This window comes from Benincasa hispida, chromosome 8 (assembly GCF_009727055.1).
Source record: "Benincasa hispida cultivar B227 chromosome 8, ASM972705v1, whole genome shotgun sequence".
Lineage (NCBI taxonomy): Eukaryota > Viridiplantae > Streptophyta > Magnoliopsida > Cucurbitales > Cucurbitaceae > Benincasa > Benincasa hispida.
The window spans coordinates 5,455,449-5,575,584 of NC_052356.1; the positions used below are offsets into that span (position 1 = coordinate 5,455,449).

The 120,136-nt window shown below is 35.4% G+C and overlaps 5 protein-coding genes across 31 annotated transcripts; 1 reads left to right on the forward strand and 4 right to left on the reverse strand.

Annotated features, from left to right (window-relative positions):
- Positions 1 to 1,505: 1,505 nt before the first annotated feature.
- Positions 1,506 to 2,124, reverse strand: LOC120083279 (histone H2B.7). Its single transcript, XM_039038953.1, has one exon. It carries the CDS (start codon positions 2,055 to 2,057, stop codon positions 1,629 to 1,631), a length of 429 nt encoding a protein of 142 aa, XP_038894881.1. The 5' UTR covers positions 2,058 to 2,124; the 3' UTR covers positions 1,506 to 1,628.
- Positions 2,125 to 9,437: 7,313 nt separating this feature from the next.
- On the reverse strand, positions 9,438 to 10,093 carry LOC120083280 (histone H2B.7-like). Its single transcript, XM_039038954.1, has one exon. It carries the CDS (start codon positions 10,021 to 10,023, stop codon positions 9,595 to 9,597), a length of 429 nt encoding a protein of 142 aa, XP_038894882.1. The 5' UTR covers positions 10,024 to 10,093; the 3' UTR covers positions 9,438 to 9,594.
- A 15,921-nt stretch (positions 10,094 to 26,014) lies between these two features.
- LOC120083707 (protein FAR1-RELATED SEQUENCE 11-like) lies at positions 26,015 to 52,459 on the forward strand. 21 transcript variants are annotated; one of them, XR_005483512.1, is made up of 7 exons: positions 26,015 to 26,152; positions 27,196 to 28,203; positions 28,755 to 29,197; positions 30,329 to 32,234; positions 32,352 to 32,398; positions 51,788 to 51,858; positions 51,973 to 52,454. XR_005483512.1 is itself a non-coding variant. In XM_039039553.1 (5 exons), exons 3-5 carry the CDS (start codon positions 28,811 to 28,813, stop codon positions 52,010 to 52,012), a joined length of 474 nt encoding a protein of 157 aa, XP_038895481.1. In that variant the 5' UTR covers positions 26,015 to 26,152; positions 27,196 to 28,203; positions 28,755 to 28,810; the 3' UTR covers positions 52,013 to 52,459. The 21 variants fall into 21 exon arrangements, 6 of the variants coding, with proteins under 6 accessions (XP_038895481.1, XP_038895480.1, XP_038895479.1 ...); XR_005483508.1 differs by having other exon boundaries at positions 30,329 to 32,031; positions 51,788 to 51,890; positions 51,973 to 52,453; XR_005483507.1 differs by having other exon boundaries at positions 30,329 to 32,031; positions 51,973 to 52,453.
- A 13,561-nt stretch (positions 52,460 to 66,020) lies between these two features.
- On the reverse strand, positions 66,021 to 71,187 carry LOC120083084 (N-acylphosphatidylethanolamine synthase). Of its 6 annotated transcripts, XM_039038624.1 has the most exons (8): positions 70,767 to 70,879; positions 70,638 to 70,671; positions 70,500 to 70,560; positions 69,165 to 69,409; positions 68,848 to 68,975; positions 68,329 to 68,414; positions 67,756 to 67,893; positions 66,021 to 66,411 (listed from the first exon to the last, which is right to left on the reverse strand). In XM_039038624.1, exons 4-8 carry the CDS (start codon positions 69,371 to 69,373, stop codon positions 66,115 to 66,117), a joined length of 858 nt encoding a protein of 285 aa, XP_038894552.1. In that variant the 5' UTR covers positions 69,374 to 69,409; positions 70,500 to 70,560; positions 70,638 to 70,671; positions 70,767 to 70,879; the 3' UTR covers positions 66,021 to 66,114. The 6 variants fall into 6 exon arrangements, with proteins under 6 accessions (XP_038894552.1, XP_038894553.1, XP_038894551.1 ...); XM_039038625.1 differs by lacking the exons at positions 70,638 to 70,671; positions 70,767 to 70,879 and adding an exon at positions 70,900 to 71,187; XM_039038623.1 differs by lacking the exons at positions 70,500 to 70,560; positions 70,638 to 70,671; positions 70,767 to 70,879 and adding an exon at positions 70,900 to 71,187.
- Positions 71,188 to 101,298: 30,111 nt separating this feature from the next.
- Positions 101,299 to 115,993, reverse strand: LOC120083699 (splicing factor YJU2). Of its 2 annotated transcripts, none has more exons than XM_039039543.1 (8): positions 115,729 to 115,992; positions 114,541 to 114,784; positions 114,150 to 114,434; positions 113,915 to 113,980; positions 113,723 to 113,776; positions 113,504 to 113,611; positions 103,200 to 103,284; positions 101,299 to 101,719 (listed from the first exon to the last, which is right to left on the reverse strand). In XM_039039543.1, the coding sequence occupies exons 2-8, from the start codon at positions 114,736 to 114,738 to the stop codon at positions 101,529 to 101,531; spliced, it is 987 nt and encodes a 328-aa protein (XP_038895471.1). In that variant the 5' UTR covers positions 114,739 to 114,784; positions 115,729 to 115,992; the 3' UTR covers positions 101,299 to 101,528. The 2 variants fall into 2 exon arrangements, with proteins under 2 accessions (XP_038895471.1, XP_038895472.1); XM_039039544.1 differs by having other exon boundaries at positions 101,529 to 101,719; positions 114,541 to 114,747; positions 115,729 to 115,993.
- Between the last annotated feature and the right edge of the window lie 4,143 nt (positions 115,994 to 120,136).

The following is a 120,136-nucleotide window of genomic DNA, read 5'->3' on the forward strand; positions in this document are numbered from 1 at the left end:
ATTCTACCCTTTTTAACAAGAAAAGTTTATTATCATTAGCATTTGAATGTAAAAATATCCATCACATATAGATGAAAATTTACAACTGAAATTCATCAAAACCATTCAACCCTATCATACACTACTTGTAAGTTATATCTAGCTTAAGAGCAACTCACAAAGAATCCCTTCCAATGAGAAAAACCATGTTGTACCACTGGCTAAGAGATTGAAGATGAATTGACCAAGTTAATGACCTGAGTAAAATAGTATGACAAACAATTATACAAGGAAAGGAAAATGAATCAACTTAACTTGGATTAAATATTGAGTTGAAAACTAAGCTCATCATCCACAGTAAGAACACAACCTTACAGATTTTTGCCAAGAGATTTGTAAATGCAGGGAGATTACAAAGACATACAACAAAACAAGCCCACGAAAGAGAGCACCTTAAAGAAATGAACTACAATCAAGTAAAATAAGACGGAGTGAATAATTACAATACAAACTCCACATCGACACCCAACGACAATGCGAATGCACACACCCCCGATTTCCATAAAGACGAACTTCGTTTTCCCCAAACAACAAATGAAGTGAAGGTACTCCTTGATCATAGGACTAAAATATTTGTGACAAGTAATCTAAATGCAGACGAATCAAATAAGTCATTTCAAACAAATTGAGCATGGAAACGATTACAAAATAAAAGATCTAGATCTTCCATCACCCTCTAACACAGAATGCAACAGAAAGACCTCACCAAAGAAGACAACTTCCTCATAGTGATTCACCATCCAAAGTAGTGATTCACTATGAATAACTGAACATATACGAAACTCCAAAATGGCCACTTGACTCAGATTAACTTGTGGATTGATTCGACTCTGTTATTGTTTGAATACAGGTGGGAAACAATTCTCTAACGTGTTGAACGATCGACTCTGGGTTCAAGACTAATGCTATGTGCTTGACACCCATATCATATCCCAAATGGAAAGTGCCCAACTCAGTTTGCAGTGCTTTGTTTTGAGTGTTTCCAAAGAGACATCATAGAACTTACCATCCTGCAAAGTCTGAAAGACAACAATGAAACACAAACTAACATTGAATTTCGACTAAAATTACAGGACCCTACAGTTTATTCAATCATTGTACAGTTGCACATGCATCTCAGATAATCTATGAGCAAACGAACCACACTAGAATATGGATACAGAGGACCTAAGACAAATTAAGCTTATTGTGGCATTGTGGGTTGGATCAAACTTTCAAATTGAGGTACCCCTTAAACCCTAATGACAAGTATAAGGCGTATTGATCAAAACTTTGTGTCGGCGTCTTTGTTTTAACTACGTTATTCGTTGACCATTGAAAAGCAACGAACCCTAAATACTAACTAGTTGCAGTGATTCAATTTCAGGTTCAAATACAAACTTGTCAAGTAGAAGTTAGGGTAAATCTTGAGAAATCCAGAAAAGAGTCCCAACAATGTAGCCAGGATCAAGCAAACAACAAAAGAATTCACATCATATAAACCGATTTTCATTCATTCAATTCCAAAATATGCAACAAAAGGAAAAGAAATCAACAATTCAGAACAGTCATGCTGCTTTTTACACGATAAAACCCAAATATTTATCGATCTAAGAGCTAGTGAACTTGGTAACAGCCTTAGTACCCTCGGAGACGGCGTGCTTAGCCAACTCACCAGGAAGAACAAGGCGCACTGCCGTTTGGATCTCCCGAGAGGTGATGGTCGGCTTCTTGTTGTAGCGAGCAAGCTTAGAGGATTCCTGAGCGAGCTTCTCGAAAATGTCGTTGATGAAACTGTTCATAATCCCCATGGCCTTGCTGGAGATTCCGATATCAGGATGAACTTGCTTGAGGACTTTGAAGATGTAGATCTTGTAAGTCTCAATGCTCTTCTTGGCTCTCTTCTTTTTCTTATCAGAGGCATCTTTGGGAAGCTTCTTCTCGGCCTTTGGCTTCTTCTCCGCCGGAGCTTTCTCGGCCTTCTTCTCCTCCGCCGCTGGCTTCTTCTCGGCGGGCTTCTTCTCGGCCTTTGGCGCCATAACTAAGGATTTGGAGATTTCTGAGAGATGAAAATCGCAAGTGAGAAAAGAGTGAGTTCTGAGAAGAGAGTTGAGGGGATTGATATTTATAAATGGAGACGGCGCTATGTGATTGGTTGATTCTGTTTCGACGCGGATTGCTGACGTGGACGGTGGAGATTAAGGGAAGGCTTTACAGAGAGGGGTGTTTGGGGAATTTTCGTTATCGTGAAAACTTTTGAAGAATTTGGTTTTAGCGCGCTCTGTTTCGCGGGTCATTTTTTTAGAGCTAAAAAAAATGGTAAATAACAACGCATTTCGTGAAACGGGAAATTTATCTTTAATTACGAGAACTTTCCTTGCAAGTTTCGTGAAAGTAGTAAATCGACTATTATTTTATTCAACAAATATCAATTTATATTCTTAAATTTTAAATTTATTTTCTATATTATTAGTATAATTAAATGATTAAATTACAAGAATGAGTTAATTCAACCATTTTTTTATCGAATAGCATGATGTGTTACAATATACATAAAAATCAAACTAACCTGTCATACAAAAACAAATAACCAATCAATTCAATAAAAACAAGCAATCAAATAATTCAATTTAAACTATTGATTTAGTTTTTGCAATAATACTTCAAAGATTTAGAATAATTTTCAAAGAGTGATCAACTACTCTTCCCCTAAATTAAAACAATTTCAACTAATTACTAATACCATATTAACTATTATTTCTATAGTTCTTAGTTCTTTTTTGTCAATGGTTCATTGACTAGCTTAATTCATTGTGTAAGTGTGACCCTACCATTTTCGAATCCCAGAGGTACACTTCAACAAGCTACCATAAGGAAAAACAACTGTTGAATATTAACCTAAGAAATCCTATACGTTACTGGAGTTTGCGTTGTTCCGAATCCTATGATCAGACCCTCCGAAGGGATAGTCACTCCAGGATAACACGCAGGCGAACCATAGGAATCTCATGGTGCAACCTAATGGAAGAGACTCTAGGATACGTTGAAATGTATCTTTCTCCCACTTACCATCAATATTTTCCTTAGTCACTTTGGTATTGATCCATGCAAACACTTTTTGAAGGGAGGCCACGCCCAGGGCAACACGAAGTCGAGCATTGATCCCACGGTGTGAACTCTTAGGGACATGAGAGCTAAAAATTGATATATTTCATATACCATTTTTTTTTCAAACTAAAGTGTTCTACTATTTTAGGGTTTTATTATACCTAGTTAAATTATGGCTAATGAAACTATCTAAGTCTATGCATATTATAACTCTTATAATAAGGTTTTTATTCTAATGTTCTAGGTTAATTAAACCATTTAATTAACCTAGTGACATTGCATGGTAACAGGAATAAGGTTAATTTAACTCAAGTTCCGAGTCTGTTCCTAGATAGGAGATGTTCCATAAACCGTCATCTTAAGAACCTCCAACCGACAATACTTCAGTGGTAGAGTTCACTTTATAATCTAAAATCTTATTTGTCCTATTAGTCATATTTTAAATCTATTAAAACAAACGGGACATAATTTTAATCTTACTGGAACTAATGTGATCTAAGATCTATATTAATTTTAAATATTTTAAAATTAATTCCAATTCCCTAACATCTTAAGTTTGCATGCAACTTTTTATTATAGGTTGAGGATTACTAAATATTAATTTAATAACTACTACAAAACCAATTACTAGTCCTAGAATCACATTTTCTATGGGTTACTTGATTAACAATCAAATTATAATTATCAAGAAAACCACATTACATGCATTCATAACTTTAATATAATAATTATATTAAAGTTATGAATGTGTCATGCTCAATGCAAATTGATTTCCAACTTTATTAATATAACAATTATATTAAACAACTCATGAAAATCCACCAAGCATATACAAGACATTAATAAATATAAATCTGTATATTTATCTAAATAATGTTATGCATCATGCTTTTCCAATTTTGTATATTTAATATATCAAAATATATTTAAAAAACTCATGGAATCATATACACATCATGCATTAAAACCATACATCCGCTCATAATATATTGAAATGCATGAGCATGCTTTAACCTATGGTGAGATTTATCTAAATAACATTCATGAAACATTTAAATAGCAAATGAATCGATAATTTGGCCCCTGGTATAAAATAAAGCAATAAATTACAATAATTATGCTAATTTTATCCTAAAACAGCTTTTGCCACTACAAAATCAGACCGAATCAATGTGAACCGACCTGAACTGCTTCGAACCAGACCCAGAAACCACGAATCGAGCCAAACTCAGTGCAAAATCGGACCAAACCACTTTTAACCAGTCGAATCAAACCGAGCTACTCTGAACCGCAACTGAGCCACATGCACTGCAACCCTAAGGTCGCATGTGTCATAGCATTGTAATGCTGCGACACCAGAATGTGATTTTGGGCAATTCGTTGATTGTTCTTCCGTTTTTTGCCAAAATTAGTCTCAATCTTTATTGATTCAATCCTAATTCTAGACACGGACTTACAGAAGACTAAAATTACATGATCAAATATTCAAACACGTAGAGGCCTTTACAATTTGATAGAATAAAAAACATGAAATTCTATGCTCATAAACTACTGTAAACATTCATTTGCAAAACTACATTCACAATGTAATTAATTCCACCAAAACTAATGCAAATTTCAAATGCCTAAATTAATTATACGAGATGGCTCTGATACCAATTGTATGGATCAAAGCCTTAATGCAACGAAAGAAAACACATGACCATATTTGAAATTAATTTACGAATTTGTGAAATGCCTATACCCTGGAAATTCATAATATTACAGAGATCATAAAAAAAAATATAGCCTACTGCAAATTAAATCCTAGGTTAAACATGCATTAAAATAAAAATTCTACATAAAAAAGAACAAAAATTCTTACTCTCGATCGAAGACTCGAATGAAATCGCCAATTCTCCAATTGAGAATGAAATCAACACCACCAAAAGAGCTTTCTTTCTATTATCTGAGAACTTTTGTAATCACTGATTAATAAAAATAAAAACTCTCTAAATAATTAATATTAAATTCATTTTATTTTATTTAATAATTTAATTATAAAATATTACGAAAATTAAATAAGAGAGAGGATGTACTACAAAGTTAAATTTGTCTAAAAAACATGCGTAAGTCTAGTTATAAAGTATTGTTCAAGTTTAGGTTATTTATGAAATATGGCACGTGAAGTAGATTGATTGTTTAAATCTTTCTATGAGTAACAATTGTATTAATTTAAACCTTAAACTTTGGGATTATATCAATTTAAACCTCAAACTAATAATTGTTATTTGAAAACCTATTTTTTTATAAGTGTATCAACTTGAACCCTAAACTTTCATTTGTGACAATTTAAACCTTCCATAATGTTTTATTTAGATGCAGTTATGAAAGTTCGAGATTTAAATTTATTTAAAAAATAGATCCGTATTACATTATTGTCTTCAACATTTAATTTATTTCAAAAAATAGGCCAATAGAAGAAGAAGAAGGAGAAGACGAAGGAGAAGACGAAGACGAAGGCGATGAAGAAGATGACGAAGACGACAAAGACGACGAAGACGAAGACGAAGACGAAGACGATGACGAAGAAGATGAAGAAGATGAAGATGAAGAAGATGAAGAAATGTACATATATGTAACAAACCAAGGAAGGAACAAATGTACATATATGTACTGTGATATATATAATAGTTTATTTTATATAAACGATATAGTTTTTGTATTTAGATTTCTTGTTTTATAATATATACGCTTATATATATATGTTATGTGTTGAACATTAAGTCCACATGTGATTTATACACCGTGGTAGATATTTTTGTTTATTTCTGATTACTTTGAATTTATGATATATATTGTGATATAAATAAAATTTATGTTATATAATGTGATTTATATTGTACTGTTATATGAATATGGTTATATTGAATATATGTACAACAAACTATTTGAGTACATTTATATTTCATATATTGGTTAGAATATTTGCAACAACTTAATACAATATTCCAAAGTATATTTAAAAATAAGCATGAATTCGTCGGAAAAAGCATAAATAATAATTTGGTGAGCTGACCAGTCGAGTAGGTTGACTTGGTAGGGGATGGAGGATTAGGAACGAAATGATGAAGTTTGAGGACCTCCTCCTCTCCTCATAAAACGAAGGAAATTTAAATAATGATCTACAATATGATGTTGATAATCATATTATAATATCGATTTATCATATGGTAGATATTATAAACTTTTATTTTTGAGACGTTTATAAATATTAGAATTTAGTGTTAAAATAGAGTCCTTTTGAAAACAATTTGCAAACAAATAAATTGTATAGAAACTATTTATAAAAATAGAGTAAATTTTTTGTTTTATTCAATTCAGTCATACCAAAAAAAAAAAAAAAAAACTGAATTATACATATTTTATTAAATTTTTTAAGTTAATATAATTTTTTTAAAATGACATAAATGGGGTTGTGTGAAAACTGTTCTTAAAATTAATATGGTAATAGAAAGAAATGTCTTATTTAGGATGAGAAAATGTCTACGATTTTCTTCCATTCAAATTTGGTCTAATTCTCCGTCCATGTCATCTGCCACGACACATTACTTGTGGATCAAGTGGAATTTGTGGACCCCATCAACGATCAATTAATTTTTTTAAGAAAAAACAAATTACATTTAGAAAAAAAAAAAAAAAATCACAAGTTTTCCTCTTTCCTCTGGTACTTACCTTGTTTCTTTTTTCCCTTTTCCTCCAAATCTCAAGCTTCACATTCTTCTTATTTTTTTTACCAGTCGCTCATCCCTTTCTCTTTGATTTTTTTTTTTACCATAACCCTCTTCTTCAGCACTAATTTCCAATTTTTACTTGGCTTTGGAAGTAAATTCCCTCCATCCAAATCCAAGATTTTTTTTTTTTTTTTTTTTTTTTTTTTTTTTTTTTACATTTATTAAAACCCAAGAACTTCCATAGAAGAAGATCTGATCAAATAAGATCTTCCGATTTGCAGCATCTTTACTATAAAGAAAATCAGTAAAAAAAAAAACTAAAGATTGAGGTTCAGAGAGAGAGAAATCTAGAGCCAAATTTTGGAGAAAGAGAGAAGATATCGAGAAACAAGGAAAATAAAAGCAAATGATTTTAAGATAGAGAATCAGATTTTAAGGGATTATGAAACGGAGGAGGAAAAAAAAGGGAAAAAGAAAGAAAATTAAGAAAAAAGCCGTGAGAAAGACATGTGTCAATTACTTAATGAAGGGTTTTGTTTAAGCGAAGTCGTGGACCTCGGACATGAGTTTTATCCTTTACGACGTGGCAGGTAGGGCAACGTGGCACTTTCTGAGTGAAAATCGTGAATCGGACCCGGTCCACTATTCACTACCGGTTTTTGTCAAATCTTTTATTTCACCACTATTTTTGTCCTTACTTATTAAAAAAAAAATTCCTAAGTTTTTATACATATGTATCAAAAGTTCTTTTATTTTATTTTCTTTCTACCTCTTTTTCATTTATTTTGGACCTTATTTTATTTTTCTCTTTTTAGTCCCTTTTTCTTTAGAATTAAATAATTTTTTTCTACTTAGGACATTGAAACTTTTTTTGAGATTTAAATTAACAGCAAAATGTTAAAATAATTTTCCAAATTTATGTTGAAAATTATTATTTTTTTCTTTTGTTACAAAATTTAAAATTTAACAATTTTATAAATTTAATATAACCACTTACCCTAATAACCAATTAAGCATAAGCCCCAAAAATATCATACACTTTTGTCAAGATCAAAATACAAACACTTTGTCAATCGAACTACACTGGCCACCACTAGAATTCTTCATTCAGTAGCTACTTTGTTTTAATTTTGGGACCTCGGCAAATTTACAGTTTAAATAGCCTCAATCTTGTGAATTTTCATGGGTATTTTCTGTTTATTAATTGTAAATACAAGGCATTGATTTAATTTGTATTAAAAAAAAAAATTGTTTATTTGTGTTACAAAAATAACCATCACAAGAAATACTGAAAGAAGAGGTCTCAAGAACAATTCTTTATTTCTTTTCCTTCTAGAGAGACCAAGGTAAGGTAAAGCTTTACCTCTACTTGCCTTCTATTTGAACCACCAACAGAATCATCTTTCAAAGAGGTCATCTTCCACTTTCATCAGAGGGCACATCAAAACAAGTTAAAACAGTTAACAATGGCATCCAACCTTGTAACAAAGAGGCAGACATTTGGAGAGACTCAAATTTGGATTTCATCTTTGAATTCTATCCATATTATGTAAACTTCCATGGACAAGAGACCAAGCACACAACTCTACTTTCTTAGAACTTTACCTTCCCAGAGAACTCAGTAACCCCACTAACCCTGTCTTTCTCTGAACTAAGCTTTTGTCCCTCTAGGACATTGATGGATCAAAGTAAAACAGTATTCTAACAATTATATAACATGGAGCAAAAGAAGAGAATGAACTGACTTCAATGAATCATAACAATAACTCGAGGGTTTAAAGTACACTTCAACTTGGATGAAGTATTGAGTTGCAAACTACGCATAAGAACACCATACTATTGATTGTTATCAAGGTAATTGTAATTACAGATGAAATTTTGAATTCATCATACCAAAACTAAAGGATTTACAAATAAATCACAACTCCAGTGGTCTAATGGGACAGTGTTTATAATAGTTGGAAGACAGATGGGGAACAATTCTCTAACCTGTTGGATGACGGGCTCTCAAAATTACGCCCCCAGTCAATAACTGAGGATGTGTTCAAGGTTTATGCATGCTTATTAGTTTGACACCCATATCCCCAAATGGTAGATACAAAACTCAATGTGCAGTGGTTTGTTTGGGTGTTTCCAAGAGGCATTCAAAGAAATTATTGTCCTAGAAATTATGAAGTTCCCAAATAAGAAAGCTTCCAAGTTAAACAGTCTTACAAGTTTATGGACAAACATAGAATTTCAACTAAAGACATGGATGACCGATCTAAAGTTTGTTCAATCACTTGCATAAGCATGTCAGAACATCTAGGAGCAAATGGTTAACACTAAAATGAGGACTAGGCCTAAGTGAAACGAAGACAAACTAAGCTGATTATGGGTTGGACCAAAACATCAAGTTGAGAAACCCTTAACCATTAGAACATGCATGAAGCATATTAATCAGGGTTCAGTTAATGTCCTTACCTACATCGAGAAGTGCATCACAAGACTATACTAGTGCATTGTTTAGTCAATTAAACGATTCATTCAATCGTTAAGTGGAAAGTTAAGGTAAATCCTCAGAAATCCAGAAGAGAGCAAAAGATTGTAGCCAGAATCGAGCAAAATAACAGAAGAAGTCGCGTTATAAAAAACATGTATCACTCATTAGTTCCAAGATATGCAACAAAAGGAAGTGAAATCAACGATTCAGAAGTCATGCTGCTTTCTACACTAGGAAAAAAAAAAAGGAAAAAAAACCCTAGTATCTATAAATCTAAGAGCTAGTAAACTTGGTGACAGCCTTGGTGCCCTCAGAGACGGCGTGCTTGGCCAACTCACCGGGAAGAACAAGGCGCACAGCCGTTTGGATCTCCCGAGAGGTGATGGTTGGCTTCTTGTTGTAGCGAGCAAGCTTAGAGGATTCCTGAGCGAGCTTCTCGAAAATGTCGTTGATGAAACTGTTCATAATCCCCATGGCCTTGCTGGAGATTCCGATATCAGGATGAACTTGCTTGAGGACTTTGAAGATGTAGATCTTGTAAGTTTCAATGCTCTTCTTGGCTCTCTTCTTTTTCTTGTCGGAGGCGTCTTTGGGAAGCTTCTTCTCGGCTCTTGGCTTCTTCTCCGCCGGAGCCTTCTCGGCTTTCTTCTCCTCCGCCGCTGGCTTCTTCTCAGCGGGCTTCTTCTCGGCCTTTGGCGCCATTGTTAAGTTAAGAAGGAACTTGGTGACTTCTCAAGGATAATCTGTAATGTGAGGAAAGAGTGAGTTCTGAGAAGAGAGTTGAGGGGATTGATATTTATAAATGGAGACGGCGCTATGTGATTGGTTGATTTTGTTTCGACGCGGATCGCTGACGTGGACGGTGGAGATCAAGGGAGGCTTTTCGAGAGGCGCGTTCGGCCAATTTCGTTGTTGGTTTTAGCGGGGCCTATTTCGCGGGTCCTTTTATATATATATATATATATAAAAGAAAAAAAAAGGCTTTCCACTTTGTTTTTTTGTGTGTTAAAAATATGGTTCAAATTCATGTTTATTACTCTATTTTGAATTTGGTTCCATTTTAATTTTTAAATTTTTAAAAACATTTGTTTTAGTTTTAAAATTTTGAGAAAGTGTTTATTTTAGTCTCTACTGTAAAAAATTATGTTAACTCTTCAATAGATGTATTGAACAAGATAAAAGTAGAGTAAAATGTCAGTAACCGACACACCAAAATACTGAACGACCAAATTTGAATTAAAAATATCTTTTAAATTCTCTTGTTTTGTCACCTTATTCAAAATTGAAACTCTAGATTTTTTACCATAGTTAACTTATTTGGTAGCCTATTCATCCAAAATACGAAGTCATCTCCCCATTTTGTTAAAGAGTTAACAAAATTTTAATACACTAGAGACCAAAATAAGTACTTTTTAAAAGTCCAATGACTAAAAGAGACATTTTTAAAAGTTTAGATATCAAAATAAAATAATATTTAAAGTTCAGGAACTAAAACATATATTTTTAAAAGTTTATGGATAGAACATTATTCAAATTTCAGAGACCAAAATAAAATTTAAACCTACAAATATTTTAAACTTTCAGTTGAATGAGAAATTATGGCCAATTAAATTTCGTCATGTCATCATAATAGAAGCTCAGGCCCATTATAGAAATTACAAATGGATTGGGTCAGGTAATCAAAATTGCTCGGGTCCAACCCAATTCAAGCCTATGACATGAATTTGGGCCAAAGAAAATATTGGGCTCAAGTCAACTTTAGCTCAAATCCAAAAGCAACTTGGTCAAGCCCATGTAAGGCCCATAAAAATCTCTGTAAATGGAGGTCTTATCCCTTAATTTGGGATGAGAAGAAGTAGAGGGGTTGGAATAACTAAAGACTATTAGCTCTCTGAAGATTTAACATTCTAAAGATTGAAGCTCTGAAAATCTAAATAATATAACTCCTCTTGAACTCTGAAGATCTCGAAAATATAAATCATCTCAAACTTTAAAGACTGTAGCTCTGAAGCTCTCAAATTTTGAAGAAATGAGCTCTAAAGCTCTCGAGATCTGAAGTTCGTATGATCAAAACCCTAAAGATTTGAAGAGTATAACTCCTCTCAAGCTACAAAGACCGAAGCTCTCAAGCTCTCAAATTCTTAAGAAAGAATATCTAAAGCTACGAAGATCTGAAGTCCATATGATCAAAGCTATGAAGATCTGACATTCTAAAGGCAAAAGCTTCAAAGATTTGAAGAAAATAACTCTTATCGAATTATGAAGACCGAAGCTCTAAAGCTCTCAATATCTAAAGTCCACATGACTAAAAATATGACGTTTTGAAGATTAAAGCTCTCAAAGTTCTCAAACTCCTAAGTTCTCAAACTCCAAAGTTTGAAGCTCTCACGAAGATCTGAAATTATTAGATTTTTTGTGTCAATTATGGAAGGTTTAAATGATCAACTTCTACATGAAAATCTGAACAAATAATCTAAAAGTTCACAAAATTCGTTGAGATCGTTAGTCACAATGATGAAAGTTGTCAATGAAAAATGGCCACGGAAATAAAGAGAAAAACAACTTGATCAATATCAAAGTCTAAAAAATAAAATAAAACAAAGTTCTTTCTTGCACCCTTCAAATTTGGAAAGAAAAATGATGATATTGTTAGAATGGTCGATTACACAGCAAAATATGTATATGGGGTAAGTGTCTGATACGTGGTGTTTATTTTTATATTTTTAATGTAACGGTACATTTGCTAACTAAAATTGATTTTATTTTTTAATTATTTTTTTATATTATTTTTTGTAGATTGAAGTTGGAGATGAGATACCAAAAAAGAAAGTGAAGGAAAGGTTTGTCTATTAGTTTTTGTAGTGATGGACAGTGATAGAAGTCTATCGTTGTCTATCAGCGATGGTTATTTCTCCCTGTCAGTATCTTTTCAATCAAAATAAATTGTGTTTGATTTGTGTTTTTTGTTGCAAAAAGCTTAGTTCCAAACATAAGAGGTTAAAGCACAATACTCAAAAGATGTTCCAATTCAAGATTAGGAAACACTAGAGCTTGAACAAACACAAAGTTGCTAACACAATAGTTGGAGTTTGCTCTGATACGAACAAAAAAAAAAAGACATGTTTTTTGGAGTTTGTGCACTAAAATATCGTAGTTAATTAGCTATTCAATATACTATTTAATTTAATTATTAAATATACAATATTGAATTATCCATTACAATTAAAAACCAAGGTCATTACATGAAACTTGAACAATATATAGTTGACATACGGGTGGATCATGTTCAAGAAATAACTTAAATGGTCTATAGTATATGGATAAGATTTGGTACCTTATCCTGGTGACACTATGGATACGACTTACTTTGCAAGTGTTATAAATGATATGATCCAAATCTTTCATGTGGAGACATTGTGAGTGGAGATATCCTATACAAAGAGTCTGTATAAGACTGTACATAAAAAACATTAATCTCTTTTTGTAACTTCGTTAATTAAAGAGCTTAATATTCTTTTTGTAACTCCATTAATTAAAGAGATTAATATTTCACAAGATTATCATATGTAACTCGATATGAACCCATGTCTATTAGGACTTATCTTTTTATTTGTATGGGTGAGAGTGGCTCAAGTCACCAACTCAATATGTTTACCATTTTGGGAGTTTATTGAATAGAGAGCTGGAGACGTAATTTCACAAGATGTAATTCACTCATTTTCGTGTTGGATAAGTAGATGAGTAGTTCCCACAAGTGCTAACTTCAGGACTTGAACATTGGGGCCACACCTTTTCATTGGCCTGAGAGGTCCTTGGTTTATGGTTGGATCATAAACAAATTGTTCATTAGAGGATCAGTGATACCTAAGGATATAGAGATAATTACAGGGGTAAAATGGACATTTGTCCCATAGTTAATGAATGTTGATTAATTTAATCGAAGAGTTTAATTAATTAATATCAATTCGTTGGAGCTCATGATTAGTAGGTCCATTAGGTTCTTATTGAAATTTGTGCCCTAAAGCCTCGTAGTTAATTAATTGTTTGATATAATAATTTATTATTTTATATATGCAATAATTAGTTGTCCATTATGAAAAAAATTCAAGGTTATTTCACGAGACTTGAAACCATATGTAGTGGATATATTTCATGTAATAACTTAAAGGATCTATAGTATATGAATTAGGTTGAATGCTTTATCCTAGTAACACTATGTATACGACTCACTTTGTAATTGTTACAAATGTTGTAAGTATTACATACGATTTGATCCAAATCATTCATGTAAATACATGCGGGTGGGGGTATCTGATAACTGGCAGAAATGCCAGTTATTATAAGTATTTTATTTAGAATTATGAGGGCTAACAGGTAAAAAATGCAGTGATAAATACTTATAATATGTGAAAATTTGAGTTTTGCGTCGATAAGCACCTAAAACATCACTGACTCAATATTATGGGTTATTCCGTGCCAAAATGTCTATATTTGTAGTTATCGCAGGAATCAAACGCATGTGCTGAAGCCAGGCGACCGTAAAAGACGAACGCATACGGCAACCTCATGCATCTAATGCATGGAAGTTACAGTAATTGCATGCGTCCAACGCATAGAGAATGCGGTGAACAAATAGAGATTGTGGCCACGAATTGACAGCCATAATAGAAGATCGCAAGATGGGTAGAACGTGTTGATAAATTCAGCTCGGACACATACCTTGGGAGTATCAACAAGATAACGCGATGTGACAATGCCCATACTGCGATAAAAGTAGTAGTGAGCCATACCTTCATCATTACAACTGTCGGCCAAATTCTATAAATAACCCTTGAGACCTTCATTTTGAGACATCCGAGCTTCTGCCTCAAGACAAAAGTTTGTGATCACAAATGAGAGCTTGAAATAGATTTCTAGTGAGAATTCTTCATCTCCACAACCCAGATCGAGTGACGATCGGAGCATTCGCTGGAGATAGAGTTCGAGAGAGACATCTCCACCATTCAACCATGGCACCACCGGCAGCCTTGACGTATAGTCCTTCATCTCCCTTCTAATCTCTGTATTGTATTATATTTTAGCTTGAGATATTAAGATATTTTGTGATCAATGCAAATCTTAACTCTTTTATTGTCGTATTCTTCATCATCTTCATCTCTATCATAGTTTTTCTTCAGCGTTTATTTATCAAAGTCAATCACATGATTAATCTTGTAGCCTAGAGATAGGACGCATGTAGCAACCCACCGAGAGGTGTGCGTCGTGCTAGTATAAGTGAGTTAATCCTCTTTGCTTGGTGAAAGGTTGTGGCAACACCTGTCTATGGGATGTTGCATTGCTTGTCTATAAGTTAAGTAGCCGAGTCTAACTGCCTGAGAAGGTAGGGGATGGAACGCACTAAGCAAGGTTCATATTGTTCCTAGAGATAGGCACAATCTTATACTTAATGCAACCATAAACTATAGAGATAGAGTCATGTGGCTGACCACCGAGAGGTGTGATGTGTTAGTGCAACGAGCTGGGATTACTCGGGCGATTTTAGATAATAAACATTACTATGTGTTAATGGTTGTCATGTATCTACTTATTCTCATTGCAAGTCGTCTATTGCTCAATCTGTTTAGTTGGGAGTATGAATAATGTGTACATTCATTTAACTTCTTTTTATTTTTATTTTCATCGCCTCAAACGCATTGCTTCACAAACATTATTGAGTGACAAGTCCCCATGTTCGACCTCGGATTACCCGAGAAACTTGCGTTTGTGTTATACTTGGCACAAGCGTAAGAAAAATTGTGATAGGAACGCGTGATCATTGCATGCTAAGATTAACGCATCATCATTCCGACGCATGACCTCAGATGCATGGGAACAAACGCATCAGTTATGTCTAACGCATGATTTCATGTTCAAACCCATCCGTCCTTAAATAATAAAAATAAAACAAAACAAAGCACGTCCACAAATTTATCCCAACAGTATCCTATACAATGAGTTTGTATAAGAGCGGACCGCGAAATACTTAATCACTCATTGTTATGTCGTTAATTGAAGAAATTACTATTTCATAGGATAATCATATAACTCGATCTCAATCATGAGTGAGTTATAGACTTCTGTCTATGAAAGTAATCATTTGATCTGTATAGGTGAGGGTGGTTTGAGTTGACGACTCAACAAGTCTGCTATCTTGGGGATTTGTCTGAGTATAGAGCTGGGAACATAGCTACACATTATGAAATTCACTCTTTTCCGCCTTTAGGGTAAGTAGAGAAGTAGTACTCTTAAGTGTTAATTTTGGTTGAACAAAGGATACCCGCCGTCTCACTGGCCTGATAGAGACTTGGTTGATGGTAGGATCATAAACAGATTGTTAATTAGAAGGATCGACCGTACTTAAAGAGTAAGAGGCAATTGCAGGGGTAAAATATTAATTTGACCCAGTTGTAATTACGACCTGCTCGTGAAAGATCAACTTACTAGAATAGTTAAATCTATGAATAGAGAAATATTATGCAGTGGGAATAAAGCAATTGCGGGTCTTCAGTGGAGTGAATCACAGTTAATGAATGTTTATTAACATAATTAAAAAGTTTAATTAGTTATTGTCGAATCATCATAGCTTCTAAATTTGTAAGTCCATTAAGTCCCCTCCTATCTCATGATGGATAAACAATGACCAAGAGCTTTGGAAGAATTTGAATTGTTCAAATTAAATAAGTGAATAATATTAATTATATATGGTGCAATTAATATAATGTATATAGATACATCGTAATATAAAGTTAATTTTGAATGAGATTCAAAATTAAACTATATTATAAAAGGATGATTCAATGTATTTGAATAAGATTCAAATATTTAAACAATGTGAATTAGATTCATATTAAAACTATAGATTAAAAGTTAATATGAATTATATTCATATTAAAACTATAAATTAAAAGTTAATATGAATTAAAACTATAGGCTACGAGAGAGACGTGCATTCGAATATAGATTCAAATATACATTTGATTAAATATAAGATGTTTAATTAAAAAATCAATCAATTAATTAATTTGATTAATTAATTATTATTTAAATTAAATTAATTTCATTTTTTAATTTAATAATATGAGTGATTGGTTATTGAAAACAATCACTTCACATGATCATGGGATAAAGAGGAGTTTTGCTCTTTGACTTATCAATCTAAAGAGAAATCATAGAGAATGGTTTTTTTTCCTCCGTGAGATGAATCTTTAAAAACAACAAATTTTCGCACTTTCAAAAAGTCGGTTTCGACAAATCGATCCTTGTCAAGAATATAGCAGGAAAGATCCGATGGTGGCGTCTTCATTCTGTTTGTGGGAGATCAGTACGTGAAGAAGGAACTGTGAAACTTTTTAAGACCTAGAAAAGATTGAAGAAAAGAACGTTTCTTTGAATGTAACGTTTTCGTGTTCCCTCCTAAATTTATGCTTGATCTACTATTTTCTATAATTTCATCCTCCCAAATATAAAAAAACAAATGTGTTCATATGCTTCCGTTGTATGATTTGATCCTTTCAGTACCCTTGCTAGCTCACAACGGATTAACAATGACAAATAATAATTTGAAGTGCCCAATTAGGGAATAATATGTTAATTGTATATGAACATAATGTATATAGATACATTGTAATATATTGTTAATTATGAATTGAATAATATAATAAAAATTTAATATTAATAAGATTCATATTAAAACTATATGTTAAAAGTTGTTGTGAATATGATTCATATTAAAACTACAGGTTAAAAATTAATCTGAATCATATTCATAATAAAACTATACATTGTGAGAGAAATAAACATTGAAATATGATGCAAATATTCATTTGATTAAATATGCGATGTTAAATCAATCAATCGATTAATTTCATTGGTTTTTAATTAACATTTTTATTTTTATTTAATTAAATTAATTATATTTAATTTAATTAAATAACTATCTTATGGAAGTGGGGGAGAGAAAGGAAGTGGGAAGTTATCCCACTTTCACGTAGAAAGAAAGAGAATGTCTCTATTGTTTTGTGGTTGATTGTTCTGCGCAAAAAATATTCTCTTCTTTACTCCCAATATCTCATAACATAGAGAAAAGTTCTCTAAACAAAAAATCATCTCCACCAAATTCCCTCCATCTCTCAAAAGAGGCTCCCACAAGTCAATCTTTGTCAGAGTCACGATGAAGAAGGCTTTTTAGAGGTGTTCCCATTGAAGGATGAGATCCACAACGGTGGAGGAGAAGATTTGTAAAAGTGAAGAACGATCTTCAAAGTCAATTCCTCTAAACTCCATTATTTATGCTTAACTTATGATTCATGTTCTGTATGTTTATCTAAATCCTGTAATTTTAATATTCCAAAATAAAAAACAAAAGCAATAAATCGCTTCAGCTCGGTGATTCTATCATTTCAAATGTTTGATTCTATCTCAAGCTTTATGATTGTTTTTCTTTCTTATGTTTATATTATTTACTTTGTCTTCTCGTTTTATCAATGTCTATCGACTAATAAAGATTGATAGAGTTTTATTAATTTCTATCAATAATAGACAATAATAGGCTTCCATGACCAGTGTCTAGTAGTGATAGACAATTATAGAAGTTTAGCTGTCACACCCCGCCCCAGACTAACCTCTAAGCCTGAGAAAGGGCGTGACTACAGCAGTTATCAACCCTTTGGCTGACACTTACTGCCTAATAACTCTTGCGGAATAATTCTGATACCAAAATATAAACTATATACAGCGGAATGTCTTTAGGCCAAAATTTATTAATTTAGAAACATAACATATTTAGAGTCATTACAACGCTAGATTCATAAGTCCCAAAACCTAAAAATCCTAGTCCCTATATGAACAACAATAACATGTGTATAATATTAACAGTAACCACCTAAACCGATGGGTTACAAATCTCTTATTCCTTTAGTTGCAGAGCTATCTTCAGAGGATTTGAATCCTACCTGGGGGGGGAAGAAAAGATTTGAAAATGGGGTGAGCTTACGCCAATGAGTGACTTAATAAAGGTAATTGATTCTCATGCAAAATCTCAATAAAGAGTTCAACTGAAATATAAGCTTCTACAGTACTTGTACTGCAGTATAAACATTCTCCAAGCATAAAACATATAAAGCTATTTTAAACATAAAACAGTAAACTATTTCTCAGTTGAGAATAACTCTTACTATGGATAAAATAATCCCAACACCAACTGCTAGTCAAGAAAGAGCCTTTTTACTTAATCTTTCACTTTAACTACCTACGTGCACGTGGCCATACTAAGTACTGTCATACCTTAGGTACTTCTGTTCAGATACCTTCTCAAACTTCCTTCAGTATCTGGTTGGTTTGGTACCTTCTCAAACGTTCTTCAATACCAATAGATACCTTCTCAAGTCCTTCGATATATAGTTGGGCGGATACTTTCTCAAATGTCATTCGGTATCGCGTTTTAAGTAAAACTAGTCATAAATGACTTTCTCTCTTTAAAGCACGTAAAGTATAACACATATAAAAATATGGCTTTAAAGGTACTAACGCATGCTGAGTATATTTAACACATATAAATCGCTTTTCAACAATTTCTCACACATGCATGCCTTTAAAACATAACTTATGGTTTGCTTGGAATTCACTTTGTAAAACTAGCTGGCATGAGAATAATCTTCTTTAAAACATGCTTTCTATAACACATTGTAATCAAACATTTTAAGCAAATATTTTAGTCAAAACGTTTTAGCCACTCACCTTGATTGCTTAGGAGCTTTTCACTCTAGTAGCTCCCTTTTCTACCTCGGGCTCCATTTTCACCTCTAGAATCCAAATTCAACTTACAGCTTAGAATACTCATAGTTTATTTTGATATAATTCCTTTTACAAACATGTTATAAAATATCTCAGGAAGCTTACCCTAAAATTTGAGCTCAAAACTCCTCGTGGTTTGGCCGAAATCACAGAATCTTCAAGACTGGCCTAAACTGATCTAATAGCCTGACCCTTCTGTCTTCTTCTCAGTTTCCAGCCCGACCCCTTTGATATTTTCTTCTGGAAGCCCTATATTGAAAACTAGACTTTCAGAGCTTTCAGGTGGCTTTGAAATCACTCTAAACGCACGAGTAAATTGGGAGAACTTCTCATCCCAAGTTGATGCGTCCTCTTCAGACTTCACTGTCCAATGCATCCTCTGTGACTAACGCATGGATTTGGCTCCATCGCAAGGTTTGCTCAACTCTTCCACTCTTTTTACGGTATTTTTGAATTGTGATCTAAAAATGAAGTCTTTTAGCCCTATTTATTGGCGTCTAAACCTTCTCCAAAGTTGACACCACCTACTTGGCTGCATGGCCAAGTGTCTCCTTCTCACCCCATTAACGCAATGTTGTGATCATCGCAAGCTAAGTGTCTTCCTCCCACGTTGCCAACGCATGAGCCTCTAATCTGATGCCACCACCTCAAATTCTTAAGGCTTAAGGCTTTCCTCCTAAGAAGACACATGGTTTTGATGATGTTCTCCTGATGATCTCATCCCTTGTATGCATCTACTTTTGGATGTTCAACACATAATCCATACTCAATGCATAGCCTATCATCAATGCATAGTAAGCCAATTCACTATCATTACAATTCAACTTAGCCATCACAAGGAGCTAACCATCACCAACGCATAGGGTGACCATCCATCCTCGACGCATGGCTTACTAGGTAGCATTACATGGCTTGCTTAGCATAGGCGCATGGTGCTGGCCACCAACGCATAGGCGTGTTGCAGAGGCTAGCCGCTCGACGCATGGGCATGTAGTGTATGATGGCCATCGCTCACTCGCTCGGCCGTATGGGCGTGCTTAGCCACATGGGCTACGCGCTTGGTTGCATGGCAAGGCACCTCGACGCACGATATGGCTGCTCGGCAGGGCGCTCACTACATGAGCGTGGCCGCTCGACATGGTGCTCAATGCATGGCAGGGGCGTCTGGCCGAGGCTGCTTGACGCATTGCAAAGGCGCTGGCCGAGGCTACTCGATGCATTGCAATGGCGCTGGTCGAGGCTACTCGATGCATGGCTGGGCATTTGGCCGAGGTTGCTCGACGCATGCCACCCTCCAGCCCTCCTGCCATCCCAATGCCTCACTTCCATTTTCCTTCCTTCACCAATGCATCTAACGCATCTAACGCATCCAACGCATCCATCATCGAACACACCCTTCCAATGCATCCCACACAAAATTCTATACTTAGCCAAATTTTCCCCAAGAGTTAAACTTCCAAATTTTCTCTTTTCTTCAAATCTCCACTTCTTCCTCTACCATTCCACACTAGTTTCCACATCAACCTACTTATCACACTAGTCTTAGTAGGGAACATACTAAAGTAGAGAAATTAGGATTCGAGGTTCACATTATTCTTGTTTATCTTAGATAGAAATCAATAATAATCAATAAAACAATTTATTTCATAAATTTGAAGTTGAAGATGTGGAAACTCGTCATGTTGATGATAAAGATCAAAATGATGAAGAATAAAATAGAAGAATGACAATTAAAACAAGTGAGAGAAAAGTAAATATCTATGAAGTTGTATTTGAACTTTCAATATTAGAAAATTTAAAAAGCACTGATTGACAATGATAGACAACGATACTTTTCTATCATTATCTATTGGTGATAGATACTGATAGTATAATGTTTTGTCTTATTATCAAGATTTTTAAGTTATAGAAGTTTATTGCTTTCTATTACATACTTGCAGGAAATTGAAGTTGAGGAATTTGATTTAGATGTTGACGATGAAGAAGAAAAGAATAAAAAAAAAAAAAAAAAAAAAAAAAAAAAAAAAGGTGAGACATAGGTAAATATCAAAATAAAACTTGGTTTGACACTTATAGATAGTGATAGTAATAGGCTACTATCACTATATATCAGTAAAAACAAGAAAATGATAGTGTTCTTCTTTTAACTTCAAAATATTTCTTGTAGCAATTTGAAGAAGCGTAAGTTGAGGAAGAGCAAGTTGAGGAAAGGCAAATTGAGGAAGAGCAAGATGGAGAAGATACCGATGATGAAGAGAATGAAGACATCAAGAGAAAAGAAAAAATAAAATAAAATAAACAAGTGAGAAGAAGGTAAATAGAAAACTAAGATATCTATCTTTTTATATCAAACTATTATATATCATTAACATTTTTGCCATGAAGAAGGGGATGTATAAAAAGTTAAGACTGAAAGTGGTAGATGATAGACACTTTTAGAATGAGAGATCAAAGAGACAACGGAAATCAACCAAAAAGGCATTGGACAATGGGAATAAAATAAAGTCTCTCCAGAGAAGAAAACTGAAAGGAATGAGAAGAAGAAAGTCTCCCCGCAAAAGAAGACAACAACACAGTTAATGATAGAGAGTGCTCCAAGCTTTGACTTAACGTCGAATTATGTCTTTGTAAACGGTAGAAATTTTACTTTGTAAATTTTTCTTGTACTTGTTGACAATCAACTACCTTTGAATTTTATAAAATTAAAAGTATATGATATTTTGCGCTATATCTGATATCACTTGTTATTTCAGTTGATGCATGGTTTCAATTTAGTCATTATTTTGTTGGGCCACGTATTTACATTTTGTTGATATGTCGTAATTTAGGCTTTTTCATACATGTTGTATCATTCATATCTTTAACTCTGCGATAAACCTCGATAGAAGTTTATCGGTGTCTATCAATGATAAACATAATTAGACTTCTATTTGCGTCAAAGAGGATCTTCATTGTTATAGTCTATAGTTGTTGCTTAAACAACTCTTCCACCATCTCTACTGTTCATGATCATCTTAGCCATATGATTGAGTGAAGCCTTTAGCTATGAGTCTTGCTTTGAATCTTTCAACACTGCCATTGACTTGTATTTAACTGTAAAAATCCTTTTGCAGCCAAACAAGATACAATTTCCAGGGAGAATCCACGTTTCATTACTTTCAAGAGCTTTAATTTCCTCATGTACAACATTTTCCCACTCGAATCCTTCAGTGCATCTTGAAATTTGTGTAGAATTTGAATATTGTCTAATAGAGCTACAAGGACTTTATAAGACGAATGCAATTTTTCCATAGAGATTCAGTAGATTTTCCACTTTATATTTGGTAAGTTCTCATGCATAGGCACAAATAACATTGCATTGATAGGTCTTCTTTAGAAAGATATGGTTGTCTAAACTCAATATCATTAGAAGACGAAAACTGACCCGACATGATCATTGGCTTGGTACAAAAACATTCAATTTGTGCAGAGATTGTGTCAACTTTATTTACCTCGTCCACTTCGCCATCTTCCTCGTATTCCTCATTTTCCTCTTCATTGTATTCATAGTCTTCATCTTCATCTTTATTTTAATTTTTTAACCTTCTTTGATATGTTCTTTTAGACCATAAGAGGGTTTAGAAGAAGGACGTTATTGTACGGGTCAGTATATAGATTATCATTGTTGAGTTTAGTGAAACTATATTATAACTTAAGAGGGATAAACTGAAAATGACTTGTTGGAGAACAATTATCACATGAGGGGTGATAAGTGGAAAGGATGGTGTTTGGGAGGGGGGGAAGAGATATACATGACTACCTAATTCATTGCTACTATCATGCACGGGTTTAGGGATCGTTGATAAATAAAGAGAAAACGAGCATGCACCATTGTTTAGAAAAGAAACTTAGCCCTCGTTCGATCAAATAAGTAGGAACTCTATATCTAAAGTTGTACAAACATCTTATTATAATGGCACACTAGTTGGGGTCAATACCACTTAGACATACAATTATGTTAAAAATTTCTCATACTTTATATCACGACTTAATTTTAACCGCGAGCAAACAAAGATGTGAGATATTTTACAAAAGAAATGGAGATTCAACCTAAAAATAGATCCTTCAAACCATCAAAAGTGAATCCATGCAAGAAAAATCAACTAGGTAAAACTTTTTTGCAATAGTTGACCAAGTTAATACCTACGAGAAATCTTGGTTGGTCAAGTGACGTAAGTCAACCCTTATGGAAAAAATCTTAGTTGCCAAGTGTCAACTAAGATTAGAAAAAATTGATTGATCAATACTTACGAAAAATCTTGGTTGCACTCGAAAGCATTGACCACAATTCTTCAGAATTAACCAATATATCTTGTACAAAATATTCCAAATCAAGTTCCAACTAAGAATTTTCCCTTAAAATTACAGTTGACCAATAAATTTATGATGAATCTTGGTTGGAACGGAATAACATAGGGAAACCCAAAAAATACCATAGAACACAACCAACTAAAGAGAGAAAAGAATAACAATAATAACAAGCATACATTGGCTTGTAAATTAAAGGGACTCACCATGATGAAAGAAAACAAGTAGTCTCTGAAATTGGGATCACTAATAAATTTTTGGGTAAATATCAATTTATACCTTTAAATTTTGTGGATTGTAACCATCTAAGTTCTAAACTAAGAATTGTATAAATTTAAACGACTTTGGGGGTTATATCAATTTAAACCCTGAACTTTGAGAGTATTAATTTAAACCTTGGACTTTCATAAGTGTATCGATTTAAACCATAGACTTTCTTATATAATTTAGCCTGAATATTCATAAGTATATTCAAATAAAACATAATAGAGGGTTTAAGTTAATAGAATTATAAAAGTTCAATATTTAAATTAATACACTTGCAAAAGTCAGGAGTTTAAATCGATACAATTATTAATTTGAGATTTAAATTGATACAATCTCCAAAATTCAAGATTTGAATTGATACAATTATTAGTTTAGGATTTAAATTGATACAACACCAAAAATTTAAAGGTATAAATTGATATTTACCTTTTGTGAAAATAAAATGAAAAGTTGAAGTTTAAGATGTTGAAAGCTACATTTGGGTATGAAGTTGTAGGAAAATAAAATAGAAGAGGGCTAAATGAGCCCTTTCATTATATTATATATATATATATTTATTTATTTTACAAAAAATCTAAATGAAAAAATATACTTTGAATAAGGACAAGAAAAACTAGGATGTAGAGGTGGTAATTCAAACTGCAAAAACCAAATCGTTTTTAAAAATCGAATCGAACTGAAAACTTAATGAAACCGAAAAATTGCGGTTTGATCTGGTTTGAAGAAATTTTGAAACCGAATTAATTCGGTTCGATTCGATTTCACTTTCGAAAACCAAATTTGAAACCGAACTGAACCATTTTTAACTAATATATATATAAAAAGTAAAACCGAATTTAAAACCGAATCGAACCGAACCGTTTTTAATTAAAAAATAATATAACATGGATTTTTTTTTAAATGCTAAAACTGAATTTGAAACCGAATCAAACCATGATTCGGTTCGGTTCAAACTAAAAAATCGGTTTGGTAGTCGAACGGAACCGCTTCCACCCCTACTAGGACGGTTTGGTAGGTGATTTGAATTATGTTTTATGTTTTTAGATAATTAAGTTTAGCGGATACACGTTTGATAAATAGTCTTAATTCTGTTTCTGAAATTGTTTCAAAATTTTAGGATCCAAACAGGGTAAAATTTTGAAATTAACATTTTCATATTTTTTTTGAGTGTATTCAAATTTTGAATTTGAATTTTGAAATTATAGAATTATATTAGAAAAAATAAAAACATTAACAAATATGGTATTTAATCGGTAAACTCAATTATTTTTGTTAAATAAAAATATGTGTTAAATATATTATAAATTATATCATGTTACAAAACAATAATTATACAAAACTTTTTACAAAAAATGAGTTCATAAATTAATTAATAATATTTTATATTCAATTTAGTGTGTAGCTTTAATTTTTATAATTTATAAAATGGATTATTTTCAAATAAAAGAAAACGAGCTAACTTATTTATAAATATAACAAAATATCACTGTCTATCATTAATAGACTATAATAGACATCTATCAGTATTAGTGATAGATGTCTATCGTGGTCTATCATAATATCATTGATAAACATTAACATTTTGCTATACTTGAAAATACTTTCAACACTTTTACTATTTAAAACAATTACCCTTATAACAATGATTTAAATTAAAATTTAATTTCCAAATTTGCTACAAAACACATATTTAAAACCATGAAATACAATTTTTTCAATTGAATCCCTTGTTTTTAAATTTGTATTTTATTGACTACCAAACACAACATTTATGGCATGTTTGGAACCTCATGATTTTGAGGGATTTCAATTAATAATGGATTTGAAATGAATTATATTGTTTGGTACGACACGAAATTGAATGATTTTAAAATCTGAAGTGATTTGAAATCTCGTTCTATTTAAAAAACTTTCATAACTAAAATGCTCGATGATAGAATTTGAAAGTAAATTACTCAATTAATCTCATCAAATTCTAATTTTCAATCAACAGATCATAGTTAAAAGTTTATATTAACAAATTTTTAATTTTTTTTTCTTTTCTGATTATCATTCAAACACAAAATTTTAAATACATTCATTTTAAATCTTTTCCATTTCGAACAAAGTAATTAATTTAAAATCATTAATCAAATTTCAAATTCCAAGGTTTAAAATCATTTCTTAAACTTTCTGGAATCCAGTCCAACTAAAAACCATTTTTTTTACTAAACAACCATTTGTGTTTTATTGATTGATCAGGGGAAAAGAAATTGTAAAGAAAAGGCGTTGGACAAGAAAGTGGGCAGGAACTATAAATTGGCTCCCATCTCCTTCCTGCGTAAATTAGGGCTCTGCTCCTTTCACTTTCATATCTTCGTGGCGCCATCTATACCTTTAAATTCCGGTAAGAGCATTCTCTCTCTCTCTCCGTTTTTCTATCTACCATTTTCTGTATACCAGTTTGTTCCTACTCCCGATTCATGAACATGAAATCAAAGGAATCTGTGTGCCCCTTTGATTCTTTGAAAAATAGACACCTGACCCAGATTGCCAATTGTATATATTTTTGGGATGAAAAATAGACGTGTAGGCCTTCTTCCAGTGTGTTGTGCTTGACAATTTGTGCCCATTTGGTTATAATCTCTGCAGTCGAAGGGTTTATGTTAGATATTATAATTAAATTTACCCTTATCAACTAGCTCAATTGGTGATTTAAGAGTTTAGTTCATTGTGTCAATTCTGGCTGTTACCTGAATATAATGAGATAACAGTGTTGCAAGGAAAAAACTTCGTTTTTATAAATTCATTACCAACTGTTTGTTCAGTATATTTGAGCTATGGGAGGGCATTTCACAGGCTGTTTGGTCACATTCTTGGTTCATCTTTTCAGTTTTTAGAAACAGAATCATTTAGAAGCAGTAACAGCTCTTTTTTCTCATATCTCATTTGTCAGAAACGCCCTTCTTTTTCTTGTTATTGCAGTATTTTATCCTCTTTTTTACTTATCAAATGCACAATAAATATCTAAAAATAAATAATCATAAAAATTTTGGGTATTTAATTTTAAAAAAAATAATTTTCATGAGTTCAAAGAACAAGAGACAAGAAGTGATCACCAAACCTCTTTCTATTTATCTTTTCGATAAAAAAGAAAGAGCAAAAGACAAGAAACAGTTACTAAAATTGGTTCTATTTTTCTTAAATAAAAAAAGTAAATGGAAACAAGAAATGAGAAGCATGATTCGAGAAGCAAGAAATGAGAATGTTACCAAAATGGACTCTTAATGACTTAGAATGTTTTATTGCTTCCTGAAAATGAAAGAGGAAGAATTGCTTCAGATTCTTAACATAAAAACAAAAAGTGCTCAATCTTTTGAACTTTTCATTTATGGATAAGTTTCGTCCCATTCTGATTCCCATTTGTTGATTTCTAAATGCTCAAGCCAGGGTCTTAAGTCGAACTTGAGAAGTTAAACGAGATATAATGCCTGAAGACTGGACCGTTGTTGGTCGTATATGATGATCCCTCTGACCAACAGTCCTTGTCTTTAGATGAAACCGGCAGCACGGAGGAGTCACCTGCTGAAACCAGGCTGTCCCTGGATTCAAATAATGATGCAACTCCATATATAGGGCAAAGGTTTCCTACTCATAACTCTGCTTATGAGTTTTATAGTGAATTTGCAAAGAGATGTGGCTTCCCAATCCGAAGACACCGAACAGAGGGAAAAGATGGGATTGGGAAAGGCCTTACAAGGCGCTATTTTGTTTGCCATCGTGCTGGGAACACACCTAATAAGACACCAACTGAAAATAAGCCTTAAAGGAATAGAAAATCCCTCGGTGTGGATGTCAAGCATATATGAGAATAAGCAAAACAATGGAACTAGGACCACCAGAGTGGCGTGTCATTGGTTTTGCAAACCACCATAATCATGAACTATAGAACCAAACCAAGTCCGTTTCCTTCCAGCATATTGAACAATTTCTGAGATAGACAAGGGCCGAATTCTTATGTATGCCAAATCAGGAATTTCTGTGCAGCAAATGACGAGGTTCATGAGCTAGAGAAAGGTGTGGAGCCAGGATATTTGCCATTCACTGAGAAGGATGTAAGAAATCTACTTCAAACATTTAGAAAATTAGATAATGAAGAAGAGAGCATTGACCTATTGCGAATGTGCAGAAACATTAAGGAAAAAGATCCGAATTTCAAATTCAAGTATGTGATCGCCAAACAACAGGTTAGAGAACATTGCCTGGTCATGTGCCTCATCCATTCAAGCTTATGAGACATTTGGTGATGCAGTGGTCTTCGATACCACACATCGATTGACTGCATTTGACATGCTACTCGGGATATGGGTTGGAATTAATAACCATGGCATGCCTTGCTTCTTAAGTTGTGTACTTCTTCGGGAGGAGAATTTGAGATCATTTACATGGGCTTTGGAGGTACCAGAATTTTAATATTATTCCTTTGTCAATCAGTGTATCACACTGAGCATGTAACTTTTTCTGATAATTATAATATTACTTATCCTTGTCTTCAACTCTAGAAAATAAAAAGAAGTATTCTCAATGGTAACATAATCGGTAGAAGATTGCAAGTATTTGATTGTTTGATCTGAATTTGAATAGTTAGGCAAGAAAATGGATGCACAACCCGTGACTTCAATGATGTATACAAAAGTCATCTTTATCAATTTTAATACTAGGCTTTAATTCTTGCATTATATCTTCTTAAATTAATTATAATTAGAAGTTTTGAGGAATCTGAAATTGTCAATGCATCTGCTTTCCTTCTTATCTTATGTTAGTCAACTTGCAAGCTCTCAGGTTTCATCTACTATTATGAAATAATGAAGTTTAGTATCCATGTCATTGCCATTTTTAATATCAAATTTCCTTCATTCATTATGGCTGAGGGGGTGGACATGACATCTATTTAAATAGTTCACCACTCTCAATTATTTTATTTGTTTGTTTCTTCTGTGCTACGAAAGGTAATTCATGGGGTTCATGAATGGGAAGGCTCCACAGACAATATTAACCGACCAGAATGTGTCTCAAAGATGCCATAGCGATGGAACTGTCAACTACTAAGCATGCACTTTGTATTTGGATGATTGTGGCGAAGTTTCCATCCTGGTGTAATGCTATTCTTGGAGAACGTTACAATGAGTGGAAAAGTGGATTCTGTCGATTATATAATCTGGAGTTAATTGAGGATTTTGAAATAGGGTGGAGGGACATGGTGAATTCCTTTGGTCTGCATACTAATAGGCACGTAGCCAACTTGTACAGTCTGCGTTCTCTTTGGGCATTGCCATTCTTGAGAAACCATTTCTTCGCTGGAATGGCAACCATTGGCCAATCAAAAGCAATCAATGCTTTTATTCAGCGATTTTTGAGTGCACAGACTCGACTTGCTCAGTTTATTGAACAGGTATGCTGATTTATCTCACTGTTTCCATTGCGTTAGATATATCTGACCTACTGTGACAATATTTATCCAGTGCAGTTTTGGAATTCATAGCTGTTTGTTTGATAATTCATCTCTTTCATTTCCTCTTTGTGATTAAAAATGTAGGGCCAAGTTAGCCTATATTGAGCAATGTCAGTGCAATGCAGGCAATCATCGTTGATGTTGGTTTTCAGTGCTATTATTATTTTGATATCATAGGATTTGAAGATTGCTTTCATGTATTATGAACAAATATTGAGTCTATCCTTGGGTATTGTAGAATTACCAAGTTTCAAAATAATATTTTGGAGTGCGATTCTTTCAAACATAAAAAATCCATAGGAGAAACGTTAAGTACAAATAATGAAGGCAACCCTACCGATATAAAATGAAACATAATTACATAAACAACTGTATAATCATAGTCAAAGTTCTCTTTTGTTATATGTATACATATATATTCATAGTCAAAGTTCTCTTTTGTTATATGTAGACATATATATTCATTGAAAAGTGGGGCTATTCGGAACCTACTCCTTGGTTGGATTATGCTAATAACCCACCTCACTTACCTTCAAGGAAGGTTTCACGGTCCAAGACCAGCTGTATGGGACAAAAGTTTAAGGATACAACTGCATAAAATAACCAAACCCAAAAAAAAGGGAGCCAAATTAAAGAAAAAGGTTTCATCATCATTATTATTATTGATAAGAAATAAGGAGTATATTAGTAAGGTGAAGAAGAGACCACAAAAGAGCAACTTAGGGTGAGGTTGGGAAACCCCCACCTAGCAAGCTAACGAATAAGGGTTTTCCAATTGTTTAGGATTAATAGAATGACTGTAGTTATAAAAGAATTTAGGATTGTTTGAAACCCACCAAAAGAAGCAGTATGTTTTGTCGAAAATAGCATTTTACCCTAGGTTTTTTTTTTAGTAATTTCATGTACCCTAGGACTTCCCATTGTCTATTTAGTTGGCTTGTTCTCTTGTACTTTGTGTATCAAACCAATAATAAAAAATAAGTCTCAATCGTGGTTTTTTCTCCCTATTCTAAGATTTTTTACGTAAACTGTGTGTTCGTTTCTTGTTTTCTCTTTTCATCATGGTATCAGAGCAAGGGGACGAAACCCTAGCCGTCATCGACGAGAATCGACCACAACCTTCTTCAGCAGTCATCGTGGGGATCAGTGGGGCTGTGAATGTCGATATCACAGCAACCGTCCAAGCAGCCGTCGAGCGTTACCTCCAAGCCACGTTGCCTCATCTTATTCCAACTGTCGTTCATGTCCAGCAGTCGGTCGAAGGAAGCCAGCCGAGCCGTTTGCCTCAAATCGGAGCGTCGATCAGTGGTCAGAACCGTTCAATCTTCGAAGCCCAGCCGATTGGAGCCGCTCCTTAGCAGATCGCGTCGAGCCCAGCCGATGCGTCGTACCCAGAAGTCGTGGCTGGATACCCTCGATCGCGTCTTCCACCTGCGCAAACCCTAGTCGATGGACAGTTTCAGATGATTCCGGTGCAGTCCCTTCAGTCGCAGCCTTCAGTCGGGATTTTCTCTAGTTGAGCTGAGCCAAGCAACTTGTCGGTCAGAGGTTCCTCGTTTAGCCGCACCAACTCTGGCCCTTCTTTCCCTTTGGCTCCCTCCGCAGCGTTTGATGCTCGGGGCTAGGCTCCCTCAACCGATCTCTTCCAACCAGTGATGGGACCGGGGTCTAATGAACAGAAAATTCCAGCTGCACCTTGTAGCAGCGGCACGACTTAATGTCTTAGCGAGATTCAACATTGTTTGCTTATCTCCAACAACAAGCAGCAGACTTCGGAACAATCCTTGGCACAAATCCACAACTAGAATTCTACTCTGAGGATCTGGTAACCTCTTTCTCTATTTTACCCAATACGAATTATTTGTTTGGTTTGATGGTCAATTCTACAGGGTTCATCATTGGAGAAAAGTTGAATGACCAGGATTATTTTTCCTGGTCACAATCAATCAGAATGACACTGGAAAGGAGACATAAGTTTGGGTACTTGACGGGGGAGATACTAAAACCCCAACTGAGTGATCCACAAGAACGTATTTGGAAAGGAGAAGACTCTTTGTTACGGTCAGTTCTTGTTAACAGTATGGAAACCCAAATTGACAGACCATTACTGTATGCTGCAACCGCCAAGGATATTTGGGATACTGTGCATAAGCTTTACTTAAAAAGGCAGAATGCGTCTCAACTGTACACTACGCAAGCAGGTCCACGAATGCAAATAAGGGACCATGGATGTAACATCCTATTTTAATAAACTATCCCTGTTGTGGCGAGAAATGGATCTTTGACGAGAAATAGTTTGGAATTGTGCACAGTATTTGAAGATTGAAGAAGCTAATCGGGTCTCTGACTTCTTAGCTGGGTTGAACTCTAAATTCGATGTCGTTCGAAGTCGAATATTGGGCCAACGACCTATACTCTCTCTCATGGAAGTGTGTTCAGAGATACGGCTGGAAGATGACAGATCGAGTGCTATGAACAACCCAGTTAGCACTTCAACTGAGGCTGCGACCTTTGCTACAAAATCTTCCAGCTCTGACGGCGATAAGAAACCCACCCCTGTCTGTGACATTGCAAAAAGCCGTGACATACAAAAAACCAGTGTTGGAAGCTACATGGACGACCTTCGAACAGTAAACGTCGCCAGTCACATGACAAATCAAACCTTGGACATGCCCTTGTGAGTGATTCAACAAATGAGAATTCTCAGCATCAATCCCCAACAGATAGTAAGACCAATCTAAGTACAGTTGGGGTTAGTGCCATCACATAGTCAGGTACGATTCAATCTTTTGGCTTTATTAGTATTAATGATAAAAAACCTTGGATTGTTGACTCAGGGGCTATATATCATCTTACTGGCTCATCTGATCAATTTCTTTCATACTGTTCGAGTGCTGGTAATGAACGGATTAGAATCGCAGATGGGTCATTTGCCCCTGTTGCAGGGAAAGGATATGTGTCTCCGTTTGAGGGTTTGGTACTGCGTGATGTATTGCATGTTCCTAAGATCTCATATAATTTATTGTCTATAAGTAAAATTACAAGAGATCTGAGTTGTCAGGTAGTTTTTTCACTCGGCTCTGTTTTATTTCAGGATTTGAGCTTGGGGACGACGATTGACACTACCCGACACGATAGGAGGTTCTACTTCCTGACTGATGATACTTCCTCTAGGAATGATTATAGGACTAGTCTCGTTTCTTTAAATTTTTCTACTTTTGAGAATGACTTTTTGTTATGATATTATCACTTAGGACATCTAAATTTTCAATACATGAAATATTTGTTTTCGCATTGATTTTGCAATATTAATATATCTTCTTTAAACTGTGATGTTTGTATTCGTGCCAAACAGAGTCGTGTCTCCTTTCACTCTCAGCCCTACAAACCGTCCAGACTCTTCACCTTAGATCATAGTGATGTCTGGGGTCTTTCACCAACCACTACCTCCACAGGGAAACGCTGGTTTGTCACCTTTATAGACGACCACACTCGGCTTACTTGGATCTTTCTTCTCACTGATAAGTTCGATGTGTTGTTTGTATTCCAATAATTCTATGCTATTGTGGAAACCCAATTTAATGCAAAGATTGGTATTCTGAGAAGTGACAATGGGCGAGAGTTCTTTAACGCCTCTTTCTGGGACTTCCTCACAAAGTTCCTCACTAAAGGGATTATCCACCAAAGTTCGTATGCTTATACTCCCCAGTGAAATGGGGTAGCCGAGAGGAAAAATCGTCATTTGGTGGAAGTCGTTCGTTCCTTAATGCTATCCACATCTCTCTCATCTTACCTATAGGGGGATGCTATTCTCACTGCCGCTCACTTAATCAACCGAATGCCCTTTCGAGTTCTCAACTTTCAAAACCTGTTGGATTGTTTTAAAGAGTCATACCCAACTACTCGTTTAATCTCAGATGCGCTTTGGGTATTTGGCTGTGTTGCCTTTGTTCATTCCCATGGTTCAAACCGCACGAAATTCACCCCTCGTGCTAAAAAATGTATCTTTGTTGGGTATCCTCTCCATCACCGTGGGTAAATGTTACCACCCGTTATCTCGCAAATATTTTGTTTCCATGGATATCATCTTTCTTGAGGATCAACAATTCTTTCCCATTAGCCATCTTCAGAGGGAGAACTCTAGTGAAGAGGCTAACTGATCCACGTCTATAGTTCCTTAGAGTCATCTCCGATTCCTAAACATATCGACCCTGTTCTTCCTACCAACCAAGTCCCATACTATAGGAAGAATCTTAGGAAGGAAATAGCGCCACCTGTCGCATCTCCGGCTCCAGTCCATGAGTCAGACCTAACATCAGGTACGTGTATTCCTGAAATTAATGATATGGATACTTGTGCTGAGACTAATGGTTGCAGAGAGAAAAAAGGCGAAGAAGGTGCTGACAGCACCACTATGGCAGATGGAGAGACAACTGCGAATAATGATCAGGAAACAAGTCCGGAAAATGAGAATGATACTAGAGATGGTGATGATATGAAGGGGACCTCTGAAGGTGAAACCCCAGTTGAGGAGACAATCGATCACAATAGGAAACTTGACAGTATGGAAGAGCATGATGCATCCCTCGATCTCCTGATAACCTTGAGGAAAGGCACTCGATCATGTACGAAGTACCCTATGCACAGTTACATGACGTACAGTAACCTGTCACCCGAGTTTAGGGCCTTTCCCACCAGTCTAGATACAGGGATGGTACAGAGTAGCATACAGGATGCGATGGAAACTCCTGAATGGAAGGCTGCTGTCATGGAGAAATTGAGGGCATTTGAGAAAAATGGAACGTGGGATCAGGTGATTCTACCCAAAGGACACAAGACGGTTGGGTGCATATGGGTCTTTACTATAAAGTATAAGTCTGATGGAACGATTGACTGATACAAGGCCAGGTTGGTTGCCAAAGGCTTTACTTAAACCTTTGGTGTGGATTACCCTGAGATGTTCTCTCTCGTAGCTAAGCTTAATACTATCCGGGTATTACTGTCAGTTACAGTGAACAAAGATTGGCCTCTGCATCAACTGGATGTAAAGAATGTATTTCTCAAAGGGGAACTTGAAGAGGAAGTCTACATGAGTCTTGCCCCCGAATTTGAGGATCAATTCAAACACCAGGTATGCCGACTAAGGAAGTCTCTATATGGGTTGAAATAGTCTCCGAGGGCCTGATTTTTGTAGATTTACCACCTTTGTCAAAGGACAAGGATATACCCAAGGGCACTCAGATCACACACTGTTTACAAAGAAGTCAACTTCAGGAAAGGTTGCAGTTCTCATTGTGTTTATCGATGATATTGTGCTTTCTGGTGATGATGATGATGAAATTATGAGACTTAAAGCAAAGATGGCCAAAGAATTCGAGATTAAAGACCTACTATTGACTTACTAAAAGAAACATGAATGACTGGGTGCAAACCTATTGACACCCCGATTGAATATAATTCAAAACTTAGTAATACAGGTAACAGTGTCCCTGTCAACAAAGAGAGGTATCAGCGGTTAGTTGGGAAATTGATCTACTTATCTCACACGAGACCTGCTATATCCTATGCAGTTAGTATTGTCAGTTAGTTTATGCAGGTTCCTTATGAGGAACATATGACAGCAGTTGAATGCATTCTACGATATTTGAAGGGAACACCTAGTAAGGGTTTGATGTTCAAGAAGTCCGATAAACGTAGCGTTGAAGCTTACACTGATTCTGACTGGGCAGGGTCTGTTGTTGATAGAAAGTCAACATCTGGATATTGCACATTTGTCTGGGGTAATTTATTGACTTGGAAAAGAAAAAAACAGGGAGTTGTGGTAAGAAGTAGTGTTGAGGCTGAATATCGGGCCATGAGTTTAGGGATATGTGAAGAAATCTGGTTGATGAAAGTGTTGTCAGATCTTCATCAAGGTAGCGAGCTTCCAATGAAACTGTTTTGTGACAATAAGGCAACAATAAGTATTGCAAATAATCTAGTTCAACATGACAGAACAAAACACGTTGAGATTGACAGACATTTCATCAAGAAAAGACTAGACAATTGAAGTATATGCATTCCTTATGTTCCTTCAAGCCAGCAAGTTGCAGATGTGCTCACAAAAGGGTTGTTCAGACAAAACTTTGATTATTGTGTAAGAGTTGGGCCTTATTGATATTTACGCCCCAACTTGAGGGGAGCGTCAAAAATAACATTTTACCCTCGGGTTTTTTTAGTAATTTCATGTACCCTAGGGCTTCCCATTGTCTATTTATTTGGCCTGTTCTCTTGTACTCTATGTATCAAACCAATAATAAAAATAAGTCTCAATCGTGGTGTTTTCTCCCTATTCTAAGGTTTTCCATGTAAACTGTGTTCGTTTCTCGTTTTCTTTTTTCATCATGTTTCACATTGTTACAAATGAATCAAAAGGTAAAAACTCGTCTTAAAAAACCTGTTTGGTTTATTTCTCTTCAGATGTGTCAAAGAAGTCATCTAGCTGCACAACTCCAAATAACCTTGGCTTTTTCTTTGAGATTCCACCCACCAAGCTTCATTCATCAACCACTCATCTATTTTGGTACGAAGGCAAGTTTGGACCCTAACTTCAAACTCCAAAATTCAATCTTTTAGGTCATAGGGAAATGCAAGAAAAGATGGTCTACGTCCTCATCCTCTTTGAAACTGCAAACACAAACCGAAAGAGACTAGTCCCACTGAGGGATTTTTCTTTGCATTGCAGATTATCCATTCCATTGTATTAAGATTTGTGTAAGTTAAGCATGAAACGAACAACTTCACCATTTTAGGGATCAATACGTCTAATCAAGTCAATTATGGGTGAACAAACTCCTCTAGGGGTGGTTAAACTTCATAAAGGCTAACTTGGATTTTAATCCCCCCAAATCTTCAAGGCTCCATCTCATTTTAGCATGATCAGTGTTCATGATTATCCAATTAAGCTTATCAACCAAGGATAACTGCCCAACGCCCAATCATACAAGCCCTTTCCCAGGTCGGGGTCCCAAGTCTGATGATGAGGAACTCAATAATATGTGACAATGATTCTTTTAAATGGAGATAGCATACAAATCAGGGTAGGGTAGGTAAATGAGCAAATGGATTAGGGTCAGCCCATTTATCCTCCCAAAAACAAAATTTCCTCCCATTTTCCACTTTGGAAGAAATTGACTCGAGAAAGCCCGCTTTGTCCTTATCAATCTGTTAGGATCCCACCTAACAAGAGGGTACTCAAGAACACATTAACAACTCAGGGACAATGAAATGTAAAATTATATGGATTAACAATGTACTATGATATCATAAGAACGGATAACAAGATAAATCCTACCCTTTCAAGAGGGCTAGTCTCTCCCAAATTCTGAAAAGAAATTCCACAAAATTCTTCATCCCTCCTCTCAACCCACTCCCTCTAATTATAACCAAAAGCCCTAACCAAATCACTATCTAATTACTAATTTGCCCCGTTTAATACTTATCATAATATTTACTAATAATCCTACTATTCCTAGAACTAGGGGTCTTACATTATTCTGCCCTTCGAAGACACCTTGTCCTCAAGGTGTGCTTACAAAACACAACAAAAATTTAAGTTTGTTTGTCTGTCTGTCTGTTTGTTTGTTTTTTTTTTTAAAATTTATTTATTTAACATAATGAAAATAAAGAACCTAAACCAGCAGCCTTCTCATCAACCTTGACCACAAATTGGGTTTCAATTTCTTCCCTTGGGCTCAACCAGGCCCAGTCCTCAACCCGTGAATCCATATTCTTCTTTCTTCATTTCCACTGGCGTTGTTCTTCTCTAATGGGCTAGGCCCATTCTCAATTTGTTGCCCAAAACAACACAGTAGCCTTTTCTTAAGTAATCCCCACTTTCTATATAGAATATAACAACCCCTTATTGCCCCAAATGTTTCTTCAAACGACGGGCCCATACATCATTATCTTTCTTAAATGTAACCGTGGACTTCTAGTCATCCCAATCCATAATCAAGCTCAGAACCATGCAATCTTTTGTTTTTTGTTTTTTTTGTTTTTAAAATTCCGTGGCCTTGTCTCCAGATACAATTTCCTTCTAACCTCAAAAACAAGATGGGCTTCCATTGATTCCCTTGTCTTCAGCCCGTAAAACAGCCCAAGAACACAAAATTTCCCAATCATATTTCTTCTCATTAGACATGTGAACGAGCCCATCTTCACGCCATCTGTACTTGTGTTGAAAATTGAAGTTTCTCCTCTCTTCAGTTTTGGAAAGCCATTGGGCTTTAACTAATGCAATTGGATATGGCCCAATAAGCAACTAAGGACTCCACAATAGTTTTGGACCTTTCTTCTCACGATACATGTGATCATGGTAAATAGATAAATAGCCCAAGCAGGTCCAGCCCATTATGAAGTCGAAAATCCTGCTGCCACCGTGTCCCTTTAATGGCTCCACACACGATTTTCCTCTCCAAATTCCTCAATTTAAATTCTACTTCCTCAGTTGAGATCAGGCCAAAATAATGGGCCTCAATTGTATTTGAAATAAACTCAAGCCCATTCGAAAAATTACCGCCCACATCCACATAATTAGGGTTAGTTATTTTTGCCTCAAATTCCCACTTTCTTATCATCTTTTGCCATATCATTGTCTTTTTTTTTTCCTCCACGAAATTTATCCTAACCTTCATCCATCGCGCCGTCTTCTTCATCTCTAACTGCATGCCTCCTATCGTTTCAAGCAACGCTGTTGTCAATCTCTCTATCATACGCCAATAACCGTTGATGTTCGGCAGTTCAGATGGTCGTTCAACTCTGTCGCACATCATCCTAACCTTTTCTTCTTGCCATCGGCCTCCCCTGTTATATGTCTCCTTATCCGATCACCATAACTTGACCTTGTCTTTGCTGTTCAGTGCCTCCGATCTCATCGTTCTCCCACTGTCTTCGACTTTGCGCAATCGTTAGTGAGTCCTTCAGTCGTCGTCGTTTCGTCTGTCGATTGCTTTGCCATCTCAGCCAATCAACCGTCGGCGTTTTCTTTCTCCCCTTTGGCCAACGCTTTTTCACTTGAGTCTTCATCTTTGGCCCCATAAGCAACCCTAGCTGACCTTCCTCCGAATTTTCTCGATGGTTGCCCTTCCTCGATCCTTTCACTCACTCTTCACAGAACTCGCACCCACTCCTTCCTCGAAATTTCACCTCTAACCATGTTGGTTTTTACCGTCGGTAATGTTCTCCCTTGATTTCTCCTTCATGGTCATTGTTCTCCAGGCTCTCCACAATCCTTTCATGCCATTTCCAACGACCTCTTCCCTAAAATTTCATCTTTGCTCGATTCGTCATTTGTCGCCTTTTTTTTTTGGCCACGTCCTTGGTTTTCCAGTCATTTGCTCGTCGGATCTCCTTTTCTCACGTTTCTTCTTCCGCACACTCCTTCGCCTCTTTGAACACAGGTTTGTCGTGATGTTCTCCTTTTTTTCACGCCATTCTTGTTCCATCCCTGTTTTTATCTGGGGCTTCTCCTTCCTTTTCTTCTTGCCTGATCGATCCATTCCCCCTCGTTTTTCTGGAGGTGCCCTAGGGTAGGACCTTTGTCTTCAGGCCACTTTTCGAACTCGTCTAGGTAGTTTTCGAACAATGTTTTCCTTCTCTTCTTTGATGGCTGCTAGTCTTCTTTCTTCTCTCTTTGTCTTCACATCCTTACAGGTAACCCTTCATTGTTTGTTGCATTGATTCTAGGATCTCAAATACCTTCAAAAGCTTATCACACATTGCATCTGAATCCTTAGCGATATTCCCAGAACGAATGGGCTCTGATACCAATTTGTTAGGATCCCACCTAACAAGAGGGTACTCAAGAACACATTAACTCAAGGACACTGAAATGTAGAATTATATGGAAATTTATTAACAATATACTATAATATCGTAAGAACAGATAACAAGATAAACCCTAGCTTTTCGAGAGGGCTAGTCTCTCCCAAATTCCCAAAGGAAATTCCACAAAATTCTTCATCCTTCCTCTCAACCCACTCCCTCTATTTATAACCAAAAGCCTTAACCAACTCACTATCTAATTACTAGTTTGTCCATTCTAATACTTATCATAATATTTACTAATAATCCTACTATTCTCAGAACTAGGGGTCTTACACAATCTCTTTCCATCATCTATTACCCTTTAGGTACTTATTCACAATAGGCAACCACTCATGAGAGTTGGGAAATTTGTACGGATGACCCAATGTCAAATGACCAATTTTTTAAAAATAAAGTCAATTGACCCTCTATTGACATCATCGTCATACCAAATTACGTAGATTGCCCTCACAAGTGCCTCACGAGGTAAGTCTCGCTCTCGTCTGATTAAACACTCTCGCTCTCGCTTGAAATTCTTTGGTTTGATGTGATTGCTTGTCATTGTACGAATGATTTGATAATTTTCATGACGGAAGCCTCAAATCAATAATACCTAACACAATACAATGATGATTTCTTTAAACTCTAAACTCCATTTCAACGGTGATTACTTATCTGGTTTTCGACGGTGTTTTATTGAACGAAGATTTTTCGAACGAGATTTTCAAGACGAGACTTTTTCAGAACGGAACAGGTTTTTCAGAAAGGTGTTTCATTATTTTGAGTCTGTTTAATTATTTTTGCTGTATTATTTCTGGAAAGGTAGCATTACGAAATTTTGTATTGGGAGAGAGAGAGCGAGAGATAGAACGAGAGTGAGAAAGAGCAAGAGTAAGAGTAAGAGTGAGAGCAAGAGTAAGAGAGAGCGAGATTACACTTCAATTGCTTGTACAATTTAATGACAAATGTTCTCTTGTTTTGTATGATGACAGAAAAGTGTCTACTTATTTGATATGGAGGTGATTGGGATGAGAATGAAAGTTCGTATATTGGGGGAAAGTTAACAGGAATCATTGTGCTTGTTTTATTGAAATATGAAGAACTTAAATCTCACATTTACAGGGTTACAAATGTCAGTTTATCAGAGTTTGATATTATATTGAGAGTTAAATATAAACTTATGTTGGGCGTGAATTCCAAGTTGATTGTATTCCTGTGTTTATTGTACTCATACGTAACATTAATTTCTCACAGTTAAATTCAGCATCATTTGATTCTACTAGGAGTTTTAGTCCAAGTGGGAGTTTGTTGGATGTTATGTCCTAAAACTCGTAGTTTGTAATATCATATTCTTGTTCAATAAAACTGTTATTGAAAATCTTTAGTAAAATTAAATTATATATTCATGAATCCAATAAACTAAGGATCCGAGACTATTAAGTTTAAGTTTCAACTTTATGTGGTGGCATAAATGTGGATCAAGTTCAAATATATTGCCAAAATGGTCTATAGTATATGAATAAGGTTGGGCTCTTATTCTGGGGATAGTATGGATGCGTCTCATTTTGTAGTTAGTACAAACGATGTGATCCTAAACCGTTCATGTGGAGATATGAAAGTGGGGACATCCTATATAAAGAGTTTACATAAGACTGAACCATGAAATAGTCACTTTTTACGTTCTAAATACTGTTTTATGTATAAAATTGACTATTTCGTTAATTGATGACTTATGTAACTTAATCTTAATCCTGAGCTAACTATGAACTCCTGTTCACTCGAAATTATCCTTAGATCTGCATAAGTGAGGGCAGCTCATTAGGGTAAGATCAGGTGGATAGTTGGGAACATAGGGTGCAAGACGGAATTCACTCTTACCCGTTATAGGGATAGTAGATAGATTGTTTCTTTTAGTACTGAATCTAGGTCTTGAACAAGGGCCCCCACCATCTCTTTGGCTCGAGAGGAGTTCGGTTTATAGGTTGGACCTTAAATCCATTGTTCATTAGAGGATCAGTGGAACTTAAGAAATAAGATGTAGTATTGGGAGTAAAACGATTTTTATGACTCAGCCGAGATTACGAATAACCTGTGAAAGATTAACTTACTAATCATGGTTATATCATATGGACACACATATATCTATAGTGATGGGAGTGCAACTACGAGACTATAGTGGAATGATCTATAGGTTCATTAGGTTTCCCTACTAGCTCATATTGAATAAACTTAGAACAGTATGATAGAATGATTCGAATTAAATGAAGAGAGAGAAACCGACAAGTATATGTGATATAGTGGTCGGTTTTCAGTTTAGAGATACAACTTTAATGATTAAATATGATTTAAATATAAAAAATATGAATACGTTCATATTCGGAAGCTCGAAAATAATGGAAATGGTCAAAGATGTAAAAAGTCAAAGAATTGACTTTTGACTTTGAAAAGTCAAACTTTAACCGATTTTATATTCAAATGTGATTTGAATTTCGAGAAAATGAATATGGATTCATGCTCGGGAGGTCAAAATTAGTCAACACAGAAAAATCATAAAAAGTCAAAATGTTGACTTTTCAGTCAAAATTTGACTTTGACAAAATGACCATTTTGCCCTTTGACTAAATAGTGGGAAAATCCAAACTTTTTGTTGGATAATTCCACTAATAAGATAGTGGGCTAGGTGTTGGCTTATAGTGGAGACATCAAGCCCACTTAGATAGTGAATTTTGAGGTGTTGGGTTTTATGAATTTGTTTCATGCAATTTTTGCATGGTTTTTTTCTATAAATTTGGGCTTTCAATTTGAATAGAAGACTTTTTGATAAGTTTCCCAAAATTAGTTTCTAAATTGGGTTGGAAAAAATCAAATTTTTCGAGAAATAACAAAACCCAAACCCAACCCAAAAAAAGATCCATCTCCTATTTCCATCTCCTTCTCTCTTTTGCTTTCTTCATCCATCGGGTCCCACAACCCGGTTCTAAGTCCAGAGAATAGTAGGTCAGCTCTAGTGGTTGCTCGGTTCGTGTTCAGGCGAATATAGAAGCATTTTGGGAGTTTCAAAGGTAATATTTCAAAAAACCCTAATTAATTAATTTAGGGTGTATGTTATTTTCTGTGCAATTAAAGTAAAATTGGTCCTCAATTCTGCTGCAGCCATCAAAGAAGCATAGAGAATATTTCTCATATCCTCAACTTCTTGAGGTGTCTTAGGACATTGTTCATTTGACAGATGAATTCCATGTTTGAAAGGCAATAGATCCTTTTTGGAATTTTGCATTTTATATCTAGACAACATTTTGTCTATATAAGATGCTTGAGACATGGCTAGTGTCTTGTTCTTGCGATTCCAAACAATTTGGATTCTAAGAATATACTGTGCATTTCCTAAAACTTTCATTTGGAATTGTGTATCTAGCCATTGCTTGACGTCAGTAAGATATCATATATCATTTCCAATGAGTAGAATATCATCGACATATAAAACCAAGAACACTACAACATAATTAATGATTTTTTTGTAAACACAAGGCTCGTCAACATTCTGTTCAAAACCATAAGATTTGATTGCAGTATCAAACCTTATATTCTAGGATCTAGAAGCTTGTTTTAATCCATAAATAGATTTCTCAAGCTTACAAACCTTTTGTTCTTGATCCTGAACTATAAACCCCTCTGGTTGAATCATATAGATACTCTCTTCAAGATTGCCATTAAAAAAGGTTGTCTTGACATTCATTTGCCAAATTCATAGTCATAAAAAGTTGCAATGGATAAGAGTATTCTTATCGACTTTAACATTGCAACGGGAGAGAGAGTTTCTTCATAGTCCACTCATTCTCTTTGGGTATAACCCTTTGCCACAAGTCGAGCCTTAAAAGTCTGTATTTTACTGGCTTGATCTCGTTTTCTCTTGTAGCCATTTGCAACCAATTGGTTTTACATCACTTGGTTTATCTACAAAAGTTCAGACTGAATTAAAGTACATTGACTCCATTTTGAGGTCCATAACTTTTATCCACTGGTCACGGTTCACATCATTCATTGCGATCAATGGATCCTCTATGCCCTCATCAGGTATGATGATTTGAGTTTTAGCTAAACCCAAATAACGGTCAGGCTGATGAACAACCCTCCCATTACGTCGAGGCATTCTCAACTCTTGAGAAGGATGTGACTGACCAGAAATACTAGCTTTATCTACTACTTTAGTAGATGAACTAGGTATATTTGTAGCGTCTTTTGAAATTTCTTTCAACACTATTTTACTGCATTTGATGATTTCTAATGTGGTCTTCCTCTAAGAATGTGGCATTTGATACAAATACCTTATTTTTTCGAGGATGATAAAACAGACCAACCCTTGTTTCCCTTGGATAACCTACAAATAGACATAACTTTGAACGATGTTCCAATTTCTTGGGATTTTGTACCAACACATGTGTTAACAACCCCAAATTCTAAAGTGACGTAAACTACTTTTACACCATTTCCATAACTCATAAGGTGTTTCTGAAACACCTTTAGAGGGAACGTTGTTCAAAATATGGACAACAGATTCAAGTGCATATCCCTAAAAGGAATCAGGCAATTGAGCATAGCTCATCATAGAGCGAACGATATCTAATAAGGTTCGGTTTTTTCTTTTTGATACATCGTTCTACAAAAAAAACTTAATTTAATTGCCAAAACCTAAAAGCCATTTTAGTTTCCAATCTCAATTTTATCTAATAAACTGATACACACCACATGCAATTGAGTAAAATTAAAACATGCTCTGATACCATATGATTGAAAAATAGGCATGCGCAGCGGAATTGAGGACCAATTTTACTCTAATTGTACAAAAAATAACATACAACTCTAAATTAATTAATTAGGGTTTTTTGAAATATTACCGTTGAAGCTCCAAAAATGCTTCTATCTCTGCCCGAACACAAACCGGATAACCACTAGAGCTGATCTACTATCCTCTGGACTCAGAACCGGGTTGTGGGACCCGATGGAAAAAGAAATTGAGAGAGAGATGGAAATAGGAGATGGATTTTTTGGGTTGGGTTTGAGTTTTGATATTTCTAAAAAAATGGGAATTTTTTCCAGCCCAATTTAGAAACTAATTTTGGCAAAATTATCAAAAGTTCTCTATTCAAATTGAAGACCCAAATTTATAGAAAAACCATGCAAAAATTGCATAAAACAAATTCATAAAAACCCAGCACCTCAAAATCCACTATCTAAATGGGTTTGATGTCTCCACTATAAGCCAACACCTAACCCATTATCTTGTTAGTAGAATTATCCAATAAAAAGTTTGGATTTTCCCACTAACTTTAGTCAAAGGGCAAAATGGTAATTTTGTCAAAGTCAAATTTTGACCGAAAAGTCAACATTTTGACTTTTTATGATTTTTTTCCGTGTTGACTAATTTTGACCTCCCGAGCATGAATCCGTATTCATTTTCTCGAAATTCAAATCACATTTGAATATAAGATCGGTTAAAGTTTGACTTTTCAAAGTCAAAAGACAATTCTTTGACTTTTTACATCTTTGACCATTTCTATTATTTTCGAGCTTCCGAATATGGACGTATTCATATTCTTGATATTTAAATCACATTTAATCATTAAAGTTGTATCTCTAAACTGAAAACCGACCACTATATCACATATGCTTGTCGGTTTCTCTCTCTTCATCTAATTTGAACAATCCGAATCATTCTATCATACTGTTTTAAGTTTATTCAATATGAGCTAGTAGGGGAACCTAATGGGCCTATAGATCATGGGCTCCAACAATCCGATATTAGCTGGCTAAACTCTTTTAGACGGAGCTAATCAACATTCATTAACTAACGGGTTATTCCACTATAGTCCCGTAGTTGCACTCTCCTTACTATAGATATATTTTTGTCCATATGATATAACCATGATTAGTAAGCTAATTCTTCACAAGTTGTTTGTAATCTCGGTTGGGTCATAAAAACCGTTTTACCCCCAAGACGACAATCTTATTCCTTAAGTTCCACTGATCCTCTAATGAACAATTGGTTTAAGGTCCAACCTATAAACCAAATCCCTCTCCGACCAAGGAGAGGGTGGGGCCCCTTGTTTAAGACCTGGATTCAGTACTAAAGGGAACAACCTATCTACTATTCCTATAACGGGTAGAAGTGAATTCCGTCTTGCACCCTATGTTCCCAGCTATCCACCTGATCTTATCCCTGAAATGGGAGGCTTATTGGGGCTAGCGATAATGAGCTGCCCTCACCTATGCAGATCTAAGGATAATTCCGAGTGAACAGGAGTTCATAGTTAGCTCAGGATTAAGATTAAGTTATCTAGGTCATCAATTAACGAAATAGTCAATTTTATACATAAAACGGCGTTTAGAACATAAAAAGTGACTATTTCATGGTTCAGTGTAAACTCTTTACATAGCATGTCCTCACTTTCATGTCTCCACGTGAACGATTTAGGATCACATCATTTGTACTAACTACAAAATGAGCCGCATCCATAGTGTCCCCAAAATAAGGCGCCCAACCTTATTCATATACTATAGACCATTTTGGTTATATATTTGAACTTGATCCACATTTATGCACTACATAAAGTTCAAACTTAAACTTAATAACCTCGGATCCTTAGTTTATTGGATTCATGAATATAGAATTTAATTTTACTAAATATTTTCAATAACAACTTTATTGAACAAGAATATGATATTACAAACTACGAGTTTTAAGACATAAAATCCAACGGCTTGAATATGAAGTCCCTCTACAATACATAAGGAATGATGATGATGTTCGCTTCCTTCTTTTCGAGAATACCTTAATAGACTTCAGTTATCTGTAACGCTGAAATCAAATCAGGACAAAAATATTAGAATGGAGTTTGGAAATGTGAGTTATGATGATACAACTGTGGACAAATAATATGAGGAATCATATCAGTTTTGTCAGGAAGAGGAGGATATTCCATTGTTTACCAATGCTGTACAATCAACATTATCACTAGACAATGACCACACTAATCCAACAAGATTGAATTCAAAATTGGGCAGTACTTCGGTTGTTGGTAATTAGAGACCATCTAGATTCGATTATATGTATTGTGGTAATTCAGAGCAAAGTTGTGGTCCTTCATTGGATGTTAATGAGCAACCAACATGATTGAATGAAATGGATCGTGATCATGGAGATGTGCATCGTTCTACAGCAGTTTTAGTGGTTCCACCATTTGTGTATTCAAGTCATAGGGCAGAGTTGATTATGCCTGATACCTCTTCATCTTGGACAGAGGACGTTGAAGTTGGTCAACTATTTTTGAATAAAAGACTTGAAAATGAGATTATCTATTTTGTCCATCAACAAAAATTTTGAATTGAGAGTCGGGAAGTCAACCAAATCTTTGTTCACTGTCAAATGTATTGGGGAGACTTGTAAGTGGAGCATTCGTGCAGTGCAAATGGTAAAGTTTGATATATTCAAGATCACAAAGTACTGCAGTTTGCACACATGTTCCATTAGAATTCTGAATCACGACCATAGACAAGCAACTACTACGGTTGTTGGTCAGTTGATTAAAGATAAGTTCACGGGAATATGACGTATTTATAAACCTTGTCATATCGTTGAGGATATGAGGAGAGATTATGGCGTGAACATAAGTTATGATAAAGCGTGACGTGCAAGGGAAGTTGTGTATGATCTCATTAGAGGTACATCGGAATACTCATACTCCATACTACATGATTATGGAGAAGCGTTAAAAATAGAGAATCCAGATACAGTTTTTGAGATCGAACTTAAAGATGAGGTGCATTTCAAGTATATGTTTATGCATTAGGGCCGTGTATTAGAGGTTTCACAATTTGTCGGCCTGTGATAATTGTTGATGGGTCGCACTTGAAAAGAAAATACAAAGGCACCATGTTGGTTGCGGTTTATATGGACAGGAACAATCGATTATACCAACTAGCATATGCAATAGTGGACAATGAAACTGATCGATCATGGAAATGGTTTATGTCAAACTTGAAATGCAGTATCGGAGAATTCGATAATCTTGTGTTTGTGTCTGATCGATTGGTATCTATCAGCAATGCTATTCGTGCATTTTTTTCCACGACATTTCATGGATTGTGCACATGGTACATAGAACAAAATCTTGTTACAAACTTTAAGGATAACATGGTTATTGGTATATTTAGAGATGTAGCAAGGGCATTTCGCATGACAGAGTTCCAGAAAAAATCGGACGAATTCCGTAGTTTTCGAGACGGTACTGTCATGAAATATTTAAAAGACATTTGTCTTCAAAGGTGGGCACAGGTTTACCAAATAGAACAAACATATGATAACATGACATCCAACAATGCAGGGTGTTTCAATTCGTTGACTAAAGAGTATCGACTATTGCCCATAGTATGCTTGATTGAACATGTTAGAGGAATGCTCTAATCGTGGTTCTACGAATGGAGGAATTTCTGGGCATCTCGAACGACATTGCACTCTGAGTACTGTGAAACTCGATTGGCAAGTGAGGCCGATAAGGGAAAACGATATCGGGTTGAGCCTATTGATTGTTATCGGGTCCACGTGCGAGATAATCGATTGACGGTATTGTCAATCTTCACAGGAAGGAATACATGTGTAAGGAATTTGACTCACTTGGTATCCCGTGTTCGCATGCAATTGTTGCTGCCAAGGAACGAAATATACCCATTCAGAGTCTTTGCAGTCGATTTTATACAATGGGCTCTCTAATGACTACGTATGCAGAGCCTATAAATCCACTTGGGCACATCTGAATGGAAGAGACCTCTTAGATATGTAGAAAAGACTATCCTTCCTCTGAAGTTTGTGGTACAAGCCAGAGGACGGAGAGTGAGAAGAATACCATCCAAAGGAGAATTTTGAAGACAAATGAAATGTGGTCGGTGTGGGAATTATGGGCATAACCGCCAAAATTATAGTGAACCGCTCAGATCCGTGCGACGTGATGAAAATGCCAGAAACTGTGACACAAACACCTCTCATCTAGTTTAGTTTATAACTAACTTCCGTTCGTAGAACCACGATAGGCATAATTAATCACGATGGGACAAAAAGCTGATGACAGTCGAATCCGAATTAAGTTGACAGCCGTTAACGATCACAAGTACGATCAGCTTTTTGTTCACAAATATTCGGCGCATTAGTCATGAATTAAAGTCGTCCCATCTGTACAATCATGAGAGAGAAGCCGCCGTTCACCTTGGATGTCTATAAATACCAAGGGCAGCCTTCACCATGGGTAATAGTTGATACTCTTTAGTTAACGAATTGAAGCACTCTGCACTGTTGGATGTCATGTTATCATATCTTCGTTCTATTTGGTAAACCCGTGCCCACCTTTGAAGACCGATGTCTTCCAGATATTTCATGACAACACCGTCTCAAACACTACGGAGTTCGTCCCATTTTGTTTGACACTTTGTCATGCGAAATGCCCTTGCTGCATCTCTAAATATCCCAACAACTGTGTTATATTTAAAGTTTGTAACAAGATTTTGTTCTATGTGCTATGTGCACAATCCATGAAATGTCGTGGGAAAAAATACACGAATAACATCGCTGATAGATACCAACCGATCAGACACAAACACCAAATTATCGGGTTCTTCGATATTGCATTTCAAGTTTGACATAAACCATTTCCATGATCGATCGGTTTCATTGTCCACTATTGCATATGCTAGTGGGTATAATCGATTGTTCCCGTCCATAAAAACCACAACCAACATGGTGCCTTTGTATCAAGTGTGACTCATTAACAATTATTACAGGCCGACAGCTTGCGAAACCTCTAATACAAGGTTCTAATGCTATAAACATATACTTGAAATGTACCTCATCTTCAAGTTCGATCTCAAAGTCTGTATTTGGATTCTCTATTTTTAAAGCTTCTCCATAAGCATGTAGTATGGAGTATGAGTATTCTGAATTACCTCTAGTGAGATCATACGCGGCTTCCCTTGTACGCCACGCTTTATCATAACTTATGTTCACGCCATAATCTCTCCTCATATCCTCAACGATATGACAAGGTTTATAAATACGTCATATTCCCGTGAACTTATCTTTAATCAACTAACCGACAACCGTAGCAGTTGCTTGTCTATGGTCGTGATTCAGAATTCCAATGGAACATGTGTGCAAACTGCAGTACTTTGTGATCTTGAATATATCAGACCCTTCCATTTTTGCTGTACGAAGGCTCTATTTATAAGTTTCTCCAATACATTTGACAGTGAACAAAGATTTGGTTGATTTCCTGACCTTAAATTCAAAATTTTTGTTGATGGACAAAATAGATAATCTCATTTTCAAGTCATTTTTACTAAAAAATAGTTGACCAACTTCAACGTTTTCTGTCCCAGATGAAGAGGTACCAGACATAATCAACTCTGTTTTATGACTTGAAGACACAGATGGTGGAACCACTGAAGCTGCTGTAGAACGACGTATATCTCTATGATCACGATTCATTTCATTCAATCTCGTTAGTTGCTCATTAACATCCACTGAAGGACCACAACTTTGCTCTGGATGACCACAATCCATATAATTGAATATAGATGGTCTCTCATTACCAACAACTGAAGTACCGCCCAATTCTGAATTCAATCTTGTTGGATTAGCGGTCGTTGTTTAGTGATAATGTTGATGGTACAATGTTGGTAGACAATGATCCTCTTCCTGATGAAACTGATATGATTCTTCGTATTGTCTTTCCACAGTCGTATCATCATAACTCACATTTCCAAACCCTATTAATATTTTCGTCCTGATTCGATTTCAACGTTATAGATAACTGAAATCTACTAAGGTCTTCTCGAAAAAGAAGGAAGCGAACATCATCATCATTCCTTATGTATTGTGGAGGGGCTTTATATTCAAGCTTATATTTAACTCTCAATATAAGATCAAACTCTGAAGAACTGACATTTGTAACCCTGTAAATGTGAGATTTAAGTTCTTCATACTTCAATGAAACTTGCACAATGATTCCTGTCAACTCTCCAAGAGAACATTTGTTATTAAGTTGTACAAGCAATTGAAGTGTACTCTCACTCTCTCTTAATCTCGCTCTTTCTCTTACTCTTGCTCTCTCTCTCAATACAAAATTTTGTAATGCTACATTTCCAGAAATAACACAACAAAAATAATTAAACAGACTCAAAATAATGAAACACCTTTCTGAAAAACCTGTTTCGTTCTGAAAAAGCCTCGTCTTGGAAATCCCCGTTCGAATAATCTCCGTTCAACAAAACACCGTTGAAAAATAGAGAAGTAATCACCGTTGAAATGAAGTTTAGAGTTTATATTGTGTTTAGGTATTATTGATTTGAGGCTTCCGTCATGAAAATTGTCAAATCATTCGTACATTGACGAGTCATCACATCAAACCAGGGAATTTCAAGCGAGAGCGAGAGTGTTTAATCAGACGAGAGCGAGACTTACCTCGTGAGGCACTCGTGAGGGAAATTTACGTAATTTGGTATGACGATGATGTCAACAGAGAGTCAATTGACACTATTTTTTAAAAATGGGTCATTTGACATTTTGGACTCAAAAAATAGGTCATCCGTACAAATTTCCCATGAGACTTCCAATCATAAATAGTAGTGACAACCCTTCCCCAAAGGGCTTGATGTTCAAGCATAAACCTCACTTACATTAGGAGCACTCTATTTCTTTTTCTTTTTTTCTCTAATAAGAAAAACCCCACTTCCTGCCACAAAAACCTCTTCTCTTGGTGAGAGTTCTCTTGGCGAATCAGGTGCCATTTTCCCATTTCTTCATTTTGATTGGTGGTGTCATTGCCAGTTTCCATATGGATGTTTGGGCTACCATCGCAAACACTGTATTATAGAAATGAACACTTATCTTTCTCATCCATAGCAACCAACGGACTTGGCTTTTTCTTGTTTAACCTATAAATTTAAACTGCAGATCCGTTGTGTTTTTTATTCACTTGAGATGTGCTTTGGCACTTGTTCCTTGTCATAGAACCTAAATATCCCCCTCTCCCTCCCCATTGACTTCTCTCACTCCCCCATCAACTTTGGATCTGATTTTTTTTTCTTACATCACTTTTCCCCCCGCTACTTATTAGTTAAATGCATTCCTACCCTGGCTAGATCATGTTCATAATTGTTTCCTAATTGATAGAAAAGTTGTGTTACTATACGTATAATATGACCTCATCGTTTTGATCTTCTGCTTGGAGTCTGAATCAGTCTAGGGTAGGTGGTGGTATATTGAACATCCATTAGAAGGACAAAAGAACGAATACAAAGGGTAACAGTCACAGAAAACAAGGGATGAAGATAGCACAAGGATACAATAACCAAAACAAGTGAATTTGTAAGACTCCTAGTAGTATAATTAGTAAATAATTAGTAGCGAGCATATTCTAGTAATTAGACATGAAATTTGTTACTTCTTTTGGGTTATAAATAGTATGTGAGAGGAAGGTTAGAGAGTGAAGAATTTAGCAGGATTTTCTAATTTGGGAGAGTCTAGTCCTCTCGAAAGGGAGTTCATTTTTCAATATATTTCTATATTGAATTGTTCTCGAGTTTATTCCAATGCATCCAAACTAAACTAGTTGATTGTTTTTGGGTTTTATACTTCAGAAAACTGAACTGACCTATAAATGGTCAGTCGGCTTGCACTCCCATCTCCAATTACGAGTAAACAAGACAGAGTAATGTCCATAAAATACACTCCTGATCCTTGGTTGGCTATTTACTCAACTACAGATAATGAGAAACCTACGTTTGGTTTGGATGCAAGTATGATATTGGTTTCTCCTTTCCAGATACCAGATAGCTATCTTCCCGTACGATGGAGAAGGATAAGCATGCCCTGGGCAAAGCTCCTTCCAAGTACTGAAATGATCGATCATGCTGAAAGGATTCAGGTGTTGCAGAGCATGGTGACAAATCTTGTTACTACTGAATCTGCAAAGTCCAGAGAGAGGCTTGATATCACAACCGAGCAAGTGTCGCTCCTCTTATCCATCCCGCACGGCGCGAGGGAACATCCCACATCATTGCCAGCCTCTAAAGGGATGTTTCTACCCTACACAGCAACTTGTAACTTTTGTTGTAAACTAAAACTAGGAAACAGAGTGAGTTACGGGAAGAACATTCTGCATGGAGCGAGGCCGAGTGATCAGTTTAAAGGCTAATGAGGTTAGTTTCACCTGTCATTAATTTTACAGGAATGGTGTTGTGCCATAAATATTTACTTGCAATTCTGTGATATTTATAGTAATTTGACCTTAGTAAAAACACTTTTAATATATAATGAACCAAACAAATTTATATACAAAATACTTTTGAGAAAAAAATTTCACATATGAGTATTTTTATTTTACACTGTTTTTATAAAAAATGTTTAAATGAAAATTAATTTTCGAATAATATATTTTTTGAAGTCAATCAAACAAACCATTAATTGGTTTTTAACGGATGAGAAACGTGTGTGAAACACGAGTTGAACTTGGTGATTGAATCTTGAAAGCTTAAAACTTCAAAATTCTTTCATTTGTCTTCTTGATGTTATCCGTTGGTTTCAAAACGTTTTTGGAGGCTTCAGAAAAGGTGCGACTAAGGGTGTGTTTGTAATACATTTTCAAGTGTTTAATTTAAAAATTAAGTTATTTTGAAAGAAATTGGAATGTGTGGTAATCACTCAAAATTACTTTTCAAGCGTATTTTAGTTATTTTTTTTTTTAATAAAAATCGTTTAAATAAAAATGAGTTTTTTTTAAAAAAATACTTTTTTTTAAATCAATCCAAATGTGCTCTAACACTATATAGGCAAACTTGAGAAATAGCTAAAAAGTTGTTTTTCACATAATATTCAGACAGTTAACCTTAATTCAAACTCGTTTTGAAGTGAGGAATTGGATCATGCAACATGTTTTTAGTTTTCATTTTGAAAAAATAGGCAAATAAAAAAAAATTAGAAAAATAGCATCTAACACCCAACTCAAGTGCATATACATTTCTTGATGCATCAAGAATGCCCTCAAAATGAAGACTTTTGTTTCCTTTAATTAAAATATTTGTATCCAAATATCCATGTCCATATATTTCAAATATTCAAATACTAATTTCAAATTTTAATTTGATATTGAAGATTTGAAAAATTACATAAGATTTTGATATAATATTTGGTAAAGATAACTGAATTTAGAAATTTTGAAAACATATAAGATTTGGTGGGTGAAAAATAACTAGTTTAACGAGTTTCTAAAAAGCATGCTATTTTTGAAAAGTAAAAACTTGAAAGATCTATTTTTGACAAATTTTCAATTAATTATGTTTGGTTGTGCATAAAAAATGTTATCAGAATTTTATGAAAAAAATTAGGAAAATTTTTATAAATAGAAAAATCCCAAAAATATTTACACTTTATAGCAAAAAATTTCAAAAATGCACTTTTGGAACTTTTTGTTGTGTAAATATTTCTAAATATTTTTTTATATTTAAGAAAACCTTCAAAAATAATGTTTATATTTAGTTTATGAAATTAAGACGGACAGTTTATATAATTTAACAGATTAATTAATTAAACAATAAATATCATTCAATATATTGATAAAAATATTAATTGATTAAGAATCGATAATAACTTAATTACAAATATTCAATAATTTATAATTAAAATTAATCAATTAATATATTTAATGAGTAACATACTAATTATAATCTAATACTTAATCATTTTTGATTAATTAAGTTCATTAGAATTTTAATTTTAATTAAATAATATAAGAACATATATTTTAATAAACAATATATTATATAAAAAGTGAAAAAATTAGATAAAAATATGATATGTCAATAAAGAATATTAAAAAAAGTTTTATAAATATGATATGTTAATAAGGAATGAAGTATTAACTTATTATAAATAATCAATAATGCTCATATGTTCATAATGAATGATCAAGTTAAAATTAATCTCAATAAATAATTATTTGATTATTAAAAATAATAAATAATCAATTATCATTATTAATAAATGAATTTTTGTATCAACTAAATTTAACTAGTCCTAGTTTATTAATTAAATATATTTAAGATATTGTTAGCTAATTAATTAATAATTTATGTAACTAAGTAATTGTATTCATCTGATAAACTTTTATTGTAAAAATAAATTAAATAAGCGTTTTAATAGATTATTATTGAGTGTTTAAAACAACTATTTATATTAGCTTTGTTAAATTAATATTAATTAATTAATTAACTATATTTCAACTGAAATTATATATAAAATGATAAAAGAAAATGGAAAAAAGAGAAAAGAGGGAAAAAAAACAATTATTGTTTGCGGGGAAAGAGAATAGTTGGAAATAACTCATTCCTAGGCAAAATGTTAAAAATTGTGAAACAAACGTGAATTTTAGATGTCCAAAGAGTTGGGAAAACTGTGTCAATTACCATCTAACAAAACGACCTCTAAGGGGATGTTTGACCCAAAGAGTTGGAAAAGTGGTTAATAATATGAATACTGTACCAATCGAGCTACGTTCTTGTTGACAAGAATTTTGATAATTCTCTATTGATTTCTCTTCCTATTCAGTTATTTCCAATTAAGTGGATAATAAACTTTTTCTTTCTTTTTCTTTTCTTTTTTTTTTTTTTAAATTAAAATCCAACGTTGATATCAGAGCCAGGTTGCAAGGGCTCTAGTATTGTTTATGTACTTTTTCTTTGAATTTAAAGTATGAATGCTAAGAACTCTTTAATCACATCTTTTTGTATATCCATCGAAGTGTGATGAAATTTGGAAAATTGTCAGAAATAGCACGTTTAGATTTTCACCTTACAAAAACTAGCATGTTTTTTGAAAAATCTCCTCTGTCCATCTCGAATGAGATCGACCACCGAGAATTAGTTAAAAAAATCAAATTTTCTAACTTATTGATTGTTTTGGGCCTTTTTGGTATATCTCGCATGATTATAAATCGAGATTTGTTATTGGCATGTTAAGTTCATTTATTTCAAGTTTTGATATCTCCTTGTCTATTTTTTTAATCGATTAAATTACATGAGTGTTATTGATAAATTATATGCTTAATTTGGTTGAGTATAGAAGAAGTTAGGACCATTTGAATTTCTGGAAGCATTTACCATTTTTTGCAACTTTTTTTTGCAACTTTTTTTTGGTACATTGTCTTCACTATTTTTGTGTGTGTCATAATCGTTCGTTGATTAATTTTGTATTTGTTATAGAAACTATGCGAATGATAAAGATACCAAAAATAATTTGTACAAAAGTTCAAAGGATTAATGTGAAAAAAAAAAAAACAATAAAAGATTTGAATGTGCTTTGAATTAGATTTGATGCATATAGTCAAGCATGTTATCATAGTGAATGGCAAGTTCCAAAAGATTATTTGGGAAGGTCTTCTAGCAATTGACAAAAGACTGAGTGTCTTTAGATTACTTTTGCTCGTTGAAAGTCTAAGAAACCTTCTAGATCACATCTCTAACAAACTGGAAGGTGGATTTCGTCGTCCAAATTCGCTCTAGGTAATTTTGTTGAATCCACCACTACAAACTAGTCTTAGTGGCAAGATACGGTCGAACATAGGGAGTTCTTGAATTTCTCAATTAAATGATTTATAACCCGAGGGTAACCGATAGGAGGGGGAATTGGTTTTGATGCAATAAGTCGAAAGTGCATAAAACAAAAGACAAAGAGCAAAGAGTTAAAATTCAATATTAAAAAGTCTAGCTTGGATTAAACGGAATTTCCTATTAATGCATTTGATCATAGAATTCTCATCACAAAAGTTAAGTAATTTTTTTTACCCAACCAAATCAATTGGAAAATCCTATTGATTTGTCTCACTCAACTAATTAATACCAATTGAACCATTGAAAAACATGCAAACTCAATTAGTACTAACTGCATTAAGTTTTAGGGCAAAGTTAGGTTGAATATCTAATTTCAAGCGCTTAATTAAATACTCAGTTGGTAAAATTCTAAGTCGGTTAGTAAAATACTCATTCACAAGCTAACCTAACTTATTGCTTCTTGGAATTAACATATAACAAAGTCTCACGAGCCATACATTAATTCAAAGCAGTAATCATACATCCACAAGCGCTCGATAATATGATCAAAATATAAATTCAAATAGAATTGAATCCAACAATTACAGAACTTAGTTAAAAAAATTCACAAATATATTAAAATAAGGGAAAATCTTTACTCAAGCTAGAAACGATTACCTTAGCCCATAATCGACATATTTGACATCGTTTAACTTGATTACAGAAAGAAGATGGAAAGAACTATAAAATCTAATACTGTAGATTGATAGAGGATGGAAAAAATGAAGAAAAAAAGAGTGGTAATACGCCCAAAATGGCCACTCGGATCAAAAGATATGACCTAAAAACCGAAGTACAACTTTTATACCGTCGCAACGCTATCAAAATACTTTGCCTCAATGGCCATTTCATAATTTTGACATCTTTTGACCTAATTGATTCATTAGGACTCCAAATTGATTTGTTTTAGCTCCATTTACTTCCTAACGCTCGATTCTACCTCTTTGACGATCGAAACCTATAAAACCAATAAATAAACACATAAAATCCAAGAACAATCTCGAATTAAGTGGAGCAAGATAGCACATTTTTGATACTATCAAACACCCCTAACTTAATTCTTGATCGTCTTCGAGCAAGGTAGAAATAAGCAATCAGTCACACAAATACATGCTCACTCAAGTTGCATGGTTCGTTACTCAAGTCTCAACAATCTCCTAGAATTTAACTTGCACTTAACAATGAAATCAAATTATAATCAGTCAATGAAGCACGTCTTAAAACTTATACCAGACTTACTCATGTAAGAGTGAGTTCAAAGCCCTCTAATTAAGTCCTAGTATCTCAAAATAGCATTATATGACCTTCACTTTGTTTTCCCCTATACTGGCTCATGCACTAACCATCAAGTGTAAAAAAAAAAATAAAAAAAAATAAAAAAATAAAATAAAATCAAAGTATCAATATTTCAATTGGGGTGCTTGAAATTAAACTCTAAGGTACCCAAACTTGCATCTATTTTACCTAAGGGAGTTAGCTTTCACACATCAATGCAAGGAACTATACTCACTCTTTTCTCGCAAGTGTCCTAACTAATCATAGTAAAGGTAGCTCTTTCAACCCTTAGTCATGCATAACATTACAAGTTAATTTTCTTTTCAGCACAACAAATAGATCAACTAATTCAAAACAGGCATATAAAACATTTTTACTCCTCAGTATTACATTACAACCTACCATGCAAAACACTACCTAATCAGTGAGGCCTATTAGAGTAACAACAAAAATAAAAGCTACTAAGACAAAGAACTTAAACGTGCATGAAAAGTAAGAAATTTTTTAAAAAAGGGCTATAAATCATGATTATTCATTTCAAACATCATTTCAAACAAGAAAAATCACAAGGGAGTGTGTCGTCGACTAGTCATTATAATGAACCAACAAAAATGAGCAAACAAGCATAAAAAGAAGACAAATAGCCCGAGCTCAGATGCTCAAGGGTTCCAAACAGAACACAGACATCCCTCACCCCCAACTTAAAATCCTACATTGTCCACAATGTGATAAAGAAATATAAAAAGAGGGACAAAATAAAAGGAAAACAAAAATGTTCTTTGAAATTTTGGCACACTAGATGGCAGTGATATTTGGCTCATTAAAGAATATTTTTCTCCATCTTATCATTGGGCTACAGAAACCTAAAAATCAAGAAACATAGAAAAAAATAAGCTCAGGAAAAATAAAATAACATAAAAGAAACCTATACTAAGAAAGCAATAAAGAGATAAATCCTGCTGCCTCCAGGTAGCGCAATTGTTTAAGGTCGTTATACTCGATCCCACTTGACTTCAGCATCCAAATTCATCATGAACCACCGAGTTACGATCTCCCACTAGGGTTGGCAAAAATTCCCATGGGGTGGGTCCCCGCCTCGATCGGCGACGGGGAAATCCTCGATTTAACCGAGGATGGGGGTTAAACCGGGGATAAAAAATGGGTCCCCGACCGGGGACGGGGATGGTATCCCCTCCCCTCTGTCCCCGATCCCGACCCTGCCCCGAATATTTGTTTTTATATAGCTTAGCTACTGTTTTATTTCTTTTAACCTTTATTTTATTAATTTTTTAAATTTATTTCATATTAATTTAAATAAAATAAACAATAATAACACTACTTTGTTATATAAAATATTTTAAATTTGAATATAAATTTAAAAATTTAATTTATTTTAAATAAATAAATAATTAAAAATAAAAAATATAAACGAAATTTTTTTTTCCTGCGGGGACTCGCTCCTCGAACGAGGATTCTTCAACTCCAACCCTGACTCCCCAAAACGGAAAATGAGGCGGGGACGGGGATGAGGAGTACATCCCCAGCCTCGCCCCACCCCGTTGCCAACCTTATCTCCCATCCCAACTTAGAGGGTTGACCACTATCCTGAAAAATGGAAGAACTAGAACACATGGGATTAGTGTTAGTAGAAGTACTAGAAATAAAATATTTTCAAATCTATTATCACACCTAAGAGTTAGGAATCCTGTATCGAGATCAATATTAGCCCTAGCAGTCTTTAAGAAGGGCCGACCTAACAACATAGATAACCTTGAAGAAGAAGAATCAACATTCATATTTATGACATAAAAATCAGAAGGAAGGTACGACCAATGACTCTAACAAGCACATCTTTTACCATACCAACTAGCCTAACAAGGAAATGGTTAGCTAATTGCATTAAAATATCAACAAGGTGCAGGATGTGAGATTGAAAATCAGCATACATTGGGATAGGCATTATATTTATTGCAGACCCTAGATTTAACATGGCATGTTCAAATTTCCTAGTACCAATCTGACAAGGTACAAAAAACGTACTTGGGTCATTCTACTTAATAGATAAGTTACCTGGAAGGACTACCTCCTGCTTGACCTTTTTCTCTTGTTTCTTTTCCTTTGAAGAAACCTCAACCTAGACCTTTTTCTGGCCCTTTTCAGTTGAGCTCTTATCACCGAAAGACTGAACATAATGCATCTCCTCATTGTGCACATCTTTCTTAGTAACAGAAAACCTGTTAGGGAAAGGAGAAATAGACACATAAGTACTAAAATCAAGAGGTGGATCAAAACTTACTCCGCGCCTCCAAGGTGAGTTGGTCATCTCATCCTCAAAATCTACAACCTATAAAGGCTCCACAGGCTTAGACATAGACGTTTAGGAGGTCTCAAGGTAGCTCACAACAGAGATAACACTGACGTTACGCACATTAAGCACTGGTTGGGAAGGCAGCTTCCCATACTGAGTGTCCAATCGACTGACCATTGGCCAGCTGGGATATTTGAATAACCATACTCTGAATGTGACTGGAGGTGGTCTGCTGGAATAATTTCTGATTCTTCTAGATTTGCATGGGATTCAGCTAGGCTCTTCACCATGTCCTTCAGAGGCATATTGAAGTTGCTCAGGTTCTGGTATCTCTGATTTCCCCAACGAGTGTTGTTGTACGACTTACCACCTTGCTGATTCCCCGCATAATTCGCCTCAGCAACGAGCTCTTTAGTAGAGAACCCGTTTCACAAGTGTAGAAAGTTCAACAAGTATTACTCTAAGTTCACTTACCTCTTGTGTAGATGTAGATGGTTGAATAATATGATCTCGCGTAATGAATATCTGGTTGTTCTTAGCTATGGTGGAGATCAACGCCTTAGCTTGAGTGGGAGTTTTGTTCACCAATACACCACCAGCTATTGCATCAATTTTATTTTTATCTCGTTGAAGCAGACCCTCATAGAAATAATGGATGAGGAGGCGATATGAAATTTGGTGGCTAGGGAAGCTAGTGCAGAGACGCTTGTACCTTTCCCAATACTCATAAAGAGACTCCCTTGAACCCTGCAAGATGTTGTAGATCTCTTTTCTGATTTTGGCGGCATGGGAGGCTGGAAAGAATTTTTTCAAAAAATTCTTCACGAGGTCAGCCCAAGTGGTGACACTCCCTGATGGTAAGTAATAGAACCAATCCTTAGCATTGTCATTGAGAAAGAAGGGGAAAACTCATCAATTCAATTGCTTCTCGGTCACACTATGGGGCTACATCATGTCAAACACGATATGTAATTCCTTCAGGTGCTCGTGGGGATCCTCATCAACACGACCATGAAAAGCAAGAAGTAAATGAATGAGACCAGTTTTAAGTTCGGAATTACTTGTCATCTCTGGATAGGTAATGCATAGGGGTTATTGATTCAGGTATGGGGCCAAGAGGTCCCTCAATGTGCGCTCAACAGACTGCACCATTATCTCTTGCTGATCAACTTCCTTTTTTGAATGCTCTTCTTTTTTAGTGCCTTTTATACGGATTTGCTCTTCTTTAGCTCGTTATTCCTTCGTTTTCCTTCTACGTCACCTCTCATCCCTGCCTAATTCTTCAAAATACAATAAGGAACTTGGATCATGGGAGGATGTGGTTATACACATGTTGAGTTTTATGCCCTAAAACTCGTAGATAGTAAGTGCTATTAATTGACCATCATCAATAAAGAGTTATAGATGTTAGTTCATTGAATTTTATTGTGTTGTTTTCTATTTTGTCTTAATAACACTAAATCTATTAAGCTAATATCCAAGGTTGCCTTATGAGTCTTGAACTGTATGTGGAGACATACAGGGATCAACGTTCAAGATAAAGCCTAAAGGATTTATAGTATAGGGATAAGGTTGGATACCTTATCTTGGTAACACTATGAATACGACCCATTTTGTATTTGATACAAATGCAATGATCCAACGCATTCATGTAGATGGCATACGAGTGGAGGTATCTTATGCAATGAGTTTGCATAAGACCAGACTGCAAAATAGTAACCACTAGATGTAACACAGTTGACTAGTTAGGTTTCTATTTCACTAGGATGACCTAGGCAACTTAGTCTTAATCCTGAGTATATTATGGACTTATATTCACGAGGGATTGTCTTTTAATTCGTATAGGTGAGAGTGGCCAGTTCACCGACTCAATAAGCCTGCTATTTTGGGGACAAAACTGAGTGGGAAGCTGGAAACATAATAATATAGGATGGAATTCACTTCTTTCCATCTTTAAGATAAGTAGATATGTGTTCCTTTACGTGGTGTCTCTAGGACTTTGAACAAAGAACCCTACCTTCTCATTAGCCCGAGAGATGTTTCTATTTATTGGTTGGACCATAATTAGGCTGTTCGTTAGAGAAGTACTAGTACTTAAGGAGTCAGAGGTAACCCAAGGATAAAACAGTAATTTGATCCAGTTAGAGTTACGAACACTTGTGAAGGACTAACTTGCTATTATTGGTCTATATTCGTGGATATAGAAATATATATGTAGTGAGAAGAGTGCAACTGTGGGTCTTTAGTGGAGTGTACCCACAATTAATAAATATTGATTAACTTGGTTAATGAGTTTAGTTAATTAATCTCATATTCTTGGAGCTTCTAATCTAAAAATCCATCAGGTCCCCTTGTTAGCTCATTAAAGGATACTAAAGAGAAATGATTTGAATTGTTCAAATCAATTTGAGGAAATTGTATATTAATATGATTAATATGTAATTGATTATGGATGTGATCTATAATTCAAATTAAGTTGGAAATAAATATTTGAATGAGATTCAAAAAATTAATTGAAGTGAATTAAATTCACAAAGAATTAATTAATAAATAAAGAGGTGTTGCACATAGACATACGATGTTTAGGATAATCAAATATATATGCGTTAAATTAGATTTAATGTATAACTAGTTATTTAATTAATGTGCTAATTAATTAAATAAATGTTATTTAATTAATTATGCACAAGAGAAAATTGGAAAAAAAAACTTGGAGAAGGGAGTTGACCATCCTCTATATAAAATCTTCCTTATGGCCCTTTTGGGGCAAACATGTATTGTGCAAATTTTTTCTTAAGCCACAAAAAAAGAAATCCTCTCTATTTTCCCAAAGGTTTTTCCTCCTCACCCCTTCCAATAGTTGGATACCACCTATCATTCTATTGAACTCCTTGAGAATAACAAGGTTATTCTCATGGTCGTGTTCAAGATTGTTCGAGAAGACGTTCATGTTCAAGATTGTTGGAGGAGTTGTTTATTGGATTATCGAGAGGATCGTTCTAGGAGCTTGAAAATCTTCAAAGGTGAGAATGATTCTTTTCTTTCTCTAAGGCATGCTGTTTCACATGTTTATTATACATATATTATGTTTTAGTACACTGGTTTTGTTTATGTAAATATCGATTTGCAGAATGCAAGGTATTTACACGCCTCCGTTCGGGATTCGAATCCCATCAACACAGATAAGAAAAACAAAGTATGATGAAAGAACCGTAAACTCTTTAAAAAAGAAATTTATTGGCTCTTTGACAACGACGCCAATTTAGAAGGCGGATTTCATCGCCCAAATCTACTTCAAATAATTTTGCCGAATCCATCACTACAAACTAGTTTTAGTGGCATGATCAAATCGAACATAGGGAACTTTTGAATTTCTCAATTAAATGATTTATAATCCGAGAGTAATCGATGGAGGGGGGATTTGAAATTGGTTTTGATGCAAGAATTTGTAAGTGCATAAAATAAAATGCAAAGAGCACAGAGTTAAAATTCAAATATTAAAAAGTCTTGCTTGTGTTAAATGGAATTTCCTATTCAATGCATTGATCATGAAATTCCCGTCACATGAGCTAAGTAATTGTTTTTTTTACCTAACGAAATCAATTGGAATTGACTTATCCTAATCAATTAGTTAATACCAATTGAACCGATGAAAAGAATGCAAACTCAATTTAGTACTAACTGCATTAAGTTCTAGGACAAAGTTAGGTTGAATATCTAATTTTTAAGCACCTAATTAAATATTCAATTGATTTAATTCTAAACCGATTAGTATAATGCTCATTCAAGTTAATTCGCAAGCTAACCTAATCTATTGCTTCTTGGAATTAACATATAATAAAGTGTCACAAGCCATACATTATTCAAAGGGGTAATCAAATATCTACAAGTGTTCGATAATATGATCATAATATCAATTCAAGCAGAATCGAATCCAACAATTACAGAACTTAGTTAAAAAACTCACAAATACATTGAAATAAGGGAAAATCCTAATTACCCAAGCTAGAAACGATTACCTTAGTCCATAATCGACATATCCGACATTGTTAGACTTGATTACAGAAAGAATATGGAAAGAACTCTATAAATATAATATTTTAGATGGATAGAGGATGAAAAAAACAAAGAAAACGAGTGGTCATAGTCCAAAACAGCCATACGAGACAGAGACACAGCATTGTCAAAATGGGCTGCCTTAGTGGCAGTTTTGTAATTTTAACCTCTTTTGGCCTAGTTGCTTCATTAGGACCCCAAATTGATCCGTTTTAGCTTCATTTACTCCATTAATACTCGATTCTACCTCTTTGTTACTCAAAACCTATAAAAATAACAAATACACACATAAAATCCAAGAACAACCTCAAATTAAGTGAAACAAGATAACACATTTTTTATATTATCACAAACCTAGAAAAAATAATACTTATGACAATGTAATCTTAGCCTCTATTCACGAGCTTATTTCTCGAGCTTAAAAAATGTTTTAATTTCATATTGTATGGAAACATGACTCATCCTAACTGGAACAATCCTAGGATAATAGTTTTTAATCATGAACTCATACTTGTATTTAAGCTTTAAAGCTTCATTCCCTATTACTTTTGTTGTACATGAGATAACTTTCATAAGTTATGTATATTGCATTTGTTGTTAACTTACAAATGTTAAACGATATATGTGTCCATTTTGGGATTTTGAAAGTGGGTGATAAAATAATGAGTATATCTCATTTTTAAATTCATTTAATACTTGATGAAAGTACATGATTATTTTACAATGTGATAAATTGTGAATGATAATTTTTACATGGTCAATGATTTGAGTTTAACTCAATATAAGGTTAAAATGGTTATGATTAAATTTGTTTTAAAATTATAAAGTACTAGGGGTCATGTGTTTTACATATGATTTATTTATTTATTTTTGCTCGAATGTGTCTTATAGACTGGCAATATGACATCTGCTTTTAAGAATATAATTGTTGAATTTAACAAAGATGAGAACAATGAAGATAGATATGAAATATGGGCTATGAAAATACAATATGTCCTAGAAGCTTTAGAAGTTTTGACCCATGTTTCAAGTGGCCCAAGGAAGGAAACTCAACTCAACATAGAAGGAACCATGAGGCCTATGTTGTCTGAAAAAGAAAAACTCATTAGCTCGAATCAATTTATTAAGCAACATGGACAATAATGTCATGCTTAAGTTTCAATCTTATGATCTTGTCAAAGATATATGAGCTGTATTGAACTTGAAATTTGGTGGAACTTCTGTCATCAAAGTTAGGCAATTCACAATAAAGTTTGACACATAAGAAACGCCTTAATCATAACATGAGAAAACATATGAGAGATGCCTAACATGATTAGTGAGTTGAAAGAAGTTGGCTATGTCTTGACTAATGAGCAATAAGTTCAAGTTGCTATTAGATCCATTTCACACAATTGGGAGCACATGAAAGTGCATCTTACCATAATTAGGGTATTAAGAATCTATTGATATTGCACATGACCTTGAATTAGAGGAAGATTACATGGAAGCATCGAGGCTTGGCAATGTTGACGTGTATATGGCTAGACTTAGTCCTCATGGGCTAAGAAGTACATACACCTTAGTTTGGCTAGCGTGTTCGTGTCTAACACGTGTCAGACACTTGGACGCTTTGATACTTGTTGGACATACATGAGACACTTGTTAGTGCAACAAATGTGTTAGACATGCATAGAACACTTGTTGGGTAGGTTAAAAAGAAAATTATTTTATATCAGTGTATCTAATATAAAATAATTTTTTAACAATAATATAAAATAATTATTTTATATTATTTTAACAATAAGGAAAATTATTTCAAATGACAAAATTATTAAAAATATTTACAAAATATATTAGTGTCTATCATTGATAGATTCTGAAATTTTATTATATTTTGTAAATATTTTAATTCATTTTTCTATATTTAAAAATAACCCTTCAAATAATGTAATAAATTTTTTTAGTATTGCAAGCTTCTCTTTGGAAAAACACGCTACAAACCATTTTTTCTTGAATTGCTTTTGAATGACCTACCATGAATTTTTTTAGAACAGTGTGTCTAAGTTGACAATAATTTATGTCATCGTGATCTTGACCTATACTTGCCAACTAACACTACTAGATATATATTTTTGTGTAATATTATGGAATTAGAAATTTGATTGTTTCTATACATCTCCAAATATGAATTTTTTTTGCTTAATCAATTATATTAAATTTTAACCTAGTCTTATGCATGTTCAACAATATTACTACATTTTCAAAATGATCTATCTCAGACTAAAATAATTTACTCCTAAAACATAAACTTCTTACACACATCCTAAAATAATTTGCACCCAAACTCATTTTTTTAATCTAGATTAATATAGTTTGCACTTCAAATACAGATTATCTGAACCCAAATTAAAATTATTTACATCTCAAATACAAATGACTCAACTCCACCGATTATTATAATCATATAGATTATAATAACAAGTACTATTATAACCAACCCTGTATAAAAAAAAGGACCCCTTTAACGTTAATAATGGTATACCTTCAAAATAATGTTCCAAGAAAAAATATATGGATTTCATAAAGAAAGAGAAATGAGTTATGAACTTAAAGTAATCAAATAAAATTTTCATTTGATATAAATTAAAGCGTTTAATCTAAACAATCCAATGAATTTATTGAAAACAATGAAGAAGCAAATTCAAATCTTCAACTTCTCTAATGATAGAGTACGTAGTTTCTCCATAACACCTCGAATTTGATCTGAGATATGAGCATACAAGAATCTCTGCGCAGCCTCATCCAACCTCGTTCCTTCTCCTTCTCCAGTGGCAGGCCATCCTAGTAGAGGAGACGACCAATTACGCGACATCGAAATTGCCATCTGCTTCATGCTAGGTAGGTCGAATAGAATTGGCTCACCCACAATAATCTTAACCTTCTTACACCACAAAGGAACAGGAGGCCTCCTACCAAAGACAGATTTTTCAGGCATTATCTGAATCCACATAGGTAATCATAAAGTGAGTTGGGATGAAAAGATAAATATTGGATTTCTATTCAAAGAAACAACATATACTCGTAGATCCAAGCGCAAGATGAATTTTTAAGACAACTATTTACTTCTTGAAGAAGGGGCAAGGATATCTTAAAAATGAATGGTCATTATATAATGTAGAGAATATTAAAACAAAAAACAAAAGATGCATCGAGCAAATCCCATCACATGAATTGGACAGATGCATCAAATATACAAGGACACCTAATCCACCACTAACTAATGCCTTTGCAGTATTAGCACTCGTCTTTTAGTGAAAACATAGAGACCTTAACATATGAGAATGCTTAAACAGAGCCCATTTGCTTAATAGTCGTAAAGTCCTTGTAGAAATCAATGAGGTCTTTTCGTTTTTCTTTGTTTAAAAAATATATCAGAAAAAATACAAGTACAATCACAAGCTGCGTGTTATTTGATCAATGCCTAAGCAAAAGGATTCGTAGAAACCTACTAGCTTTTGATACACCTGGAATCAGTAAAACCCAACAAGGACACAAGAACAAGCACAGGGAAGACAATCCCTATTTTACAATACACTGAGATAACGATTCAAACTTCATGGATAACACTAAGCAAAGCTCAAGGTTCCAATTAACAAAAGGAAATCAAACGTTCAAAGAAGAAACAAAACCCTCAACACAGTCGAGAGAGTTGGAAATCCTCTCCTCTCCTATCCTTCAGCCTCAACCAAATTCTTCACATCACAACACAGCACACAAACCCCTACAAAAACCCTTAGTTGGTCCCCACCTGCAGCGCAACAGTCATCTACCTCGTCCTCCTAACCGTTTGTCACTCCTGAATTTCCTCTATTACCCATTCTCACAAATATGTGCACAATTGGGGTCTCACAAAACCCTACTCCCTCTTGAGGAGAAATGGAAAAACAATGGGAAAGGGGCAACGAGGATCCCAACACATCTTCAAACACGTAGCTACCTTTGGTTACCCATCTACAGAAACGGGAGGAACCTAGATGTCAATTCCATGGTCTAGATGAACCCTATCCAAAGAAATACCCCAGAAGAAGCTAAGTTTTATGCTCTATTAAGGAAATGTAGTTTTATTTTCAGTTCTAAAAGGAAATTTAATCCTTTTCAATAACTATTGCTTTAGACAGCTGGTATCTGACTGACACACATAATTTAGCAGCATGGTTTCATCTCTTTTCAAAAAATAAAATAATAAAAATACAGAATGGTTTCATCTAGACACAAAATTGCAGGATTAGTAGAAATTTTGATATAATTTTGCAAAATGATGGACATGAAGAAAAAAATTTACCTCCTCAAAACCACGATGGACAATGGGCAGAACTATTGGTGTTACAGGAGAACGAACAATAAGACTAGCTGTTCCCCACTTTAGTCGTCGGATGGGCACATCTTCTTGGGTCACTTTACCTTCGGGAAATGTATGGAGCTGCCAGATGTTCATGAGCAGAAGATAAAAGGAAAAAAAAATATCACTGAGGTGTGCTTGCAATCCAGTGACTAAGATTTAAAATTGTCAAATCACTGATCGATCCAAAAGCTTAAGCCGGTGGGTGAAGATAAATTTAATATTATCTCAACACTTTAACAAAAATGAAGTTTTTTTTTTTTATAAACCTTGGCACATATATCAACTTAATTTGAAAGATTTCTATTTCTTTTATAAATTCTCCGGTGAAAAGCCACATTTTCATTGAGATCAGGAATACAAGGAGAATACTCAGAAAGAGAGAGAGAGAGAGAGAGAAGGAAAAAAAAAACAACTCAAACTCCAAGAGGAGTCCAATTAAACTATAATTAAATATTACCTAAAATCCAAAATATAATTTCATAGTTACCGAGACATATACTTATAGAGAAGTACCCATTCTCCATTCCTTAAATGCTCAAGTGCTTCATCCATATATTCTTGATGAATTCCAGCACCCCTGGTGATAGGTATGCATTTTCCTTCACAATTTTATGTGTAAAAGAGAATCAAACATTTAGAAATTTTGAAAATTGTAGTTCACATAACATTCTAGACACTTCTCATAATTATGTATACAATCATATGAATTCTCAAAAATTAAAATGCTACGATGAATATGAATATGTTTCTGCATGCATGCATAGGCACATGTCATTTCCTTCCCATTTAATATTGATTTCCATTTGTTGGGTCTTCTACAATTTTTCAAGCTCATAAATGAGGGGTGTTAAAATGTTGATATAATTAAATTAATTATCATAACCCATCAACTTGAACTTTTGGGTCAATGATGATTTAACACTATTTTGTAATCACCTTTCACTAACCAAGTCCTACTAATGAAATAAGATAGCATAAAAAAGAAAACTGTAACAATGAAGTAGAAAAACGTAAAGTGTAGATGTCTAGTACCTAGTCGGAAGAAATAAGATAGCACAGCATTTTTAAAGCATATATCTTCCGCAGCTAGCACCCACCTACCCAATGTTGCGTCAAAGATTGGAAAACCTTTGAATCCCCACATGACTGGATCATCTAACCTGTTATATCCACCAAAGCAACATCGACTTAGAAATTCCACATAGACAAAGAGAGTGAACCCAACAAATTAGGGTATACACAGATGGGAGGTTATGCGGGAAGGGGAGATAAATATCGTTGCGATTTCATAAACTTCAGAACTTAAAAGCTAATGAAAACAACACAACAGTAAGGGGAAAGCCACAAACGTCGACATATGATTGCTAACAGTGATGAGGGGCACTCCGGGAGGTCGGTATCGAACATTTCGAATAAGAGTATCAGCATTGTGGACAGAAGTGGTGTTTAGAAAATTTGCCACAGTCTTGGCAAAAGCACCCACTGCCATGAACATCATTTTCCTCGGAATTCCCCACATGTGGCTCATTCGCCCTGCCCACTCCATATGTCGTCCCATGTCCACCGTAGGGCTCTGTGAACATGCCTCAAGCCCCTGTGTTTGGCTTCGAAATCAGCAAGAGGATGATGTACAGTAAAGATCCACATAATGCCCAGATGTAAGGAACCGACTATTCAAGACCAGACACAAGGGTCATTACACATGCATGCAACCAACACTAGACAAAAATAAACAACTTAAATGCAGAAACTCATGAACTTTGCAATCATGAATCACCCATTTCAACGTGAGAAATTTAAATTTGTAATCCATCCCAAAACAATGTTCAGTTTGGGATCCCAAAATTTAGAAAACATAACATAAGTTTTCAAGTAGTGAAACAAATAAGTTGACTTAAATGCGGAAAATCATGAACTTCGTGGTCATTCTAACAAAACTCTACCTAAGTTGCCCTATTCTTACCTAAAATGTTTATTTGGAAAGGGTGAGTACTAAAAGAATACTCGGCAAGAGACCCCACCCCGCTATTGGAGTCAGAAAATGAAAACACATGCAACGAGACTATGTTTATGTGACTGTGGTGGGACCTAAACTTACTTTCTACAGTTTCCATTCCTTTCCCTTTAATATGTTGGGATGTGCACCACTTTCGTGCACATAAATTGTATACATCACTTTCACATACACATAACCCACTGGGCGTGCATCACTTTCATACACCTCAAACCTTTCTAGGTATGCATCACATTCAATTTCATACATACAGACCCTAGAACATCACTTTCATGCACTAGAGCCCTTAGACATGAACCAGTTCCGTGCATTTAAATCATACAAGAAAAAGGGAAATTGAAAAAGGGAAATTGTTCAACGTTTTCATGCGGCATTCACACATGCATGAGGTCCCATATAGAAATTTGATTTCACAATATGTGCAACAGAATAAATCTTGCAGCCATCATCAAATCAAACTTCACATATATGACGTACATAACATAACGTTCGTGGCCTTCACATGCTATAAGATTCACATCTCATGCCTTACTCAATTGTAGATAATTTTCGTAAATGACACTCTCAAAACAATGCATTCAAATTCATATTCATGACATCTAAAATACATGACTTTCAAGGTTTAAGACTAACTCAAGAATTCACATAAGATGTACAGTAAACACCCCACCTCGTCCCTAAGTCATTCCAACAGAAAATTTTCTTCCGCTTATGTAACCTCGATCAACGTCCTAAGCCAAAACTCAATTTAGTACCAATTCAAGCCGAGTAAAAGTCCACTGGGTTCCAATGTGCTTAGAATAGTTACCCAATAGAATTTTTCTCCCAAAAATTCAACGAACCTTCCAAATCCAAGCACAACAACACCCAAGACTAATCAGAAAACATACAACATAAAATAATGAGTCCAAGAGAAGACCGGAGCCTAGAAACCCACCAAAAATTCCGCCAAAAGTCTTAATCTCTTGCTGGTCAGTACACTAAACTCCTCCAAACTCGAGAATCTAAGTTAAATTAAAGCCAAACGGGTTATGAGTAATCAACGATCAAAGCACCCACATTAAACTTACCAAAACTCCAATCCACTGCTCCTAACCAAATTCCGGAGGCGGCCGCGGCGATCGACGATCGACGGAGGCCGACGGCTGCGCTGTGAAAGAGAAAAAAACCCTTGAATCACAGAGACAGCCTACAGGCGAAAAAGGCACGAGCTGCAGCGTTCGGCAGCAGTCGTCGGCGTGGCTGCTGGCGTGAGGGAGTCACTGACGCAGAGAGAGGGATCGGGGAAAGAAAAGAGTGAGCATAAGTGAGGAAAATGGATAAGAAAACTTGTTCAGCTAACCCATTTTGGAGGGCAAAACGAAAGATACGTCCATATTATATTAATATCTTTAACTTTTTATTTTAAAAAGCTCTATTTTCACCAATATTAGTGTTATTACGATCCACGATCTTTATCAGTCAGGTAGAGACATGTGAGTGGGGTATCATATATAAAGAGTTTAAGGGCATGTAGGGTATCATATATAAAGAGTTTAATGGGCATGTAGGGTATCATATATAAAGAGTTTAACGGGACTACGAAATGATTAGTCTCTCTTTATAACACCGTTATTTGAAGAGATTAGCATTTCAATAGGACGACCATAAGGGAGTTATGAACTCCTGTCTACGAGAGCAATCATTTTATTTGTATGAGTGAGAGTGGGTTGAGTCACTGCCTTAAGAAGCCTACCACTTTTGGATTTGTCTGAATAGAGAGCTGAGAATATAATATACAAGAAGAAATTCACTCATTTTCGATTCTAGTGTAAGTAAATGAATTAGTTTTTTGAGAGTTGATTCCGGGTCTTGAACAATGAAGGTCATCTTCCTCTCGGGCTAGAAAGGAGTTAGTTTATAGTTGGACTATAACTAACGGTTCATTAAAGGGATCAATGACACTTAAGAAGTTAGATGTAACTATAGGGGTAAAACGGTATTTTGACCTAGTTGTAGTTATGAACTATTCGTGAAGGGTCGACTTACTGTTGATTGGTTATATCTATAGACATAGAAATATATCTATAGTGTGAAGTGCAACTGTCGATCTTTAGTAGAGTGACCAACAATTAATGAAGGGTGATTAATTTAATTAAAGAGTTTAATTAATAAATCTCGTATCACTGGAGCTTCTAATTTATAGGTCCATAAGGTCCCCTTACTAGCTCAATAAGGATTAAACAAGAATAAATTAATTTTGGATTAATTTGAATTATTCAAGTTAGATAAAGGAAAATAATTGTATGAAATGTAATTAATATAATGCATAATGATACATTATAAATTTTCATGAGAGAGAGAAATATTTGAATATAATTCAAATATTAATTATATGAATGAGATTCATATAAATATTATAGGTTAAAATTTAATGTGATTATGATTCATATTAAAATTATAGGTTATGTGAGAGAATATAAACTATAGGTTATATTATATATGATATAATATAAATTATGGGTTATATTATATATGATATAATATAAGGTTCTTGGGAATTATTTTGTGTGTTGAAGGGAGTTATTCTGAATAATTCCCCTCACCCTTCTTTCATAACAAACAAGACACTTTTGAGGAAGAAGCAATATGTGAATTTTACAAAAGATTGATTTTTTTCTCACTGGCTTTTTGATGTGTTATTTTATGAGGTGAAAATATGGAATGAGATGTGGTGATGGAATTGCGCTGAGCAACAAGTTTTCTCAGTGGAATCCAAATATAAACCCCACAGAGTTTCCTGGTAAGTTTAGGGTCGAACTCAGGGACTTGGGAAAACGGTATGCGATGGTAATTTTCAGGAAGACTTTGCGGTAACCGGTAACTCAAATAGTTGTTTGATGTTGTTGTTTGCGGTAATAAAATAAACGAATACGGCGGAGTTTCAAAAAGAGTTAATAATACGGAAGATGCGATGAGTATACGGTGAACAAGTTGAGAAGGGGTTCGACTAACACTTCCTAGGATGCTTTCATGTTATGCGATCATGCAACACACATACAATAACAAGCCATTTCTCGACGCGAATGCTACGACTTCTAATACTAGAACGCATGCGATATATGTGATGAGTCTATAGGACCTACACATAAGTCTTTATTCTTATCCATGTGATGACAAAATGACACATACACAAATAAGGCGACCACATAATATCATACCTATCTCTAGGATGCATGCGATGCAGGTTGGCAAATAGAGCTTATCTTTAAGTCCCTATCTCTTGCTTATGCAGATCTAATCTTGCTCTCTCGAGTCTAGATTCTAACCTAGCTCTCTCAAGTCTTAGATTCTTTCTTTAGACTCTCTCTCGAATAGCTCTAAAGGGGTGTTGGGCACAACATAAAACAAGATAATCGCATGCAATGAAGATCCTAGGTCATGTTAGCTTAGTACTTCTCAACCCATTTGATAAGTTTAGCTACTCATGCATGCTTTCAAGAGAGTGAACAAATGTAGATAAAGAAATTCCATTGTATAAATATAGAGTTGAAATACAAAATAACAATGCAAGATGAGAATAAAGAGTCTGGTAGCAATCTCTTGCTTCCCAAGGCTTTTACACTGTCTTTTCTACTTTGTTCAAAAGATAGTCTCACTCTCGCGAGAGTCGGCCTGCTCTCTGCTTTTCCACGCCTCCAGGTTCTCTCTCGAGTTGTCCTGAGCGATCTTCCAGTGTCTTTTCCCTTCTCTCGCTCTGCCTTAAAATAAAAGAAAAACTAAGAACAAGGCTATTCTAAGGAAAAATTCTCTAAGTGTTCGAACTTGCTGAACCCCTTTTCTGAAGGTTGCCTTCGATATTTATAGAGCCTCAGGGTGAAAGGCGACTTCTCGCTTATGATTGCACAGATGGGATGACTTTAATTCTCTAACTGATGCGCCGAATATTTGTCACCGGAAAGCTGAGTGTACTTGTTATCGTTAGCGGCTTGTCAACTTAATTCGGATTCGACTGTCATCAGCTTTCTGTCCCATCGTAATTAATTATGCCTTTCACCCAGATGCGCTCACCAAGTTGCGCCAGTTCTATGCGGCAATCCTTCTTGAGTAGATGTTTGCGTGCACAAATCACCACAAAGCCTTGCGGTAATGCTGCGCTCGTCCGTTGATTTCTTGTGATCACACTTTCCGCCTTGCGTCAACACATATTCTGCATAAAAATACAAAAGTTAACTGTTTCTATGTGAAGGACGAATGCGACCGCAATGTTATAAACTTAATGCTTTTTGGACGCAATGTAGCATATTTTATCAACGCAAACCTTCATTGTTTAATAACTTAGCACTGTAATAACGTGCATTTCTGCCCGTTATCACACCCCCAAATTTAAACAATGCTTGTCTTCAAGCATAAGCTCAAGATTTCCTTTAGAAAGTCGACCGCAATCTCGTTTCCTAGATTTCTCAAGGATACTTCATTCAAATCCTATACACCAAATTTTCCTTAATTCTTATTCAAGTCTCTTCTTAAAAAATTTTTAAGACCTCTCAAGGATACTTCATTCAAATCCTATACACCAAATTTTCCTTAATTCTTATTCAAGTCTCTTCTTAAAATATTTCTAAGACCTAGGGACCGTAAGATTAACCTTAAAAAAGGACTTTACTAGATTCTAAGACATCGCATGATTTATTTCAAAAACACTTTTTCACTGGGTGTCAAATGATTCTAAAATATTTCGTTTTGGCTTGCCCCCACGTGTGTCATGCGGACATCCAACTACGAGCAAGGCGCTCTTCCTCAGACTAAACTCATACCTACTTGGCAGCGGAGTTGTGGTCATTTATTTATGCGTTGATCCTGGCGACTTACTTTCTTTTTGGCTTTCCCCCACGTGTGTCATGCAGACATCCAACTACGAGTAAGTGCCCTTCACAACTTAACTCTTATCAACATGGGTTTCCCCATTGCGCTGACAATGGAGTTGTTATTCTCAGAATTTTTTCTCTTTTTTTTAAATAGATCTAAAAATAGCAAGGTCGAAAATAAATACCTCATCCTCAAATTTAAAACGCAGTAATGTTCTCATTGCCAAAAGATTGAAAGAAGTCATGCGATGTTCTTAGGAAGTTTGGTAAATGGTCAGTTTGGAAGAAAGCTAGCAGATCACTAACTTCTAGAAATATTTCATGAGGTGACTTGTCCTAAAATTAAGTTGGCTCTAGTGTATATGAAAAAATAGAAGCACGTGTTTCATCATTGAAATCATAATTGGCAAAGAGACAACATGCTGTGACTTACTAAATTTATCAATGTTAAATGATTGTGGTAATTAAAGAGGATGCGGTGATAAAACTTTAAAAATCAAAATGTGATGCGATAGTGCAAAATTTGGAATAAAGTGAAGGAAAAATACAATCCCCAAATTTGCGCTGTCGCCCGCATTGTTTGTTGATGCATCCTGCTTTGCGGCGATCTTCTTTCTTTGGATTGCGGTGACAGAGTAAAGTAGTTGTATCTTCGTGTAGCGCCTCCGCAATTGTTCGCCTCGATCGTTGCAAGAAAAACATCGAGAGAGTCAATTATTAAAAAAAAGCAAAGTTAAAAAAATCGCTTACCGCATTTTTTTTAAGATAAAGAACTAAACATATAGTGAAATGAAAATACTAAGAGGTAGAGAAAAATAGAATATTTAATGATTCCAACGGGTACTTCACAAAACTTACATCCCTGATGAATTTCGATCGTTTGATAGCGTAGGGACCACCCACTTCTTCCTTATTCAGAGTTTCTCAGTTCCACGGAGTCGACTTGGTGATGCCAGCCTTCTCCGTGATACACTTTTACTCGATACCCATTAACTTTGAATATGTTGGTTCCATCATCATTAGATAACTCGACCGCACCATGCAGGAATACCTCTCTGATATGAATGGTCCAGACCAACGTGACTTTAATTTCCTAGGGAAGAGCCGCAGTCGTGAATTGAATAGTAAGACCCTCTGCCTGACTTGGAGGTTATTGCCACATATGTGTTTGTCGTACCAGCGCTTTGCACGCTCCTTATAGATCTTTGCGTTCTCATATGCGTTAATCCTCTATTCTTCCAGCTTGACCAATTGAAGTTTTCTCACTTCTCTTGCTGTTTCAAATCAAAGTTTAGCTTCTTCACCGCCCATAGCGCTTTGTGTTCCAGCTTCAATGGCAAATGACATGCTTTACCAAATACCAACGCATACGAGGACATATCTATGGTGTTTTAAAAGTCGTCTAGTATGCCCACAACGCATCGTCAAGCTTTGTTGCCCAATCCTTTCGTGAAGGCTTTACCACCTTCTCCAGTATTAGCTTGATATCTCGATTGGAAACCTCGACTTGACCATTCATCTACGGATGGTATGCGGTAGCAACTTTAGGAGGATGTTATTATTTGCGCAGCAATTCTTTTACAGTATGATTGACAAGTGGTCCCTTCGTCACTTATTATGGCACGGGAGTGCCAAAACGAGTGAAAATTCTTATTCTTCAGGAATTTAGAGACTACTGCCGCATCGCTTGCGGCGCATGCCACTGCTTTTACCCATTTGGACACGTAGTCGACGGCTAACAAAATATAATTTTTACCATTCGATGGTGAGAATGGTCCCATGAAATCAATGCCCCAGACGTCGTACAACTCAAGTTCTAAAATGGTGTTCATAAGCATCACATGTTTCCATGAAATGTTATCTATGTGTTGGCACCGGTCACACTTCATCACGTAGTCAGCTGCATCCTTAAACAGTGTCGGCCAATAGAATCCATTTTGCAATACCTTAGCTGCGGTGTGCTATTCTCCAAAGTGCCCACCATAAGATGAATCATGACATTGCGATAATATGCGTTTTGAGCAGCATTCGATACACATAATTGCAGAATCTGGTCTGCCCCTTTCTTGTACAAATTTGGCTCATTCTAAAAATATGATCTACATTCGTGCTTGAGCCTCCTCCTTTGGTGATCAGTATACTCTTCAGGGAATTTCTCACAAACCAGATAGTTGACTATGTTGGTGTACCATGGCAATTCTTCAATATGAAACAGCTACTCATCTGGGAACATCGCACTCATCTCTGACTCATTGCGGTCAATCTCAGGATTTTCCAATCTGGATAAGTGATCCGCAACTTGGTTCTTCGTCCCTTTGCGATCAATTATTTCTATGTCAAATTCCTGGAGGAGGAGAACCCATCTGATCAACCTCGGCTTTACATCCTTCTTTGTCATTAAATACTTTATCGTCGAGTGATCAGTGTGGATGAGTACTTTTGTTCCCAGCAAGTATGCTCTAAAATTTTCTAACGCAAAAATTACCATAAGTAGCTATTTTTCGGTGGTGGTGTAGTTAGTCTGAGCAGGATTCAAAGTCTTACTCACATATGCGATGGGATGTAATATTGTTTTTCTTTTTTGTGCCAGAGCTGCTCCCATTGCATACTTGCTTGCATCGTACATTACTTCAAAGGGAAGTGTCCAATCTGGTGTGATCAACACGGGTGCGGTCGTCAATGCATACTTCAAAATTCTGAATGCGTTAAGGCAATTTTCGTCAAAATCAAATTTTCTTTCAGCCTCCATCAACGCACTCAGCGGTCGTGCTATTTTCGAAAAGTCCTTGACAAAACGTCTGTAAAATCCGGCATGCCCCAAGAAACTTCTTACAACCTTTACGCTTGTTGGAGGTGGAAGTTTTTCAATTGTGTCTATTTTTGCTTTGTCCACCTCCAACCTATCCCGAGATATTTTGTGCCCCAGCACAATGCCCTCCTTCACCATAAAATGACATTTTTCCTAGTTAAGTACGAGATTCGTCTCCTCACATCTTTTCAATATCTTCTCCAGGTTGGCAAGATAAACTTCGTATGTGTGCCTATAGACAGAGAAGTCATCCATGAATATTTCAACAGAGTCCTCAAGATATTCTGAAAAGATGGCCATTATGCACCTTTAGAATGTACTTGGCGCATTGTAGAGGCCGAACGGCATGCGGGGAAAAGCAAAAGTTCCGTATGGACAGGTGAATGTGGTCTTATCCTGATCTTTTGGAGAAATCATAATCTGGTTATACCCGACATACCCATCCAAAAAGCAGTAGAAGTCATTTCCAGCCAGACGATCCAGCATTTGGTCAATGAAAGGTAAAAGGAAATGATCTTTCTTCGTTGCCGCATTCAGCTTGGGTAGTCCATGCAAATATGCCACCCGGTGACGGTTCTTTGTGGTATCAACTCATTATTTTCGTTGGGGACTACCGTCATGTTGCCTTTTTTTGGCATGCACTGCACGGAGCTGACCCACGTGCTGTCTGCTATTGGATAAATAATGTCCGCATCTAACCACTTGATGATCTCCTTCTTAACGACCTCTTTCATTGCAGGGTTGAGTCTGTGCTGATGTTCGATCGATGTCTTGTGGTTTTCTTCGAGACGAATTCGGTGCATACAGTATATGGGGATAATTCCTCAAATGTCTGCAAGTGTCCAGCCAATCGCTCGCACATGTTTTCACAGAATGCGTATAAACGCATTATTCTGGTCTTCATAAAGTTCTAAGGAAATAATTACTGGCAGCTTTTCGTTCTGCCCCAAAAATGCATACTTTAGGTGATTCGGCAGGGTCTTCAACTCTATTATTGGTGGTTCTTTCAAGGACGGTTGCGTTGTTTTTCTTTCTTCATTTTCTATTGGCTCTTCTTCTTGGGTTGCGATCATCTCAACTTCCTTATTTGTTTTTTCTATGATCGCATTACATGCAACAATGGATACACTTGCATCCTCTTCTTCATTTTCATCGTCAGGATTTTCTTCTTCAGTCATATTCTGGTCGTCGTCAGATTCATGTAGGTCTTCTTCGTTAGGAAACTTCATGGCACAGATGATGTTGAACTTGAGCTTTTGTCCATTCACGCTCAAGGTAATCTCTCCTTTGTGCACATCAATCTGGGCACGACCTGTTGATAAAAATGACCGCCCTAGTATGATGGGCACATCTTTGTCGGCTTCGTAATCTAAGACGATGAAGTCGGCTGGTAATATAACTTTGTCAATGGTAACTAGCACATCCTTCACCTTCCCCTCTGGATGCACAAGAGATCTATCTGCTAGTTGAAGAGTCACGGTCGTGGGCGCAAGTTGCCTTACATTTAGCTGCTTAAAGGTTGACAGAGGCATCAAGTTGATGCTGGCTCCCAGGTCACACAATGCTTGCCCGATGTACAATCCTTCAATAGAGCAAGGTATAGTAAAAGTCGCAGGATTGCTCATCCTTCGGTGGGATTATTGATTTCGAGCTCTGCGTCAAAGCCATCGTGGAAAACTTACCAGTGCCTCTCTTCTTGGTTACCATATCCTTCAAAAACTTCGCATAAGCATGCATCTTCTCAATCATTTTACTGAACGGAATATTAATATGCAATTGTTTTAACATAGTCATGAAACGTTGGTACTGTACTTCGTCATTCTTCTTCTTTCTGAGTCTTTGCGGGAAAGGTGACAACTGTACTCTCACGGTCTCCTTTTCTGTCGGCTTTGAGTGGACGCAATTTCCAACTCTATCACTTCTTTTTCCCCTTCTTCTTCCTGAGTCGCTGCAATTTCAGGTTCTAGCTTAATTGGAGCCGTCCGGCTAGGCTTCTTCCTTTCTCCCTCCACAATTTTTCCACTCCGCAATGTCACAACTTGACATTACTCTTTATCTAATCCCCCTGGGTTGCGTGGGAGTTTTGTTGAACTCGGCAGGGCCCCTAGAGGTATGTTCTTTAGCTCACTTGTAATCTGGCTCATCTGTAATTCCAAGTTGCGGATAGACGTCGCCTGGTTTTGAAGCACAATTTCGTTTTTCTCGATATACTGCTTCAATAGACTTTCTAAGGAGGAAGATTGCGGTGGTTGCAAACTACTGGCTTGACTGCTCGTTTGACCGTTATTTCGTGGGAAGAATCCGGATGGCCCTTCATTTTATGCCACAGATTGGAAATTTTGTTGCTGATTTTTTCACACAAAGTTGGGGCCACTCGGGGTTATAAGTGTTAGAGAATGGATTATTTTTCACAAAATAAATAGACTGTGGATTCTGTGGGCATTCTTCCATTGCGTTTCCTTCACCGTAAGTCGCATACCTTGCGCCAGTCTGATTAATTGCGTTTACTTGCCTATTATGCGGCGCTGGGCTGTTGATTGTGATTCCTTGAATTAGGTTCATCATTGCGGTCATCTGACTCTGAAGTGAAGCAATAGCACCATTGCTTGCGTCGTTATCTTTTATTCTTAGTCTCTGATCGCACTCTCTCCAATCCTTGTGATTTTTAGAGATGCGATCCAGAATGTTCTTAGCCTCATCATACGTTTTGTCTAGTAGACCACCAGCGGCTGCCGTATTAGCAGCGGTCTGTGAAGCGGGATTTAAACCGTGATAAAAAAATTTCCATTTGCAGGTAGTTTGGCAATCCGTTGTGTGGACAGTCCCTGACCAGCCTCTTAAACTTCGTCCAGGCATCGCTGAGCGATTCGTCCATGTCTTGTTCAAAATTGGTTATTAGTTTTCTTCTTCTAGCATTCTCAGTAGGTGGAAAATGTTTCTTCATAAACTTTTCTACGACCTATTCCCATGAAGTGATATCTCCCTGCTCGAGGGAATACACCCATTTTCGTGCCTGATCACAAGAGAAAATGGAAAAAGAGTTAGTCAAACTTCTTCAGCAGAGATATTTGGGAACATAAAAGTGTTGCAGATTTTTATAAAGCTTTGGGGGTGGGCGTGCGGGTCCTTGCCACGCCGTCCTCCGAATTGTCCTGCAGTCTGGATCATCTATAGCATCACCGGTTTCATTTCGAATCGGCTTTCATCAAGAGCAGGCCTCATGATTTTTAGAGAGAAATCGTAGAGGTTTGGCGATGCATAGTCCCTGATGGGTCTATTACGATCGTTTGCCAGTAGGATTGGATTCGCCATGACGTTGTTTTCGTTTGGTGCTCTGTTTCCAAGCTGCTCCACCATATCGTCTTTATCTGGCCGCTGTTGTTGGCAGTTGTTTCTTAGTCTCCGTCTGAACGTCCTCTCAATCTCCAGGTCGTAATTCGCCAGAGATTGAGAGCTGTAAAGAAATCAGAAAAATTACTGTTAGCACATGGATTTTTTGAAGTCCCCAAAAACAGCGTAAAAAACTTGATGATGGGAAATTAGATGTCAATTACTCAACAACTAAAATTCTGTGGATGCAATATGCGATGCATGTCCTTAATGTATGCGTTGATTATCATGCGTCGTGGTCATACGTTGGAAGCATTAATCAATGTATGCGATGACCATGCGTCCTGTCACAAGTTTTCTTGCACTCACGCCAAGTATAACGCGAATGCAATTTTCTTGGGTGATCCGAGGTCGAACTCAGGGACTTGTAGCTAGACGAATGTGATAATGTGCATGCGGCAGTTTGAATAAAAGAATGATGGAGGGGTTTCTATGCTAACACTACTTCTACTCCTAAGTAACAGACAACGCAATGGGAGTGTGAATGAGAGGTAGAGACACGACAACTCTTGACATGGAACAAATGAATGGGAAAATAGATAAAATGTGGATATGTCTTCATTGCAACCCTTAAGAGTGACCGCAAGGGCAACCTTAGTCAACACAAGCTATACGATCATGCTACACACACTTGAGCCTAACTCTAGGACCTATGCGATGTATATGCAATAGTGTCGGAAAGCCTATGCCTGCCTAAACCTCCATAACCTGCTCACGTGCTCTCGCCGCATGAGCATGATGGCCACATACCACCGTATCCTACTTCCTGAATGCATGCAATATCCTATCCGTAGGGTGCATACGCTATGTAAAAGCAAACGGAGCTTATCTCTAAGTTTCCCATTCTTGCTTATGCGTTCCAATCCGCTCTCTCGAGTTTTAGATTTAGATTTTAGACTACTTTCTCAAGTATGCCTAAATGATGAATGATGCGCTCATAAGACAAAGTAACCACATGAACTTTGCTGACATAAGATTTTTCCTATCTCTAGTGAATAATAACTTACATTGCTTAATGCGACCAGCCACTTACCCTCCCGGGCAGTTAGTTGTTGTTGACTTTACTCATAGACAAGCGTTGCATCCACCTATAGATAGGCGTAGCTACAGCTTCACACTAAGCAAATAAGGTTTACTCACACACTCACGTAATGCACACCTTTCGGTGATTTGCAACATGCTTCATTTCCCTAATTCACATGACTAAGTATGCGATACTCTAGCAATCTCACTAAGTGATGCAATGAAAGTTAAAGATGCTAAGTAAAAAAGATGAAGATGGAGTCGAAGGAAACACAGAAATGCATTGAACACATCATGTATTAATTCTTTAATCACAAAATGTAATATAATACAATATAAGAAAATAAGAGAAAATGAAATGACCAGTTGGAAGCAATGACTTGCTTCCTGCAGATGTGCGTCAAGGTTGCCGGTGGTGCCATAAATGGGCGAAGGAGCTAACTCTCTTGAGATCTAGCTCCGATCGAAGGCTCCGGTCTCACTCGGAATGGATGAAGGAGGTGAAGAACTCTCAAGCTTCTTCTTACGTATTTGTCTGGATCGCAGAGATAAACCCTGGATAAGTTGAAATTCTGCTCATCAACTTCTTTATATAGAGCCTAGATCGTCGACAACATTAATGGACTGCTCTGATTCTGACATTTGCGGTGCGTTTAGTTTTTTTTCTGAATCTTTGCTGCTAACGTCGTGGTAGGTGAAATGTCAACATCAGCTTTTGATTTTCCTAAAATGTACGTTGATGCGTTCATTCCACCAATCTTACGTTAATCCCTCTATTATACGTTATCGTGTAGCTGCAATCATTCAGTGACCGCATTCGCTTAATACCGTAACTTCGACATGATGACCGCAATTGCTTGACGAGTGTAACTCCCATGCGATGGACTTATGTGGCTGATTACCGCAACACCCATGTGTTGATCGAACACGTTCGCCTTCACGATGGAGAGTTTCTCTGCATGCGGTCGTTTATGCGATGGTTCGTCTTCCGCATTTGCGTCCATTTCCTACGTTAGCTACAAAAATAGAACATTGAACACATAATAACGCATAATAATGGGTTAGCTGAGATTCATCATGCTGAACGACGCAAACTCATTTTCTCATGAATTCCTAACATAATTGCCACATATTCTGCTTAACAACCCTCATAATTCTAATTAAAAGGCCTAAGATGACATGCATTTCTACATGTCATCACTTTTCTTCTTCCTTTCAATAACTCTCTCAAAGAAAATCCTTTTTTCTCAACAAAATTAAAGTGAAGAGCCCACAACTTCTTCCGGTTCTTGACCTTGAAGATAACAAGGAGGACTTCATAGTCGTGTTTAGAAGGTTTTCGTTGCCGTGTTCATTGAAGAACAATCCGTGACTTGGGAGATAAGTTCGTGATCTTTGGAGAAAAGAAAGGTTTTTTTTACAAAAGTGAGTAAATCATTCTTCCATCAATCTCTGTCATTTGTAGAAAGCATGCTTAGGTTATGTTTATCCTTTTGTATTATTTTCTCTGTTTTTTAGTTTGTTCCAAAAAGAATTCATTAACCCAAAGGCGATCACTCACTTCAGTTGAGAATTCAATTCCTTCCATTGGTATTAGAGCCAAATTGTGTCTCTGAATTTCTTTTTGGTAACGAAAATCAGAGAAATGGTGGATAATTTTACTACATTGTGAGTGTGGGTTTTACACTTTGGATGTTTTCAAAATTTGATACTTAGATTTACTGCTTTAAATCGTTTAAAGTTGTAAGGGCCAAGCGCTTTGAGCGTTTAATTCTTGCTATCAAGTCTGTAAGTTCGTGTCGATCATGATACAAGTATTGCTGAGAAGATCGGTGCAATTTGGAGCAAGAACGGACTAATTATGAAACAAAAATTGCATTATGTGCTAAGCATGACGGGAGAGTGTTGTTACGTTGCCCTTTACGCTAGAGCACAGAAGGACAAGTGTCATTACACTCTAGTCAAGAGACGAATGGTAGTGGCATAATGGATGGCGCGAGAAGGTGGTGCGGTGGATGGCGAGAGATGAACGATAGTGACATGGTGGTTGACGTTGATGGAGGCTACCGACGATGAACAATGGTGTTGCCGTGGGCGAATTTAGGTAGCGACACATGCAGATTTAGTAGGTCGACGACATAGCTGGGCATGGATCTAAGGCTGGACAGTGGGGTTTATTTCAAATAATCCATATATATATCTGGTTGATGGCGCGGGGTGAGAAGATCCGGTCGACAGTGCGGGTTTTGGACGAGATGAAGATGAAGATGGGAAGAAGAAGAGATGAAGATGGGGAGAGTTCTTGGACACACAAACCAAGGAATAAAAGTACATATATATACTGTGATATATATAATCGTTTATTTTATATAAACGATGATGGTTTTTGTATTTAGATTTCTTGTTTATGATATATATGCTTATATATATATATATATATATATATATATATATATTCAGTGTTGAACATTAAGTCCGTCTGTGACTTATATACTTTGGTAGATATTTATGTTTATTTTTGACTACTTTGAATTTATCATATAAACTGTGATTTATATTATACTGTCATGTGGATACGGTTATATCAGAACTTTTGAAAGGTACAACAATATATTTGAGTACACTTATATTTCATACATTGGTTAGAATATTTGCAAGCATCTAATACAATGTTCTAAGGAATATTTAAAAATAACCATGAATCCATCAGAAAAACCAATAAGTTGCCATGAAACAGTTGTATTTGAGTACATATCAGATATATTTACCAGTATATTTGAGTACATATCAGATAATTTACCAGTCTATTTCATATATTTGTTAGAATATTTTCAAATAAATAATGGAATATATTACATAATATAAAAAATCAACATGAAAAATGAAATGGAAGATAAAATCATATTAAATGTCATTTTCTCCCTCCAAATAAAAATGAAAAAAAAATATTAAATACATTTTCTCTCTCCAATTGAAAATGGAAAAAAATTATAGTAAATGCATTTTCTCTCTCCATAATAAATATATTTCTCTCTCCATCATTAAGGGAGCTTCAAAAATAGGAAATACATAAATGTATTTATGATGCATGTCATAAAATGCATGTTTTCGGGCTTTTATCTCGTGTTAAAATTGACTTTTGCATGTGTTTTCCCCCTAAATTTAGTCTTATTTGGTTAAAATGATCTTGTGAGGGTTTGTTTTAGTTTACATGGTGTTATTTGTTGATTTAGAGTTGTTTTTGGGGATCTTTTTAGGAAACTTAGGCTAGACTACGGTTTTTTGGTTTGATGCGATTGTATTACTAAAAGTATTGCGGCTGCATCAGTGAGCCCTAATTTTCCAGATTTCGACCCAGTCAAGGGAGTTGCGATTTTCACGTTCTAATAAGTTGGGTAACCTTGATTTCGGCTGGTAACCCCTCTAAGCATGGAATTCGACCCTTCCCAACCATTTTGGGGTGTATATAAGATGGATAAGACCTTTATTTCAAGATACAACTCTTTACCTCCGAATTCATCACTTTCTTCCTAACGTTTCTGTCATTTCCAATAGTTCTTTTAGACATATTCTCAACTTCTCAAGTCAGTAGCCTTAAGAATGAAAGTTCCTCTTAGATATAGTGGCTCTAGTTCATGAAGGAGTAATATAACATGCAACAGAAGAATTTAGAATCAATAAGCACTTTAACTATACCTAATTTGAGTTTTAAACATGCTACTCATGAGATATTTATAAGAGGGTTTGAACAAAACATTACCTTTGTAGATCTCTCCACGAATTCAGCAAAATTTCCATGAATTTGAGCTTAATTCTTCAAGTAGACCACCATTAAGATCTTCTCCACTAATCTCCAAGAAGGAATGTATGGTAACAAAACATTACCTTTGTAGATCTCTCCACTAATTTGCAGCAATTTAGGTGTGAAACTCAGATTCATCTCTCAATTCCTTGGATGAAGCTTCAATTCATAGGCTGGATTCATGTAGGAAGAAGGGCTGCATGTAGGGCATCTCCTACTTGGAGTTTAATTGAAGATCAAAGTGGATTTTGGTGATTAACCACCCAAATGAGGTTAGTGGATTTTTTCAATTTTTGGAAAAAATCCACTAACTCTAATCAATTTTATTTAAATTTATTTTTCTTTTAAATAAAACTATTTTATTTAAATTTTAGTTTTATAAAATTAATTCAAAATAATTTATTTAAATAAAACTAATTTCAATTTTAATTAAACCTTTTAATTAAAAATTATTAATTTAATATCTTAATATTAAATTAATAAAACACCCATTCGATCAATATGATTAAATTTCATATAACTAATATTTAAATCATAATTTAAATATTAATTGATTCTCCAATTTCGTTTAATTTCGACTAAATTAAACGTTTTAATTGTATCGTATACAATCAATTGAAAACCCTAAAATTATTCAAATTCATAACCCTAAATTCAATTTTCATCCGATCAATACTCAATTTATTATTCCAATTTATGAGCTAGTACATGGACCTAGTGGATCTACAGATCATGAACTCCAACGATTTATAATTAATTGGTTAAACTCTTTAAACCGAATTAATTACTATTCATTAACTATTAAGGCACACCACTATAGCTCGATAGTTGCACTCTCTTCATTGTAGATGTATTTATGTACATGTTAACCATAATCGATAAGTTGAACCTTCACAAGTCATTTGTATTTACAGTTTGGTCAAAATTACCCTTTTACCCCTGTAAATGCATCTATTCATTAAGCTCCCACTGACGCTTTAATGAATAACTGATTCATAATACCACTTATGAATCATATCTTTCTCTATCACGAGAGGGTGAAGCCTCGATGTTCAAGATAAAAAATCAGTACTTAAGCGAACAACCTATCTGCTAACCATAAGATGGGTAGGAGTGAATTCCATCTTACAAGGCTATGTCTCCAGCTATCTATCCAGTCTTATTCCCAAAATGGGAGTCTTATTGAGCAGTGTTATTGGACTACTCTCACCTATGAAGATCAAAGAATAATTCTGAATAAACAAGAGTTCATAGCTAGCTTAGGATTAAGATCGAGTTATCCTAGGTTATTTTAGTATGAAATAGTCAATTTTAACAGTAAACGGTTGTTATAAAGAAAAGTGACTATTTCGAAGTTCAGTCTTTATGCAAACTCATTGCATAGGATGCCTCCACTCACATGTCTTTACATGAATGATCTGTATATCACATCATATGTATCAACATGCAAAATGGGCCGCATCCAATAGTGTTATCAGGATGAGATACCCAATTTCATCCATATACTTATAGACCATTTAGACTATATACTATTAACTTGATCCTATTATGTCATCACATAAAATTAAAGTATTCATACTATAGCCATGGATATGTTTATTAGATTTTCATAATAGAATGCAATATCAACAACTTTATCGAATAAGATACTCAATAATATTTTATTGATAAATAGAATATTTAACATGAAATTTACTAACTGCGAGTTCTAGGACATTCTCAACAGTTCACTCATCCCGTTGAAACGTGCAATGAGGCATGATTTTTCCTTGGAAAAGGGGAATCGCGTTAGGGAAATACTAACGAGTTGAAGGCTTAATTAAAGATCCCTTCTTGAGTTGTATTTTTCCAACATTTCCATTTCATTTATTTATTGTAGTTATTTTATTTTCCCAATCGGACACTATCTTGTAGCTATGGTTTATGATTTAATAAAGATGCTTATTTTTTTCACTTACCATGAGCTAAATTATTTTAGGGATTCAATAAGGTGGATGCCCTAGGATTTTTGTGGCTTAAGCAATGTTGCACTGACACCAACTTAATTTCTGCATTCTCTTTGTTGAAATTAAAGATAGTATTGTTAAATAAACTGGCCACTTAATTTAACAATCTAGTGGAGCTTTAGTGATGAAAAGGCTAAAGCGTAAACAGATCTTACAAAGGGATATAGGACTAAGAACCTAGGAATAGGAAGGTCACGTTGTTGTTCCGTGCATAAGTGTGCTTATCTTTATTGTGTGCTATGTTGTGTTCCTAATCACTTAGTGAAATCTACTTAAAATGCACAAGTTTTACTCCTAACAGTCCAAGTATAAACTAATCAAGAGGTAGTCTCGGCAAGAACTGAGGTCGAACACGTGGATTTCAATTAAAATAATAACTAATCTAGCTGATGGAATTATTTTGTCAAACGTAGGGGAAGGTGTATGAAGTGGCAAAGATGATGTTGTGTGTGTGAAATGCATAACATAAACTACAATGGCGTAAATAGAGGTGCAATAGAGTGTGTGAAGGGAAATAGAAGTATGAACACGTAGAATAGTTTGGTTGTGAAATGAATGAGAAAATGGAGTTAGGATGAGCATCTCTCATACCTTTGAACCTAATGACAAGCTTATGTTCATGTTTGTAACCTTTATGACTCCACCTCTTGGTGAGTTAGCCACACTAGTCATGTCTCCATGATGCATGCATAGGTTACTTAGAACGTAAGGAATTACTTATCTCTAAGCATTTCTCTTACTTGGATGGATGAAATCCACAATCTCTTGCTTTCTCGAGTAGTTAATTGCTACCTTATGAATCCAATGGTCAGGGATTCACAAGTTGGATTTGTTTCATCACCCAAATGAACACTTGCTTACTCATTTAAGTTCATTGGCATGAGATTTAACTCATTACAACTTACTAATGATTTAGCTACTCATGGTGAGAAGAAAAGAGATGATAACGATGAAGGAAATAGTCATGATATAAATATTCAAAAGAATCCAAAATAGTTTGTTGCAATGATGCGAAAAAACAAAGGATGAAGAAGTAAAAGATGATAATGATGAGATAAGGATGTTGCTATGCTCGGCGGTGGATGATGGGGAAGCTTTTCTCTCGAGCTTGCTTTTTCGACGGGATGGGTGGTGTTTCTTGAGAAGGATCTTTTTGGAAATGGTGATGCGAAAAAATTCTCTGGAAATTCTCTCGAATCTCAGAGAATGTTCTCCTTGGAAAATGGAACTTTCTACCATCTTGTGTGAAACTGGGATTCTCTCTTGAGTCTCTATTTTCTCTCTCTGTTCGTATATCTATCTTCTTTGGGACGAGGCATATATATAGAGAGAGAATTGGCCGGGGGACTACTTTTGCCACACAGGACTGTGGCAGGTACGTCAGGTGCTATTGCACATCCGGTTCTGCATTTGTAGGCACATTAGATACTTTTGTGCATCTGCTTCTGCAATTGTTGGTGGTCCCCCCTTTTTTGGATGCGATTAGCTCTTGGTTGCATCTTAGGTGGATTTGCCGCATGTTTCTTCTTGTGATTGCTCTATCTTTCAAGTCTTTATCGTCTTATGTTCACGACTTTCTTGGCCACATGGGTACCTTCTTGTTTCCGGTGCAAGGTTTTTCTCTCTCTTGAATTCCTGCATATGGAATGTGTTAGTGCACAAACTTTGCTAATGCATTCTCTTAAATCTAATGAGCACATAGGGAAGCGCAAGTTACAAATACGATAATCAATTTCCAATGATTAAACATGCATTCGATTCATGTGTGCACAATGACTTACTCCGCCTAAGAAAACTCAACAACGTTATAGGTAGTCGAATCATTCGATTAAAAAAAGAAAGCATCCTAATTATTTAATTGAGGCCTGTCGGGACCTCAAGCAAATGAATTTGTAAATCACTCTCAAGAGCTTTCCTAGTGGGAACAGGTCGTCTCTACAGAGAATCTTGAGTTATTTAAGCTAATTGATGAATTCGAAAGGTAACAAGGGGGGTTTGGAGCTTGTTGTTTTGATTGCAATGAATTAAAAGTGCATAAAAGTAAAAGCGTAATTTAAAATTGGAATTTGATTTGATTAAAGGCCTAGCCTAGGGAATTTAGATTTAACTCATTAAGCTCCAAAGATTAATTGCATATTGATCGGGTGCAAGTGCATGCATCAAATTATAATATAGTTTAATACGGTTAAGACCGAGTATCATTCTCTGGGGAATTGGTTTAACTCACTCTTAGCTATTCAGAGATTCTTTTAATTTTATTTAAGGGACCGGACTGTGATGAAACTAATCTAATCCTAGAATGCAAAACATATAACATCAGGGCAAAACTAGACAAAGACATGTCCAAGGGCGATGATTTCATTGATGGATCAATTAATTAATTATTTAGATCTCAAATTCATTTTATGCTAATTATAGACCTCAGAATATTTTATCCAGGTATCCTCTATGGAGAAAAAACCCTTTCTCACACCTAAATATCAACTCATTCTCATGCAATCGATTAGTTAGACGTAGCACTAGGTTCCTCTATTATCAATCTTTGTTAACCTCCTATCATTTTCATGCATAGATGATTAATAGTTTGATATGCTAGTTTCCATCTAATGCCCTCTCTCTCAAGCACGACATCAAATTAAGATCATTCAAACAATAGCTAATTGTTCAAATGCATTAAACATAAGTATGGCAAAATAGTTTAAACATCCAATAAATTCAAGAATAGTTAACAAAGTTCATAATCCAAAAATTATATCAAAACCCTAAGGACTATAAATCAATCACTCATGGAAGCGATACAATAAAGACTATTCATATCCTATCCAAATGTAAAGGAACAGAAAATAAAAGAGGGAAGAAAATGCAAGCCGTGATATTGACTGTCGTCCTCAAGCTCAGGACTGCTCTCCAACGATCTCAAATCTCCACTCTGATGGAAGCTCCAAGATGTCACCTTTGTTTAGAAATTAGCTCCTTGTGGTGGCCTTGACGGACTCTGTCTAAAACCCTAAAATAGCCCCCAAAACCAACACCTTTTTCCAAATATGTGGAAGAACTCTTTTATAGATAGTAGTCGCAGCGTTGCAACGCTGTCTAAAGAACAGAGTATAACGCGCACCTATTCACAGAGCTGGAGTGTCACAACGCTGCTCTATTTTTCATTCCTCCTAGGTCTCCAGCGAAGCGGGGTAGCATTGTAACGCTATACGTGATGATACCCTATTTTTCATCCTTAACAATTTCTTCTGCTTTTCCCCTTGCCCTATGTCAAAATTTTGACATTTCTTGGGGGTATTTTGATAATTTTATCCTTGAAAATGCTTGGTCTGGTCCGATTTCTCGATTTCCTACAATTAAACATCAAAAGCATTAAAGATCTCAAATCAAGCATCAAACTAATAAATTCTAAGCCCAAAAAATGCACTTTTGGAGTGCATTTCACCACTCCAAACTTAACACTTTGCTAGTCCTTAACAAAAAAAGAACAAGAATATAGGGGAGTTCAGACAAGCATGCAAATGACTCAAAACCTCCTCATTTGAAATAGGAACATTAGATCCATTAGCAGAAACATTTCAAGCACATCCTAACATTAAAGGATTTCAAGGCCAAATCTTATTATCCCTCACGTGTATGTAAGCCCTTTTATTTAAATTTTAATAATTTTTCATGATTTTAAATGAACCTTTTTAGTTTTCCCCCTACTTTAGTTTGGTGAAACTTATTAGAATTTTCTTTATAATTTATGTAGCAAACAAATTACTAGATTGACAATTATTCTTTCTCTTTTTTTTTTTAAGGCAAAAGAAGAACATCTCATGACACACTACCTTCATTTTGGCTTGCCCACATAGGTTTCATGAATAGCATCTAACTATGAGCAATGTCTTAATCGAAATGCTTAGGCATACTCACTTCCTAAGCTACAATAGGAAGGAGGAGTAATCTTCTTTTAGACTATTTTCTTTCTTTTTATATTATATTTTTTCTCATTTTTTTCTTCTTCTTCCTTTTTTTTTCAATCTTGTAACAAGACTACAAAATACATAAAAAAAAAAAGTTCCTAACTCATTTCAAGACCTTTTGGGTGACAACCTAATTAATTCAATGAAATTCATGCTTCACATTAGAAACTTAAGCAAACAAAGCTACGTGCTCAAATATGCAAGGGAATAAAAGCGAGAGTTAAAGAAAACTTAATTCAAGAGTATGTTATCTTATTTCCATAGCAGATCATCTAATGCACAAATACAAAATAACTCACAAGCAATCATAGTCCTCGCATACTTATCAATTTAACAATTAAAGTATACATCATTTTTGGACTCAAAATAGAAAAAAGAAATTCTCCAAAAATTTAGCCTCTCAAACATATTCATTTAATTAACATGCATAAATCAATTTTTTCCTATATACATGCATAGCAGGATAAATATAGACAAACAAGAAAAAGTACGCAATACTTCCCCCACTGCAAACTTAGAAATATTCATTGTTTTCAATGCAAGAAATAAGCATAGAGAATAAGCGAAACTGGCCTGATTAGTGAAGTGATCCATGTGTGTCAGGCCTGTAAACTACTGCTTTATTGAGGGCTCCTGTAAGATAGAAACTCAAAATATATAAGACTGAACATCATGAGAGCTAAACTAAAAACAAAAACAAATAAGTTGAAGCAATTGAAAGAAAATAAAACTTGGGTTTCCTCCCAATAAGCGATTACTTTAACGTCTCGAGCTAGTTGACATGGGAGATTATACATCAAGACACGTAAAAATTCTCCCATTTTTCAGGCCTTTTCTTGCTTGAATCAATATAAGCTACAAAGTCTTGTAGGCTCACCATCTTCTCCTGGGCACCTGAAAGCAAAAAAGTTATCTTTGGTGTTTTTAATATAAGGAAAATTAAAAGATGAAAAATTAAATGCAGATTCATATTTAGAAGGCTTAAAAGAGAGAGAAAAATCAAAAATGAGAGAGCTCTCAAGAGATGGAAAACAAGGCTCTTCAACCTCAACCCCTAAACCTACATTACTAAGTAATTGTGTTTAAGTCTCTTTTTAATGACGTGCTTATAATGTTAGTAAGTGTTAATTTAAGTGTATGCTATGTAGAATGTATATAAAGGTTAAGAAGAATTTCTCTAAGTGTTAAGAAGATATGCCTCGGGTAGCTTGTTAGACAACCAAAACTCAGTAACGTATTGAGAGTTGCAAGTAAAGGGAAGTTAGGAGTGAAGTGAAGCCAAATGAGGGAAGGAAATTCCCTAAGTATGGAATATTGGAGCTCTTGGGTGAATAAGGAAACTTGACACTTGAGAGAAATGGAGAGTTTGAGAAGGAAGACATTGGCAAGGTTATGCACCCAAGGGTTAAAGAGAGGAAGTTGGATGGGCATGACATGAGGCATGCACTGATGGCTATATCAAGGTTAGTATATCTAGCAAGTAAGGACTTGCTCAAGGCTACCAAAGAAGGAATTAACCTCACAAGGAGGTTAGTGAAAGCCAAGGTAAATGGAAGATGAGTAGGCGAACGTGCCTAGGTAATTTCTTTTTCCAACTTTTGAATTTCTCCCTCTAATATTGGAAACTTCGTCTCAATAAAATGACAATCAGCAAATTGTGTAGTAAATACATCACTCGTTAAGGGTTCAAGATATTTAATAATTGATGGGGAAACATATCCAACATATATTTCTAACCTCCTATGAGGACCCATCTTAGTACGTTGTGGTGGAACAATTGGAATATATACTGCACATCCAAAAATTCTCAAATGAGAAATATTTAGCTCATGGCCATAAGCTAATTGTAATGGTGAGTACTTATGATAAGCTACTGGTCTAATGCATACAATTAACGTTGCATGCAAAATAGCATGTTCCCTACAGATGTAGAAAGCTTAGCTCTCATAAGTAATGGTCTAGCAATTAATTGCAAACGTTTTATAAATAATTCTGCTAAACCATTTTGTGTATGAACATGAGCTAAAAGATGTTCAACACTTATCCCAATTAACATACAATAATTATCAAAAGCTTGGGATGTAAATGAAGGAACTCTTATTCAAGAGTACCTACAAACGAAAGCGGATCTTTTCAATTCATTGTGACAGAATTACCACATATACATTCACATTAATATGCATTCATAATGCTAAAGAGATCAAGAGACGGTTTAAGACTTCTTCTTTACAGCGAGTCTAAAACCCAACCGTCTACCTCAATCAATCATCACTCGAACAGAAGAAAACAAAGATGACACCACCACTCAGAGCCCTCAGTATTCTTGAAGTGAGAATCCAAAGTGTGGGCTTTGTTCGGATTTAGTAGAGGGGAGAAGGAAGAGAGGTCGTACACAATGATCAAGCAAGAGGAAGATGAGCTCGTCTATCGCATAGATAAGATGCTTGATCGTTTAGGTGAAGTATACGATCGTGTAGGAAAAAGTAAGCAATCGTCTAAACGATCGTGTAGAAAAAGATAAGTAGTCATCTAAATGATCGTGTAGGAAAAGCGTAAGCGATCGTCTAAACGATCATGTAGGAAAAACTAAGTGATCGTCTATACGATCGTTTAATGAATATCAGAAGCTAAATGATCGCTTAGGAAAAGGTAAACGATCGTTTAGTAAATAGCGCGCGAAGGTGTAATCGGTAAGCGGTCGCTTAGCAATATCGTATAGGTAAGCGATCGTGCAGACACTATCATATAGGCACTGATTTTCTAAGCGATGACACACTCTTTAACACAATGTCTGCGCATCTCATGCTTAACACACCGTGAGCTATTTATGCATCTTTTCAACACACTTATCCTTTATTAGAACAGAAGAGATGTCATCCCATTTCCCTTTTAACCGTCCAATGAATGTGATCTCATCATATTCATAACACATAAATTAATATCATATATTAATTATAGTATTTTTTTTCTCCACTAGATATAAATCATATTTATATCCAATTTCCTCTAAATTATTGTATCTCATACACAAAATTAATTATATCATATATAATTAACTAGTTCAATTATATCATATATAATCGAACTCCCTCTTGTCAATTTGAACATTTCAAACTGACCCAAAACTTGACTCTCAACTTGTATCCAAGTTACCAAGGGGACCTTATGGACCTAAGGCTCAAAGCTCCAGTGGTACGTGAATAGCTGACTAAACTCTTTAGTCACGATATCCACCATCTGTTAACTGCCAAGCATTCCACTAAAGACCGACAATTGAACTCTTCTTACCATAGATATATTTCTATGTTCATTGGATATAACCAATCATCAGTACGATGACCCTTCACAGATGCTCGTAATTACAGCAAGCCAATTTACCGTTTTTTCCCTGTAATTACATCTTCCTTCTTCAGTACCACTGATCCCTCTAATGAACAATACAACATAGTTCTACTATGTGTGAACACCTCTCGGACCATGAGAAGGTGTGTGGCGTCACATCGTTCAAGCCCTGGGATCAACTCTTAAGAGAGCAATCTATTTACTAACCCCTGCTTTGGGGAAGGAGTGAACTTCATCTTGTGAAGCTGAATTCCCAGCTCCCAAATCAGACGAATCCCCAAAATGGTATGTTTGAGTCAGCGCTCCGGCCACTCGCACCCATGCAAATCAAAGAACCGCTCTCAATGGCAGGAGTTCCCAACTCACTTAGGATTGAGGTCATGTTACCTATGGTCATCCTAGTGAAGTGAAGTCTTAGTCATGAATGGAGTTATATGACAAGACATTAATACTTCGAGGTCAGGTCTTATACAAACTCTTTGTATAGGACGCCCCCGTTCGCATGTCCACTACACGAATGATCAGGATCAGACCATCTGTGACAACATTTGTAACAATTCCACAAAGCGGGCCATGTCCGTAGTGTTATCAGGATAAGGTTTCCCTTCTATATCCATATACTACAGACTATTTTTTGTTGTCACTTAAGATATGATCCACTTGTATATCACTACATACATGCTTAAGTTACATAAAGACAACCAGGGATATTAAGTTTATTGGTTTGTGATAAAATAAAAAAATATCTAAATGTGCAAAGTAAAGTGAAGTAAATATCATATATATTATACATCACAAGTGTTCTTACAAATTTGTTTACAAATTACAGGACACAAGACTTTAGGGCACAAACCCCAACAGTAAATTCACCAACATTATCAAGACGAATGGTCTTAATTGTATAATCAAGAAATTGTGCTCTTAACTTAATTATTTGAGCAAGTAATCTTGCAAATGCAAGATTTCGACTTGATAATAAACACACGTATGACCATCTACTAGATGCGTTTATTAATACCATAAAATATCTAAATGGTCCATTTGGTGGGTTAATAGGTCCACATATATCACCATGAGTTCATTCTAAAAATGTAGGTGATTCAGTTTCCACTTTAGCTAATGATGATCTAATGATTAATTTGTCTTGAGAGCAAGCATCACATGATAATTCATTAGATTAAAGAATCTTCTGGCTCATCAATGGGTGTTCATTTGAATTCTCAATAATTCTTCTCATCATTATAGACCCTGGATGACCCAATCTGTCATGTCAACATAGCAAATATATCTGGATTCATGAACTTCAAGTTCATTATTGCATATGTTTCAAGTACTCGTATATGAGTATAATATAATCCAAAAGATAAAACGGGCAACTTTTCTAGTATACGTTTTTCATGTGAGACAATAGATGTAATATAAAGATATTCCATATTGTCCTTACTATCAGTCGCAATATAATAACGTATATATTTTAAAACTTAAAAAGATTCTCTTTGATTGACTAGAGAACAATGCATCGTCAATTATAAATTTTGTTCCTCTAGGCAAAATAACATTTGTTTTTCTAAAGCCTTCAATCAAATTCACAGAACCTGATATTGTATTGACTCTTGCTTCCAACATTGTCAATTTGGAAAAATATTTTCTACTTATAAGTATTGTGTACATAGTTGCACTGTTTGCTAGATATATATCTTCTTTGCTCATTTTTTAATCACCTAACATATGAAAATGATCCATGTTTCTTCATTAAAATAAAATAATTACAATAAGAAAAACAATATTTGGAATATACAAAAGTTAATATTTACTAAAAAAAAATATGAAGATAGATTAAAAAACAACAACAATAACAACATTAAGTCTAGATATTCTCAAAGTCAAAAGAAACACTTGATGTTCCATCAACTATGTCGATCTTCTCTTCAGAAGATTCAAAGAAGTCCACCACATCCAAATTTATCATATGAGATATGTCAAATATATCATTATCCTAGTATGCAAAATTTGTTTCCACATTTTTTCCTTTTTCCTACAAGAAAGCTTGATACAAATCAACTAAGTGTTTCAATGTACGAAAAATACATGACCAATGCCCAGTCATACCATATTGGAAGCAGTTTTGTTCATCATCTTTTGAATTCTTATCTTGTGGAGTTTTTCCTTTATGAACATCATTTTGTATGGTTATCTTGAAATTTGGATGATTATAATGTCCACCACGAAAAGAAAAATTATTTCTTCCTCTACTGCGGGCACGACCACGACCTCAATCACGATTATTATTAAAATTTACAACATTCACTTCAGAGAATGGTGTTGTTTCAGTTGGTCGAGATTCATGATAAATCAATAACCGTTATTTTGTTCGGCCACGAGATGACATGAAATTAGTTTAGAATACTGTTTAACACCTTTCTCTCGATATTGCTAATGGAGGAGCATATTCAAGATATAAAATATAGAAAATTTCCTCTCTAACATATCAATGTCAGTAGTTTTCTCTTCGTATAATAGCAATTTCGAATTGATTTTAAATAATGTGGAATTGTAATCACTTACTGATTTAAAATCTTGTAGCCCCAAATGCATCCACTCATAATAAGTTTTAGGAAGAATAACTGTTTTTTTTATGATCATACCTCTCTTTCAAATTCTTCCACAAGATACAGGGATCTTTTATTTTAAGCTACTCTATTTTCGATCCCTCGTGGAGATGATGGAAAAGAAAAATCATAGTTTTTTCTTTGTCCTAGCTAAATGTCGTATTTTCTTCTTTAATTGTTTCTCCAAGCTTCATAACATCCAGGTGAATTTCGACATTGAGTACCAATGACAAATAATTATTGTCATTAATGTCAAGGACAGCAAAATTTAATTTCGTAAGGTTTGCCATGGTAACAATATCACAAAACATTGTATTTGTTGGGGCTAATGCCCTAAATCTCGTAGGGTCCTATAGTTTGTAAACCTTGTATGAACAACATTTCTGTGATTAATAATATTTGATATTTTATTCACTTTGTCTATGAAATATATGATATTTTAGTTGCATCCAAGGTTATCGTTGTAACTTAAATATGTATGTGGAGACATACAGGTGGATCATGTTTAATTGATAACCTAAATGGTCTATAGTATATGGATAAGGCTGGGTACGTTATCCTGGTGACACTAAGAGTATGACATGTTTTGTAGGTGTTACAAATATTGTAAAGTGCTATAAATGATATGATCCTAATCATTCAAGTATTAGACATGCGAACGGGGATATTCTATACAAAGAAGTTTGTATAAGACCGGAAACGGAATGCTTAGTTTCGTTATATAACGCCGTTTATAATAGAGACTTTCATTTCACTAGGATGACCATAGGTAACATGACCTTAATCCTGAGTGAGTTGTTAATTCCTGCTTATAAGGGCAGTCTTTTATTTGTAGAGGTGAGAGTGGCCAGATTACTAACTCAACAAGCCTACCATTTTGGGGATTTATTTGATTGGGAAGTTGGAAACTCAACTACACAAGATGGAATTCACTTCTTTCCCGAAGCAGGGGTAAGTAGATAAATTGCTCCCTTAAGAGTTGATTTCGGGTCTTGAACAATATGATGCCACACCCTCTCCTGGTCTGAGAGAGGTTTAGTCATAGTGGGACTATGATCTATTATTTATTAGAGGGATTAATGGTACATAAGAAGTTAGATGTAACTATAGGGGCAAAACGGTAATTTAACCCAGTTGTACTTACAAACAATTTGTGAAGGGTCATCATATTGGTTATATCCAATGGACACAAAAATATATTTGTAGTGCGAATAGTGCAACTATTGGTCTTTAGTGGAGTGTCTAACAGTTAACAGATGATAGAAAAAGTAAATAAATAGTTTAATTATAGTTTCAAGCTACAAGTCCATAAGGTCCCCTTGGTAGCTCAAAAGGGTTTAGTTGAGAATCAGTTTTTGGGTTAATTTGAAATGTTCAAATTAATGAGATGGAATTATGATATAATTAAATTTGTTCAATTATATATGTTATAATTAAATTAGTTTAATTATATATGATATAATTGATATAATGTATTTGATACATTATAGCTGGAGGAACAAATATTTGAATATGATTCAAACATATTTTCTATGAATAAGATTCATGGTTATTAAATTTAATATAAATATGATTTATATTAAATGCCATAAAATAGAGAAAAAGAATTATAGTTTATATTGTATGTGATGCAATATTAAAACTATAGGTTATAAATATAATATGATTAGTTGGTTATCATATTTATTTATAATTATTAATTATAATTATCCCCTATTTCTCTCTAACCACCTTAGTGGGTGGTTAGTGGTTTTTATGGAAAATGGAATAAAAAGAAAAACGATTTTTCTTCTTCTTCCTAAGTCATATACACGAAATAGAGAGCCTATGCGATAGCATCATTGAACTAAACGATTGAAGTTTTTCCTATGATATACTGCTTCTTCCTTCAATCGTCTTCCTCCTCAAAATCTCACAAACTCCCTCCTAACCAAAATAGCCAGAGCCTACCACTTCTAGGTTCTCACCTCGAGAATACCAAGGTCACCAAGTGGTAGTGTCCTACAATTTTGGTTCGAGTTTCATTGTTTTTTGCTCAAGGAGAGTTCGTGACTGTTCGTTGTGTTCATGACAGTATGAGGGATTTACTTGAAGAAAAGTTCTTTAAAGGTATAATCTCTAAACTCTATTTATTATTATTCAAAAGCATGATGTAATTTAGTTAAAGTGCATAATATGTATGTTTTACTGTAAATGTTTATCTTCAATCGAAATGGGATTTGGACGTTCCGCTTCCGCTCATAGGTTCTCTGTAAAACGAGATCCTTCAGTATTTATATTAGAAATTTAATATTTACCAAATACGCAAAATAACACTTAATTTATTAATTATAATAAAGGAAAACCCGGCCTATCTTTAGGACCTATTTTCAATAAGGGAACCAATAGAAACTTATGTTCGTGTTATAAAATTAAGGTACACAACAGCGTACTACGAGAACACGAACATGGAGAAAATTTAATATAATAATAAAATAATAAAATGAAATGAAAAAAAAATTATAAATATAGAAATTTAAAGAAATTCAAGAAAATATGCAATTGTGAAAATCTCTTCTTTTAAATTTCTCTCCAAAATTCTCATTAATTTTCACTAATATGCGTATATTCAAGATCTACCAAATGTCACTATTCATAGGCAAAGTGGTAAGTAGGAGGTAGATTACATAGACATTAATAGTATATAATCTTGAGACACAGACAATACATGGGCTAATAGGAATATAACACATGGCCAATAGACATTAAGAATTGGCGTCTAAATTACACCTATTGTTTTTTATTTATAATAAAAATAGTTTGTTTAAATTATTATATAAAGAACAAATATACTTAATGATCTCAATACAATTGATCCACATACATTCTCTCGATTTGATTAACTTAAAGTCTCATTTACCCCAGTGAAAACGTAATAGATCAACATGAATAAAAAAAATTAGACTCCATTTGATTACTTTTGGTGTAGTTTACTTGGTTATGTAATTGTGTTGACACATGAAGCCCACGTACAATTGTATAATGAAATAACACAATCTAATTGATGTCAATTCGATTACGCCCGAAAATTATACCATATCGTTACCATTATAATTACCATTACGATTACCATTACTATTACTATTGTAACGGAAAAATTATCAATTTTGAAATTTTTATCGTTATCGTTACCGTTACCGCTTGACCATCAAAGGTAGAAATAGAAATAACAGTAAATTCGACAAAATTCATAATTTTAAGTAAATATGATCAAAAACAATCCAATTATGTTTGTGATTCAAGCTCATTACAATTGATCCATCAATGAAATTTCATTATTATTACACCAATTTTCATTACAATTTGATTAACATGGCCTAAATTCGTACTTACTATGATTAACAACAATAATATACCAGAATTATAGTGTTAAAGTGAAAATTCTTCAAGTCAATTTTAATGCTATATTCCAAGGGGACAAAATGTTATCAATGCCCTACAAAAAGAGTTGATAACAATTCGTTTCTTTTGTACAAAATACCTATTCAATGGACGACATGGATCGACGATAATCAATCATACATGTTTTTCAGAGAGAAAACCTGTCACAAGCAAATATTACTTTTTTTTAATCAAAACAAAACACTACTGAATAACATCCAAAACCACGCGTAAGATGAACCATTTGGACAAGGAGTTTGAAGAAGAGAAGAAACTTGCTCTTCCAATACCTTAGATGCGAGGAATGCGGCAACAAACTGTGAGATCGTCTCACATGTGAGACGTTGAGAAGGAAACATTGACCATGCACAAGAGAATATTACTTGTTAATATAATAAAACGAAACCAACTATTATTACCAAGTTATATTGTATACACATTAAAGTTCTAAGAATAGAATAACTCAAACCGATATAATATAATGTATCAATCCTCGTCACTATCGTATTGGCACAATGACTCGAGTCCAGTGTTCGTATCATTGCTTTGAATGTCCAAGCTCTGTTTATTCTCCACTCGAGCAGTCAATTCTGGTTTCTTTTTAATAGAAACTATGACTGGCAAAGATTTTGAAACAAATTTAGCATCACTAGATGTGCCAACGTTGCCATCTTTACCTGTTCAATTAGTAACAAAAAAGAGAGCAAATACATCAAAATTTGAGTACTCAACTCGTTAATGAACTCATTCATGCAATTACATCTCTCACATAAACACTATTGTCCTTATTTTCATAATCGTCAAGCAGCAAGATAGTTTACAATTTTGTATGAATGAAAAGTTGTCTCTTGTTAAAATAATAAATAAATAAAACCCTCAACCAGAAGGTTGAAGTTTCGAATCCTCAGTTTGTACATTGTTGAACCAGGGAAAAAGAAAGAAAGAAAGTTAGCAATTGAACTTGCATCATCTCGGGAGAAATTAAGGATTTTCTTATTAAACTCACTTTTGACGATTCAAACATGCATCGTCTAAGTGGGTTTAAGAGATGGAGAACCTTAGCCAATGAGATTGAGAGCACCCGGAAGATCTTTATTAGAAACGTGTACCATAGTAACATGTTTTACTTGTAAAAAGAGCTATAACCAGTCTGGACCAGTTAGTTGAATACGGGACATGATGAACTTGGTTGGAAGCTCAAGGTTGAACGGAGTTCCAAAAGGGATCTAGTGATACTGCCTGCCCCTTACCTTACCGAGCCACCAAGAGGAAAAAACCCCATAATTGATGCTTTTTTATTTAAGAGATTGAAAAAGCTTTCAAATATAGTCAAAATTAGGATTGTTAACATAAGCACAAAAGGTCATGGACGTTTTTTCCTCTTGGAAAAATACCCTTTATGTCATTTTCTGTCTTCTACCTAACCATCCTCACCCTTGCTCCATCTTACCCTATACTCACTGTCATCTCCCACCCCTTTCAGCTACATCTTCCCAGCGAGTCTTCCATATTGATTGCTCACAGATCATTTGAGTGTAACCAGCAAGTCTTCCACGACAAATCTATTGATTGGTCAGATCGTTTTCGTTCAACTCATCTTCTAGCTTCTTCTTGGTGCCCTCAATCTAAGTTTTTTTAAGGAGTATTCCATTCAAGATGTCTAAATTTTTAATGTTATTCATTTCCTCATTGTACTCATGCCAATATGGTACATTCTACTCCAATTTAATAGTTGTATTTTGATAAGGGTGTTATGGGTGTGTCAACCTAGTTGAGATATCTGGATACGTTTGTTGATCCCTAGTTTTCGAGCTTATCATGTCTCCTTGTAATTCGAGCATTAGTCTCTTTCATTTTATCAATGAAAAGTTTGTTTCCATTGCCAAAAAATAAATAAATAAAATAACTATTCTATTTCCACTCGTTAGAATTGAAAAGGCCTTCTATCAACTGTAACCTTCCCATGTAGAGAGAAAAAACTAGAGAGAAGTTTGTTTTTTATACCCAGCACTAACTTCTACCAAAAACTTTTTCTTGCAATATTGAGAGAAAGGGCAAAACAATTAAAGATTAGTATATATTCGTATCATAAACACCATTTGCCCAACATTCATTCTTTAGAAAAGTAGATAGAATAAAAATAAAAAGTAGGGTTACCTTCACCCGTGAGGCTATTGAGAACAACAGCTTTTTCTGAAGTACTGGTAGGATCATGAGGAGATTCTTCAGAAACCTTCTGTTTCTGCAATCCAAATGGATAGGAATGCTAATGAGAAAAGGCACATTCAAATTTGAATGCTACAAATAGGTTTAATTAGAAAAAACAAAAAAGTATCTTCTATGCATAGAAATAATACAAATACTTTAAATTTCAATAGCAGGGACAAGTCTCTAACATACTTCACTTCTTAGTTCTTATTCTACTGCAAATTTAGTCACAATCAAATGAAGAAAACACTAAGTACTTGTCATCGAATTCAAAGATCTGCAAGATTGACAATAAAATTAACATAAATCCAAAACCTAAACAAATGTACTTGACCCTTAAGTCGAATACCATCGATTGTATTCATATGATTATCAAAAGTTGATGCTTAGAATAGTTCTTATATCAATCTTGTTTATTAAAATAAAAAACAAAAAGGTGACCTACAACATAATAACAGACAGAAAACTTATAATTTATAAGCCAATGTCGTAAAGTTTGAGACAAATGCCTCATATGTTCTTGGATAGAGAGAGGAATAAGAGAGTGCTTTGGGAAAAGGATCACGGAAGGATGTCTGTTTCAAAATCTCCCTGGTCAAGAGTGTTGTTCCTTTTTTTCCTTTTCTCCCTTTATATCCCTACACCCTGGATTGGATCGTAGGCCTATATTTGTAGAAGAAAATCAAGATTTGGAAAGAACCTTTACAAAAATAGAAAGTAAAGCTGTGATTCACGAGTTAGGGAGAATAAAGCTCCAGGGCCCAATGAATGCATAGGGGAATTCTTAAAAAAGTTATGAAACATCATTAATGAGGATGTTTTGAAGGTGTTCCGCAATTTTCTTTTTTGAAAAAGGCATCGTTACTCTTGTATTAAAAAAAATGCTCCCAGCATCTTGGGATCCTCAACTCTTGAATCAAGATCTGAAGAAAATGAAAGCAACTAAAGTTGTAGAATTTCGACCTATTAGCCGTGTTAGTGTTTATTCTGAAGGTGGTCAACAATTTTTCAACATCATTCCAAAGCACAATAAAGACATTTTAGTTGAATTACCCGTACTATATCCCAAAGAATAGGACTTCTTAAAGAGAAAAGCCCTTTACTCAAATAAATAGTTAGGGCTTTCTTTTTTTCGTTTGTTCGTCAAGCTTTCGAGCAACTCTTTCAACTGCCACCTAATCTCCCAACATGCTCAAAAACCGAGAGCCACCCAGGGACTGGACAACCGGAGGGAGTTTGCTTCTCGAAAGAGGATAAGACGGTCAAACAAAAACAAGGCGCAATGGGCTCTCCCTCCGCTCCTAGTCACTAAGTTGTGCTATTCAGTCCTCGGCTCAGGGGGACTCCACCAAGAGATTCTTTCTCTCACGTAATTTCACTCATTCCACTTCCGTGCCGGAGGAAATGGGATGAGAACATAACTTTCATTGAAAAAAATGAAAGACTACACGAGCATACAAAAAAAGAGAGACCAACTACATAAGAAGCTCCTTTTTCCATTGCTTGACCAATCCCTCGAACTTTCCTTGAAAAAAAAAAAAGAGAACATTGAATACAAGGGCAACCCAAAAATAGGGCTCCTAAACTAACTACACAAAGGGCTCCAATCCAAAAGAATCAGACCAATATCATAATTACATTGCTGATGTTTGGTGTCTCGAAGGTTTCTAATGGACCATGAATCTCAGAAGAAACCTGAAGGATAATGAAATTGTTGAATGGGCTGCTCTCACCCACCTTATTCCCTCGATCCATCTTACACAGGATATTTGGGTCTGGAAATTGGATAGCAGTGATTTATTTTCTGTCAAATCTATTATTTCTCACCTTGAACCAGGCACTGAATCTCCTATGAAGACTATCTCTATATGGAAATTTCCTTGCCCTAAAAGAGTTGAATTTCTTCCATGGGAGATTGTCCATTCATGCCTAAATACTATGGACGGGCTCCAAAAAGATGTCCTTGGCTCCAAATCTCACCATCATGGTGCTGCATTTGTGAAAAGCATGAAGAAACACAGAATCATATCTTCTTCCACTGTCCCTTTGCTGTGAAAATCTGGGCTGTTATCTTCCCTGCTTCTGGTTGGCATATTGCTGCCCTGTTGGACACCATATCATGGATCAGAATGTTGTTCATTGATCACCCTTTCAAGGAAACAAAAGGACAGCTGTGGGCTAGCATAATTCGAGCTACTCTGCGGAAAATTTGGGATGAGAGGAACTGGCAGCTGTGGGCTAGCATAATTCGAGCCACTTTGTGGAAAATTTGGGATGAGAGGAACTCAAGGATTTTTAAGGGACAAGAAAGATTGCCCAAAGATATTCTTGAATTATCTTTATTTAATGCTTTTTTCAGGTGTAAAAATTATCTAAACCCTTTCATACTTTCAGCTTGAATTTTCTTGTACCTAACTGAAAAACCAATTTGTAACCCCCTACTCTGGGCTCCTTTTGTACCACTTTAAATATTTCATTCATCAATCAAATTGTTTCTCGACCAAAAAAAGATATCACCATTACAAAACGGTCTGAAGACCTATATCCAAATGGGAAGCATTAAACCTCACCAACTCCCAAATCTCCTCTCTACACTTCTGCACATCCCTAAAGATATTAATACTACATTTCAACCAAATACCCCACAGGAAGGCCCTTTTTTGTAATTACATAGGAAGTTGTTAGTTGTTATAGTTAGTTAATCGTTTTGTAACTAACCTCTTCTATAAATAAGGCCCTCATCTTTCATTTTGAGGAGAGATTCATTTTGATAAACTTTCTAGAGTTTGGTTTGACACCAAAGTAGTATCATAGCAGTCCAAGACTCCTCGGACCAATGGCCAGAAAAAGAAACCAGCCAGTGGGTGGAAACATTCACCAAGAGCAAAAGGTGGTGGAGTTCCCCACCCTCTCGCCAAAATCCTCCTTGAGACACTTGCTGTCCGTAGAGGCCTCTGTGGTAGAGATTTACAGAACAAGATGAGCACGGTGCAAGAAACGTTGGAAGCTTTATCAAGGAAGATCAAGATGATGTCGGCAGCACCGCAAAACCAAGAAATTTCCCAACCATTCGTTCAAGAATGGGGAAGGAGAGGAAGAAGGGGTCTTGGGCATTCATGGAGGCTACGTGCTTGCCAAGAAAATCATCAAGAAAGGAAGCAAGATAATCTTTTCGGCGGAGAATACCCTCCGGATCATCAAGAACCTTGGCCACATTATTAAGAACCACAGCCAAACTATCAAGAATGCAACCAAGAATTCCAAGATTAAAGTTCTTCTAGTGGGGAGAAGCAAAACGTTGAGTTTGATGAGTTTAGGAGAAGAGCGAATGGCTATTATGGAGGTAGAAGGGAACCTCAAGAATTCAAGATGAAAATTGACTTACCGAGCTATGATGGGAAGCATAACATTGAGTTGTTCTTGGATTGGATCAAGAATACCGAGAATTTCTTCAATTACATGAACACCCCCGATCATAAGACAGTCCACTTAGTAGTGTTGAAATTAAAAAGGTGGTGCCTCGGCATGGTGGGATCAACTAGAAGGAAATCGACAAAGAAGGGGCAAAGGACCAATTCGGTCAAGGGAGAAGATGAAGAATTAAATGAGTCACACTCCAAGAGAATTACAAGAAAAGGGCCATGGGAGACTGCCTTAAGCAAGACAAGTGGCCTGCCGAATACATCCCACAATCAGCCATCATCCTCGAAGGAGAAGGAGCAGGATAAACCCGATGATAAGAATGAAAAGAAAGAAGATCTTGAACTCAAGAAGAAAGCCCACAATCCATACAATCGTCCCTCACTTGGCAAATGCTTTTGATGTGGCCAAAGTGGGCACCTTTCCAATGCTTGCCCTCAACGAGAAACAGTTGCAATGGTAGAAGAAGACGATTTTTGTGGAGACGATAAGGGATTAGAGGAGAAGGCAGAATTTCTTGAACCCGATGAGGGGATAGACTATCTTGTGTTCTTCAACGAATTTTGATTGCACCAAAGAGAGAATCTCACCCCACAAAGGCATTTCCTTTTCAAAACCCGTTGTACAATCCATACCAAGGTATGTGATGTCATTATTGACAGTGTCAGCAGTGAAAACTTTGTGTCAAAGAAGTTCATGACAGCACTAAATCTCAAAGTGGAACCTCATCCTAGTCCATACAAAATTGGGTGGATTAAGAAGGGAGGTGAAGCACAGGTTAGTGAGATTTGTTCAGTCCCTCATTCATTTGGAAATAGCTACAAAGATCAAGTGTTCGATGTGCTAGAAATGTATGTATGCCATGTCTTGTTGGGATGTCCGTGGCAATATGACACTCGGACTACACACAAAGGGAGGGAAAATACTTACGAGTTTCAATGGATGGACAAGAAAGTAGTATTGTTGCCTTTAAACAAGAAGAATGAAGATGGAATCAACTCCAAGAAGAGTGAGAGAAACCATCTCTTCATCATAATTAGTGGGAAGAAATTTGCTAAAGAAAGGGAAGCTGACATCTAGGGGTTGGTAGTTTCTGGCAGTAAAGTGGAAGTAACAGTTCACAAAATTCCTCCACAAGTACAAGTCTTTGTTTGAAAAATTTCAGAAAATTAAAGAAGATCCCATAAACTTACCTCCTCTACATGGGATTCAATACAACACTAACCTAATTCCAGGAGCTTAACTTCCTCACTTACCACATTATCGAATGAGCTCAAAGGAGTACGAAATTCTACACCGACACAGAAGAACCTACTCAAGAAAGGCCACATCCAACCAAGCTTGAGTCCATGTGCAGTGCCCGCCCTTCTTACTCCAAAGAAGGGTGGAAGTTGGAGGATGTGTGTAGATAGCCGAGCAATCAACCGAATAACTGTAAAATACCGCTTCCCAATCCCAAAAATCAGTGACTTACTTGATCAACTTGGAGGGACATTGATCTTCTCAAAGATTGATTTGAAGAGTGGCTACCATCAAATACAAATAAGGTCAGGCGATAAGCGAAAAACGGCTTTCAAGACTAATGAAGGACTCTTTGAATGGCTTGTCATGTCATTCAGACTTTCAAATGCCCCTAGCACATTTATGAGGCACATGAACTAAGAACTACATCCTTTCCTTAATAAATTTAAGGTAGTTTATTTTGATGACTTTTTGGTCTATAGCAAGAATGAAAAACATTTTCAGCACCTACATGATCTTGAATGAATTGTATATCAACCTCAAGAAATGCATTTTCCTTGTTCAAGAAATTTCATTTCTTGGCTTCCTCATTGGCAGAGAACAAATATGGATGGATGAGAAGAAAATTGAAGCAATTAGATGTTGGACGGTTCCTACATCAGTCAAGGATATCCAAAGCCAGCCTTGGCCTAGCATCCTTCTATAAAAGTTAATTAAGAACTTCAGCTCAATCACAGCCCCTATCACAGATTGCTTGAAGAAAGGGAACTTCTTTGGGGGACAAAAACTGCAAGACAGCTTTGAAAATATCAAAGAAAGACTTAGTACCAGTCCTGTCTTAAAGCTTCCAGACTTCTTAAACCCTTTTGAAGTAGCAGTGGACGCCTGTGGTGTGGGAATTGGGGCTGTCCTATCTCAACAAGGGCATCTGGTTGAATATTTTAGTGAAAAGCTTAGTCCTTCAAGGCAAGCTTGGAGCACTTATGAACAAGAGTTATATGCTCTTGTCCGAGCATTAAAGTAGTGGGAGCACTACTTAACACCCGAGCAATTCCTTTTATTGACCAATCACCTCTCATTGAAATTGTTGAAAATAGAGGGCTTCACCATTTAACCCTAGGGAAATTTTAGTAATTTACCTTCGTCCTACGATGTATTAGGGTTTCCTACCAGTCTATTTATATTTGTGCCCTCTACTGTATGTATTATCAGAAAATAATAAAAAAGTGTTATGTATCGTGGTTTTTTCTCCCTGTTCTAGGGTTTTCCACGTAAAACGTTGTGTGTTATTTTCTTCTTTTATTTTCATCATGGTATCAGAGCATGGCGATTAAACCCTAGCTGTCATCGATGAAAATCAACCAAGAGAATCACAATCACCACCAACCGGCAACAATGGCATCAATGTCGCCGACACAGCCACCACTGTACAGGCTGTCGTGGAACGGTATTTTCAAACGATGCTTCGACATCTCCTCCAGCCGGCGCAACAGTCGAGTGAAGCCCAGCCGATCACTTTCCCAATCGAGTCGAGAAGTGTCCAGACAGGGCCAATTCAACTAGCCACACTCCCGGTTGAGTCGAGAAACCTTCAGTGGGCGGCGACACAGCCAACTGTTGATCCGATCGGGTCGAACTACCCTTCTATTTAAAGGCTATCTAAAGATATATAAAGGCTATAGAAACCCTAATACAGAAAAACAAGGGAAAATAGGGCAAAGTAAAAAGACTAAAAAGCCCTTAGGGCTAATACATAACAACCCTTCTATTTTCAACCATTGATACTACATTCCAACCAAATACCCCACAAAATAGCAAAGAAACTAGCTTGCCATAAAACAGAACCCTGTTCTTGGAAAGGAGAGCTCAAAACTACTTACAACAAAGAACAATCATCCCTGTTCTGAGCTCTAATTATTCCAAAACAACACTGCCATTGATCCCACAAGAAATCCGTGAATTAGCACTCCCACAACAAATGATTCTCCTGATGCCTCTGCCAAAGAATGCATCGTAGCATATGCAAGACGAAGGAGGGATGTCATTCAAGTTTTCAACACGATCCAAGGCATTGGCTCTTCCAACTAAAACTAGCCAAGCAAAAACCTCAAGCGTTTTTGGAACTTGTATATTCCACAAAGAAGAGAAGACTAAAGCCTTAAGTGCAGGGGAAAAGGATAAAAGATTAAAATAGGAATGACAAGAAAACCCCCCAGCAGGGTCGGGGACCACCTCCTGACATCCCTCCTCACTAGGAACAATAAGACGATCTCAAAGGATAACAAGATTCGCCACCTCAACCACCTCTCTATTAGAAAGAGGGCCATGAAAACCCAATGAAATCAAGGAATGTTAGGAGAAGACAACTCCAAAGCTATAGGATGCAACTTCTAGTATGAGATAAAGTAAAGACAAGAGAATAAGTAAAAAAAAGGTTCACCTCCCACCCACCAATCCTCCCAAAAAAAAAAAAAAAAAAAAAAAAAAAAAAAAAAAAAAAAAAAAAAAAAAAAAACACATTAAAGTCATCCCCCATAGAATAATTCATGAAACAAGAACACGAGAGAAGACCCAAAGATATAACTTAATTTACAAGGCCCCCCACCCCCCGTCGCAAGTTCCAACCAAAAGTGTGAGGGTCATACCTACTCCCAATTATTCTAAACCCCAACGTGTCGATCTCCCGCTGGCTTGTTGCAACCATTACCCATTCCCAACTAGATCTGGGAAGATATCTCCATGGACTTTATCGAAAGGCTCCTCAAATCGTACAGATATGACTCAGTCTTCGTGGTGGTTGATAGATTGAGCAAGTATGCACATTTCTTAGCCCTCGACCATCCTTCACAACAAAAACGATTGCCCCATTGTTTATGCGTAAAATTGTGCGGCTCCATGGGATACCAAAGTTCATTGTTTCCAATTGCAACAAAATTTTCATTAGTCACTTCTGGACAAAGCCCTTTAGTAATGAAGTAGCTCCAAGAAGACTTCAAGATGATTCTTACTAATAATGAAAATTTGAGATAGAACCTATTTATACATGGTCTCTAGGTAACCAATTGAAGTAACCTAGACAACTGGTTGACATAAGACCAAAACTACTAACAATTGGTTATGGATATTTGAGTAACCAGTTACAACTTACAACAAGTATTACACTATATACAATTGACTAAACAGGACTCTAAATATAAGACAATGGTTGGACTTTACAATGAGACTTCCTACATCATTTAGACTACAGTGAACAGCTTAAAAGGAACATGGCTTTTCATCCACAAACAGATGGACAATCTAAAGCAAAGAACAAATTCCTTATGACGTTGGAGAGAAGCCTAAAATGTGGAGTAATTGGGTGTCATGGGCGCAATATTGGTATAATACCAATTATCGAGCTTCCATTAATTCCACTCCATTTATGATTGTGTGTCCTCCCTCTCCACTAATATCATACGAAGACACAAAGACAGTGATGAATCTATGGATCAACATTTGAAGGATTGGGACCTCGCTATTTTAGCCTTGAAGGATAAGTTGGCTAAAGGCCCAAAAATGAAGTATATCGACACTCGTCAAGGGAAGAAGTGTTTTAAGTGGGAGATATGGTTTATCTGAAAATAAGGCCCTATCGACAACAACGCTTGACACGAAAGAAATTTTTTGGGCCCTTGGAAGTGTTGGCAAAATAGGGAACGATGGCTTATTTGATAGACATGCCTTCATCTGTACGGATCTACCCATTTTCCATGTTTCTCAACTGAATAAGGCATTGGGCACAGGTACTCAAGTGCAACAAGACCTCTCCTTTTTAACAATTGAAGGCTACTCATTGGTATGAAAAAGAGCAAGAGTGGGAAGTTCTCATCTTGTACAAAGGACAACTAAAGCATGATGCCACCTAGGAATTGTATGCCATAATTAACAATCAGTTTCCTCAATTCTTCCTTGAGGATAAGGCATTTCTTCTCCAGGGGTAATGCTAGGCCTCCAATACATAAGGTTTATTCCAAGAGGGGCAAGAAGGGAATTTCGCCCAAGATTGTTGTTCAATCGGACGCACGTTGCTATGGAGGGAAAGGATTGTCATTATATGTTTTGCTTTAGGGTAGTAGAAGACTCTCAGGTTCTTAAGGGAGAAAAACCAGCAATCTTGAATTTTCTGTAGGAACTCTCACGTTGTTGAGTATTATCTTGTTCTTGCTTATTTCCTTATTTTATGCTCTTTGGTTCTCGATAAACTCTAATCGAGATTGTAGGAAGTTATCTTGCTTATTGAATATCAAGAACAGTAAGGAATATTGTTACATAATCTTCAAGCTAGAAATTTCTTCAAAGGACAAAAACCTATTTGAATTGATCCTTTCTCCGATCCTGAAGAGAATTCTCCTCGATGTGGAAGGTACAATTTTTAAAAAGGTGAAATACGTTGTGCAGCAGGTTTTGCATGGATGAGTTAACACAATGGATCGAATCTCAGCCAGCAGGTCCTCTTTGGTTGAGTCTCGATGTTGTATTCTCTGAAGAAAGGCGATTGAGGACCTTGATCATATCCTTTTGGAGTGCTCGGGCAGTTTGGTGGTGGTTTCTTTGAGGCTTTCTACTATTACGTCGTTAGCTCTCAAGGGTATAGGGAGTCAATTGATTTATTATTCCATTCGGTCTTCCGTGAGAAAGAGTTGTTTTTGTGGCAGGGTGGATTGTGTGTGATTTTGTGGGGTTAGTGGAGCGAGATAAACAAGAGAATATTCAGGGGGAAGGAGAGCTCCAACAATGTCATTTGGTCTTTTGTTACATTATTTGTTTTGTCGAGGTCCTTTTTTTTAATAACAAGAGTTGGAGCTTCACTCCCCCATACCCAAAGGCATCTACAAGGTCTTATTACTTGATTGGATCCCCTTGTACTTGTAGTTGGCCCTCTTTTTTGTGAGTTTTTTACCTTGTAAACTCATTTATTCTTTCACTTTTTTGCCCCAATAGAAGTTAGGTATTTCATCCCAAAGAAAGAGGGGGAAAAAATAAGTTCTGGTCAAGTAAAATGAGTCCAACGAATAATTACAAAACAGGTTGGAACCAAGTTCCAAAAAGAAACAAAGAATCTAAGGGAGAACAAACATCACAAGAAGAACTCTCTCTCTCTCTCTCTAGATTCTCCTATTTCTCTCACTTCACAAACCCCATAGAATAGCACAAATCCCAACCTGCCACAAACCAACTAATGTCAAATAATAGGACATAGTTGATGTCAAAAGGTCTCAAGACTTTCAGTTTAATCTCATCCTCTTTTGACAATCCTGAACATTCATCATAATCACCAGCTTTACCCATTTTTTTAAACAAATACACCAGATTCACCCTTGATTAATCAAACATCTAAGACTCTCAAAAACAACACGACCAACTTCTACATAGTAATTAAAAACTGCAGAAATATCTAACATGTCAAGAAATTAAGAATAAGCTAAATAGTTGAGATTCTCAAAAATCCTATCCAGTTTACAAATGTATCACTCGACCTCTAATGTTCACTAATCATCCAAATCTTCATAATTGTAAGGAATAGAAAAGAGCTTCATTTACTACTTTATTACCTTTGCTTTAAAGTCAGATGTTTTGACATTGTTGGTCAAATGTTGTACAAAATGACTACTATCATCAAATTCCTCATCTGAAATTCTTCTAACAAAATTGTTTGAGTTCTGCACAAGAATTAACAAATATATATGAAAATTCTTAAGTCCTTGCAAAACGAAACAAAAAGAAATAGCTGTAAATAGAAGAGGAAAAACACATAGAAACAATGAACTCACATTGAAGACTATTGATTTTATCAATGCCTCATCCTCTTCTTCTAACTTCTTTTCCTGCGAAGTATACATTGTCCAATATGTTATTACAACTTTCATTGAGAAAAAATGAAAGAATACAAAAGCATACAAAAAAAAAAAAACAAGCCCACAAAACAATATGTTAAGATAGTTAAGATGACGCGCTTTTCATACCTTTTCAGCGGTTGTTCGTTGCAAAGCCATAAGCATTGAATCAATACTCACATTTGCGTGTCTGGACTGCAGAACAAACACCCACCAAGTTGTTATAAACAATAAACTATACTTAATAATAGAAGATGTTAAAATGGAGGAAACAAATTAGGATCTTGTTTAAAGCCACAACTCCAAGAAATTAATCACAAACCAACAATCTTAATGACAAAACAAAGGGTAACAAAAAGAAAACCTTCATAGACTTCATCTCATCCAAAGCAGCAAGGATGTCCATCTCACGTTTGGAATCCAAGGTTCTATTCTCCAAAGATTTCATTGGGTCCCCCATCTCTTCAGCATTCCTTTTGTGTTTCTCCTTCTCAAAAGCTTCATCCTCCTCACGCCATGGTTCAAAATTACGTGTGGCTCCTGATTCTACGACATAGTCTGAGTTTTGGGGGTCTGTTTTAATGGTGAGCTCAGCCGAACATCGGGTACACTTGAAGTAGAACCTAAAAATTTGAATTCCCAAATATGTCTGAAATAAAAGGAAAGAAAATACATGAGAAATTAATTGCAAAAGGAACAAACATATTTTAGGTTAAAAAAAAATTAAAAAAGATATATAAAAGGGATTCTCTTGCCTCACCAATGACGTCCTCCTTGCGAGAATTAAACTTTGTGCCCTTGTATATGTAATTACCACAAGTATTGCACCGGATGCTCATAGGAAGCATCATACGAACTTTCATTTGCTGGTTTTTGGGCCTACGGACCCTTGGTAGCTTTGATGGATCAAAATCCGGTGGGTAGTATTTGTTAAGCACCTTCCTCTCTCCCATTTTATCTCACTACAAAGGAAAAGGCGAAGGGTGTATCACTCAGTACCTAGCACATCCCAAAAACCATGGAGATTTATATGCCATATTTGAAATTTTGAAGTAATGCACTTAAGAAAAGAAAATGGTCAAATAACGAATTTTACAAATGAACAACCTAATTAATTCAACAAGAAGCAAGAGCAAAATGAATAAAGAAATCGTGATATAACTAAAGCATCATGATTTATATTTTATGACAACAAATTTCCCCTATCAAAGAATAACAAATTTGAAAAATGATACCAAGTGAAAGCAATGACACTAGTCCCATAGCACCTGCCAACAGATCACTTTGTCAAGAACATAAAAGTGAACCTAAATTGCATATATCTCGCCCTAACTCACATGTCTAGTGGCCTGATGGCACACCGTCAAAAACAAGACAGTGAACTTGTCGTCGATTCACGCATGTTTAGTAGCCTAATGGTGCACCGTCAAAACATGAAACTGAACCCGTCACTCGTCAGTTTAAGCATACAACTCATCATGACAAACATTCATAATTTCATAATAGAGTACATGAAAACATGTCATATCAACATATCTCTCACTTAAATATTTTAGTTAGCAAGGCGGCCACAACATTATCAAATAAATCTTCTTTGCCTGATACTGAGGAATTCATAGTGTCACTTAGTTCAAATAATATTATCAAGTATATCAACGTTAGGACCTAATTCCAAATATCAATTCATTCTAAAAGTCTTCAAACAACTTAACCCAAACAGTCGCTTGATCCAATACCACTTCCAACTTCCAAACCAAAAATTAAAACCTAAGAGTAAACCGAAACAAGGTTTAGAAACCCAATTTACAGCAACTATAACCAATCCAAAAGATTTCCAATTCACATATCTAACAACCAAAACATTATGCTCATCAACAAATACAGACCAAAATTCAATGAATATTCAAGATCTTCAAGAAAACCCAGAAAACACCAAAACTTACCTTCAACAACAAACCCGGTAACGAACAACGGCGAACGGAGGGTAGCGGCGATGCACGCCAATGGCAACTGGCAGGCGCTGCACAGAGGATAACCTAGAGAGGGGGGGGAGGGCCTTACTGGACGGAGGCGAGGCGGAGTGCTGCGGTCAACGGCTGGCTGTGGCCGGCGGCGGACTGTGGCGTGAGGAAGGGATCGCGTGAAAAGAGAATGCGAGAGATGGAGAAGACGATTTGGTTTTAGTTTGTTTCTTTTTATTTTGATTTCTTTTCTTTTTTTTAACTTAGTTTGACTTCCCATTTCATTTCTATTTTGATCTAATTTTTTAAATATTTTAATTTTGAAAATGAGTTATTTTTATAAAAAAAAATAAAGTATTTGACAAAAATGTATTTTGAAACACTCTTAAAACTATATTTCAAACCATTTTTATCCAAATAATTTAAATAAAAATAGTTTTTTTTTAATTATTTTTTCTAAATAAATCCAAACTGTTGTATTTTGTTTAACTTTTCTGGTAATTATTTAATTTTTAAAATAAGTTATTTTATAAAAATTTAAAGTATTTAATAACATCTCAAAATTGCTCTTGAAACATTTTTTCTCAAGTGAATCCAAGCGACCCTTCTTTTTTCAATTCTAACTCCTCCAAAAATTGTATTTTTAATTTTATGAAAAATCAATAAAATCCATTTACCTTGAATTACAATTGGATTATCTAGTAATTAATTTGAGAAGATGAATTTTGACTTTTTTCTAAAATCTAATTTTCATTCGTGCGTGTTAGAAGGAGTTGAAAATATGATTTATTTATAAAAGTTTATTCAAATTTTTCATATATGTAGTTAAATTTCGTATTAATAATTTGAAATACATTTACCTTTTGTCGTTGTTGTCACATTTTTATAGCTTTTTTTTCTTTTTTAACAACAGTGACTTTATTTGACATTATTTTTATAACATTTCAAAACTATAAATAGAAAAATAAAATTGTTCCAAGACTTGAGGTGTGATTGAAAAAATTTAGAAAATATGTGAGATACGAAGAAACAAATGAGTTGTTTGCATGTTCTATTATTGTTAATAATTTTAGGTTGAGTCCTTTAATCTTACGAACTCCCAACTTTTACACTTTTCTCATTCTTATATTTTAATAATTTTTTTTATTTATTAACGGTAATATATGTACGTTTTAACTTCGATTATATAATAAAAACCTCAATATTATATAAAACAATAAATACCAAGATCTTTGAATTAGATGAATTTCATAATAACATTAGTTTTTTTTAGTATAATTGGGGATAGGGAGATTGATATGAAAACCCTAGGATTTGAAAAATTACGAACCCAATTGTTCAAACCCTAATATCGAATTCTAAAACCTCCAATCAATTTGACAACAATCCAAATGGTAGAATTAGATTTGAACTACCTTTTGATTGAAGACTAAGAGATAAGGAGAACTAGTTCCTTGCTCCAAGTTTGAATACTTCACAAGCAAGATGATCATATTTACCTGAATGGTCTTGGCATGAAATCCTAATTCAAGAATTATAAAAGTGACGATGAAACTCTATCATTTACCAGAGAATTTTCATTAAAAAAAAACTCTAGAAACTTAAAAAAATCCAAAAGAAACATCGTACGGTCTTTTTTTCCCATCCTTTAAACCCATCCTACTTAACTAAAGGGACTTAAAAAGTCCATTTTATCCCTAACTAAAAAGAACTAAAAACCCAAACAAAATATATATGGGTCCAACAATAGAAATACCCAAAAAAAATCAAATTAAATTAAATCAACAAAGTTCAATCGGTCTCATCTTATAGCATCAACTAAAACCAGTTATAAAGCTTCTAATCAGATATTATTACTTAAATTGCCTCTATTGAGTTCACCTCCTCTTGAATGTGAGAATTTAACGCTAACTGTAGCTTCGTGTGTTTGGTCTCGGAGGTAACACAAGGGTGTCCTGGTTCATATCATCTTCTCCCTCTTTTGAAGGATTCGTCCTCAAATCAAGTTCATTATTTGCATCAAAATGAGTCAAGTCGAAAACATTAAAAGTAGAAATTGAAGGAAATCGGACATGAGGATTTCCATGAGCAGCGGAACGATCATTCCAAATTCCATTCGATATTGAACATACACAATAACAGTACAAGAAATGAAAACTAACAGGTCATGCACAATACAAAATTACAGCATGTTTTAATATAATCAAGGGCTAAAGTATCATACCTTTGAAGACTCATTCTTCAAACTCCCTCGATCACGAATGCTTATTCACTCCAAGATAGCAATACACGAACGATCAACAGCAACCACCACACGAACACACAACGAACGGCCTCCAAAACCTCAAACTCAATTGAGGTGAGTGAGAACACCACCACAATGGTTACCTTGGTATTCTCGGTATGAGAATCCAGGAGTTATAAGCTCATATGGACTTGGTTAGAGGAAGAGACTGGAGGAACAACAATCGTGTAGACGATTGAGCAAGTAGGAGATAAGTAGTGTCTTTCGTTTAGACGAAATGTTCAATCGTGTAGAAGAAGGGAAACCTATCGTATAGACAATGCCTTGTGATCGTTTAGATATGACCAGTTGAGTGAACTATCGTATAGTGACACTCCATGATCGTCTACTAGCTATCGTTTAGTGAAACCATTTCACTTGATAGCATTCCGTGAGTTTTTTTTCCGAAAGTAGCAACTCTTCTAAATTTAGAAAAACATTTTTCCTTTTATCTCACAGTTACCATAAAACCACCAATAACTTTCCACTCAATTGGATATTAGAGAAAAAGATATAATTATCCAATAATTAATATTATTATAAATATATATGACAACCAACTTACCATATTATATTTATAACCTATAGTTTTAATATTTCATCTCGTGAAACATATAAACCATAGTTCTTTTTCTATTTTATGGTACTTAATATAAATCATATTTACATTAATCCTCCACTTGATTTATCTCATGCATCACACCGATTATATCATATATAATCGAATTTCCTCTTGTCAATTTGAACATTTCAAATCAACACCAAGAACTTATTCTTAACTTGAATCCATTGAGCTACCAAGAGGACCTTATGGACCTGTAGCTTGAAGCTCCAACGGTACGTGAATAATTGACTAAACTCTTTAGTAACAGGATCCACCATCCGTTAATTGTCAGGCACTTCACTAAAGACCGATAGTTGCACTCTTCTTACTATAGATATATTTCATGTCCATATCAACCAATCAAACAATGCGATAACCCTTCACAGATCACTCGTAAGTACAACTAGGCCAATTTATCATTATGCCCCTAGTAGAGAGACTAAACGATCGTGGAGTGTACTATATGATAGTTCACTCAACTAGTCGTAATCATAGGGCATTACTTATACGATAGGTTGTCTTCTTCTAAACGATTGAGCAATTGTCTATACGATAGACACCTCTCATCTCCCACTTGCTCAATCGTCTACACGATTGTTATTCCTTCGTTCTCTTCCTCTAACCAAGTCCACACAGAGCCCACGCTTCTAGATTCTCACACCGAGAATACCAAAGTAGTCATTGTGGTGGTGTTCTCACTCAACTCGATTGTTCGAGGTTTTGGAGGTCATTCGCTGTGTGTTCGCGTTGCTCGTGTGGTGTTTGTTGTTAATCATGCTATGTTGTAGTTGTTGTGTTCGAGTGTTCGTGTGTTACTTTCCTGAAGACTAAATGAGCATTCGTGATCGAGGGAGTTTGAAGCATGAGTCTTTAAAGGTATGTATAGTCTTTCCCTTGATCTCATTTTTAAGCATGTTGTAATTTCGTATTGTGCATGACCTGTAAGTTTCCATTTCGTGACTGTAATTATTATTGTTCAATTTCGAATAGAATTTGGAATAATCATTCTGCTGCTCATGGAAATCTTCATGTCTGATTTTCTTCAATTGGTATCAAAGCCAGGTTGTTCTGATATTCCAAATTTCATTTCTGTTTTGAACTTCTTTTACAGTTGTGGTAGGTTTTCTGCATTTGCGTTTAAGTGTTAAATGTGTTTGTAGATGGCGTTGATGAATGTTTACGGGTTAATTGCCTCTATTTAAAGCTTTCTTTTGATTACAAAGTGTTAATTTGTAAGGACCCCTATGTTTTTGGGCATAATTAACAAGCAATCAAGTCTGTAATTCAAAGTGTTTGAGTTTGTCGAGTCGTTCGTGATGAAGTTTCGAAGCATGGAGATGCGGTTCTCAGCGAGGAAGAAGGCCAAGAGTTGGTCGTATTGTGTAGCCTCAGGTAAATGATCGTGTAGATTTTTCTATGTGATCGTGTACTATTTACTAAACAATAGTTTAGCTAATGCTAAACGATGGGGTAAAGTGTTTACTCTATCGCATAGTGTTGGT

Bases quoted from the DNA above. Each gene is read 5' to 3' on its own strand.
- LOC120083279 (XM_039038953.1), bottom strand. From the start codon at position 2,057: ATGGCGCCAAAGGCCGAGAAGAAGCCCGCCGAGAAGAAGCCAGCGGCG.
- LOC120083280 (XM_039038954.1), bottom strand. From the start codon at position 10,023: ATGGCGCCAAAGGCCGAGAAGAAGCCCGCTGAGAAGAAGCCAGCGGCG.
- LOC120083707 (XM_039039550.1), top strand. From the start codon at position 28,811: ATGTGTCTCAAAGATGCCATAGCGATGGAACTGTCAACTACTAAGCAT. The intron at 29,198-51,972 runs GTATGCTGATTT...TCTCCTTTCCAG, and splicing joins TTGCTCAGTTTATTGAACAG to ATACCAGATAGCTATCTTCC.
- LOC120083084 (XM_039038623.1), bottom strand. From the start codon at position 69,373: ATGGGACGACATATGGAGTGGGCAGGGCGAATGAGCCACATGTGGGGA. The intron at 68,415-68,847 runs GTACTAGACATC...AAAATTGTGAAG, and splicing joins ATCTTATTTCTTCCGACTAG to GAAAATGCATACCTATCACC. The intron at 67,894-68,328 runs GTACTTCTCTAT...AACATCTGGCAG, and splicing joins ATTTAAGGAATGGAGAATGG to CTCCATACATTTCCCGAAGG.
- LOC120083699 (XM_039039543.1), bottom strand. From the start codon at position 114,738: ATGGGAGAGAGGAAGGTGCTTAACAAATACTACCCACCGGATTTTGAT. The intron at 113,981-114,149 runs GTTTTCTTTTTG...TTTGTTCTGCAG, and splicing joins ATGAGATGAAGTCTATGAAG to TCCAGACACGCAAATGTGAG. The intron at 101,720-103,199 runs GTAACCCTACTT...CTAATTGAACAG, and splicing joins CAATAGCCTCACGGGTGAAG to GTAAAGATGGCAACGTTGGC.